The sequence below is a fragment of the Bactrocera oleae genome, chromosome 6, assembly GCF_042242935.1.
Source record: "Bactrocera oleae isolate idBacOlea1 chromosome 6, idBacOlea1, whole genome shotgun sequence".
In the NCBI taxonomy this organism is placed as follows: domain Eukaryota; kingdom Metazoa; phylum Arthropoda; class Insecta; order Diptera; family Tephritidae; genus Bactrocera; species Bactrocera oleae.
In genome coordinates, this window is record NC_091540.1 from 1,418,206 (window position 1) to 1,540,101 (window position 121,896).

Here is a 121,896-nt window from a genome sequence, read left to right on the forward strand (position 1 = left end):
GCTTTATAATTCAAAATCCAAGTAAACTATTTTCCTCGCTACAGACTTTTTCTTCAGACTTCTTCAAACTTTTCCGCCTTTGGCTCTCCTTATAAACTTTGTATTTTCCACTCAAGATCACACCCGAAAATAATTATTGTTTTGTGCATGAAATTTTTGCAAAAGTTCTTATGGTCCTGCAAGCACTTTTCAGTCTAATAATCAGTGATACGATCAATGAAGGCGAGAGAAAAATAAGGCATAAATTGGCAGACTAAACACGAATTACTGAGGTTACAACCCAACCAAAACGACTTATTTACTTACAAGCCAAACTCGGAACCGTAAAACGATATCTTTAGTTAACGCATCTTCAACTTAGCTAAGCCTATATGTGTAGAATTCAGCATTATATTTCTAGGTTATATGATATACATACTCACTGCCCAAATTGCCAATCAAGATAGCTAATTTGCAACAAAAGCGGAGATCACAGAGATCGAGCGGATAGCAACAAGTTGAAGTTGTGGCCAAGCCAATGAAAATGTACGAGATGATAATTAGCAACCAATTTTTGAAAAGTTTCTTCGAATGCTATCTTAATAACAGTAATCAAGATAGTGACTAGTTTAGTCATATTTATCAAGATTTTGGCAACAGTCAACGCAGAGTCGCAACCGACTACCAATCGGCAGATGGTAAGTGAATAGCTGAAGCCGATAAAATTAAGTTGAAACTTGATATGTGCTTACAAAATGCAAAAGAATGCGCCGAGAGATAGATCTACACATATGATAAGCGTTTATGAAGAAGCAGGAAAGGATATACTGTACAATCGTTCATAGGAGGATCATTGGAGGATCACTAGTGTGAATACTGCACATCACAAAAGATCAGTGCAGATCACTGAAGATCACTTTACTTTCTATGCCTCACTTCATTTACTCACTTATATTCATTGCTACAGTTTTCTCATCCCTCCGATTGCAATCTTAATTCTTTGCGTTATCGTCGCTTAATGATCTAAATATTTTGTAAATCCTGCAAAATGCAGCTAAGGGTAAGGATATGTACACAAGCGCACAAATGAAACTACATTTTCAGCAAAGACAGCTATGAAAGACTCACTTCTGCACTTGCGGATTAAAACAAATCGAGATGTGGAGCGCGCGATAAGATTGAGCCGACAATGCGTGCGAGTGTAGGAGTGTTTTTACAGTTGCAGGATTTATTTGGATTTCGTTGTTGGAACAATTCTAAAGATTTCGTATTTATTGAATAGTGTAAATTTGTTTGAAAAGTTTGAGGCTCTTCATACGTTGCATTTATTTAAGGCGATTTGTAATTTTTTATGGAAATATGCAAGATTTTAAAGAACTGATAAGCTATAGGAAGGCACGAACTATGATTTGAAATAGAAAGCACATTTTGGATGGAAATTTCGAAATTTTAAATGAAATATGCAATAATGAAAGAATAATTTTAGGCCGAAAGGCAAGTTTTCCTTAAAGGCAAATTTTATTATATTCCAAAAGAGATCTGGAGCTTAAGCTCTGTTTAAAAAGCAGTCAAGCTGAAAGGTTCGTAACGATTTGATGAAAAGTGGTCCTTTGAATTGAAAATATATACTTTATGGTAGAACCAAACCTTCAATATATAGGAGTATAAATTTAACTGGGCTTAGAAGTACTCAGCGCTTGGCGAAGCAACTATTGGTAAGTGTTGTAAGTGCCAAATGGGCTTTTTCTAAAAGAAGCACAAATAATAACCAAGTAACCCAAGTCCAGCCAAGAATATTATACCCATCTCCCCCATTATCAACAAATGGTATACTTTATGGAGTAATCTATTTCAAATCATATACAAGAACAGATGAAAAAGGCTGAAGATGATACGGATTTGAATCAAAGTACAATGTATAGCTATCCAAAAAACTGTCGTTTGGAGACGGTTATAACGTTGATTGATTTGAAATTGGAGGACTCCGTGAGCTAGAGGAGTATTCTGATTTAATACTAGATCGATATGAAATTGACGAGAAATTGCTTATAGATGCTTATGATGTTAGAGACCATCCTGTATGAATGCGACTACCGAAAAAACCGTAGTGGTTCTTATGTTCCATCTACAACTTTTTCTATTGAGGAGTTTTTTAAAGCTTGACTTTCTGAAACCTTTAAAAACCTGCTAAATTTCCTAAGTAAAAGGAGGAGTTTTTAAGATATGAATTCTTTATTAACAAACAACATCTTCTAGCAACAAGAGACTGCATTCCTATATATTTTTGTTGGCACCTTACTGAATCTAAACGAGAATTTATCTTCAAGTAGTTTGGACGTTGTGTATTATAAATACAAAGAGTAAGACAACAGTCACCAGTACCTCAAGTGATTGAATTTTAACATTTATGTCTCGATGCTTAGCTAAAAATAGTATTAAAATAATCACAGCTATCAGACTTACGCCACGGGGGTATGGCCATGCCAACCATAATTCACCCAACCACTTGTCAACCGCACGACAGCAGGGCAGCTAAGATACGCAGAAGAATGCTACAAGTGTCTGACAATGTAAAAACGCAAAACCAAAACAACAACAAAGCGCACAAAATTATGCGATAAGAAAACATTAACTTCAGTGCACGTGCACACCAGCACTCTACAAGGATAATAAAAACAAAAACAACACAAAGTTAGTGTCAGCAAAATATTTGTCAACTCCATGTAAACAATAGTAAATTTTGTTTGCGCCCAAAAACAAAAATAAATACGATTGAAGAGGAAGAATCGCTCACACTTGTTATCGTGGCGACAGTCTAGCGATCAGCAAAAAGCAAAAACAACAACGAAATCAAATTACTACTGGTGATCCTCGCAGGACAACAATACATAAGTGGAGGTGACGCGACGCGTCACTAAGAAAATTACCCGGCGCGACAGCTAAGTGGACGTGCCGTCAGCGAACGTGACTCAGTGTTTATGTCACAATAAAGAAAAATATAAAAAATTTAAGAGTTTTAACTCAACAAAATATATTATTTATTTAGGTATTACACAGTTGGTGCCAGAAATAATAATCATTGCGCACGATCGAGAATAATCACGGCGGCTGCTGTGGTAGCGCGGCTATGGCGACACCGCGTTAGGAGGCTAAATACGTTCCAGAGCCATGGAAGCTGAGCTCTAGCTGGGAAGTCGAGAAATCTCGATAAAATCACTGTGCATCAAAGTATGATGAGAATACACATTTTGAGCAAGAAATATGAAATATGATGGCTGAGCATCAAACTAAGTTGGACCATAGTATTGCCTAACTTGTGTAGATTGATATCAATTCGTCGGGTTTTGACTAGATTATCAGTACTATAATGGTTTATAAAGATTATTTTTGAAGCCAGCGAAGCCTCCCGTGAGGCACTGTCCATCAACTACAGTACCAGGCATCTAGATACTTGCACGCAAAAGAAGATACCATTAAGGTAGTTCTGGATCTACTGGTCCGGTTCGTGGTGTTCTTCTAATCAACAATCTGCAGAAAATCGTTGACACATCGTGAAAGAATAATAAAATATATTTCACAAAATTACAACAAAACCCACACAGTAATTTCATTACATAATCACATCTACACTTCCGCATTTGTCCCACATAACAAGTGTAATAAAATTTTATAACTTTTCCTTTACTAAAAATGTCAAAACATTGGTTATCTACGCAGAAGAACCGTGGAGTTTAAATTCACTCGAAATCTACTTAACATGTTCCGGTAATTATTATTTTATGATTTTTTTATTTTTGATTACCCAAGCTGTTTATTTTTTCTTTTACTGTAGTACAGTAAAATGATCGTTCCGCTTGTTGTCATTATATTATGAAAGAAAAGCATAAATTAGAGAGCAAAAAATTTGGTAGAGCGGAAGTAAAAAACTTTTATGTCATGTATCATAAATCTCAAAGCATTTTTGTGATTGAAAGTATAATTTTCAGATAAGCTGAGTGATATACCTCTGAGCTGCGGTGAACTTGAACCAAAGAAGATCGCAATGCTTTTCATAATGGCACAAATTTACGGTTGGTGTGGACTCTTATAAATATACTGGAGCAAACAGAATGAACTTTAGAGCTGTTCTGCACAAGCTCTCCAAACTGAAACCAAAAATTGGCCCTGCGCTCCAACCGATGTTAAAGGGAGTACTATATATACATGTATGCCCTTTAAGGTCGATCAAAATTACAAATCATAATATCAGAAAAAAAATAAGCATCAAGAAAAACTAAACTGGTACAGAAAGGACATAACTATACTGTTTTACAAGCCAAGAAGAAGAAAGGCTCTTCATCGACTCAATCACGTTGAGAAGCGAAAGAAAAAGGTGGAGATTCACACCACAAAGCTGAAATTTAAATGAAAGGAACTGGCTGATCTCTAACGCAAAAACTAACAAACCAGGTACAAAAATCAGCTAATATATAACCTATCCAATTGGACTACCTACTTAGAAACTGGCATATACAAATTTCTTAAAAATCTGTAATAAAATATTTTACACGGATATTTCAATAAATGCGAAGCCCTAACATTCCAATGAGCATGCCAATAATCCACGATTGTGCCGTCTTGCTGCAATTATCTCTAATTACATTTGTTGTGCATTTGCTTGTAAATATTTGAGTTGATCCTGTCGCAAAACATAAATACTTCCTTTGATCCTGCGACACCACAAACAACCCCCAATGATTGCCAATAGAAAAATACGAGAAGCATACGAATACTTCTGGCAGCATTACTTTACAGTGTGGTACACCACGACTGACGACAGCTTCCTGCCACTTTCTTCATCCAATCTTCGTATATTTCTCTATATGCAATAATTGAATGCGTAAGATCCTTTACAAAGCGTTATGCTTTTGAAGTTTTATTAGTTGTGTAGCCGAAGCAAAGAAACCGAAAATTGATTACAATAAATTGCGAAAAGATCGTGTTGCAGCAGTGAAGGCTGAAAGGTATTAAGTTTGTTATGTAATTATTTTGAGTGCGAGAAACGCCGACAAGGATAATGAGTTTATTCTTACATAATGGCAGCGAACTTTAGCTGTTTCGCTTCGAAGAATGCTAAATTAGTTTTATAAATAATTTTGCATGATTTTTTTATAACACAATCATTTCAGGTTGAGGGACTGCTAACAGTACCTTCTTGGAAGACAATGCTTACGGTTGAAATTGGATAGTCAAAGTGTTGAAGAATTGTGTTTTTTTAGATGTTAGCGAGCTATACGAGTCACTTATAGCTTACTCTTCGAAATTAAAGCGATTCAATTACACATTTAGGCATTTCCGCTTTATTCATGCATTTGAACTGCCACAACTGATCTGCGTAATCCTTTTCATAATTCAAATGTAATCGAATTTACTACCCGCTAACATTAGTTTTATCGTTCTTTGTTGTTTTCAAATTAAATTCACAGCAGTTTATAGATGCGCTCACTTGCCACAATAAATCAAGCAATTATAAATATACAAACGAAGGAAGATCCTTTCTGATCCTTCGTGCAGACAGTTTTTTTCTTGGCTGCTCACTGGTGTTGATGTGCCAATGCAGCAGGGGAGCTGCTAGTTGTTGTGTCTACAGCACATAAATATTTATATAAACAGTCTCGGCAACAAATTGACAGCCAAATCGTTGGTGTAATTGTGCGCAGGATAACTCGAACTTGAATTGATGGGCGATAGGCTGTGTTGTAATATAAGTCCCGCTGTGAATGCTTCGGAATTTGGTGAGGATTCCGATGAAAATAATGTAGTTCAATGTAGTAGCATGTGCCAACGTTGCTAACTAGCAAATTAATTTTTTTTTTATGTTTTAGGAAAATATATAAAATGTTTATACAAGACCAAAAAAGTACAACCAAGGCTTCTAAAATTCATAAGAAAAATATGTGTGCCTGAAAAAAATTTTCAAACTTTAACCGTTTATGTCTTTTAAGCGGTTGGGTTTACGAAAAAATCCTAAGAGACCCTTTTCTAGAGCAATCAAATTCTTAGAAAAGCTATGAAACGGAGGACCTTCTCGTTACAATTAAGGGCTCATATACATAAATGTTCGATTTTTTTGACCCACCCTAATATATAATAAGCTCAGCAAGTTAATTTAAAGAATCATTCTCCAAAATTCCGCGATTAAATTAAATTTTATGTGATGGGTTTCAAAGAGGCTACTATCTTTGACAAGTCGTCTGCTTTTTCGTTTCCCCAAATAATCCTGTGACCGGAAACCCAAATTATGGACAATTCGAGTTGGCCTGCCAGTAAGCCTAAAACAATCCTGCAATTATTTATGCAATGGAATTAAGCCTTGGCGACGACTAGGTCAGCAATGCAGACTGGCTATTCGTGTATATGGTTGCTTATTGTATTTTCCCGTAGTTTTTCAAAAGAATTCTACAGGCCCTCTCTATTCCTAGTACTTCCGCTTGGAAGATGCTGGCTGAGTTTGGTGGACGGATAGAAAGAGAGGTGTCAAGATCATTAGAGTATACTCCTGCCACTACTCCGCAGTCCAATTTGGTCCCGTCGGTATAGATAAATGTAGTAACCTAGTCCCATACTAAACCTCTTCTCCATCCACGTCTAGAGGGTAACCTTACCCGAATCGACTATTAAAAACTAACCTTGGGAGGATATAGTCTGATTTGCCCAGGCTTAGCTGGTTCAGGATAGCGCAATGACCACATTCTTTCCGGTTCTAAGAACATTAGAACATTAAATATCTTATCAAAAATATAAAAACCCTCGCAACCAGTTTCATTTTTACATATGCACAAATTAGGTAGGATTTCTTTAGAATTCATTATAGCTCCCCACTGATACCAGCTTAAGTAACCATATAAATCCATATTTTATTATTATTTCCTTAAAAATATAAGAATTGCATTCTATTGTTTCTAAATAATTACTTAAAAATCCTAATACTAAAAATTGCAACTAAGTAAACAAGTTTGAGTAAGAAGAAAGGCTAATCCTCCAACTTCTAAAGGATACACGTTTTGAGGACGAAAGCGATCAACAAGTAAAAATTAGTTTTAGGTTGCATAGTTTTACGCGCACTCAAAATATATACATTATGTTCATGTGCACTTAAGTGGATTCATGTTGCTCATACCGATGCTTCGAGATAGTCCCGAATGTCAGCTAATACTGAAAAGGCGAAAATTAAATTTTCTATTAGTATTTTTGGTGATAAGATGGGAGCTTGGTTAATCATGTACATATTATATAGGTATAATTCAAAAGAAACCACTAAAAAAATGTTAAAAATAATACAAAAGTATTTTTAACATTTTCCATAAAAACAATTAAAATTAAATCGGAATCCCGAAATCCTAAAATCCCGAAATGATTTGTGCAACCAATATTTAGCAAAAAACAACAAAGTAAAAATATGTATAAAGCAATTTTCACTAAAATAAAATAAAATCATATCGGGATTTCGTAATCCCGAAATGAGTTTGTGCAACCAAAATGTCCGTCTCTCACATACATTTATGAGCGCATTAATATTTGCATTGTCATTTGTACGGTATTTGTAGGCATTGGCATTAAATTTCTTTCGCTGGAAATACAAATACGGCATCATTGAAGCATAAATCCTCAAACCAAAAATTCAAAAAATACAATACAAAACAAATCTAAGAGAAAAAGGATAAAAGTATGCAAGGATCTATAGAAAGCGAAGTGCATTCGGAATAAGGAAGGGAAGAAGTGGCAGATTTGTGGAAATACACTTCAAAGCCGATGATGTATGGTTGGCGCGGTCAACCAGAAACAAAATACGACGAGCGGCATTGATGTCGCAAAGCGATTTTTTGGCAGCGTTAAATTGTGGTGTAATGTTGCAATTGTTGTAGTTAACCAGAATTTTGGTGTGGGTCATGATTTTGTTGCAGCTCTTGTGTTGTCTTTAATATCGGTAGGCAGAAAAAGGCTTTCCATGAACGAATGAAGTGCGTAACCAATCAGGAAGAATTTAGCTAACTTAAAGATAAACTGAATATTTATTTAGTACAAGAAAGTGGGATTTTTCGAAGACCTTACGCCTCCCCAACATAAGTTTATGTCGTGAGTATAGTATCAAAATGATCTTTTTATAAAGTATAGTTTTGGAGTCTGAGCCGCTGTATTTGAATTCACAAATATATATACAAGTATATATAAAGGTCAAAATTTGGATTCATTACGGATAACTACGTTATAGTGTGTTGATTGTCCAAATTGCAGGTACTAATAAAAGTTTTTACCAGAAAATAGTTTTTACCAAAATAATACGCGCGCTTTTCTTGTATTTGGCAATATTCAACGGGACATTTTTCTAGTTCCTCGTTTTCCAACACATCTGGCCGTCCATCTTGAAACGCTTGACGGCAACAAAAAACAATGCAAGCACTTGCAAACATTTACAGCAGCACAGCCAAGTAATACTGTGTACAAATATTAATTTGAAAATATTATAATTTGAAAAATTATGCTGTCATTGAGTGGCAAGACAAAACACAAAAGCCACTACCAGAAGTGATTCGATTGTGTTTGTAGAACAATTTTTTCTTAAGTAATTTTAAACTAATCATCGCCATATGTTGCACAGAACATACAAGTACATGTAAGAAACAACTAAAAACTTGCAACCCAAATGGAGCAGCAAAAAACCGACCTCCTGTTGTGTTTGTATTGGGGCAGTGGCGGTGTTTAATTAACGCGCCTGCGCGTCTCAAATTGACTGGAGGGCAGAAGAAGGCAAGGCAGTAGAACACTTGAGAACATACATGTACATGATGTTTTATATGCTGTTACAACCCAGCAGAGAAACGCACCGGTCGTAAAGGATCAAGCAATTGTGAGGAACCATAAAATCAACTCATCCGTCTTTTTCAGGCAAGAATGTTATATGAGATGTCACATGTCTATCTTATTTTGGCTTCCAATAAACAACCCTCAAACTAGTTTAAATTTAATAAACGAAATCTAGTTCAATTAGGGCTACTGGTAGTGTTTGGGTTTATAGAATAAAAAAAAATTAGGTAAAGTCAAATCATAAATATACCGTAAAAACATCTAAAAAAAAAAACTAAAAAAAAGCAAATCCGTTTTATAATTCTTCATTTTTTCAGACTAGTATATTTTCAGCTCAAAAATTATATTTTAAGCCGATCTGAAAAATAATAAATAATATTTGTTGTAAGCTAGTATATTTTTGACTAGATCGATATATCCGACTTACGTAGCTGAAATTTTAGTTATCGACTAGTGTTTTTAAAATTACTGGAATTTTAATATCAGAGAGCGTTTTTTCACGCTAATCAAATTTTGACTTAATCTTAAACACACATATTTTAGACAACTTCATTGTTGATCACGGTAATCTAGTTCTAAACTCATATTTTTCTGACTAGTTATTTTTCGGTCCGAAAATATTATTATAAACCGGTTCTTTTTGAACTAGTTGATATTCGGTCTTTAAAATTTAGTTTTAACCCCTATTTTTCGGACTAGCTACGTTTTTCGTCCATTTCATTTTAGCTATTTTTAAAAATATATGTTCAAAATCTGTTTGTTTGCCGTGCTGAATTTCTAATACCAGTAAGCATTTTTCTAAGCTAAGCTAAGTTAGACTCCATGTTTTATTTATAAACTTACACTTTTAAGACTACTTCATTAGTGGTCTCGACAATTTACAAGTAGTTGTAAACTAGTTGTAAACAAGGTCATTTACAGTCAACTTATTTGTTTTCCAATCGGAATTTTAGATATCAAGATATCATATTTTTAAAATCAGTTTAATGTTAGCTTCAAAATTCTAGCTGTAAATAAGTTTTTTCAAAATAGCTCGTTTTCATTACGAAACTTGTAATTCAAGACTTACATTTTTGAACTACAGTCCCAAAAGTCTATTTTTAAATTATCATTTTTCGAACTAGCACATTTTCTTACAATGATTTCTAGTTACAAACTAGTACTTTTCAGATCAGTTTGAGTATTTTTATGTAGGGATGTTGTACGAGTATATGGTATACCAAAACACCACATATTCTGTGCACTATCAAATTTCATAGCCGCTAGTGGTGGCGTTTTAGTGGTGTTGTTGTTTGCGTTTGCTCAGCTCTCTTGGGGTCTGAAACAAGTCCGACTTGCTGTAGCATCCCTCAATGGCAGGTTTTATTATGTTTAATTGTCAAGTGCAGTTTCTAACGCTACACAAAATCATTTATCATATCATTCAAGCGTAGAGTTTTTCAATTCTTTTCCCACTTTTTTTTTGTTTTTGAAATGTATGACTTAAATGCAATGAAACGAAATGCATATTAATTTTTATATGCGATATTCTTTATTTATTTTAGAAATACATTTTTCATACTTTCCTTACTCTCTGCTCGCTTGAAATGTGATCCATGGCTCTTTTGCTTAACAACCGAGCGTGTTGCTTAAGTGCCCTGCGTGCGTGTGCGTAAATGGTTTTCGATTTCATCGTATTGCTGTGCTTTGTGCGCGCTGAAATTGTCTTCAACACCATAAAAAATTTCGGGATTTTTCAATAATTTACTAATTCATTGTTTTTGCTGTCGTTGATTTGCCTGTCAGTGGAAGATAATCTATTTTAATTTGGCATTTGAGTCCTTTCTACCCGAAAATTTAAGTGTTCGTTTTCGTCCTTTTTAGAGATTAGATAAATGGCTTGTTAGTTGTCGTATAGGATATAGACATCGGTATATAATGAGTATGTAAATTGAGCTGATCGCATTGCGCTGCGTTTACTTAACGAATCGTCACCATTTTATGGTTGAGCAAATTTGGTTGGCTACTAACTTACAGAGGCAAGTTTTATGCTTTATGTATAACCAGCTCATTTCAATATTTCGCTAAAAATGTTTAAACTCCACGCAGACACTGCGAAATAAATGGAGGCATAAGAATATGATTTTTCCAATATTTATTTTGAAGATAGATATTGTATGAGCATTTTTAAACAACAAAATGATTCATAAACTTTTTTGCATTTTTGCACAACGTCAATATATTAGAAAGTGGAAGAACCATCTAATGACGTTAATGCTCTAGGGACAAAGTCAAACCGCCATTTATGTTTTGCGTTGAAACTACTACTTTTATACATATTTGAGTCATTCGGCAACTTTTCTAAACAGATCAACAAAATGGGCTCTTTTGTAGGTCCGTTAAAAACAAATAAAGAGAATCGTTCCTCTGCAAAAAAAAACTCGAATAAGTCCGAAAATCTAAACCAAAAAATTCGATGTTAACTCAGCACGCATTATCAATATGCTTATATTAAAGTAACACTATTTGACTCCTTATTATTGAGCTTCGCTACTATAAACTTAATAAAACAGTTTAATATACACTTATAAATATAACTGCATGCATTGTACATGGTTATACATATGTATGTGTAATAATTAATAAGCCTCCAAATGTTTACTTTACATACATGTTATCTGCCCTCCAAGTATGCCACATAGCAAGTTTGTCACTCAATTCGTGCGTGAATGATATGCAACATCTGTTGTCAAGCGTAAAACATATTTCATTCGAGTGCAACGTCGACGCCTCCTTTGCGTTCACAGCACTTTGCTTAGATGACACACTTGCAACAAGAATATGCGCTGACTTCAAGTGTTCGAAGACATGTGGAAAGACATGGGTACATATAGTATTGTGTGTGCCACATAACAATGTAAAGTGCCTATTAAAAATGTCAATTGAAGTCTATATATGTACTTACATATTTACATGCATATAAAACAGATTTAATTACTTCAAGAAAAAAGTCGTAAAGTCAGTTACATACGTATTATACATACATAGATGCTATACATAAATGCTTTCATTTTAAAATTATTCGTTTACAGATGACCATCAGTGAATTGTTGATTCAAAACACACAAGCACTAAAATTCCAACTGTTAATCTATAAAGGTCACTTCGAGTCATGCGATTTCTAGCTTCCACACGTCGCAGAAAGCATCGACTTTTAAAGGTAATGTTCCAGCAAAAGTAATTTTCCAGCGTCTCATCATCCTCCGTGCACGCTCTGCATTCTACCGGCTTCACTTTACAAATTTCTGTAAGTGAGATCTTAGAGGACGATTCTGTGATGGTCCCTAAAACGTTGCTCCACCGTCAACACTGGGTGAAAGTACTTCTGTGGTATGCCCTATGTTGCTAGTGTCTATTTTTGCGGTGTTGGAACGCAACTGACCAAGTAGCTCGCACAGATCTATATACGATTCTGAGTCATGAACGGTGTTACAACATGGGTTAGGGCATGTACATATACTTTAAAAACATAAAAGAAAGTTGGCATGCACTTGACAGTATTCCTCACACAATTTTATCACGCTGCACACACCATTAATTTGCCCATTTGCGCTCGAATTATGGTGCACATAAATTGTATGCAGTGAGAAAGATAAGGATTAGAACCACCAGCTCGTCAACTCAACACACACACAAAAACAAAGAGAAAATTTATTGTAATGACGCGCCCAAAAGATTTTTGAAAACGTATGGTGAAGGGATTAAATTACCGAAAATCGAAACACAACAAAGCGATAGGGTAAACACCAAGTATTCGAATACTTGTACTTTACACAAATGTGACTCCCGCGAGATTAAATACCCCTCAAATTTTACTGATGTGACAACTTGTAGGGGGTATCCACAGCTTGCAGGCATAAACGCCCTCAGCAAAACATGCAGAGTGTTAAAAGGTATGTGTTGTTGTGCTACTTACATAGTTTTGGGGCATGAGTTAAATGTGTGGTTTCCTTGAGGATCTGAGGGTGTTTCGAAGAACTTGTAATGCTGCTGCGGCACTTGTTTCTCTTCGTTACGTTTGAACGACAAACCTGATTAAAGATTTCAAAAACTAAAGAAGGGGAACTTTCATTAGTTGAATGCACTTAAATATTTCGGTTGATTAGAAATTGATTTTCTCACATAAATTATGTAGATTTACGCGCGGGGGATACGAATATTTGATTAGTCCGTTAAAAATTTGTACCCCATGCTATGTAGTCTCTCCTCTTTATTTTGGAATTAACGAACAAGTTGAAACAAAATAGATTTAAACTCACTTTACATAATCACTGCAGCATTTCGAAAGTACTTAAATAATATTATATTTGTAACGGAATTCTATCAAATACACGAACCTTTTCATGGTTTCCCACCAGCATCAATCAGTAACTTGTCTGACTCCGAGTAAAGTGAAGATAGCAATTAATGTACCCGGAGGTTAACAGCTCAAGCGCGTATTAGAGTATTCTCAAAATTGGTTTTTGGTTTTGGAGGGATGCTAGTTGTATTAACACAGAATTTGGTGTCGTCTACCTGCCTCTTAAAGCGCATTACTCAACATTTGCTTGCTTGCTCGCATAGGAAATCCCCACACTTGTAGTGTCTCTAGCGCTGCGTTAGTTTCTTGGGGGTTGTTGCTAACCCCTTACCTAATTACCAAAATTCCTTAGCGATTTAGTTTACTTTTGAAAAATACTTTTAACTACACTTTTGTGTGTGAGAAAGTTGTGTGGGAATATTTTTTTCGAATTGAAATTTTAAAATCCGAATAATTGAGTGTTGGAGATTTCTAATTGGTCGCCTTTATTGATCGATCGCTCAAGCGTAGTCCTCTTGTGTAATATGGTTTTGATCCCCAGCAGAGGCATGGGAAAATTAGAAATGAAAAGTTGGAAAAATTGAGAAAAAAGCAAGAATAACGTTAATAGCAGAATACCCTTCACAAGTCAAAAAGTTTTCAGTTTGTATATCAGCTATATGCTATAGTGGTCCGATTTCAGCGACTGTAGCGTTGCCTAGAATAATATTCTACGTCAAATTTCTCGTTCCAGTCATCTAGAATAAAAGAGTGGCGGCTTTCGTTTTCAAAGAGATCTTCATATAAAGTTATATATAAAGTAATTCAAAGTCCTTATCGTTTCTGTAGACTTTTTTTCAGATTTTTCGACAAGACGGTAATAACTAGTCCCTCAGTTTTTGATATATCGATCTGAAATTTTGAACACATCTTTTTTCCCCCAAGTAACCTCTCATTTGTGGGAAGCGCCGATATCGGACCATTATATAATATGTTATAGCTGCCATACAACGATCGGAATAAAGTGCTTGTATGGAAAGTTTTTTCATTTGAGGAGATATCGTCAAGAAAATTAGCATGGGTTATTGTCTCAGACAATGGTACAATCTCCCAAGAAATTATTCAGATCTGATGACAAAACCATATTGCTGACAATAAAACTTCCCGATCAGTCTTAAGGTCTTTGGAGTCACTCCTTTATTCCGCCTATACGAGTGTTACGCTTTTAGGTTCCAGTAATGCTCCAAGAAACATGCTCGAGTCTCTAATGAATTAAGCATTACTTCAAAGTGAAGGTCAGAGCTTTCTCCAAACCATTAAAAACAGTGAATTGACTTTAGATGACACATTTTCACCTTTTTCATGCCGAAAGATTTCTAAAGAAATAAGATTTTCTGCAACGATAGAAACTACTTGGTTTTTTTCGACACTACTTGCTGATTGACCAATTTAACAGTTGAAATTAACCTTGGCATGCTCGGCGATAATTCGTATATCACGTGTTACATTTTTATTTGTGTCACAATTTCTAGGAAATTACCGCCTTCATGCGTAAAAGGACATGACTTGTAGTTGCATATAAAAGAGTATTTCATTTATTTGCCTTGCTTGCCGCCCTCCCGCCAACAAACTGGCCTAATCAGTATATACGCTTAGGAAACCAATTGTTTGACATTTATTGTCTACGAACACGCCGTCTTGCTTTGAAAATATTTTACCAAAAACATTTGTAAACACGACTTAAGACATTTGCATTGTTTGACACACACATATATATATTATAATGAATAGCCAAATCAGTTGCAACATGCTGCCTCCTCGGAAACAACATATTCGTCTTAGAGTCTGAAAAAACTGCACAGGACACGCACACAGTGGTTGTCGGTAGGCGAAGACAATGCCGAGCGTTGAGACATAATTCACTTCAATTGAATGGAATATGTTGAAGCAAAAGACGATGAAGAAGCAGAAGAAGAAGTTGCGACAGTAAAAGTGGCAGTATAAATTATAGGCTTTACAATTTCTTAGAGTTCGGTTTTATAGTCAGTAATCTGAATAGTCGACTGAGACGTCATGTTGCCCGAGGTGTTGTTAGTGCCACCAGCTTATTAGGCGGCAAGGCAAACACACACAACACACTACGGCGTACACACATAATGCACCACAATGAACACAGTGGCTATGCGGCAGGAGTGTTGGAGGCATTTCCAGCGAAACACGATGACACCGTAGGATTTGTTGGCCGACGAGTAGAGATTAAATGTTTAAATGTTCATGTTGGCAGGATATTCAGCAGCGGATTTGGTTTTTTTTATGATTAATATTTCATTTTTGGTTTTTTGTATTTTAAATCTGTATAAAGAATAGTTGGCGTGCTCTAACAACGTTGTAAACAGAGCAATGAAGAACGTTAAATGTAGTTTCTAAACCAAATCGGCGGCGGATAAATTGACGCGTACAGTGGTGTAAATGCATTAAGATAAGGTAAAATTTACTTGAATATAAAAAATTAATAACTTTTAATTAAATGTTAGCAAATCTATGTAGCGACATCTCTAGTTGAAGCTTTTACGCATTTAGTTTTTAAAGCTTCTTTTTTTTTTTAGAAAAGCTCAAAGGAAATTCGACAATTACATAAATTACATATAATTTGATATTTTTAAACATTTATAAAAGACACTTCAAAGCTTTTGATTACGCTATAAATTATTACAGCCTTTGCAAAATAATTTTTTTTATTTTAATGAAAGATCAATGGAAAATCGTTAATTGCATATTTTACATGCATTTTTTACATATTTAAATAGTAATAAAATATAGTAGTAAAACTTTTGCACACAAGAACTTATAGCAATAAGCTTTTAATCTCACAAAAGCTCACTAAGTTTTCTAAAGAGCTTTAATGCTGGAACTTTGTTCACGTAAGTAATTACTGCTTGGCTGGAAAACTTCAACTTTTTGTGTTTTTCCCGTAAACCACCACACTTAGGCCCACTGTACATCAGTCATAGTATTGTAATCTTCGCAATTATACACGAAAATTTTCTTGTCAACCCAAACCACTCACTCACAACGCTACACTTTTCAACGCTACCTTTGCGCTGAGTCAATTTCAATGCGTGCAGAGCAACATAATTATGCTTAACTGACAGAAAATGCCCAAGGGCAATGAAAAGGCCTGTCAATGTCAACGACAATAGGTATGTCCGTCCTTTCCTACATTTTTGCACTAGTCTACTAGTAAATTCGTACATAATATATTCTTTGCTTGCTACCTTTTGTTGAGCTGATTGGTGATCCTTTTTGTCGACATTGTTTGCTATTTCACACACCAACTGATCCCTTGATTATGTCTGTATTCGCTCGTTAGCAACATTCACAGTTCAGTTGCTGGCTCAGAGGAAAAATAAACAACAAAAAATTATAGTCTGGCTTTATTACTTATTTTTCCAAGGATAACGCGCAATCAAAAGGTTTCAGCAAAAATACACAAATCGCTTTGTATTTTGTGTTCGCATTGTTGTTTTCCTTTCTTACGCTTTTTGCTGCTCTCCAGTGTAGAAAGTTGCTTTGAATAGGAAAAAATTAATATAATAATCTTTTAAATTGCTGAAATTACTGTTGCACTACAGGTCATGTACTGCTGAACCCAACACAACAACAATAACTGCCACAAGAGAATTGGAAAATGAGATTCTGTCGCTTATGTGATTAAATGTTTTGTACACTTTTAGATTTTGTTTCCAATTTTCTTTCAAATGAGTTTAATTCTTGCAGCCATTTACATTTTCAGAGCAGGTAAGCGTAGTTTTTATTTTATTTCTTGGCTTTGTCTGCGCGTCCGCATTGCTGGCCAGAATTACGTGGTTGTACTTGGTGGTTGCCGCCATCAAAGCCACCACTATAACCATTGGTAGCAATTGGTAGTCGATCGGTTGTGTTGGCTGGCGTTGGTGGTTGTTCGCCATTACGTTACAATTTTTATTTTGTTTTTTTTTCCGATTTTTTGATCCTTACTCAGAATGCCAGCGCACGTGTGCTTACGCTTATTTGCTCAACATTCCAAAAAACATAATTGTTGCACACAATAAGTGTGTATTTCTATAAAGACACACTATGTTTATATCATTATTTGCTACTCTTTATATTATTTCTACTTTTCATTTTAAATTTTTCTATTGAGGGAATTTCATTTCTGTTCGGCTTGTCAACAAAAAAATTGAAAAGTATATTGCTTGATCTTGTCCTTGGAAATTAATACATTGCCGTGTCTGTATTTAATTACATTTCTTTGCAGCTTTCTGCATTTATTGTAATGTGCACGAATCGCGATAATATTGCCATGCTATATGTTTTTAGTGCATTAGATAAGGCAAATCAAATTACAATGTCCTTGGAGTTTACAATGCTCCTTTGGGGGATGGTGGAAATTTATTAATGCAACCAATCAAGTCTGTAAAAATTTAACTTCCACAGCAAATTAGAGTTCTTAGAATATGGTTCAAAAGTCACGTGAAATCAGTGCCCTAATATGGATGCCCAAAATCTCAAGATTCACTTGAATAACAAGATGAAGGTAAACTTCGATTGAACCGTAGCTATAATACCTTAAACTTTAACCCGATCTCAAAAATTTATTCGAAGGTGGCCTTGGGCAACAATCAATGCAAAAAGTTTTTCCTACAAGAACTTGATTTTGATCAATTACTTTGTATGGCAGCTATATAATATGGCGATACAGTATCAACGGTTCTGACAAATGAGCAGCTACTCCCAGAAAATACCATTTCAGAAGCATCTTAATGTGGTGTTATCATTTTATGAGAGGTTAGTTTGATGTTAATGTGATATGGGTGCTGAGCTGAGATTAATTTTTCCTTAAGGAAGTGAATATTAAAAGAAATTGGTGAGAATTTAAGATTAATTTACGTTTAATATAAACTTGTATGAATCGAAAGCAATCATTAGTCAATTAAACAGAATTACAGAAAGTGCTAAAAATGAGTATACATCAATATCGCTAAATATTGTAGGTATATCGTATAGACGCAATTGTAGACAACTCTGCGAGAGTTTGTGCAATATATTGAATGTTAAATTTGATAAAAACGCTTGGTCGAGAAATACCTTCTAACTGTTAAACGAGTAAAGGAATCGTACCTGTTTTCATTTGCTCAAAGTCAACAGTGTATGCTCAAATGCTTGCGCATTATTTATTTAGGTCTTCGAACACAAAATGTTGTAGAAGTAAATATTTCGACACTCTGCAAATATTGCAGTGTATTTTATTTTAAATGTAGGAAAGCCATTGAGTCAGGTATTGAGAGACTCAGTAAAAACTTTTCCTTGGCATATTTTTTTTCTTTATTTATAACTTTTTTTTTCGAAGATATAGCAAATATTGATTTTTGGCTGTAAAAATATATGTATATATTTACAAATTTCAGTATATGTATTTGGCTACATTCGTGTGGTCCTCTTAAAAAACGTAAGTCAATCAAAAGAATCATTTTGAACATTAACTCGATAATATGCAAGGAACTGAATCGTTTATTGGTTGAATAAATATTGATGTAGGAAGAATGTGCAGATTGAAAAATAAAAGGATTTATTGCCGCACACGAGGTTATAAATTTTAGCGTTCTTGTATGAAAAGTAGAATTTGCGTGCTAATACATTAAAGGGACTAACATCAAATGAAGTGTACATATTTAAAGAGGAAAGATAAGTATAAGAATACAATGTTTTGTCAAGTTAAACGGAAATCGATTTAAAAATAATTTCATATGCTAATTATCCGCAAAATTCCAGTAATGCTTTAGCGATATAAATAACGCAAGGAAAGTACGCTTTAACGCTAGGTGTCTCTGGAGTCGATTTTGTGAAATTTTTTGCAAAATTTTTTACCAACATAAAGTTTTTCTCTGAATTTTGTGATGAGAAATAAACATTATTCTGTAACTCTCATAAGCATTTACTAAATTAGTAACCAATTAGTTGCGCTCTCATAACATACATTCTTCTCCCTAATGTATGCTATATTTTCTACTCAATATACTCTCGCAACCTGTTGCTACAGAGTATAATAGTTTTGTTCACCTAACGGTTGTTTGTATCACCTAAAACTAATCGAGTTAGATATAGGGTTATATATATATAAATGATCAGGATGAAGAGACGAGTTGAAATCCGGGTGACTGTCTGTCCGTCCGTCCGTCTGTCCGTCCGTCCGTCCGTGCAAGCTCTAACTTGAGTAAAAATTGAGATATCTTTATGAAACTTGGTAGACATGTTTCATGGTACCGTGAGACGGTTGGTATTGCAGATGGGCGTAATCGGACCACTGCCACGCCCACAAAACGCCATTACTCAAAAACAAATAACTTGCCATAACTAAGCTCCGCAATAAGATACAAGACTGTTATTTGGTACACAGGATCACATTAGGGAGGGGCATCTGCAGTTAAAAATTTTTTTTTTAAAGTGGGCGTGGTCCCGCCTCTAATAGGTTTAATGTGCATATCTCCTAAACCGCTAATGCTATAATAACAAAATTCACTGGAAGCAAATGTTTTTAGCCCTTCTATTGACGGTGTGAAAATAGTTGAAATCGGGTGGCAACTCCGCCCACTCCCCATATAACGGTACTGTTAAAAACTACTAAAAGCGCGATAAATCAAGCACTAAACACGCCAGAGACATTAACTTTTATCTGTTAGATGGTATAAATTGGCTTTATAGGAACCGCGTTAAAAATTAGTCAGTGGGCGTGGCACAGCCCATTTTTAGGTGAAAACCCATATCTTCAGATCTGCTCAACCGATTTCAACCAAATTCGGTGCATAACGTTCTTTTCATGTTTCTATGTCATAATGCGAAAATGGGCGAAATCGGACTACAACCATGCCTACTTCCCATGTAACACCATTTTCAATTCCATCTGATTCTTTCACTTTCCACTATGCAAATCAGGTAACAATGATTATATCGGGGTAAAACTTTGTGCGAATAATGCAATTAAAGTATGCCACCTTGCGGCCAAAAATTGTCTAAATCGAACCAAAACTGTTCAAACCCTAAGTACTAAATATGTGGACCCCAGTGCCTATAGTTGACCTTCTACCGAAAATATCAGTCAATCCACAAAGAAATCTCAAACGAGTATACCATTTGACTTTGCGAGAGTATAAAATGTTCGGTTACATCCGAACTTAGCCCTTCCTTACTTGTTTTTCATTATTTCTATTAATTCCCCAAGTGCTTCAAACCTACTTAAGATACGCACTTGGCTGACAATCTAAAATAGCTTAAAATTAAAGACCTGATAAATTATCCACGCTAACCTGAATGCTAATTCGGAGGAGCACTCAAATGCCTGCCTTGATAAAGTAGTATAGAAGAAGAATGCATACAAATTCTTAAACAAGAACAAGGATCACAAATTGCCCGAAAATTATCATTTCAAAAACAAAAGCATAAGAAGAAGGAATATCTGTAATACTTAATTAGGAACTCATTAGGCGTAAGGCAATTCGATACACCCGCCATAATCAGCTTAGAGTTTAAATATTTATGCGAGAGACAAAAATTAGAACAGTGAAATTGAACAGCCGTTTAAGCTATTTAAGATTTCATATCAATGTTTGAATATTTTCTGGAACCTTTTTTATTTTTTTTACAACTTTTTTTTGGATTTTTTCTTCTTCAGTGTTCTATTTTTCGATGTCTTCTCTTGCTTCTTTCCGCAGTCGGCGGCAATCAAAGCAGTTTCATACAAATCTGTTATCTACCAATATTATATGACTAACTCTCGCAACCCATTAGTGTACGCCTTTGGCCCAGCAATTAAATTCACTTTTAACTGCCGCCAACTTACACACGTGTGCAAGTTGAAAGACCCTGAATGATTGTACAAAAAGTAGGACACGTAGACAACCACTTAAACCACCAAATGTAGCGCATTTAAATGGATTCTTTTCCTTAACCTTATATTATGTTATCCTTGTACACAAACAGCCACTATGCGCCAAAGGATAATACAATTTATAATCTTTCTCTTCCTTTTTTATAGCCTTGGCGCTGTTTTAAGATTTTTTAAGTGATTAAAAAGATTCTTCAAGTACTTGAAAGTACATGACTTGCTCATTAGAGGTTGAGAGGTTGGCTTAGAAATTAAATTAGGCCACTTAAGAATTCTTTACAACAAAATTAGTATGAATAAGTGATTGTGTAGATAATTTTAAAAGATATTTGTACCAATTTTTCGATTATTAAGCGGAAGGCAATTCAGTAATTTTTTAGTGTTTGGTGTTTGTCGTACAAGTATAATATAAGTATATGGTTATATTTACAAGGACACAGGAGTTGACACAGAAAGTTCATTTAGTTCGTAATAATTTTAAATATAAATGAAAATACTTGAAGACATACTATACACTCTGCTGTCCTTAGTCATTTAGGCGAATTGTGGAAAGTTGTGAATCGAAAAAGCAACTGGTATAAATCAAATAGACTGTCATAATAAGATAAGGTTACAATAGCAAGCGGATCTACAATTTAGTTTAGGTATGCGCATCTACAATTTCTATAGCATATATAAGACGAGACTTATAAATTGAAGTCTACTATTACTTAACTCGTTTTGATATTTATACATACACATTTGACCCAAAATATGTATATTCTTCTTTGCCCTAAAGATATCCACAACATCCGAACTGATTTACACCATATGTATTCCAGTAAATTTCTCTTAGAATAGTTCTGAGCTGAACGTAGGTTTTATTGTCAGACTTGTCATCTCTTTAAAAGATACTTTGAAACCGAAAGAAAGAAGTCTGAGTAAAAGATCTAGAATATTACTGCTAACTACGCAGTATTTGTAAAGATGCCCTCTTGTACGCTGAACGATCAACTCCCTATAGATATTTCCATATTTAAATAGGATAAGTCTCGAACACCGTTTTCTCTGATTTTTTATAACAATTAGTAAAATAATCTCTCTCATTATGACACTCTGGTCTAGCTGGTCATTACTAAGGATTCGAAAGTTGAAAGTATATATAAAATTATATAATATTATATATAATATATACTGAATAACATCATATTTTAATTGGCTGATCCATCTTTAAAGTTTACATATGGTATCGTCGTAGTAGAATCTATATCTTTCTGGCACTTTATGTTGAAAACGAGTCCTGAAGTAATTCTTGTGAAAGCACCATACTGTTCAAAAGCTCTCAGGTGATTGCATTTTCTTTCCAAATTTAAGTACATCTCTCTTATTTTCAGGGTGAAGCAGACCGCGCCTTCTTTATGAAGACAACACAAAGAAATTCTTAAGTCTTTAAGCGTATAGGTTTCGATCTTTGTTTTTGGATTGATCTCTACACTTTGTCTTTTTGACATTCTCCCATTTTGCCTGCTCATCAGAAGGAGTTACTCTTCACCTCTCACCAGCACAATTTCACCAGAATTCCAACACCTTCTTGCCGTCACAAACGCCTACATTAACGCGTTTATCTGCCCTTCTTACCTTACACTATAGGAACATATCCTTGTTTTTCACCAGAATTGGCCACATAGTGTCACTTGTCACACCAAATATTCGCCACCAACGCTCTCTGCTACACGATGAAAGCAGCTGCCGCTCACTCAACACTGCCATGGAGGAGGAGGTGGCAACAAGTGTGTGATTTTTCACGAAAGCAAGGTGCAAACTTCAACGCGCTGCAGACAAAGGACAAACAAAAGGACATAACCCGCCCGCGCAGCGCACGTGTGAATTTTTACGCTGTATATGGGCAAGTTGGCGCATAGCATCCGTTAGAATACCATAAATTCTAATGCCGATTTGGTTGGTCAACCTGCTATTGCTTTTTGCTCTCTACGCTGCATATTAGAGCTGTCTTAGAATCATAGCCAGACTGTGCGCAAATATTCGTCTGGCGCCGATATCCTGTGGCGCCAACACGCATTGTTGTTGCTAGTTGCACTGTTTGGCATAGTTGTTAGGCATTTAGGCGCCGACATTCGAGCAGGTTGTCTAATTGACACAAAAGAATTTTCTAAATTTTAAATAAAATTTTTGTAAACTCATTTGGTAAATTCCATTGTTTTGAGAGAATAGACGACAAGGGCATTAGTTTGCCGCTGAGTTAATTTAATTTTTCGTTTATGCTCTATTGTTTTTACAAAATTGATGGCCTTTACGGTTGTTATACCGTCTAGTCAGCAAAAATTTGTAAGTATTATCTCAGAGTAATGGGGTTTTGTGAAAAGTTGTCAGAACACTTAAATTGTCTACATTCAAGGCCCATACTCTACTGATTTATTTCAAAATTAAAATCTGATTATGCAGTTATATCTATGGGCCTACATTATTTTTTACTTATAGTGACCTCTAAGTTTCCCAGAAAGTCACATCTAAGTATCTATCATCTATTTTTGATATAACGGGAACCCTAAGTTCTCAGTTATCCCAATATTCGTAGACATCAATTAGAACCAGGACCCTATCGTGTGAAAGTAAGGGGCATGTAGCAGAAATGAAAGAATTAGTATAAAACAGTAAAAAGTACGATGTCAGGATTTAATGAAATAGGTGCCTGAGTACAAATTAGGTATTGAAATAAAAACTGGGCCGAATACTACCAACCAAATAACCTAAAATTTCGAACTCACTACAGATTATATCTTTTTAATGTCACGCTAAATTTAAGTATTTCAATAAATAATAGATCTAAGATGAGCAAAAAAAATTGGCTATTTGGCTCTACTATCACAAAGTCTAAATAAAAAATTTTAGGCTGGAAAATGAATGCCTTTAAACTACTTTGACCAAAAATATTTAAATATGTGAAATTGTCGAAAAAATTTAGTAAATTTTACTTCCTTATGCTTTTGGAACTCAAAAAAATTACAAAAATCCTTGAAAACAACATCTGTTGTTGTTTTTAATTTACCAAAAATTAGAACATGTTTTGAAATTCGATGCTAACTGCCAAGGTTAATAATATTATGTTATTTGATATTTTATTTTTTTTGCACTTTGTGACAGATTTCGTTAAGCTATTAAGTAACATTTGCTGAGGACCACACAGCGTGCGAAGCGCTCTTTCTGTGTGAAATATTTATTTGTGGTTAAAAAAATCGAAATGTGACCTTGAATTATTATGAAGCTTTTGAGCACACGTGTATTTTGAAATAACAAATGCAGCACAATTTCACATGGTAAAAAAGTGGAGTTAGAGTAATTCAAGCATTTCCGTGTCTTACTAAGAGGTGGTCAAGAAAAGTAATTTAAGGGAACTAATCCAGTGTAAGGAAGTTCATTTGCTTTGCTAAATAAACACTTGTAATGCTTATATGCATATTTATATCAGTTGTAAAATATCAATAGTTCATCCTCAGAATAAGCGATAAGTGGGTAACAGAATATTCCACAAAGAAACACTCTTCATCACCTAATCAGAACACAAATGTTTAGATCTTCTATCTAAGATTTAACTCAACCTAGTGAAACCTGAATACAGAACTCACCAGTCAGGTAGGGTTTGGAAAAGCTTCAACTGCTCACGAATATTCTAAGATCGTTTGGATTAAATCAAGTTTTCAGAATAGTTAAATAGCTATTTACGATGAAGTTGGTTAACGAATTTTCTGCATTTCTTTCAATTACCACAGTTTCTAGTAGCAGGTTAATAGAAGTTTTAAGCTATATATGGCTAAAATGGCTAAAAATCTCTTTTGAAACGATTATTTTAAATAGAAAGAATAGTAGAGCAGCTATAGTATTCTCCGAATAGAATAGTATAAAATAAACTCCACGATGGTTGGGTTCATACGATTTCGTGAAAGAACAAGCAACAGAATCACGGTTCTGCGGGTGAAACTTGCCGAATTTCATCGTATCTTCTGTCGACAAATTTTCTTCAATTAGCTCTGACTTTCTATAATGGCTTTCAATGTTTCAAGTGTTTTGAAAATATTTTTTGAAATTTAATCAATAAAAAGATTTAACTATTGAGTCTATAAATGAATCAATCTAATTTTTGATACTCTGTTCTGTTGTGAACCGTATCCAGTGAGGGTGTTCTGTACCAACCGAAACAAGCTCATAATACACCAAGATCTTTAATCCCACCAAATACAGTCCATTACCTTGGCATCATTGGATATTCGGCTTCACCGCTGATTTGCCTGTTTGACCAGGTTTCACACATGATTTTTTTGCTTTTAGGCTTGTCGCAGTGGATCTAATTTCTTATTGATTATTTCAATTCCTTTGCTTTTGAAAGTATCTGGATTCTTTTATTGTGTCATCTAAAATAATTAAAATTTCAACTTGTGGGTTATAAAATATCAAATTTTAAACTGACATATTTCAGTCAGAATATGAAAACATCAAATTAAATACTTTACAGCGTTCGAACTGCACATGCAGCAAATTGAACACAATTATAAATCCCTCTGCCCTTGAGCACAACGCCTTGTTTCGAATTTCATACCTGTTTGGATTTCTTTTCTATAATAATCCACGCATACGAATATTTCCTGCGGCGATTTTCCTGCAACTATCTAACCAACATTCAAACAACAAAAAAACAATTACATTCAAAATATCACTGATGAATGCATTACGAGAAAGGGATTGAAAAAAAAAAAACTGAAATCATTTACATGCAATTTTCCCCATTTGGACTCAACTTCTATATATGTAGGTATATCAATACTCTCTACAAAAGTGTCTTATTCGCTTTCAAATTGATGGATTGCGCTTGATTTATGCTGTCACCGCCGCCTTACACTATAATACTTTTATTTTTCACTCCTTTTCAACTGCTTCTCCCCACTTTTGCTAGATTTTATTTTCATATTTTTTTACCTTTTTTTCATTTTTTTCTTTACGTTATTCTTACCAAAGTGAAACTCTGTTGCAAAGATCGCGCTGTGCGATTAAGGCCCTTAAGAGCACAATAACAAAAAATCAACAACAGCAATGTCAGTGATTAAAGGTTTGAACGCTGGCGTAGGCATCCTTTCATAAAAGCATAAAGAGTGAAATAATATAGCAACAACAAAAAATACGTGAAGAAAGATCATTATAGATATGAAAGGAGCGTACTGGAAGATCGAACGAAAACCTCTTTTCAACACAACTTATATGCCGCTGATTTTCTACGGTTTCTCTATATTGTTATTGTTGTTATTTGCTGCCCTCAAGCAGTTCGGTTTCATTGTAAATTTGATTTGCTGCTTCATTGCATTTCACTTCGCTCTTATTTCGAAACAAAAGTTACCATACGTTTTTTTTTACTGAAAGGAATATCGTCGATTTCAATATTCTTTTATCCAGAAAGGAAGGGATTTTAATCCGTTTGCTGGTGCATCATGACACGTACATATAGCACACAATATTTCTTAACATCGGCGCATCTTATTACAATAAATTATGTAGGCATTGATTGAAGGATTGAAGGATCTGCAGCGCTGATGATTTCGGCTGACTCATATGACAAACAAAGAAAAGTGTGGGCGACAATAAGGTGCTCGTAAGTGTATAAGTATTTGTAAATATTTTATTTTATATTATTTTAATTTTTTGTGTGTCGACTCATTTGAATTGGAAAGGAAGCATAAGTGGAAAGTTGATGTTGATGGAAAGATCTCATTTCGTTAAATACTTTTTTTTGAGTTTTTTGTAAAATAATTTTTGTGGTTATATAAATTTATTAAAGAACATTTTTTTTAACATAAAATGGATTAGAATAAATTCTTTGCCTTTCTTTATTTTCCAAAACTAGGTCCTATCTCCATTAGACCGCAAAACTCAACCATAAGTCCAGCCCTTTGCATGAAGTTTCGCAGATTATCATACTACAGATACCCGATAGGCGTCAAATTATGGAACCTCTCCGCTTAACAGTCTTTTTTATAGACTTATAGAGTATTATTTTTTCAAACAAACGTAAAATGGTCATCATCGAATATGATTTCAGAAGTTATAGATAGATTCTACTATCATTTCATTGAAAATGATCGTGTTGGAAACGAATTGGAATGACAGATATTTGATTGACCGTCTTCCTCCGCGCACCTTAGTGGTATCGTAATAAATGTGAGCCCTTCAAGTTTTAAGCCACCTAATTGCCATAACCTGTCAAACGGCGATCTCTGTAGCAAAACACTGTCTGATGATAATCCGAAAATGGAATCGATTGAAAGATTACTATAAGAAACCCCACCCCTCTAATATTAACCTTAACAGTTTTAAAGGTGATTGGCCGAAACTCTTCATCCTTACCTACCAATTTAAGAAGCTTTTTTCATTATTGACTACATATGGGATCTTTAAATATGTGGTAAACTTTGCATTAATCGAAAGTAAAATCGCATCAAAAACTTTTTATTTAACTAGTATACATTTAATTTCTTTTTAATGATTTCAGAATATATTTAAAATAATTTTCTTATCGATTTTCTTATTTTCAATTATTTTTGAAATAACTTTCTAAAGCCTTACATAAATTAAATTTTGAAATTGGTTGTGCTACACTCCGTCTATCAACCATGCAACAACGAAAAACTGCAAAAAAATAAAATTCAACGCCCCAATTGCATATTTATACATACAGACATATATGAAAACGGCCTTAAAATAAAACCTTTCAAAGAAAGTTTAATCGAAAAAATGCTAAATAACGAACGATACATATACATACAAACATAAATTTAGATATATACATACCACAATACGAGAAAATCAACCAAAGTGAAGGGGAGAATAAAAACGATTGAAAAAATCACAAAAAAAAATTAAAATCACAAAAACCTTTGGACAGTAAAAAAATGTAAATCCCTTTTTTCCTGCCTACGAAGACCCCAACCAAACTGTAAATGCACAATGGACGCGGCACTGATAGTGAGCACCATATCTGCATTCATGTATGTGTGTGTGTGTTTGGCTGCGCCTTTGTGGCCCTTCGCCTGCAGCACAAAAATGCATACAATTCTATGCTGACTGTCCAATATATTTTAAATGCCACATTATTTGTGCGTGTATATATGTATATGCGTGTAGGGAGCACAAGCGAGGCAGCAATTTGAACACGTCCAAGGGTCAACATTAAGAAGCAACAAAAAAAACACCAACTCACTATGTCGAAGTAAAATGATCCCTACGCCGTTGGCCGGTTTCGGCACGAACGCCACACACAGCAGGTAGTGATATCGGCGCAGAGACGGAGTCGAACTCGGAGGCCAAAGTGAATACACACATATGTATGTATATATATATGAATACATTATATAAACTTCATTTACTATATGCTTTATATATAACCATCAACAAGGAGATAAATATCCACCAATATATACAAGTAGAGAGTTATACAAAAGCAATAAGCGATAAGCATAAGTACAACAATAACGAGTACAGAATCAGCGCCGTAAAACGAGAAATATAAAAAATATATAAAAATTTAAGAAACATATAAAATATCATAACAAAAATATCTATAGAATGATTTTTTTTTTTGTAAGATGAAACTAATGGACCAAGACGGCCGTTAAATGCCGCAAGTGCGTTCCTTGATCGCACTAACAACAGCAACAACTAGGCTAGCAACTTACCACCACTAATACTGACACAATGCCGTTGACATTCAAATGGATGTGGTGGTGCGGCAGTTTTGCGGTGTTTTAGTGGTGATGGTATGCTGGTTAATGGTTTGGTCGTACGTGGCGTTGATGGTGCTGTTGATGTCAATAATGTTGGTGCTTGCAGGACTGGTAGTGTAATATAAAGATTTGTATGTTACTCTTGTTGTTGTCATATCGCTGGATGTTGAAATTTTCAGCGAGAACGATAATGATGGAAGTAAAGAATCACTTCTTTCAACTACTTAGGCTGAGATTTGTTTTTGCAAAAATAATTATTTTCATCATAAAGAACCAGTTTACATAAACATCTGCAATTACATATACAACAACTATTGATGGCTGAAGTGCAGTAGTTTGAGGTCAGGCGACTTTTCGTTCGCTCTTCTTAAACCATCAACTAAAAATCGATCAGAAATTCTGTGGCCACCAAATGCCTGCTTTAATCTGCTGTGGACACTTTTTCCCGAAGCTGCTCATCTGTTGGAACAATCAATATCAGGCTACATATATCTATCATACAAACTGATCAATCAAAATCAAGTCCTTGTATGGCAAACTTTTTTATTTGACGAGATATATTCATGAAATTAGACATAGACTATTTTCGGAGTCAATCTCTGAACAAATCTCCGAACAAATTGCTTAGATCAAACCATTATAACCACACAAACTGCTTCTGATGTATTTGTGAAGAGTATTACAACTTCGGTGGAGCCGAAGTTAATAATTTTTCTTGTTTTATAAGAAATCAGTGGTAGAAAAAAGTCGGGCACTTGCATATAAACTTCATCTTTCCTTCTCTTCTATGAAAAATTAATCCCATTATCCAACCCAAGTGCTAACCCGACTTTCGAGAATTCATTTTACCCTCGGTACACTTTGCATCTGCTCATAAGCACAGAAGTTGTTTTGTAACTTCAAATGAATTTCGTTTATTGCGGGTTTTGACGTTATTCTTTCAACATTTTGCTAGATCGGTTTCATTATTTGTCTTCTTGCATTTTCAGGTCTAAGTTTGGGCATCAGTTTTGTAACATTTTATGTGCTCTACACTGACATTATTCCTATTTCCAATAAGAAATTAAATTAGAAACTCAAAATTTTGAAAATTTTACGTAGAAGAGAAAATTGTTCCAAAAACCAAATTGATATCGAAAATTGTATGAACCGATCCATATTTTAGCTTTTTAAAAAATAGGGATTTCTAAGGCAAAATTTGCAAGACACAACTTTTTATTTCTAGGCAAAAACTTCCCTTCTTTCCTCCGCCCTTACCTGCTTGTCGAAAAATTTTCTTCGATATTACGAAATATTTATAGTTGATATTCCAATCCGCCCTACTTCAAACTTCCTTACAAGTTTTTTGCCACGATTTGAGGAGTGAAGAATACTTTTGCACCACCCTGTACAGTTCTGTCATTTTCCTTATTTTGAACGTTACAAGTTTTATCACTAAACACAAGATACCTGACTCGCCCAACAACACACAAAAACAAACTTTGTTGGTTTACACACACTTATCTTATTGACCAGGGACGCACAACAAATAAAGTAGGAAAGCAATTCTGAAGATAATGCTTATTTTCTGAATACTCTAGAGATAGCGTTGCATGTAGAAAAATACGTTACAAATCTTATTTGCTTCCACACCACAAACAACATACACACACATACATGCATATAGCATATAGGTATTATTTCCTCGTCTAATTGTAGATTTGTTCAACCATTTCTGCTTTGTGCGGTCGTAGGCGAGCGTAGCAAATTGCAAGGATTTGTTATGTGAGTCGTTCCCCATTTCGGCATGAAAAATATTATTTGTACGTTACTTTTTCCACCCCAACTGTCTTACGGGTATATTCTTATCGAACAAGTGTTTAATGAACGACCAGGGTTATTTTTTTCCGCTACATGTGTACACTTGTCCAAGGGTGATTCGTCTTTGTTTGTTTGAGATTTTCTTAATTTTTTTTGCTGAAGTGTACTTTTCTTGATCCTTTCTACGGTGAAGTGTCATAAAGGGATCTTCTTGCAGAAAGTGGCCGTTACAAAATCAGTGTGATAAATCTGTTTGCGGCCGTTACGACTTTGTAACGTATTTTGAACAAATGCAAGGAAAATAAGTGAAAGATATTTTGATATATTGCTTTTGGTGAAGGTATGTTCTAGATATTTCGAAATTTTATCAGGTTCAATTTATCATTAGGACGACTTACATTCGGTTTTTGAAACCTCTAAGAAATATTATAATAACTCCTGGTTTCATTTGAAGCTTGTAGAGGCGCGAGAAGAACTGAGAGGAGAACTCATACTTCAGTGGTAGAAGCTTTTATGCAATAGGATCACCTAATTGCAAAAATCAACAAATATGTGTAATAAATGCTCTCACAAGCTCGTGTTGGAATTAACCGACCATATATAAACTGACCTAACTTACTCTGCACTCTAATTAACCCGACTGTCATTAATTTCAGGATCCTTAGAACTACTCTCTGTTAAGTATATACCTAATCGTCGGGATCGTACTTAGACTACAATATGACCTAGGAAATAGAATAGAACAGTATATTTGGAATTAAAACCTTTATTATTCCAAACACACTATAAAATACCAAAGGTATACCAGCCTAACCATCTTTCCTTTATCTAAAAGACCTGCCTTATCCCGAATCTCACGTTGGATGACTTCAATTAAATATAGAAATTTTACCAACTCGAATATTGGTGCTACAACAATAAAGATTATAACTAGTTATTATGAAAAGAATAATTTTCTTGAACAATTTTATTTAAGTAGTCAAATAGGCGCAATCCGCGCAGCCTCTCTATCGCCCGCAATTGTTACTTATGCCACACAAGGAATTCTACAGATTTATTGTTGTAAACACCAAAAAGCGAAATTTTCGTTTGAACATATCTATTGCATCTAACCGCCTCCAATTTGAGCGCTACGGTCTAAGGTCATTGAAAGGTCAATTTTTGCCCAACACGAATAATATGTTATGCTCCCATTATGCTACAGTGGAAGAATTTCTCTTCGTGCTGATAATAAAACTATGATTACATTTAGTAACGCCCATGGATGTTGGAAAATAAAAGTGGAAGAAATTAGATCTACAGCAAATTCTCTGTAAAGCGTTGATTTGTTAGAGCTGATAGAGTGTAGGATTAGGGAAGGGAGAGAAATTTCAAACAAGAGGTACACTGAGAAAAATCGTAGCAAGACTTTGTTGCATAATGTATAAAAAAGTTCTTTAGATTTTTAGGATTGCATAGGAATTAATTAGGAAAAATGTATAGTTATAGATTTAGATATAGATATAGATATAGATATAGATATAGATATAGATATAGATATAGTTATAGATATAGATATAGATATAGATATAGATATAGATATAGATATAGTTATAGATATAGATATAGATATAGATATAGATATAGATATAGATATAGATATAGATATAGATATAGATATAGATATAGATATAGATATAGATATAGATATAGATATAGATATAGATATAGATATAGATATAGATATAGATATAGATATATATATAGATAAATAAAGGAAACGGTAAAGATGGAGATAGAGATAAAATACCTCTTAACTTGCTTAATACTTATACTTATAACTTAACTTGCAAACCACATACGAAGTAATAAACATAGTTTTTCTCACAGTATAATGCATGGAGCCGCAAAATGTTACTCGCCGTAACACAGCAACGCCCTCCTAGACAAAACGAACACGATAATCTTTATTGGCATCAAAAATAGGAATAGGTAAGTATATGGCATTTACCTGTTTTGATGCGAACGAAAACGAATCCTAGCTGGTAGGACATAAATAAAAAATTATATCCGCTTTATGCCTGACGCACAAGTAGCCCAAATTAAAGAAGTCGCTGTAGCAAAGCAAGATACACTTTTCAAAAGAAATTAATTGTCGATTTATCAGCGATGAACGTAAAAATTGTCTCAATTTTTCAAGCAACACCTACCAAGATTATTATCCTTTTTTCAACAAGAATTGGAGCCTAAATTTAATGCTGAATTATTGGAATAGTGGATTTACTGAGGTTCGCATTCTCCGCATTGCTTTACTTTATGGTAGCCGGAACTGATTAGGAAATTAAGCGTGCGATATTTTTCATTACTTTACTTTTGGGAAAAAATTTAACAAACGCACTTTCTTCTTAACTTCGATGCTTACTTTTATTGTCTTCAAGAAAAAGATAGTTTGCGGTCATCCATAAATTTCGCGTTAGGACAGCGGAAGAATATTTCGAGTAAGTCGGGGGTTCAGTATTTCTATCATCATTATAGAGCAGATAATATTAGATATTTTATTAGTTTTATTATCACTCAAAAATACAATACTAACTTCATGTGGCGACCATTTTCGGAATTCCCAAAAAAACTAGTTCCAATGTTAATTCATTTACTTTTGATGCATTATTTGTAGCCCCGCACATAAAGTATATAATACAATTTTAATTATCATAATCCAACTGAAGTAATGTCTCTTTACTACATAATTCATCGATTTCAAGTTCGCTGCTTAAGTCTTTGGTACAAAATGTACTCTTCGACGCGCATATCGCTTAGAAAAAATATGTTTCGTTAAATAACAATTATTTTTTGAAAATATAACGATTAAGTTTCAAATGTAACGTCTATTTTCTTTTACTGAAATGCAAACATTTTAATTTGCTAGACATGTAGGCGCATGTAGGCGCTTCAACGCCTAGCCGTGCTGCCTATTAATGCGCTACAAAATGAGTGCTCAACGCGCTTAATTGCCAATGCAACGACGATAAAGACACATAGAAAAAAAGTTGATTAGCAGGCGCGGCACGTTGCGATAGCCACACAGGCTGTGCATGCGCGTCGAGCATATCCTGCAGCATTTCAAGTAGTCCATTTGCATTTTCTGCTATTTGTCTGCAATTGAAAGGCAAACACTTGTTGACTGTAAATAAATGCTAGAATTTTTGTATTATGAGCTAACGAAAGCAAGTACAATCAAATATAAATACACCTACTCTCCACAAATGTCACGTATTGGTAAGAGCGGTGCTTGCAACAACAAAACATGCATTTTATCTAAGAAAAAGAAACATTTGTGCATATCCTTTCTGCTGGCTAAATGACATAAAGCACTGTTGTGCCAACGGAATCTCATTCAAAGGCGCACGTGCATGCCTCGTAGTGAGTATGTGTTGCATGCGGCGCATTTTAATGCTTTGATTTCGTGTATTTACAATTTTTTTTTTGTTACAACAAAGTAAAATGCACAAGTGTTCACAGAATATTCCCACACAAAGTGAAAATATTTCTAGATGCCTGCCACGCAATCGTTGAAAACATGTTGCAACACGTTTGCAACACATCATAAAAATCCTGCCTCAATGCGTAACACTTGCAAGACGCTTTGGTTTATATGAAGAACGTACATGTACGTTCTTGCAAAATGTTGCTTCCCCACAAATGCACTTGGTCTAGAGGGTAAGTGTAGAAAAATTACTTGCATTGTTCTTGCCACAATCGGTGCAAAGAAAATGTCCTTAACGCACGTTTCTCACACAATACAACTGGCACTGCTTTGCTTTGGCTTCTGTATTCCTGCCATACAATTTCAATTTTCCCAAACTCATTGGCAAATCGGTGAATCGGCACAAATGTTGCACTCCGCTTTTGTTGCAATTGTTATGCGAAAAATCTTGCTCCATTCATTAATGTATTTTCTCAAGACATTATTTTTGTATTTATTTGTAGTTTCTTTTTCTCAAGGAAGTGCTGTATTATTAGTGGAGGAAATGCCAATAATAGAAATATGAACAAAGGCGACTTTTGTTGGCAGTTTGTTTGATTTTTCGCTTTGCTCCTATTTGTGGCATTATTAGAATTGTTTCAAAAGGCTATTTCAGGGGGAAAGTATGTGAAAAGAGTTTTAAGTTATTTGTTGTTGTAAAATATATTTTTATAAATAAAAATAGAATAAATTGTACGTGCTTGAACAGTAAGAATTTGTATTTGTTGTTGCTATATGCATATTGCATATATATGCGTAAAAGTGTTAAAGGATTTTCGAGTTCGAAAAGATCGACGCTATAATGAAGGTGTTTGAGCAGCGAAATATGGCTGTTACAGATAAAAACCTATGATTTCGAATGGGCGAAAAATGAGGCTGATCGAGATAACTGATGTCCTGAAGATATCAAAGGGTATGTACTGTAACCTCAACCCCTACATAGCTGCATTTTTTCCAGCTATAATTCTCAGAGAACTTGAGTTCAAGTAATATTTACAAAGGTGTTCATTTAAAAGTAGAAGAAAATTTCCAAATATAAAATTCACTTACGTGTGCCTTTTAAGGATATCACTGAAAAAGTGAAATTAAATATCTAAAAACTCTCTTTTATTTTTATGCCGTTTTCCCCTGCGCATATAACCTAAGAATATTTTAATAAAGGTACATCGTTTCTGGTAACTACAAAATTAAGAAGATAACATGACGTTTGGATCGACAACATATGGATCCACAGATACATTCCAGAGTCCCTGGAACAGACTAAACAGTAGACAAAGGCTATCTTATTGGAAAATCTTAGGTTTTATTGACAAGAGTGAGAGATTGTGTATGAAGCATTTTATTATATTAAGAACCAACAATTATTCATAATTCTTACAATTTTTTTGTAACATACTAAAATTTCAGTTATTATTTAATATATTTTATTTTTAAAATATTGCATTAAACTATTGATTCAATGCATTTTTATACAAAATCCAAGTTCGTCGCTTAAGTCTTTGGTATGCTTTGCAGCACCGCTGGCAACATTTATGCAGGTATTCAGGAATCTAAAACAAGTTTAAGCTGAATTTTGCTTTTCGCTCCATGTAAAATTTCGACAAACGTCCAAAAGCTTTTCCCGGAAATGCGCGCACATCGCGCTGTCTGCCGCGTGCCACACATAATGCTCCAATTGTGTCAACCTTTGACACCCCACCGTTGCATGCGCCGTTGCATGTACCGCGTCAATGCAATATTTATGCCGCACAAACTGACGCTTCTAAGTAAATTTGACGTTGCCACATTGCGACGCAGAGACATTCATTTTACGTATTCGCCGCTTAAGTGTTGACAAGTAAACGAGTTTCGCGCACAACAGTGGCTGTACAAATATATACCTAAATGCAAACACAGCTTTGTTGACTTTTTTCCAAAATTTTTTTTTTTTGTTTTTTCTTACGTGCTACGTCAAGTAAAAACGTAACAAAAACGAATTGAAGCATAGAAAGACCAAAAAAAAAAAAATATAAGTAAATAAGGCAGCAAGCCGTCAATGATAAATGTAAACTCTAGCAACTAACAAAAACAGCAACAAAAAGAGATCATGAAATATTTATAAAAGCCCAAAAACTGGTTCACTCGCCTTTGCCAACTACTTGCGCGACTTAGCAGGCGTACCGGTACAGGCTGTACGTGCCGCACATACATACACACAAACGCATGTGTGCGCACAGCATCCGCAAGGCTTATGGCCGCGTTGCTTATCTCGTGCCACAATGCAGCGCATTACAACCGCCCGAATGCCGACAGACAACGCTGGCAGCACGGCGGGACAGTCAATGCGCGCCACGCCAAAGTTGCTGGCTCCAAAACAACAAAAAAAAATACTTATATATACCTATATGTGTATATATATATTTCTATAACTTCTATGTATTGGTAAGCATGCGCCTCGTGTGGCAAACAAAACCTTAAATGGTAGCTCGGTAGGCTTTGTGGCGCGGCATTGCGCTCGTGGCCGACTGGCTGTGGCTGTCTTGAATAGCGCTTACGCTTTTCTTTCTTGGCTCGCTTTGCTTGTTTTAGCTTCCCAAAATGGCTTTGCGCTTTGCGTTGTAGTTGTTGTTAGTGTTCTTTCGTGCTGGCGTCGCACAAATACGGCTTTTAGAATGCTCGCTGTCAGTGCTCACTGTCTTTTATTTAATTTTCAACCTTATATAAATTTCTTTTCAGTTGCTTTTCCAAAGGAGCTAAGTGTGCTAAGAAATTGCATATGCATGCAGTTGGCTGTTGGAAGCGTGCTTGCCACCAGCAAGCAATAAAGTTACAACATGTCTTTAACCCGACTTGTGGAAGAATTTTAAATGACTTCATGAAACCAAAGTTCTAGTCTACTTATTACAATGCTAAAGTTAGTAGATAAAAAAAGTGAAAAGTATCCATTAACATTATACATAGCTTAAAAATGTCTACATAGTCCGGATGTATTTAAGATTTTGACCATAAATCCATTACTAGTGTTTTGGATCTCAACTGCCGCTTCTCTCGAAACTCCATCATGTTTTTACTTGATAAAACTGTAGTCTTCAAATAGTTGACCAGTTACTAGTCAACCCCAGTGCTTGTCTCTGAAAATATGTATATTCCCCAAATATCTAACAAAGGGATCGCCGAGCCACAAAACCATTGCTGACCCTTCACTCATCTCCATCCATGAAATGGATACAAGCCGGCGTCAATTTTTTGAAGTGCTCGTATTCTGATATTATGTAGATCTATCTTAGTTATTGTTGTTGTAACAGCAATAAACATTACCTAAATTATTTTAAGGAAGACTGTCGAGTTAACAATCTTTAGCCGGATAAAAATTCGAATCAATTCCGGTTACGTAGAGCCAACTGTAGTTTAGCTCTCTAAATTATATCACCATTAGTTATAGTTACTCTGATCTGGTCTAAATAACTGCTGTATTAATTTACATGTCCATAGAAGATAGTTCAGCGTTATTTTGCACCACAAAGACCAGCTACCTTGTTACCAATACTGGTACTGGTGGTACTGAGATCACTTACGAGCACCAGTAATTTTCCAAGACTTTTAGTTCTCAGTACATAACTAATATCAAGAAAAGCTTTATTGAATATTATAAAACAGCTATCGGAAATTGTATATATTTTAAACCTATTTTCCACCAATATATACGTACATATATGTACCTAGTCAGTGATAGGTTAAAATAACTTCGATAGTCTCACTCCTTCCTCTACCTTCAGCTAAGATAGCGATGCCAAACTATCCTTTTTATAACTCCAACTTACAATTACATACAATACAAGCACTCTTGGACGTGCTGGAGTCTTCTAGCATCTTTAGAGGTTCAATCATTCTACAGCCACGACCAAAATGGTCAACGCGCGAGTGGCGTGTAGCTTTACCAAGCGAGGCACATAAGTGGTGTGGCGTGTTGCACAAAAGCATCGTTGTTGTATAAGTTCTTTTTTGATTCAACTCAATTCTACTTGTACATTGTTTTGTTTTTGCCGTATATACAAAGTAGTATATATCTATATAGCATATATATGACTACGCTGTTGGTCTTTCCAAAAACACGCTGCTGTTTGTTTGCCCCGCTTGCCACACCCTTCCACAAGTTGTTGCCGGTTCAACAGCAACGCCGTGGCGGCAAAGCCTTTTTCAAATCTTTTTAAGCCGGTAACCAGTTTTTTCTCAACCCAACCAAAGCAGTTGATTTGAACATTGTGGACGCGCTTGATTAATTATGTAGCTGCGGGTGTGTGCTTGTGTGTCTTTGGCAGTGTGTACGTGCCGTTGTAAAGAACTTTAAGCCAGCTCATGCCATGATGCTATAAGATTATTTTCGTGCAGGCCAAAGTTGGAACTTGGTATTAGTTTTTTTATGACCTCAGCATTACATTTCTGTTAATTTTTTTAAGTGCTTTTTCATCTTTCTTTTTTTTTGCTTAAGCTGCCATCTTCCGTTTTGGCTTATAGTGCTACATGATTTGTGGTAATTCTTCTTTTCTGCCGTTCCTGGTCATTACAATCATAAGTTTTTATTGCTTCAATTTATTACAAGTCGACTCCAAATGTCCGTCTCTCCCCTTTGAGTATCTATTTCCATTTTTCAATATTTTTATGTCGGTAAAATACTATAACTTTAAAATTGAGAAAGGTTATGGTAAATAAACGAAAATAGCGGAAGTGCGAGTAGATTATACATTAGGAGACTCAAAGCCTTTAGTTCGTACCAAATAGACTTTTACCTTGCTTTTGCTAAATTGCTGCACAAAATTTTAGTAAAAGTTGCTTCTTCTACCATTCTAATTTCTTCTTCTTTCGGTTTTTTTTTTTGACATCTATCGCAAAAATGATTCTGTCAAAGTCGCGGTACAGCACTCAGTAGTTTTTATCATTTTGACCAGGCACTAACCTGAGATACTTAACGAGTCCAAGTTCTTAACCCTAAATTCCAAAATAGAAAAATTCATTGTCTTGATTTCTTTCCTAGTCGTAGCGTATTGAAATCCTTCAGATCTGAGGCTGCGCTCGTCATTCCATCCCTTTCGGCATCCGAAATCTCAAAGTTGCAAAAGTTATACATCTTTGACAGAACCTTTATCTCCAACCATAGGAGGATGTGTCACCAGCGAAAAGTTCCTTCAATTCGAGACCCATGCTTATACAACGGTGCATAGCGTCCTGTCTGCACTTGGAATGTACAACTGGTGTGATCTCGCAAAGGAGTGATCTCGAAGTTTGTGTTCTAGTGCCAAAGAAGAAGAAGGAATAAGGCTCCCAATATGGCCAGTATCTTTTAAGTTGAAACGTTGAGAGCCTTATACATTCCCCACGCATGATTTGCGTTCTTCCGGTTTTTCTTAAGTTTTTGAAGTTGGGATCTTAGCTGCAGATGCTCTGTGGTAACACCTCAAATGTTGCTTGGGTCCCTCTTACCTTAAGGTAGACGCTTTCTGTTGCTAGTGATCCAAGACCTAAGGTGTTTCTCTAGAGTCCATTGCTTTAGCAACCTTTGAAAGAGCTGAATAATGGGGGACTACCCGCGCAGTGATCAACTTGACTGCCTCTTCATTTCCTTGTTATATGGCTGTGTAACCAGATGAGATTCACTGGGTTGTCCACTAAAATTCAATGAGACTTAGTGTTGCAGATTGGCTTTATTGCCGCTTGGTTATCCACTAAAAAGTTAATAGACTTGCTTGTTAAATTTTCGGCTTTAGTCTGAAGTGAAAAACCCTCCCAGTTTCCACTTTCTTAGACACAGCTTGACCCATTCCAGAATTTACAGTGCTTTCTATAAACGTTGACGTTTTTATTATCTTTAACTCTTTCGGTTTCAATTTTCATGCAGTCCAAATAATATTCTTATACCAACAACATACTCATATTTCATGCTCTTACATTCTACCCGCACTTTTCATTTGAAATAGCATAATTGCGCATATTTTCAAAGTTAGAAATTTGCTTCTGAATTGACCTACCACAATTGAAAGCAAGTGCGGCACACTTGTTGCACGCTTCCGACCTTAAATATACTCATTTAATGCTTCCAAATTAGTGCCAGCACTTAACAGGTGAATTGAGTGACTTCCCTCGCTATTTCTGAAAATGCGCACAACAAAGCAAGAATGCAAGCAACTCACCCTACACTTCCGATTTGTGGCGCCACGTACTCACCCCTGTGTATCAGTTCACTTCCCCAAATGGCTGCTGACCTGCGCACCAGTGACATGACGCCATTCAACGCCGCAACGCGAAACAATCTCGAATTCGGAAGTGTGTGGAACACACTTTGTTGGGGTTGCTGAGCTCGCGCACTTCCGTAGCACTTCCTCCCTTAGCTAACAGTATGAAGTCTTTAGCCGCACGTAAGTCGCGGTGCATTGACTTGCTTCCCTTTATGGTGGCCTTCTTCCACTCTTCACTTCCTCCCTTATTTGTTTACACTTCCGAGGTGTGGATATCAAAATTTTATTAAGGTTAATCGTTTTTGTGCTCAAAAGTGTGCAAGCGCTTGACTTCGTGAAATTTGGAGGGTGAGCTTGACACCTTCGTATGATTGAAAATGTGTGGTAATTGAAATTTCATGGCTGCTTAGTAAACAATTTTATTGGCTTGAAATATATATTTGACTTGAGGGGAGATTATTTATAGTTTGATGATAAATAAATTATTTATTAATTATTCATATGCAAATTAAGGGTTGCCGAAGTGTTAACATAGTGCTAGGTAGTGCTCAAGACCCTGGAAAAGAGAAAAATTAATGAATTTGCCCGCATTTAGAATTACAGCTGATAGTAACTCATTAATTAGCTACCGCACCGATTTCCCCAAATTTTGTACCACCCTAATATGCATAAATGAATTTCAATGCAATTTTGCAACCGAAAAAATATATATTTTCCTAGAAGTGACTGTGAAAACGCCACTCGCCCGCAGCAAACCAATATTCGTCGTCAATAAATTACCGAAGTGAGCGCGCAAAATTGCGCAGCCACTGGAAAGCAACAACAACACAGTACAATTATTGAAAATTTTAATAGAAAAGCAATGCATGCAACAGTCAATAAAGATTTGCGAAAAAGAACAAAGGGAATATAGTAAATTGCACGAAAAGTAGGCAAATCGTTTGGACACCAGCAGCTACGCTGCCACCACAGCGAGTTGCAATAATGACATTTCGCCTTGAACTTGCAACATTGAGTGATGTCGCTTTTGTTGTTGTTGTACGTTAATAATGTGGTGAATGTGGTGGCTGGCGGCTTGATGATGTAGTTGTTGCTGGTGCTTATGCTGCAGCTGGTAGCAATGCTGGCGTATGGTGACTGGCGACGAGCGACGAGCGACTACTTGGCTGTTGACTATTTGAGGCGCAGCAAAAGTTACAGCCAGCGGCTACAGGAGCTTAGCTACCAACGTTGGGCTTGCCAGGCAGTGATTGTTGAGAATGCACACACACATATGCATACATATATGCAACAGCTATAATACACCAGCTGCTATAATTGCTCATACTTGTATGCTGTATATGTTGTTGTTATTGTTTTGCTAGTCAATATATTGTCGAGTCTATAGCTGGAACGCCAAATGGCATTGCCAATGCTTAACTAAAACTCGATTTTCCATCAACTACCTGTGTTGCCTGTAATACTTTTGAGCTTGCGTTGTTCTTGTTGTTATGCATTGTTGCTGCAGCATGGCTTATTGCTACTGTGATGTGTTGTTCGCTGCCGAAGATGCGCCACGTTACTAGACTGACTGGCTGTCAGACTGTTAATGTTAATATTTATTTATTTTCTTGTTGTTGTTGTTGTTGGGGATGCCATTTTATCTGCTGTTGCATGCAACAGGTGCAGCTTTTAGATTGTTTTTCATAGCAACGGCTGGTGGTGTTGTGATTTCTGCATATATTTTTATTTCTTTAAAAAAATTTGTAGTATATGTGTGTATGTGTGTGTGTTTAAGTACTATATACACATTATTGCTAGCTTTAGTGGAAGACATGAGGTCATTCGTTGCTATAATGCAGAACTTGCAAATATTTGTGTATTGGAAATATTGAAGCTTAATGCAGTTGAATGCGAGAAAATCAAAATTAAACAAGTAAGGAAGCGCTGACTTCGAGCGTAACCGAAAATTGTATACTCTTGCAATTTGTGAAACTCAAAGGCGGTGAAATTTGTACATATGTATATCCTCAAATTTTGGACAACCCAACAAAGCCGCAAGGGGGCAAGTTCGTTGCTTAAGTCTTTAGTATGAAAATTTGTGACACAAAGGTACGGCGAAAATGTGGTATACCAGTTCGATACTAATTTTAACACCTAACTGAACAATTTCCCAAACATCACACATGTTTCAAAAATACGTTGCACCACCACTATTGGGGAAAACCTACCGGGACATAGTTTGTAAAATGTAATTTCCAATATGGCAATGTTAGTCGATAAACTAGCAACGAATTTTCACATAAATTTCACAAGTCACTAAATACAAATACGTTGCTGCTAGTAAAATTAACTGTGACCCTTTAAAGCAGCAACGTCGTCCACCTCAAATAGCATACCTATGCCCTAAACACTTGTGCAAATTCAAAAATTTCAAACTAATTGAGCAAACCCTGCTGAGTCTGCCTACAAAGTGAAACGGGAAATCCGAAACCTTCAAATTTAAATCTAGAAATCAGCATTTCCAAGGAAATACAACGGCATTGTGCGCTGAAAATAAATCCTCTGCATTGAGAAAACATTTTAAAATCGCAAAATCACCGACAACGCATTGTCAAGTCCAACAGTGTTGATGTTGAGTTGGTGTTGCGCGTATTTCCCGATTAGCCGAGAATTTGTCAAAAATTGCCAAATTTCTGCATTTCCCAAATACCTGCAATTATGCACAAGCATACATGCAAACACACACATAACTACTTGTTGTTGTTAACTGCATCACGATCCTTTTTCTGTGCTACACAAAATACCGTCTAGTTGCACGTGCAACATTTAAGCCTGCTTGTGTAGCGAATCGCAATTTTTCACGGACATGTTCGAACTTGTTCAGCTTAAATTTTCGTAATTTATTTTTTGTTTTTGTAGTTCATCTTTTGAGCGATTCTACTATTCACCTTTTTTGGAATTTACGCCGTCATAGGCTTAGTGCCCTGGCGGCAGGTAGTAAGCGTGTTGTTGTTGGCTGAAAGTCGTATTGCGCATAGCAGTAAATCCTGTTCTCAGAACTCGAAGATAGGCCACAAAAATATTGTTTTTGTTTTTGTGCATTTATTTTTATTAATATGTTTTTGGCAGGGGGTATGTAAAGGCTCGCGAAGATTTAATGAAGCAGCGATAAATTGGACTGTTAAGCACAGTGTTGCTGCTTGTAAAAATAAAAAGGGAGATTTTGGTTGTAAAGGGATATTTGATGTATGCTGAAGATTTGGAATACTTGGTTAGCCATAATACATATTTATTAGGCATATATGTTTTCCTCTGCAAATGCTGCAAAATCGATAGGGAGAGGGACTAACTAGTTAGGTTCCGGCGCAGCTGAGCTGAAATGTTTGAAGAAATTACGGAACACTTTTAAAAATCAAAAAATGTATATTTCGAGTTTTCAGAGTTCACGAGTTCTAGAAAAATGTAAAGAGGATGAAAGTTTTTTTTTGAAAGCTCAATGCAACCAAGGAGTTATGATTCAAGGAAAATTACAGTCAGAAATATAATGTGTGTGATAAGTGTGGAGAAACTATAGAACTCCATTTTTCTTTGAAGCAGGGGCTATATTCGACCAACTAACCCCAGTTCAACTCATCAATACTCTATTTTACCACTCTGGAATATTCCTTCCTGAGATTTCGTTATGACATTTTCCATGTTTTTCCACTAATTTTTACATACCAAGACACACTTAATATAGATTCCATATAGATAATTGTGTTTTTTTCTCAAAAACGTATCTTCAATCTATACTTTAAGTCCTCCGGTCGTCACTTAACTCCACTGAAAGTAAAAAAATATTTATTTCGAATTTTTATGAGCTCTTTACATGGCAGTTCAATCAACAAACACTCAAAAAAATTCATGCTTGAGCATGTCCTACCAAACTTCTTTAAAAAGCACACTTGATTCTTACAAAAACCCATGCAAAGCAAAAATCCCCCTTCGCGACACAAACACCAACACATACAATCTTGCAACAGAGGCAACATTTTGCTGCACTGCACAAGGAAATTTATCTCGAAAGTCATTAAATGGAATGCCGCAGGTAGCGAGAAGCAAAAATCACAACCAAATCCTGTACAGCCGCAGCATAAAAATCACAATAACAAACAACAACAATGCAAGGTACAGCGAAGCATTAATTTAGTCGGTGCCGAAATATTGATGGTGGTGGTGGTTCTTATGTTGTAGTGATCGTGGTGGTGGTGAGTCAAATTGGAAGCAAAAGAAAAACACCTGGCGGCTATGCGCGCGCTGATTGGCTACAAATGCTGGAGCGAAGAGCGCCACGGAGAGCGCGCAACAATTTTCTTATTGCCAACTCACTAGCGGCGCACAGAGCGCATTGTGTATAAATAGCGCTAGACGATTGAGACCAATAGCATTAACAAGCAAGCGCACAAGTCGAGCAGACATCAAAAACAGAGTTTTTATTGAAAAAAATATACACAAATAGTGAAAATGCCTTTTCTAACGCGTGAATACAATTTCCACGAGTCGGAGCTAGCAGCCGCTAAAGATCAGCGCACAATGGCCATGCGCAGCGTCAAGAAGTTATTGCGCCCGCTCATGCGCATCATCAAGAAGAAGCAGTTGTTGCAGAAAACACTCGCCGAAGTGAAGCAACAAAATGATTACAATTCATCGCTGGAGGATATGCGCAAAGATCCCGCCGCGCTCAACGCCTACGATGACAATTTGGCTAATGAGGCATTGGAGCAGCGCCTACATGAACAATTGGAGCGCAGCGCGCCCAAAGCAGCAATTATTGTGCGTCAGGGCAACAGTCAACAAGTTGTGCCCGTGCAGCAGCAACACTACATACCGGTGCATTTTGCGCGCACCGCCAACGGTACATTCTTTTGGACCACCAACGACATGCCGCGTCAACAGGAGTTGCAATTGCGTCAACAGCTCGATCGCTGGGGACAAGCATAAGCGCCTGGTAGCAGTGGAGTACACGGTAGCAGCTTTAAGTGCAACGGCCACTTTGCGGCATAAGCGAAGCGGCACATTTGCGCGTGAACCGCCGCGCGCATGCGCGGTTTTGGCTTCCTATTTTCAAGCGTTTTCACGCGAAGTTTAGCGTGACAATTCAATAATTGCGGTGATATTAGCTTTTAGTCGCATGGCTACAGTTTTATGATTTTATTTTATTTTTTTGCGTAAAATAATTGATATTCAATTGTGTGCAACTATTTTGTAGCAACAGTGGCAAATTTATAATTTTGTCTTATTGTGATTTTAGCGTGTTTAAATGTGTTAGTAATTTGTAATATTGTAACAATTTAGGTTAATAGCTTTAAAATTCATATGTCTTCCTAAATTTAGCTGATTTTACATAAGTAAGTGGTTTGCATTAGTCTAGGTGATAAGCGTTCTACATTCATTGTCTTCCATGTAAAACTTTGTAGAAAAAATAAAATTAGTTTTAAGCGAAAAATATTGTAAACAAAAATTTAATAAAATAAAATATTGTACTAAAAAACGAAAAAAAAATGTTTCTACTATTTTATAATTTTTAACTTAGAGAGCTTTTAGAGAAAGAAAACAAACTTTTGAACTTACAGTGCTAAGAGCGACAAGCTTTTTACGCTCATACAAAACAGACAGACAGTTTTATATACAAAAACTAAAGTTCCCGGTATCAAAACTAGTTGTAAATCACCAGAAGTTCAGTATTGATGAGCATCGACATATGTGGAGTTACTTATCGAACTCCAGTCGAATGAAGCAACAAACATGATCAAGGCCAAGTATCCTATAAATGCAAATATTACTTCAAGTTCCATTAAAAGTTTATATTATTCATAAAATAAATATGTTTCTGTATAAATATGAATAAATAAGATTATATACTTATATAACTCAACAAGAATGCCACCTGGTGAGATTTTGGACAGTCTAAGAGGTTACTTATTGGTAACAACTTCCATTTATGGCATCCTAAACAAGGCAATTTTGCAGTGTATAATCGTAATTTCAGAAAAAATTTCAAACTGGTAAAGCTTTCCAGATGCTTACTCCGATTTTGATAAACAGTAAATACCAAATAGCTATCAGGTTAACAGAGCTCTTGGATCAAAAAGTTAAATTGGTTTGACAAGAGAATAAGGCGAATTGAACAGTAACTTTGAAAAATATAACGTAAAGAGTCAAACAGCTAAGATACTGCAGTTATAATCTGGTATTCAAGATAACGGTATATGAAATTATAGCATTTCATAGTTTTTTCAAACACATAAAGATTTATAAATATTTATACCCTGAACAGTGTATATTAAGTTTGCTAAGAAGTTTGTACAACCCAGAAAGAAACGTCGAAAACCCTATATAAAGTTCATATATACATACATGTATACGATTTAGCCATGTCCGTCTGTCTGTATATACGTCAACTAGTTCCTCAGTTTATGGCCGAAGTTAATGTTTCTTCTTGTTTTTTTTTCTTCAATTTTCCAAAACATTTCACTTTATGCGTTAGTTTAGAAGTCTAAGCCTTTATGTGTATATGTAAATGTGGTTGTGCATACATAACCAATTCCAGCCATCACGTGCAATATGATTTGAAAATATGGTAACCCTTTTACTAATTTGCATATCGTTATAATAATAATCACAAACTAAACAAATAAAATGTAAACAAAATAATCACCTGAGAAAAACTAAAAATAAAAAAATCAACCTGCTATATTACAACAATAAAAACAAGTTTTTCAGGAAAATCAAACAAAAAATGTTAATAATAAACTTGAAATATTCCAATTAACATACGCTTTGGTCAAAAAGTTGATTTAAATTTTTCTCAAACATAAAGTTTTTTAAATCCTACTTATAATTTATGCACATTCATTACAAAAACACAAGCATATATTATGAGATTTTGTTTAAAGTTATGTATGTGAAAATACATATAGACACAATAGCTATTTTCACCTATACCCGCATTAAACGGCTTGCAGTGAGACAAACTCAAGCCAAGACAAATGACCGGCACTCACCAGAGGCAATTATGTTTAAATTTATGCAGACACATCAATTTGAATATGTGCATTTACTTGTGTGGAAGCCTGTGTATAGACTGCGCATGCGCCCATAATGATCGCACAACCTGTATGCGCAGACAGTTAATTTTTATTTGTAAGTAGATTTTCCTGCTTATTGCCTTAGCATGCATATATTTAGACATGATGCATATATAATACATAGAGATGTGAGTACCGAAAACTACAAAATAAAAATGTTGTATTTGTAAGCGGCACAGAGTGCTTTAATAAATGCATTATATGCAAATATGGATAACAATTAATAGAGACATAGTAGATGACAGTCCCGAAATTTCGGGATTTCATAAAAACTGCGCTCAAAATATATAAAAAACTGAATATTTTGTTTAAAAAAAAGAATATATAAAAATATTTTCACCAATGTATGCAATCCCGAAATTTCCGTTTTCTCAAAAAAACCCTCGAAACCCTCTGACTGAAAAAACTGATCAAAAATCGTATAGAAAAATATTTTTTAACGAAATACGCAGTTCCGCAAATTTCTGGTTTAAATTAATATCAAAATACTGGGAATTCGGTATTTATAGATATCGTTAATATACATATGTATGTATGTATATGTTAGAAAAAACTTCAAAATGTCTAAAAAATTATATTACTTTTTGTAAAAATACATTGGACAAACATGTTAATATGCAATCCCGAAATTTCGGGATTATATGAAACATCAGAATATTTTTACTTTAGTATCATATATGTACATATGTATGTCACCATGTATTCTAACACACCATTAAGTAAATTATTATTTATATTCCTTAATTCTTTTGCTATAGTCAAAATTTTTACATCTAGAGTCCTTACTTAACATTTAAAGTAAACCGATAGTGAGGTTTTCAACATTTCAAGCAATATTTAACTAAAGCATGTTTATCTCGATTGTAATTGAGCATTTATGTATGTCAAAGCCGAAACTTCGGGATCACACTACACTATAACTAAACTTCGGGATTTTCATTTTTACCTATTTATTTATATGTAAATTCTATTTGCATGCATTCAAATGAGTTTTTTACAGTATTCAAATTAAATTTTCCACACCACAGCTATTTTTGAAACCAATTTCAAAGTCATCAAAAGGCAAGAAAATCGAAGTATATCGAAGAATGCTATAAAGAGTTAAATTTTAATAGTATGGTTGACATCGCGGTTGATTTATTTTGCTGCTTGTAAAATTCTACTGAGCTATTATTGCCGCTAGTAATAAAAAATCTTGTCAGCAGCAAAGTGTAGAGATTAAACGAAGCTGTAAAGATGTTAATGTGGCCTTATAGTTGTTGTTGTTGTTATTATGATTACCACTTCTGTTTTGTATGCCATTGCTTTCAACTTAGCTGTTGTCAAAATGTCATTAAGGGCAAGCCGAGCGCATAAATAGCTTTGTTGCAATAATGCTACAGTTTTTTTTGTGTTTTTATAATCCTCACGGCGTAAAACAGGTTTCACATTTTCACTGCTGCTGTAAAAGCCGCATTGTCACTTTTTTAAACTTATATACGAGTGGTTAAGCCATAAAATCGCTTCAAGGCATGGCAATAAGACATTAGTTAACCTCGAGGAGAAGGGCCAACTAAGCGAGCGCAAATCGATTGGCAAGCCGAAAAAAGAAACGAAGAGACATTTCGAGAGGAGAAAGGTTAAGTTTAGCGATAATGCAGTTCTTAGCACAGCGATTGCAAGTGTTGTCGTTGTTTTTTCTAGTATTAATGGCAACTTGGTATTTTTAGCTTTAACTATAAATTAACTTCGCTTACTTGCATCTTAATCACTGACATCATTTTCTATGAACCTTATATTCTTAGTTATTTTATTTTTATATAAAAGAGTAATAGAGTATTAGTTTTTATAAACATCTATATGAATCACTATGCGCCATTTAAACGGAAACTCAATATTTTTTGAAATAAGGTGTTGACTAAAGACGTAGCGGGCTATTGTATGTAGATATACTCGTAAATTCCTCAACTTCTCTATAGTGAGCGCCAACTTGACTTTTGGTCTTTATGAAAGAATGAATATCTGCTCCGAAGTGAATAGCGGTTTTCGAAACACTATGTAAGTTCAAAATTCAACAATATTGAGTAAAGAAATCACGAAACTGTCTGCGAAGTTGTTTTTATACGAAATTGTATCTTTCTAACCCGATTATATTTATACAACGCCAGATACAGATTACTAAAGCTATTTATTGAACATAAATGATTTCTTGTTACAAGAACTTATACATAAGAATATCAGGCACTTATATGAATATCAATTTCTTAACTGATCGGTTAAATGGTTTTCTGAAATCTGTTCCTTAGTGTAAACAGCTTTTTGACAATTTTAGTTTGTATTTCGACACCATCTCTTTGTATAAAAAATAATTTAAAACTTCGACGTTGTTTAATGTTTTGTGGTTCCTGTTCTTCTCGAAAAAACAACAAAAATAGCCAACATACCACAACGGTATATAAATAATAAAGAGTACACGGAAAACTTACAGAAAATTTGTTTTGCCGCTCAAACACAATTGTGCCATAATTTGATTGTAAATATTTCTTAAAGTAGCATATTACATAAAAATGGTCGAACGACTAAATCTATTGCACTCCATTAACTAAAGAATCCGCCAAAGTAACGCCGCATGCGTGTAACATTTGCTAAGCGCATGCATAACATATGCAGATATACCACACATTTCTGTGTTTTTTGTTAAATGTTATACATAAGTGAACATTGAAAACAGTTAATATCGAACATCTTATCCCGAACTATTACAAATGAATATATGCTCGTATGTCGAACAGCAGTGGGCGGCTAAAAATAGCGCCACCCTGCAACACCACAGGCTGTCAGCAGAACGATGCCAGCAAATACTATCAATTGCCATCACATGTGCTCATTTATACAAATGCAGACATATATTTCTTAGCATATGTGATAACCACTTGAGCGCTGAGTGCGCATGCGTAAGTCAGCCTTGTGATCAGTGAATAATTGAAAGGTTAAGTGTATAAATTAAAGATAGAAAATGAAAAAATTTTAGAGAAAAATATTTTTGTACGAAATACGAGCACAATATGTTAACCACATTAAGTTGTAGCTATACATATGAGGTTAAGACATATGTGTTGCACGTAACATACTAACAACATAGGTTCAAGTATTTCGCACATTACATCAGAAAGCTGATATTTTCGAAGATGGATGTAAGACTCAGAGAAAAGAAGCAGATAATTTGGACATTCATTTTTTAAAAATAAAAAAACAGATTGAGCTTTTAAACTGTCTTCAACTGCAATTGTCGGGGTTTGGACCAAACCATTTTTATGCAATTCATGCAATAATTCGAAATTCAAATTGTTTTCAGTTATTTCATTTGTATGTATTACAGTTATTATATTTGAAAAACGCCTTCAGAGATCCAGAGTACAATATTAAAAAAAAAAATTTTAAACATGCAGATAAGTTCTAAGCAAATTTGACATATTATTTACTTCATAAGATGGATGATAAGAGCTGACTATACTCATTTTTGTATTCTGTACTCTGATGTTCGAAAACATGAATTATTACTACTTTTTCAAAAATACGCTTTGTAATGCAAGAACTATTACCAGGTTATTAAAATTTGGTGACAACAAACATGTAGTGTCATAAAATAAAAATGCTTATACTCCTTCGTAAAAACGATTTCAGTCTTCATGGTTTATATTGTATATGGTATTCAATCCTTATCAATAAGAATTTGTCAGTTAAAAATAGTTTAATTTTTTATTTTATTTTTATTTTTTTAAACTAATCCGATTACGTCAAAAAATGCTTACAAAAAAAGATAATTCAAAACATACTCATTGCATGATAAGGAAAATAAAAGGTTATCAGTAGGTTCAACTAATGTCCACGTAGTATTATCAGCTAGGGGCCATATGTGACAGTATACCGCACATATGTGCGATATTGCAAGCAATTGAGTATTGAATTATTTCCTAAAGATTCTATTTACCTAGTAACAGAATTAATATTGAGTGTAAGCAACTACTTAAGAGACTAACTAAAGATAAAACTTTAGTAGCTGATGAAAAACGATAAGGAAGATATTTTTTGTGTTTGCAGAAGTAACAAAGTTTTGAAATGCTCAGATTGCTTAACTGTATTGATTTTGGGTTTAAATAATAAAATTTCTATGATCGAATGCTAACTTTCAGCTAGATTAACAGACACTACAAATCCTTATGAATCATTAAAACAAATTGGACAAAGTTTAAAACAGTTGGTATGATTTTTATTCAGAAAACACTTAACCTAAACTTAAATAAGAGTTTATAGAAATAGTATACAAGTATGTCCAAATCTTAATAAACTTTCTTAATGTGGTATAACAGCTTGTTACTATACTTTCTTATAATTATGCCAAACTCTACGAATTATACTTAGCAGTTATTCGTTCTTTTGTTTGCCGCTCTGATGCCACTACCACTCAACTGCTGGGAAAATTCTATTAATAATTGTACCAACAGTGCTGAGTGTGAGCCAAACATCTTTTGGTTTCTAATGTGTGGGAAAAAAAGGCCGCCACAACATTTCGTAAGAGTGAAGAAAAATAAATTCGTCATCAAATTGTTCTTTTATTCAACACTTATTCATTCATCTCATTCATTTGTAGCCGTCTTGGCCCAGGTGTGATTGAAATTATTTTCCCAGGCTTCTCAGCATCATACGCCTATATGTAGATATATATTTACTGTAGTGAGGGCATACATGCGGCTGGCTTGCGTTAGAAGCGTGGCTGAAAGAAGACAATTTGGAACGCTCTGGTATTATGATTACTACCCAGGATCCCTATCTTCATTTTTTAAACATGAAAAATCGCTTATAGAGTATCAAAAGTACTGACAGCTTTTGACTAAGGCTTTTATGCCACCAATCAAAAACCCACACTGTCTTCTCGACGATCACAACCTGTGTATTAGTATTTACATTTGAGATCAGTTTTCCTCCACTCTTAAAAAGATTTATCTCATTACAGAAGCAGCTCGGTAGAAGGTTTCAAAACATAAGTGTACTACCGGTCGAAACTTTCTGAGGTTGACCTCTTGCTATATTCCCTGGTCTTATCGATCCTAAATTTACTTCAAAAAATTAAATGCTCAGACACAATATCGTCCATTCCGATTTTCTTTAAAATTTCAATGCATAGTCTGTCGTAGTATGAGTTAAGTGTAGCATGAAAATTCTCATGATCACTCAGTTACTTAGTGACACTTGCAGTTAGCCCCAAGTACCCAAACACTTCCTCTACTTTAAAAAGTTTCCTTCGCCACCTTTCGTTATGCTGAGGTTATGAGCCACAACATATATTTCAAATTTGTTTTTAATTTTCTTTTAATTATTAAAAATCTATGTATGAGTCATTAACATACATAAGCAATTCGAAATTGTGATTACAAAGTAATAAAAAATCATAATTAAATTCCAGCGCATTCACCACACCAACTCAGGCCACAATATCTACAATTGCCACGCAGCGAACAGTGCGCCGAGCAGCAAGCAAGCTAGCTATATATACAAACAATGAAATACAATTTCGGATATAAAAAGATCACCTCCAAAATCATCAAAATAAGAAAGTGCAACATATGTTTAACGAGGGTATAACACTTGTCCTGCCTACAATTTTCATAAGTGTATTTTCTAATAGGACTTTTGATCAATGCCACGATCACTGCACGCAGTTTTCCCAGCAATTCAATGCACTTCGATGAGCAAGCACGATTCGCTCAAAACAAGCAACAACAAAATGTAGCGGCCGTTGAGCGGAGAATACCACCACGAGCATTGTCAAAAGTAGCGATCAAATGGCCGATCTGCACTGACGATCGGCAGCGATCAGTATTTTAATTTTCATATTTGCCTGCTTGCTTTGAATGAGAATGCAGAAAAACACAACTCAAATTACCTTCAAGTGAAATACAAATAGTGTAGCAAACAATCAAACAAAAGATTTATGAAAATGCAAGGAATCCAAAAATTTATTTTACTTTCCCACGATCAGCATAGTAAATAGCCGATACGCTTAGGCAAAAAAAGGATATGCATTACTATTTAAAGGGCATTATTTATTCTTTGACACGGCAGGTAGAGCGCGGAGGGGGAGCGACGCACACAAGCACTAGCAACCAGGAAAAACCGTTTGCACACGTGCAAGGGATCGCACAGTTTTCCAAAAATCCCCAAATCAAATCAAATAAACAAAGAAAACAACACAGATACAGAAATGCGGCAGAGAACAGGAATAGGTACGACGATGCGACACCTTAATAAATACACTAATTCTGCGCAACGCAGTGTTTGGGAGATGCCACTGCAGGTAGAGCGCAGGTATAGCAAAGAGCACCAGCAAAGTCGAGCAGAAGTTGCACCTGCGTGAATACGCCAGCCGATTGGTCAGCGCATGCGTTATGCTCATAGCGCAAATAGGGGTTGTTTTGTGCATGCGCAAAAGTATAAAAAGCCGGCGTCGAGAGCGACAGGACATCATTCGTAGCACAGCAAACAAGCGTAGAAAACCCGAGACCATTTGGAGATTTTAAAACCAAATTTTATTTCACTTGAAAAATACGTAAATTTTTAAAAAACTAAGAATGTCTTATACTGCACTCGTAAACTCCTGCACTGCGACTGAGCAAAGCATCTCCAAGCCACACTACACACCACGTAAGGCACTGCGGAAGGCTTACAAACTGCTGCGTCGCTTCTTCCACCCCTCTACGTCGGGCAAGGTAATCATCACCACCGAGAAGCAAATCGACGAAGAATTGTCGCCAAAAGTATCGGAGTTGTGTCGCAAAACCGACCTCAGCATGCGCACCAATTGCTCCGCACTCAGCGCCGAAGAGTATGAGAATCAGCTGAATGAGTTAGCCGAGTTGGAGGCCGCCATCAAGTCAATCACCGCTGAGTAACGGTAATGCAATCGCTATACTGACAGATTGTTTAAAATGGATGTTGGACACATCCGACTGGCAAGCCGCTAGTGCCTTAAAGGACCTGGTTCGTCCTTAAACCGCGCCACCTGCCCCCCAACGCTTTATATTAACGGAGCTTTAATAGTTTATAAATATACATTGCCAAGCGTTTGTGCGTTTGTGATGCAGTTGAACTGCCAGCAAATTATCGTCGATGCAATTTTGTGCCCTTAATCGTCCTGCGTGCGAGTTTCATCCTCTATTGGGCGTGAACCAAGCGTGGGCTGGCCTACTGCGTAAGCGTTGGCGATGTGCAGCTTTAATTTTAAACTTTTAATTTTAATCATGTGTCTTCCAATTAGTTTATGTTCAAAATTGATCGAATGTCTTCCATTTAGCTTTTAAGTAATTAGATTTGTACTTTTAAGAGGAATAATAAAATGTCTTGCCAACAAAAGAAATATTTTTTACTTTTCTTTGCTCAGTTTGTTTCGAGAATATTTTTTTGTTTTCGCGTTGGTACTTATAGTCAATTTGTTTTTGTAAATTCAAATTTCCATACACTTGTCATAAGCCTTGGCTGAACACTGGGGACCTTCAGTGCTTTCAGGGTATTTACCTTTTTTTATTTGTCCTGTACTATTGTAATGTTAATAAATAACTAATGAAAAAATGGGCATTAAGAATATTTATTGCCTTATTTTTACGAAACTTTAGAAATTACGTTATTTTCGTCTTGGGTAATCAGACACTTATCGTTTCTTAGTGGCCATCCTGTAGTATGAGCGATCATGTAGTATTCATGTATTCATTTTGAAAATCGGTGACTTCTGAAACGTTGGAAGTTTTTGTTTTGAGTTTTCTAGACAATGTAGTGTATATTGGTTATTATATTATTTAATAACAAATATTTATCTATAAGTCTTGCGAACTCTGTTCATAAAACCGATATTTAAGCGATCGACTTATGAGTGCTGCTTCAGGCAATGACTTTGTTTTTGATCCCCTTTAATAATATCATTTTCCCTTGTAAGGTGGATAAGTTTTTCAGTTAACGACAACTTTCTGACAACTTTTGAACTACTGATGAATATGCTTTAAGCACAGGAATCTACAATAATTCATCTACTTTGAGGGCAGTCATACTAAAAGCAAATTTCTCTAAAAATTTTTCTTCAGGTAATATTTAAGCCCTCGAGCGACAAACTAAACCAAATATTCAAATATATTTTAATATTATATATGATATTTTAATAGGACTTTGACTTCGATACAAAATTGTAAACAATATTAGCAACACTCACTTTGTATGTGTGTACAGCCAATCATATACCAAGGTATATAGCACGATTGAAAAGTTTTATATACTCATACGAAAGAAATATAAAGTCTAGTGCTCAAATGACAATAACAATTAAATTGATGTACCTATAAAAAAAACAGCCCGCGCGCTCATTGGTCCGCACACTTGTGCTCCTTGCAACTCAAAAATATAGGGGTTGTTTTACGCATGCGCAAAGGTATAAATAGCCAGCGTGGTAAGGAGCAGAATGTCATTCGTAGCCTTACAACTGAACGAATAACTTACGCCATAATAAAAATGTCTTACGCTAAACTCGTGAATACTTGCAACGCCAGCACTTTGGCCGAGCAAGCCATCAACAAACCTAACTACACACCAGGCAAGGCGCTGAAGAAGGCATTCAAGTTATTGAAACGCGTCTTCAAACCAACAACAATTAGTAAGGTAGATACTAACAACAACGTAAAGCAGCAAATCACAGACACAAAGCCGCAAACAGTAACTGCGATGCCTCAACCCGTAACAGAGCCGCAGCAGCAGTGCTATAAAGACGAAGCATCCACACTCAAAGCTAGCATCCTAACCACTTGCTCAACACTCAGCGCTGAGGAGTACGAGAATGAACTGAACGAGTTAGCTGAGTTGGCAGGAAAAAGCAAATCGATCGAGTAATCCGCTAATGATCGCAGCATAACGTAATTGATATTCAAAGATGCTCTACATAAAGCGTCCTACTGGCAAGCCGCTGGTGCCTTCTAGGACTTGGTACGTCTTTAAAACACACCGCTTAGATTACAATAGGAGAGCTTTAATAGTTTATATGTACGTGTGTGATGCAGTCGAACTGCCCCTCTAGAACGTCGACACCATCCCGCCCTTAATTGTTCTGCGTGCGTGTTGCATCGTTTCTTTTTGGACGTAGCACGCCGTGGACTGGCATTTTTGAAAATGTCGACGATGTGAAAAAGCTTTAATTTTTATTTTTAGTTTAAGAATCATTTGTCTTCCAAATAGTTTTTAAGTACGATTTTTTAAATGTTTTTCTGATATAATAAAATATATTTTTGTATAAAAAGAAATCTGTTTTGAATTATATTGTTCAGGTTAAAATTTTTTAAATGATTTTGTATGGTTTTCAGTTTGTAAACATTGGAATTTTTCGCTTTAGTTTATATATATTGAGAAAGTTTGTAGCCTTGATAGTGGCGAAGTGCAGCAAAGACCCAGAAAAGTTATGCAAAACAATACCTCAGTACTAAAACTGCAATAACAATGAAATATTTGCAGGTATAGAAAAAATATGAGCCTGTATTAGCCGGCACACTTGTGCAAAAACAGAGGGGTTGTTTTACGCATATGCAGAGGTATAAGTAGCCAGCGTGGCAAGGAGCAGAACGTCATTCGTAGCCTTGCAATCGACCGAATAACTTAACTGTAGAGCTAAATAGAACGTTATCATCACCGAAATTATACAGTTTTGTGAAATCGCACAACCAAAAATAACACAACAAATATGTCTTACGGCGCGATCATGAACGCTTGCAACGCCAGCACTTGGGCTGAGCAGAACGTCAACAAACCAAACTACACAGCAGGCAATGCGCTAAAGAGGGCTTTCTTTTTATTAAAAATTATGTTCAAGTCCAGAACGGTTAGTATGGTAGATAACAACAACAATACAAGGCAGTAGATCACAGCAGCAAGACCAACGGTAACTAAGCAGCAGTGCCAAGAGTCGAGTCAAATCGATCGCTGCCGTGTGATCTGTCGACAAGCGCCACGATGTTTAACTGATATTCTGCATCCTACCGGCAAACCGCGGGTGCCTTCTAGGACTTGGTACGTCCTTAAACCACATCGCATACATCAATGGGAGATGGGAGCTTTAACAGTTTTCATGTACGTGTGTGATGCAGTCGAACTGCCAAACAGCTCCATCGTCGACGCCATCGCGCCAATAATTTTTCTGCGTGCGTGTTGACGATGAATTATACATATTTTAATTTTTATAATTAGTTTAAGCATCACTTTTTGTTCCAAGTAGTTTTTAAGTACCATTTTTTTTTAATATTTTAGGAAAATAATAATATTTAGTTTTGTATAAAATGGAATTGTTTGTTTTGAGTAATATTTTTGAGGTTAGAAATTTCGGAAAATATTTTTAAAATGGAATTTTTGTTTGGATATATTGGACAGATATTTTGGTATATAACATTCTTAATTTTTATAACCGTACAGCTGAGAGCGCCTTGTAACAGTTTAATTACCTTTTACCTTTCCTTATATTTACCTTATATTATTTGAAATTAGACGTAAAGAAACATGAAGGTTATATGTTTTTTAATTTGTTAAATGAGTTCAAAGCAACTATGTTTAAACAACTTGGCAATATGTCCTGACAATTCGTTATGTTTAGAAATGAGTTTATATTTCTATCTACTATCCCATAAAAGTACGAAGTATGAAATATGAAATTTGTCAGTTTTGGAAGACTGAAATGAGTCTACTTGGCTATGGAGAAACACAAGTATTAGTAAAGAAGTTTCTCTTCAGGGTTACTGAAAGAAATCGTTAACAAAATTGTAAAGATCGTCATTAGAAAGATTAAGTATAAACCACAATCTTCATAGTAAGCAACAAATTTGTTTATACAATTCATGAACAAGGCACCGACTTTTATATTCCTCCTATATAATAACTTATCCCTACTAATATTATATTATAAATGTAAATGTACAAAAGTTTGTTTGTAACGCTTTCAAGCCGAAATCTCTTAACCGTTTATTGTGGAACTTTGTACACGTCTTTCAAATGGTATTAGAAAGGACATGCGATACTTATTTAAAAAAATATATTTTTACGACAAAAAAGTATATTTGAAGCAAACGCTAAGTAGAAGTTTTCATACATTTGCTGTCAGTGGATAGCGAAAATAATCTGAAATCAAAACTCAAAGAGAGACATCCCGAATTTTCATATAATTTTCTCATTGTAACTGATTTAACCTAAAACCTCTAAAGGCGTTGCAACAAGATGTAAAAACTGAAGATTATACCAAAGAGCAAAGAAACAAGCAACAAATTTCAGTTTTATAAAAAAATTGTTTATAAAAAATTATCAGAAAAAATACATGTTCTCTTATACTGACTTAAAACTATTTGGAAGACAAATGATAAAATACAATTAAAGCTTTCAGTGGTTCATCGATATTATGTTAATAGCCAGTCTACACATCCACTCACAAAGAGTTAAACACATATGTGTTAGTGGTTATGTAGAACAATTAAGGGCGAGGGCACATCGAGAACAAAGCTTGGCAGTTCGACTGCATCACACACATACATATATACGCTTGGCTATACATAAACTATTAAAGCTCCGAGAATATAAAGCGTTCGTTGTGAAATTGTAAGCGGTGCGGTTTAAGGACGCACCAGGTCCTAGAAGGAACCAGCGGCTTGCTAAAAGAATGCAGCAACATCCACGAATATCAGTTCAGCGTCGTAACCAACTTCAGCGGTTTACTCATCAGTGATCGATTGGTTTATAGTCGCCAACTCAGCTAACTCGTTTAATTCGTTCTCGGACTCCTCTGCGCTGAGTGTTGAACAAGTGGTTAGTATGCTAACGTTGAGTGTGAATGCTTCGTCTTCGTGGGTCTGTTGCTGCTGCTCGGTTACTGCTTGAGGCACATCAGTTGTCGCTTGTGGTTTTGTGTCTGTGATTTGCTGCTTTACGTTGTTGTTGTTATCTGCTTTGCTGACTGTTGTTGACTTGAAAACGCTTTTTAGTAACTTGAATGCCTTCTTCAGCGCCTTGCCTGGTGTGTAGTTAGGTTTGTTGATGCTTTGCTCAGCCAAAGTGCTGGCGTTGCAAGTGTTCACGAGTTTAGCGTAAGACATTTTTATTGATGCGTTGATTTCGGTTTTACGTTTTTAGAAAAGAATTTAACTTGCTGTTTGACTTTGGAGTTAAGTTGCTCGCTTGTGTGCAAGACTACGAATGATGTTCTGCTCCTTGCCACGCTGACTATTTATACCTTTGCGCCTGCGTAGAACAACCCTTGTTGAAGGAACGATCGTTTTAAGGACCAATGAGCGTAAGGGTAATTTTCTACGCTGCTTTGTTTGTGTAACTTGAGAGTTTTACAAAATAAATATGGCATATTATTTGCTTTTGCATTTCGCTGTACGCTGCTCTTGAGCACAACGCGCTTATCACTTGCTGCTATTGAATATCTATGCACATATTTGAATTGTTTAGGACAAATAATACCCAAAATCTGTTTTGCTGATTACAAATGTTTATATTATAATCATTATTTGCAAAGATATGGAGACTTTCATACAGCAATATATTTTCCTGCATATTATGGAATTTATGCATTATTATCGCCAAGGAAATATAGTAGTAGATATATATACATATTTGTGTATGCATTTATCTACATCGAACCTTAAGATGTTTTTTGACTTCTTAATCTTACCTTAAAACAAAAACAAGGTTTTTAACATACGATTTCGAAAGAAAATGTTCAAATTAATACTACAGAATATGGCACTTAAACAGCAAGGATTTTAGAAATGTCACGAAACTTTATGATTCTTATTTAGTGATATAGTATAAAAGGATTTTTCAGAAAGTGAAATCATATTATTTGTAACATTAGTTTTTCTCATGTTCAAACAGGGACTACTATTATTATGAACTCGATATCATATGCATAAAATCGAGAAATCATTTTACGATATTACTGCACATGATATAAATTAAAGTGATGTTTAATCATACGCTGAAACATCACATGATGTCATTTGATATTAAACTATATTTTTTTTTATATGGTGTTACTTATCTTGCTATAGTTATATTTTGCCAGACTTGGATGATAATGCATCATCTGAAATCATACGATATTACGACATATGAGATATATAATCATATAAGACCTCACATACATAGTAATTATATCTTATGTAGGAATACGTCTTCTAACACCCAATCACTTGGGAACGTATCAAATCACAACAAATAAAGATAAAATAATATAAATATTCATCCCTTGATGTCAAAGCACTCGAACCAGACATAACATCGGATGCTTATATAGAAAATATAAATCATAGCAATCATTCTTACGTCATTTCAACAAATAATTACTATATACGTACTAAATGTCACTTCCAAAAAGTCACATCATACGAATATCACATAAGAAGAGGTTCATTAGTTTCAATCAACATGTTTTTAGTATTCATTCTTGGATAATATTCGACCGAATAGACTCAGACTCACGTATGAAACGACTTGGCGCATTTTACGTCGAGATCTTAAATTTAAAGCTTACAAAATATACCTGTGCAAAAACTGAAGCTGCTGGGTTTTCCCGAGCGACATCGCTTCACTCCATGGGCTTTTGAGATCCGACGTTTTTGAGCCAAATTTTGTTCAGCGATGATAACCATTGAAAAGATTCAGGAGCTGCCATTTTATTCAAAAAAAAACAGCGGTTTGGTGTGGTTTGTGGGCTGGTGAATTTATCGGCCAAATTTTTCTTCAAAACTGATGTTATCGCGACGGTTATCGCGCCATGAAAACCGACTATTTGATGCATTAAATTGAAGCTCGTGATCTCGGGACTTGGTTTCGACAAGACGGAGCCACTTCCCACACATCGCATCAATCAATGGATTTATTGAGAGAACACTTTGGTGAGCAGATAATTTCACGTTTTGGGCCGGTCAATTGACCACCAAAATCGTGTGAAATCACACCGTTAGACTTTTTCCTGTGGGGATATGTAAAGTCTAAAGTCTATGCGGACAATCCCGCTTCGATTTAGGCCTTGGAACAAAATATCAGGCAGTTATCAGTCGAAATGCTCGAAAGAGTCATCACGGCCAATATTTGAAAGAGATAATCTTCAAAACCTTGAAATTGATCTTATTAATATGGATATATAAGCCTCACTTATAGAACAACGAAAAGTCAGGAGGAGTAAAATCACATTTAGTTTAGTCGATCCTAATCCAAAACAATGCAATGAGTATAAGGGCATCCACCGACGCAACATCAAAACAACAACAATAATTGGATAATAAACCTGTTAAAATCGCAAATATTACAACAGCAAAATCGACAAAAGTCAAGATTATAGAACATTAAGCGTTGAAAAGCAGTTATTAGTCGCTTCAGACTATTCAAACTCCGCCTAAATTCATTAAGGCTGACGACGCCAAAATGTGTTAAAAATCCACAAAAAATTCAAAGTGAACCCTTTTAGCGTGTCATAAAAAATTATACAAGTAGTTCAAGCATAAATCGTGTGTTATTTATGCTTTCAACCCCTAATTTGTTAGTGACAAGTAAAAAAGAGAGCGCAAAAATAAGAAATAAAATTTTATTTAAAAAAACTAAGAAAAGCAAATGATTTGGGGCTTCTTCTCGGGCAACGCAGCTTCAAAAAACTGTACATCGTTAAGAGCGTTCCGTGTAGATCACGCTCAACCCCGCGCATGCTGGCTCCCTTTCCCACACATTGCCCTTTTATTTTCGAACGTGCTCGCTCAATACGTAACCTGTTATTTTGATTTCTTGCTTTCAATGCTCTGCTACCCATTTTTTGTGTTGTTTTCTCGATTACGTGTTGTTTCACTTGTTTTTGTTTATTTTTAGTTTCGAGTTTTTTTTGCCTCGCTTCACTTTTATGTCATTTACGTGCCTGTCGGCGATTTCTCTCCTGCCATGCCTTTAACTTTGCAAGGCTTCTTTGCAGCGAATCCTTTTTCTGACTTGCCACATTCATAAATTTCGCTTAATTTCGAAACAGGTTTGACATTCTTGAAGGCATGCTCGTACAATTGGTAGAAAAAGTGAATTTCAATACAACAAAAACATAAGCAGTGAAATTTCTGCAATATTGCCTTCTAGTCAGTATTATTGTACATGTGTAGGTAGAGTAGGAGCATAAGAAATCGCAATGAGGCTTAATGGGTTAGCCTGATTTACGGTCAATTTGATATGACCGGCAGCATGCTAATACACTGAGAGAAATAAGAAGTAAATAATTTCATATATTCATAAAAAAGGCAAGGGAGGAGAATATAAGAGATTATACTGATGACATACTGATCTCAAACACGTTTCTGTTAAAAATTATTATAGAAAATATCGAGTTGGGTTAGGTAAAAGAGGTGCAAAGAACGAAAAGTAAGGTTAGGTTCGTTGGCAGAAATCTACAGCTAATCTAAGCGTTTAGGCCAAGCGTTACCACTTAAAAGATGAAAGAAAAGAAAAACAGAAGATGAAAAATTATGATTAGGTTCAATCAAGTCAATGTACTACTGTGATCAAAAAGTTTGGTGAATTTGTTTATAAAATGTGGTAAATTTTTTTTTTTTCTTTCAAATCAATTTTATTCCCTTCAAAGCTTTTTCCAGTCCTCGAAATCATCGGAGTAGTCTTTCTTCTGTATAGCCTTTAGGACCTTCTTAGATTCGGTATTTAACTTTTCAATCGTGTCAAAAACGGCATTCCAGCATTGGCTTTTTGAATTTGCTGAATAGCCAGAAGTCGCATGGAGCCAAATCAGGTCAATACGGGCGCGAAGAACCTTTCGTCTATTCGTCGCGTGGTTTTGTAAGTTTAATTTCTTAGGAATCCCTGGTATAGGTATTGGGTATTACAGAAAATAATTTCATTACAATCTTAAAACTTTTGGATTTGGAAATCGTTACAGGCCTTTTATATACATAAATATGTATACTATGGCAATTTGAGAATTAAAATAAAGATTTTTGTAAATCAGAGACTTTATAAAACTTTCGAAGCGTTAGTTCCTGTACTCGGTATTCCATACTTCAAACTTAATCCTCGTTAAAAGAAAATCGGGTTCTGAGCCGAAGATCACTAACGCGGAAAAGTTGATACATTTTTTACCAGTGTACGCCAATGAGTTAGTGCAACATCTAAAATTCCAGCCAAAACCAAAATATACCAGAAATTAAAATAAATATTAAATAAACAACAACTACAACGAAAATGCCATGAAGAAACACTTGTGCTGCCATGATGGGTAAAAACAGCTAAACGGCAACATATGGTAGAGATATTAATTTACACAACAAAAAGTGAAAAAGAAGCACAACAAAACATAAAGCCCAACAACAACAATAGCGACGCTAACAGCAGATCGCTAAAAATAAATACAAGTAAATAAGAAGACAAAACGGTTGAAGAGCAGCGCAGAGTAAGGATCGCGCATAGCTGTACCGCAGCAGCAAGAGCAGCATTAAAGGATCAAATTAAGAAGGACCACAACAAAAGACACAGGCAATTTGATTTAATAGCGAGAAAAAGACGTTCCCACGCTACGAAACAACCTCAACATGGTTGAGAAGACACAACTGACTCATCATCAAGCACGGCAGCAGGAGCAGCAGCCTCACTTTTTCCCAGCAGCAGGATAATAATAGTGGCAAGTCACGTAAAATACGTTGGCGTGTCAGCAAGTAGGACACGTTTGCAACGGTCAGCACGAGGTGCACAAAATAGAAAAATAGAAAAACAAAAATTGAGCAAAATAAAAAAAATATTTTTTTTTCTGTTTATCTCAACACAACAAAGCATGCGAAAAGTTTCTCACGCTCGTGCTCAACGTATTTTCGCAAAGGACCTGCCTGCAGGTATCTTACAAAACACTAACGATCCTTAATTTTTCTTATTTGCTGATCCTTGTGAGAGCACACGTGTGCGCTGAGACGCTGATTGTTAAAGTATCCCATTGCACTAAGAGCAACAGCAGCAATAACAACGCCAACATAACTGCTACGTGTACAGTGTTATTTGATGCTTGGGAATTTTTCTTGGCGCGCACCTGCCGCTCGTACGGGCGCGCTGATTGGCTGAGATGCTGCGCATACGCACAGGCGCTCTCATTGCTTACACCTCAGAAAAGGCTGTGGTTGAAAAGAAACTATAAGAAGCGGTGCAAGAGCGTGCAGAGCAGACATTCACGTTTGAGCAACGCATGTGGCAACAACTAGTAGCAATATCTTTCCAAGCAAGCAAAGAAGTAGCCAAGAGCTGAAAGCAAGAAGCCCAAAATTATATAAATTCTGATTTTTTGAAGTGAAATCTTTAACATTACAACAACAACTCAAGCAACAAACAATATGTCTGCAGCAATCAACAACATGTCAATGCAATATGACTGCAACAACAACAGCAATAAACATAACAACAGTTACATTGCCGCAACAAATCAAACACTTCTGCAGCAGAGCAGCTTACAACACACTTCACTCCTGCAACACTGGTCCACCATACAGCAAAAATCCAAAGTATCACCCTCGCGTCGCATCAAGAACCTGCTGAAACCGCTATTGGGACGCGTCTTCAAGTCGCGCACGAAAAGCCAACAGAAACGCAACTCTTACATCGCTGCCTCGCCGAATGGCGAACGCGATGCCGATTTCGAGTGGCTCGCCAACGAGATGGACAATCGTGCCAATGAAGATCTCGAGCAGCGGCTTGTCGAGGAGATGCACATGTGCGAGGATGGCGCGGCTATCGTTGTCTACAACGCAGACGGCACGCCTCGCCTGCAGACAGTGGAGAAGGATGAATTCTATGTGCCCGTGCATTTTGCGCGCACCAATGCCGGCACCTTCTTCTGGACCTCGCTGCAACGTCAGACCATCGAACCGTACAATATTCAGTGGAACTTTATGGATCGTTGGGGGCAAGCATAGGCCGCTTTGCTGATGTTGTAATAATTTAAGCTGAGACACTGAAGTTGTAGGATATTGAAATTACGTTCGGGTTTAATGCAGAAAAGGGATTTTCAACGGCTACCGGCGTCTGCCAAGCGGCACTCGCGCGCACGCTGCAAGCAGCAAGGTTTGGTCACTGCGACCTTGTGGAAAGCACGCGTAGACGGGAAATTTTGGCATCAAATGGGCATTAGTAAGCGCTGGAGTAGCGGTTGTAACGCAAGAATAGACAGTGAGAAATTGTAAAAATGCTGTTAGGAAATACAGCTGCTTTTCGCAAGAAAAATAGCGAGCTATTTTCTGTATGCATTTGTTAGGAAATTGAAAGAAGTAATTTTGTTAATTTTTTGTTAAGGAAAAAAATTATTAAAAGTTTTATATGAGTAGAGCTCCTGTTTTTGTACAAAATAAAGGCTGAGGAACAATCAAGTATTAAAACTTGAAGAATATTTGCATTTTTATGGCTAAAAATTATTAAAATATTAAGTTTACTTATTTCTCAAAAATTATGCAATTAAAAAAATTTAATAAAAAATATTTAAAAAAAAAACTAAAATTTACTCTCTATTCATTTATTATGTATTGGGATAATTAGAATTTTGAAATGAGGATTAGTGAGTTTTCATAAACGTACATATATATACAGTATGTATATTTCAACTGCTCGGTTGCTGCAGTCGCAACTTCGGTAATAATATTCAAAAAACAAGTCACAAATAATTAAACTATTTTCAGCAAAAAAATTACAAAATCTAAAAGACTTTTTCTCTCATTATTATTTTTTTTTTACTTACAATATTTAATAATATTATTTTTTTTATGACAGTTAAGCCAGAATAGTAGCCTCAAAATTAGTTTTTCTTAATAGTTCAGACCCAAAAGATTACAATTCAAATATTTATAAATATATTTATTACCTTAATATATTAAAAAAAATAACATGTTTTGGATTTTTCATTTTTTTTTTTTACAATATATATGTTAAACAGTTTTAGTTTTCAAACAAATAGTACAAATTTATTTAAATACTAAAACTAAATTTATTTAATTTAAGAAAAATTAGTTGACTTGTAGTACCAACTTAAGTAATAAGGTAAACCATCATAATATGATATAAATGAGATAAATTTAAAATAAAATTAATTTAAAATAAAATTAATTTATTAAGTAATACATAAAAAAATCTTTGTGTTCGAAGTTTAAAACCTAGAAAAAATTGGATATATTTAAAACCATACCACTAAAACAAAAATTTTGAATTATAGAATGACTCCAAAAAGCTGAACCTCTTATTTGTTTTGTTAGCCTAAAAAATAAAATAAAAAAATTAAATAACAAAAATAATAAATAAATTTAAATCAAAAACTGAAAACATAATAATAAATATATATAGATATTTTTGTTTTTTATATATACAAAAATTATTTATCAAATACAAATTTTAATATTGTTATTATATAAAAGACCTCACTGACAACTTATGCTGACAATACTACATAATATATTTTCACTAAATTTTTAATTCTAAAAAAATACTTTAAACAATGTTTAATTTGTTAATTAGACACAGAAAAATCAGAAGCGATTAAATATGAACAATTCTAATAATTTCATTATTATCTTCTCAAACGTAATTAGTTAAATTAATATTAAATTAATAACAGCAAACATTTTTTAATAATCAAAATATATTCTTTTAAATTTAATTTTATTTCGAATTTTGAAAAATTATGATTAAAAAACTAATTCTTCAAAACGCGTATTACCTTTTCATGCGCTTTCTGCATAACTGGAAATATTGTTTGCTAAAACCACACATATTTTACAATGAAATTCCATGCTGCCTCATTTTAACGCAATTTTTTTATGACCGGCTCAAATGATTTTTGTTATGGCGAATTCAAATTTTTATGACTTCATTTGCAACAGCTTTTTTGCGAGTCTATTATTACACATGCACACAAGTGTACGTAAATACCATATGTATAATATGTTTGCAAAATTTTAAAGCTTGCCATAAATACTTAGCTAGATATATTTATGGATACTATACTACACATATCTGTATACAAGTATGTATGTATATGGCTGGGTATATGTATATATGAATACGAGCCACACTTGCAGACGAAGCTCCACAATTTTTGTATGATATCGAGTTTCATTAATGGCTACAATGTAGAAGCAGATTTATTGAAAAAGTTTAAAAGAATTGGGCATATGAATGTATAGTTATAACGACAAATATTGTGGCACATAAATTATATGATTCTTGACTGAGTCATGAATTCATGAAATAAAATTGTTAAGCACATAACAAATTAAAAGTTACAGAAAAGTTTTTGAAGAGAATTTTTTTAATTTTGTGGTAAAATTAATTAATTCATTCATTATGTATGTAATTAAAAGTTCACTTCAAAATCGTAGCTTTTCGAAATCTACATTATTTTCGAGTACGTTTGTAAAGTTTTTATATCCTATCGAATATGGAGATGAGGCTTAGAGGCGATAGACAAGGAAATATTAAGATTAACCTATATCTCCGAACGAACTTGTAAAAGAGTATCAGGAGCTTGGTTTGCTAACCTATAAAATCATAACATATCAAATATAAATAATTAGCAACTTTTTCGGAAGATAAAATGATTCCCCATAGAGGAACAAAATCTAAATTTTCCAGGGTTAACTCACTACAACATAAAGTTTCCTAAAACTCAATACCTAAATAAGAGGTGACAGAATTAGTACGCAGCAAGAAGATATCACTGAATCAAACAAATATTTTAAAGACCCTGAGAAAACTATATAGAACGTTTTTTTGTAAGATAACTCCAAGGCGATCACTGAAATTTAAAAAATGCAGACAAAAAAATTAACGAATAACTTAACATCGTGTAAGGTGTTTACAAATAGTAGATAAATACTGATAAATAAAAAAGTCGTTTAAATGCTTTTGTTTTCTTTTAAATTTTTTATTTAGTTTTTTTTTTCAATTTCATTACAAAGTTTATATGTATTTTTTACATACATATTGAAGTTTCTTTTCATAAAATAATTACAATAATTATTTAAGCTTAAAAATTAAAATAAATTTTAAACGCATGTTGCACTCACAAATTTATGCATAACATAATGGAAGACTTTCGAAGATTTTGTTGTCATACATAAAGTTTGTGTTGAAATGCGATTAGGTAAAAAATTGTTTTCGAGAATAACTTAAAACTAAGCAAAATAAAAATATTAAAGCACAAAGTTGTTTTGTTGTTCTTAAATTAATTAAAGCTTTAGAACGCGCACAAATACAAAAAACACAAGCACACAATTTTATATAGAAGATATATATATTTTTTCAATTCATATTAAAATTATTATTATTAAACATACACACGCACGCATACAAACAAATCGAAAACAAAAACAAATTAATTATATAATATTGCACTGATCCACAGGATATAAGACAGCACGGGCGGCAGTAGCGCGGCATTTTTCAATACTTATGCTGACACGCGCTCTAGAAGGCGCGAAGAGTCGATGAATGCTGCCGATGTTTTGCAAAAGCGCTTTGTTTCAAGTTGTATAGTTGGCACTCTCAGGACTCTAACTTCCTTGCGCTCACTTTTATATTATTTGTTTGTTGTTTTTGTTGGATAAGCTGCTTAATCCTTCATTTTGCTCGCTACAACTAAACACTCGAGGAGTTGTTAAAGCTTTCTACGCAAATAAGCTCCATGAGCTTTAAAGCTTTGCACCAGTGTTGAGTACGAAAACGGCAGGAGCTTCGTTGATGTCCTTGCGATACACACATACATACACATTTGTATGTATTCGTCCGCCAAAATTCCACAGCCCACAGCGCACACCTTTGACGCAGAGCGGGGGCGCACGCGCGCGCTCACACCACACTACTGGAGCGCGCTGGTCAGCGAACGCGACACGTCTGAGGTCGCGTCAACTCGCGTTGTTCATTTCGTACTGATCGCGTCGTGTGCGTGGCAGCGAAATTTAAATGGTTTTCGGAATGCGATAAAATGCGCGGACCCGGTCCATGTGAATGTGCATACATAGGAATAGTGTATGTATGTATGCATGAATAAATAAATGATAAATATACACACATACACATAAAGATAATGCATATAGGCGGTATATGTATATGTACATACATATGTATGTGTGAGGGTGTGCAGACACATAAAACGGCAATCAAAGCGCTCACCAAACACCAACACCGCCGCCAACTTCAGCGGAGAAGCAATCATTAAAAACACACAACAACAACACGAACAACGATTCATAAAAAATACAAAAAAAGCAAAAAAAAGACATATATGACGATAACACACGCATTCCCGCGAACACGCGAGAATCACATCAAACAAACAAATAAGAATTCTGAAGAAAGCAATAGGATTGACTGCCTTGTCGTTTAACTGCCTGTCTAGCAAGCGCGAACGTTTCATATGTATGATATAGGTATACACACATATACAGGGTGCACATAAGCGTGTTTATCAGCAAGCGATAAAATAAAAAACTTAAACAACAACATAAAAAAACATCATACAACGGCTCCTCGTCAAAAATGATGACGATGCTGTAAGAAAGTACAAACAAACAAAAACAACAAAAATACATATACAGAGATAAAACTCGGCTTTCAATAGTGGACCCATTCATATGCCTCATTCGTTCGTGGGGCCGCAATGCCAACGACTTAAGTATATATGTATGACCATACATACACACAAATATACTTACTTATGACATATATATATATATATTTATATGTATATTCTATATTAGCTGTGCCTTAAAAGGGGGAAGTGTGTAAGCGCTTGCCAGAAGTCAACAACACAGGGGGTATATAGCTATATGGGGGCTTACAAATGCATATACGCTTACATGCACAAAAATGTTATGCACATACATATATACACTTAAGTAAAAAAAATATCTGTATGTTCACAAACAGAATTTGAGCCCGGTTCTAGTCTCCTCGCTGCCTGATAGCAATTCTGTTTGTGTATGATTGTATGTACTTATATACTATACCTATAACTTACCCAAGTCACTTTGGTATGTAGTCTTAGTAATGCAATTCGGTAAAAGTGCATTTCAAGCTATTCAACGCTCTTATTGAGCATATGTATGTTGGTGTGTTGTAATGCAACACCTCCTTTGAGCATTTAAAGGCAATTCAGCTGTAAAAAATGCAATTCAGTTGCAAAAAAAAGCAAATCAGCGACAAAAAAATGCAATTAAGTTAGAAAAAAAGCAATTCAGCCGCAATAAAACTTAATTCAGCTACAATAAAATGCAATTCAGCTAAAAAATTAATTAACCAAAAGTAATTAATATTCGTTTAACGCAAGTTTTCACTTGAGTATAACCAATTTTGAAAATTATAATGGAAAGTGTACATTTTTAAGCTCTGTATTAAGCTATGCAGTAAACTAAATGCACATAATAAGTTATGGTTAAGACTCTTTTAAATATACGGAGCAATAAAGTAGTCTTATAGGTATCTGAAAACAATGAAAATATAACATTTAGAAAATATAACAAATATTTACTATTATATATTTTTAACTTGCCAAATCAATTAGTAATTTTGATAAAATTATTAATTTTAATAAAAAATCAATTAAATCACTTTATATTTGTAACTATTCAGCAGATTATATTTAAGAAAAGAGTAACAGTAGATAGCACAAATGTTATTCTATATCTATTCACTTATATTAATTCCATTCAGCTTCTAAAAATATTAATTCAGCTAACGAAAATATTAAATATGCACTTAATTTTTTGAACAAGTAATTTCCGAAGTCATTCAGGTCGTTAAATATCAAACTAATGAGAATAAATAAATGATTTTGAAACTATTCAGCTCAAAAAAGTCCAGCTAAAGAGAATAAAACATGGGTTTAAGTTGTAAATTGTTTCAAATAAAAATTTAACTTATACCATGCTATTCAGCAGGAATATTTAAATAATAATAAATAGTAGTATAAATAGTATATTAATTCAGCATTTATTAAATGCTTACAAAATTACAACCAGAAAGCTATTATTAATACCTAAACCCCTGGCATATGGTACTAAAATTTATCCCTTTTATAATGGGAAAATAAATTTTTTTATTCAATTCAGCAATTTTATAGGGAGCTGAATTAACAAAGCGTAATACAAGTGGCTATTATAATGAGTTTTAAAACAATGTACTGTAGATTGTATTTTAAAACTCGAAAGCAGCCATATATTATATATGTTCGAAATTATACTTTTTGTAATTTTAATTATAAACGAGACATTTTTGGGCTCTTAATTTACATTTCAATCATTTTAATGTATTTAAATAAGAAATTTTAATTATACATATACATATTCAGCTCGGCTGAATTTGCTGTATATATTTTATATTCATATTACTTTTCATAAATTGGTAATTTGTGGAAATTAGTCAGTTCAGTTTATAGGTGTAATATTTTAGTCATAAGTCGTAGTCATGACAAGCTTATAGTTGTAATAAAGCAATATAAGATTTGTAAGCAAGTCAAATATATAATGTTTGAGCGCAGTTGAATACTGTTAAAGACTAAGAAAACTAAAGTAAATGTAAGAAACTGCAAATTTTTAGCTAAGAAATAGTTTTTACCACTCTTTACCACTGTTGCGACTACTATTCTAATTTGAAATATTCCTGGTACTTACTGGGGATTTTTTTACAATTTTTTTCATATCTCTCTCACATCTCCAGTTAAAGGTCGTTGAAATTGAAATGTTACACATATTACAATGAGCACTCCATGACTTTTGTTTAATATAAATTGTTTGTATTTTGCAATTCAGTGTTTAACGAATATTAATATATAGAACAACAAAGGTCCGCTTCAATAATGAAGGTATGTGAAAAAATTTTTAAAATTGTTAGTAAAACTAATTTTTTTCAACCATCTTCCACCCACATTTTCAGTTTATCAGAGTGATATTTTCAATCAGCTGCTGGTTAGCGTTAGTCACAGGCATTAACGATATGAAATCACAGAGTTTTAAATGTATCTTTGACCCAGATAAAACTATTACCAAAATAATACCGGGTCATCTTGTTATACAACATGAAAATGAGTATGGAAATAAGTATAGGACAACACTACAACCAGCTGACTGTTTTATAAATGTGACGAAAAATTCGATTATCAATAAAAGTGTTGACGAAATAAGCGGAGAGCTTGAAATACAGAATTTGCAGAGAGCCGAAGACCCACTAATTGGCATAGACTACAATGAATATTTAGAAACAAGTACAGGAAATAAAATAGACAACTCAAGCGAGGGAGAAGGTCTACGAAAAAGAAGACTGAAGCGCGTGATTAACACAGAAGATGGCACTGAGATAGAAATCTATTATAGATCTATAGATGAAGATAAACAACTTAAAAAGCAACCGTTTAAAATAATTACGAAAATAGTTAACTCGAAGAAAACAACAGATACAACGCCAAGCACAAATAAGACAAAAAAAGACATACTAAATTTGCGAAAACAGGCCGTTTATCAGAGGTCTATTAACGAGGACAAGTTATTCAAAACAAAAAATTATACTAAAATGACGAAAAGGTTGAAATCAAAACACATAAGTGGGGCCTTGACAAAAAGTTCGGAAAATCAAGTGAAAAATGACTTTTGCAATAGTGAACGCTTTGGCGGGGAAAGCTCAAAAAGTGAAAGTTGTTTTAGCAAAAGCTTGTTTGGTGAAAGTTACGATCTAGAAGCAAGTAGTAGTATTGCAACTAGAAATGATATATCGGATATAGCTTTAATTGAGTCTGATAAAACTCCGAGTACGGCAGTCTTGGAAAGACATAAGATCGAAATTAAAGAATCAATAGCAAATAATATGTTGGAGCACACGCATCCAGTTTATAGTGAGATATCTAAAGCATCTACTGAAATCTCCGATTACAAATCAAAGCGTTCGTCATTTGATAAAATTAGCGCTAATAATTTGTTAGAAAATATTTTGTTTAATTCAAGGTTTATTTATGCTTGATATATATGTTAGTTATAAAAATAAAAATATCCGATTATTGGGATATTTTTTTTTTATTAAAAATATAAATATTATTATATGAAAAGCAAAAAATATTTTTTTAGTCCCAAGCATATATGTAAATAAAAATTAGAAAAAGAAATTGTTTCACAATTTACAGTTCTTCGCGTTGCATACTTCGTGTTCTACCTTTTTGGTTATCTTTTGAAAATAAAAACTTATTTTTAATAAAATATCAACATAGTTTAGCTCTTTTTGTCTTATTTATATTGAATTGCTTTTAATTATAGTGTTTTAATCCAAATCCAATCCAGTCCAAGTTTTAATTTGAAAAATATTTATTAATTTGTTACTACAATTTATGATATATATATATATATATATATATATATATATTTATAAAATTTTCGCAATTTGAATTCCCAAACTTCTTGCACTTCAATTTTTATTACATATTCAATTTAAAAATAAAATTTTCAATTTTTAATTCAATGATGTTGGATAAAATATAACATTAAACTCACTATACTTCGTTCACTGAAACGCCCAAAAGAATTATTATTTAACTCAATTCATTTATAATTACGAAATCGTTTACTAATTTAATAAATCACAATTTAACACATCGAAGGAAGCAGAAATGACCACTATAAATAACTGTCAAACGAGTGGGGATAAAGAAATGCAAATTGTCATTGAAACTCATCATAAAACTCTGTATATACAAATAGCAAACAAAGAAAATTATTTTAAATTTGGCAAAAAAATTTGTATTTAAATAATATTATTTAAAATATTTAAAGAAACTATCGCTTATTCTCGATACTTAAGTGCCTAAGCGCTCACCTCTCTGTGTTTGAGCGTACTTGTATGTTTATCGATAACCAACAGCTGTTTATAAACATATTATTCCTACTGTTTACCACACCCCCCATTCTTTGCACATTCAGCTTTTGGAACAACAATCAACAGCTGGCGTTTTGTTTAAACAATAGCATATATAAACTGTTTACAATTTACAAAGTATACGCATAGATAATATATGTACATAGACGTGTAATCAATATTAAGAGCCGCAAAGTTACACCCGAAGTCAACTCACCGGCATTGGCACAGTCGCTCAACGGAACTCGCGAAGAGCGCTAGCTAGCTAACCAGATAAATTGGGAAAATACTCTATTACAAATTGTTAACAAGTTCTGCTGTGTGTAGGCGCTGTACGCATAAGTACGACTAACTCCGGCAAAGTGTTGCTTATGGAATTTTCCACGCATACATAAATGATCACTCATTGCGCGCATGCAAACGATTTGTGTGTATTTTATATCTACAACTCTTGTCCAACATTTGTCCATTCATAGATCACGCTTACAACAACCACAACCACAGACATATCGAACATTCCAGAATTAGAAAATGTCTCATCGTCGCCAATACATAAACGCTACACAGCGACCCATTGAACCGTTTTGTGATTGTGCATTTCCGCAAAGTGTCCTGCTAGCCACTTATAAAGGATATATACCGGATTTAGTGAATTGTCGATGTGGTGAACGTGTTGTGGCAAATAAAAGTGAAACTTCCGAAAATACCGCCACAAAGGATGACAATGTTGAGAAAACGCCAGTGGAATTAGTGTGTCAGCCAAATGGTCTTCTGTGGAGTTGGGAACAGAATGAAACAACTGATACCTTGATAAAAGGTGCTGACATCACTTTTCATCCTACCTATAGTCAGGGTACAGCAATAGTGCGCAGTGAACAGCCCCTCAAGACGGGCATGGTGCATTTTTGGGAAATGCGCATCATAACGCCCCTCGCAGGCACCGATGTGGTAAGTTTTAGTAAAAATGAATTAATTAGGTGTGGTTTTTAAGCTTTTATTAATTTTTTCTTTTATTATTTTTACGGCAACAAAAAATAATATAAAGTTGTTTAGCATTTACAGCTAACTTTATAAGCAACCATTTTTTTTATAGTTCAACATAATGGTTTTTGACAAACAATTTTTAATGCCATATTAATAACGAGACCGATTTTAAATTATTTTAACAATTAAAAGACATTTATTTCCACTAAATAATTAAAAAAACAGTGGGTTGCTTTAGAATTATAGTTATTTTTATATTTTTAATTGCTTTTTAGTATTGAAATTTAATCATTTTATCAAGTGTGATTCTACAAGTATGTTTGAAATCATAGACCAAATGGCACACGCTTTGCTGCTGATTTCACAGACTTATCTCTCTAGTCCAATCTAGTCTATAATTTACTCATTTAAAGTAGAACAGTAGTTTAAATCGGCAAGCCATTTAATTTAAATATGTATCACATTTTAATATTTTGTTGAATTATCAACAAGTTTTATGCAAAATGGCGTGAAATACATAGTTTCCTTAACAACAAGTATGACTCGTTCTTCTTCTTGAAAGCTTGTATTTATTATTTGAAGTCATGCATATACATACATATATGCGTCCATATACATACATACATATATGTATGTCGCACTACGCACCTGCGTTTCTTAAAAAATATGTACATATATTTGTATAATCATATGTGTGCATGTTTTATACCACCTACTATTTTTCAGTTAATCGCATATATACATACCATGTACATATGTACGTGTTTATTATCAAAATTCTTTGTTATAATCATTCATTTTTATGATTTATTTTTGTAAAAAACAAACTAAGTTCATATACCTTTATACATATGTACATTGTTTAATAGCATGACACCAATATATAATATGTACATACATATATTCATATACATTGTTTTGTTCATAATTATATACTCATACTTATGTAATTTTTTTTTATTATCAGACTAACAATCGTCAACGTTATGCGGGCATTAAAGATCTTCTGAGCATATTTATGTACATATGTATATGTATGCATTTATTGTGTCAACTGTCTGCTGGTGATTAAATGTTTTACCGTTATCAATTGAAACAATAATTAATTTTATTTTTTATTTGTTATTAAAAATATGTTTTGTAGATTGTTTATGTTTAAAGTCAAAAGCACACACACTGGCACACATACATATGTGCAGTACATATCTATAAGGTCGACAAAGTTCTTTAGCTTTTGCATTCAAGCTTAGGATGACACCTAATAACCTCATCCAACGTTCATAAAGTCTCCATATGCAGATATTCGTTTAGTTTCTATGCACGCTTGAATTGCAACAAATGCAATGGTGAAATTTTGTTGTAGGTATGTATGTAGTACCTTTTGCCATTAAATTAGAAGTTATTATTCTGCGCTTAACGCTTACTGCATTCGTGTCTAAATTTAGCGAAAATGTGCTCAAACATTGCAATAGAAAAGCAATAATGAAGTAAACGAAAGAGAAGAATAAGTCTAATTTTTGTGACTAATATTTCCACAAAAACAACAACTAACAGATTTACAATAATCTAGTTATATTTTAAGATTATGAAATATATAAATGTAGTGCAATTAAATATGTGTGTTAAGCATGTATTGTAGTTATTCTGACACCATGCATAACAAAACATATGTCATAAGGTAAGACACTAAAAAGGTAACAAGTAAAGATGGAAGGAGTAGTCAAAATTTTGATTTTTTGACAAAATTGCTGCTTCCCAAGAAAAGAAATCGCTTCGTGAAATTATTATCAAAAATCATTTCTCCTTTGATCATTACCTGACAAATATAGGCGAGAAATATAAATATATCTATCTATCTCGGCATATATATACTTATATTTTTTGATTTATTTATGTGTGCACTCAAAAATACATTGTTGTTGGCAATTGATTAAAGACAGTCAATTGCTTTTAATTTAAGAATTGTGACGTATGATTAAATATGTTAGATGAAATGCGAGATGTGGCCCTAAAGTCACTACGAAAGTCTGCCAGATCGCTGGCTACAACAAAAACAACACAGCAGCATGCGACAATTTATATTTCAATAGTCTAATTTGAAAAAATTGGCACAGTTGGAAATTAATTTGAATGTTAATTAAAGAAGAATAGCATGAAGCTTGATATTAATAGTTTATATATATAATATACTTTGATTGAACTTAAAAATATTATGAAATTTAATCATGTATGTATGTAGGTATATATGAAAAAAATTAGCTGTTGGTTACTTATATGTACATATCTGTTTTTTGTTTAGAATTTTGCTATATTAAAGCTAAATTCCAAGAGTGCAGCTCCCTATATACCATATATACATAAATAAATACATTTCCACACACATACATGCAAAATAATTACTAAAGTAGTAACAAATTCTCGTTAGCTTGTAATTTTTCGATATTATTTGTTTAATATTTGCTAATTAATTAGACTCCATATTGTTTTTGCTAACTACGGCGCTAATTCAAGCTTCAATTAAATTTGCGTCATTACAATAGCTGCCTGTTTAATATGTTCTTGTCTTGCATACTAAAGAGCTACATACAAATTTGTATAGCAACGTGTTCAAACTGCCTAAAATGTCAATTTATTTTAAAATTAAATGCTATCTGTAAATAGCTGAGTTTTATTGCTAAATATTTTGATATTCGAAAAACATTTTTTGAGGTTAGAATCTTTATAACCTCAACAGGGTATGTTAAGTTTAGCACGAAGTTTGTAACACCCTGAAAGAGACGTCAGAGACCTCATAAAATATATATACACATATATATAAATTATCAGCGTGACGAGCCGAGTCGTTTTAGCCATTCCCGTCTCTCTGTCTGTATATACACGAACTAGTCTCTCAGTTTTTGCGATATCGATCTGAAACTTTGCACACGTCCTTTTCTCCCCAAAAAGCTTACTCATTGTTGCATAAAACATACGACATGCAATTGAGTGGAAACTTTCCTTAAAAACAAAATGTTAATATTTTTATTATATAAATAATGTCATAAATATATTTAGATAACTGGACAAATATAACATTTATAGTTGCATAACATATATACGTCAAGTTTATATGCCATATATTGCATTCAATTGCGTTTTGGCTTTTTGGCACTTAAAGGCGGTACATTAGATAGTGTAGCATCTTGTGTCTGTATAATTCCAATAGATTTATAATTATTTGCACTTATACTTTACATTATCTTATCAGTAACTGTAACTAATTAGCTTGGATGAAATTTAAAATAAAAAGATAAAACATAGGTGCTGACGCGCGACAAGTTGTGCACCAGCGCAGTTATATGGAGCACCGGCACGTACCAATTTTATTATAATATATGTACCTATACATATTTACATATGTAACATATATATAATGAATGTTCAAATTTGCCCTATTTAGCATACAATTTATTCAAAATAGTTATTTTTTAGAATATTTGTGTATTGTAAGCTTTTGCTGGCCCGCGCCTTGTACATGCGCTGATAAGCCACTCGCTGACCTCGTACAAAAGGGTCAAAAACAAGCATACACATTGAAATTACACGATTTTCTTGAGTTACTAAGCTCACTTAGTGATTTACAAATATGTAATTGTTATGTATGTACATACATACATACATTGTTATATATATATAAGCCACTCGCTGACCTCGTACAAAAGGGTCAAAAACAAGCATACACATTGAAATTACACGATTTTCTTGAGTTACTAAGCTCACTTATTGATTTACAAATATGTAATTGTTATGTATGTACATACATACATACATTGTTATATATATATATATATGTTTATATTTATTCAAGTGCTTATCTACAACACACAATATTTTGTGTTCATTAACAAATAATAGTTAAATTGTGTTTTTTTTCTTCTTTTGTCTTCTCCTCATTTCTTCCAGATGTTCGGTATTGGCACCGATAAAGTTGAACTTAATCAATTCCAGTATCATTTCGTTTCGGCGCTCGGCACGAATGCACAATCCTGGGGTTTCTCCTACAATGGCAAAATCCAACATAACGGCGTACAATTGCCTTATGGTCAAAAATTCTCACAGGGTTGTATTGTGGGCCTTTGTTTGGACCGTGCGCGTGGCACACTGGAATTCTATTTGAATCGTCGTTCATTGGGCGTGGCATATACGAATATACCGGTGGATCCGGAAGTCCATCTTTATGCTATGGTTTGTTCGACAGCCGCCAAGTCTGTGGTGCGTTTAATAAATTCCACATCGCAAGCGGATTGTCTGCAATTGCGCGCTTTTAAAGCGCTCTCCAAACAGCCGAAAGATTTGCAGTTACTACGCCAGATGCCCGGTTTTCGTGGCATATTGAATGATTATTGGTTCCTAACACCGCCGGTGCGTTATTCACGTCGCAATGCGGCTAGCGAATTGGATATTGCCGATGAGGCGGTACTATCGAAATCGAGACTGAGCAGAAAGCAGAAATATAAAGGTTTGTAGGCATTCAATTTCGAATTTCAATATATTGGGAGTTTTTTTTTATTTTTTATCGAAAAAACATCCTAAAATGTTGCAAAGAAAAAGGCCGACTTAGGTATTACAAGTAGAGACTGTATTGCATCACTTAAAACTACATTACTCAATATTTCAAAAGTTTAGCGAGTTTGTATTTTCCGGTTCTATGGACTCGACGCGAAGAAATGTAAATTTATTTATTTTTTCTTTTCAATCTGGTTTTTGCGATTTGTGTATTTTATTATTTTTTTAATACATTATTTGTAACACTGTTCGCATTCTCACTTCAAATGAATTAACCATTCCATCTAAACTTTTTTATTATTTATTTATTATTTTAACCTTTCTTTTTCTCTTCTATTACAGATGATGACTTAGACATAAATGATCTCTACTCAAACGCGCACAAAATAGCGATACGTTGCAGCCCAGAAAAGGATGATGATTTGCATCCGAGCGAATTTTTCGATGAATACTTTCATTTTCTATTCTAAGCGTTCAGTTAAAATGCAAAAAGACTAATTTTCACAAAGTAAAATAAGCAACAAAATCCCATTGTAAATTTCCGTTGAGCCATTTAAGCATTTACAAACATTTATGGTTATAAAATTTGTAGTGCAATTAGTATTTGTAAATTTAATTATAAGCTTTTTAGCGCGAAAGATAAAAACAGTTGTATATTCGTGCCTGAAATTTTCCATTGCCAGATTTTATTTTTAGAATTAATTTTGTACTAAAATTGTGAACAATATGTTAAAACCAAACCGCCACATGGCATTTATTTTATTTAACTTAATGATTTACAACTGTTCACATTTCTAATTAGATAAATTCGCCGACTTAATTTAATAACAATTTAACTCTTTACGCGCTTAGCATTTGAGTCAATTTAATGCATTTTTGCATCGATCAGTTGACAGTCATTTGTAAGTCGCTTATTTACTTTCTTGAAATCTTTTGTTTTTATTCGTTGCGTGTTCGATTGGCTTACAAACAAAACCTTGCTAAAACACTTGTTGCATTGTTTGCGCTTGACTTACGTACATTTTAAGTAGCTAAGTATGTGTTTAAATAAGCTTAGTTGTAAAATTGTATATGACTGCATTTCTGTGGAAAATGCTTTAACTGTTTGTATATAACTCTATTGTGAGTTCAATTATCGACTGTGTTCAATAGAATTTCGCTAATTTCAGCTAATGCACAATTAGTACACACATTTGTTTACGCTAATTTATTAATTAACGATGTTTTAAGTGCTCTTTATAAATGACTAATTTTTCTTAAATAGTTTTTATATCCTGTACGCAAGCAAGAATTAAACAATAAATTCTACAAGACGTAATTTTGTTTAAATGTTAAAAAATTGTTTTTATTTTGCGAAATTTACATAATTTTTGCACATTTATTTCATAAAGAATGACAAAACAGCTGCAATGTTGAACTTTTTTTGCTATAAATAAATGAAAATGCTTAATTTTTACATTGACCTAACTTTAGTCATCACGCTTACAAAAAACGAATGGCATTAAGAAAAGTACAGAGTATATATAAACTGCACTATTACGGCAAAATCGATGTTTTTCTAGTTATTGGACCAAAACTATTATTTTCGACAGTAAACTCTCCGTATTAAAATCAACATTATAAAGGTATTATGTAAGTATTTGAAAAATAAAAACAAAGTTTCGAAGTTAGACGCCAAAGTATAAAGATATGTTTGAGAATTCCAAAGTTAAGCATATTGAAATCATAATTTTAAAGATATTATGTAAGGTATTAGAAAAGAAAAATATTGGCATGAACCACGTTTACTGTTATTTCGATGGTGTATAATATTTTTCGGTTAAGCTTATAAGACAGACCGCGTTAGGAGCCTGTGTTACTCGCTGTCATGCTTTAAGAGGCACCCTTAGTGTGACAGCCAAAAAAAGGCGACTGCTAGGAATTAAAAAAAAAAAATGCAATCAATTGTTTCCAAACTTTAAGGTTAAACTATACATATTTTAATAATAGACACTAAACTTTTAGAATATCTAATAAAAATATTTTTCGAGTTACAAGTAATCTCCGGCGGCGCTCAAATTTGGAAACTTGGTTTTTGACCACGACTGCAGTGTTTCCGGCCTTCACCGTAGATGAAACCTAAAAAAATTATATACCAGAAGATATTGTCCTTACAATGACCTACAGACAAAAAAAATGTAATAATTCACAAAATGGCGGCGTTTAAAAATAAATTTAATTTAACCCAAAATTTTAGTTACACAAAATGCCCCGCTAAATATAAAATACAATATAATGATAGTATAGAAGGGACCCGTTTTTGGGAGCCTCAGACAGAATGTAGTGATTACTACAATCAATTCAACCATGTTAACGTTTTTTATACGCTGAACAAGCTCAACTAAGTTTGTCATGAAGTTTGTAACACCCAGAAGGAAACGTCCGTCTGTCTATATATACCCAAAGTAGGCACTCCGCTTTTCAGATATTGATCTGAAGTTTTTGAGCACAAGCTTTTTTCAAGAAGTTGCTCATTTGTTGGAACCGTTAATATCGGACCCCTATAGCTTATAGCTGCCATACAAACCTGAACTATCAAAATTAAGTCCTTGTAAGGAAAACTTGTTTATTTGACAAAATATTTGAACGAAATTTGACACAAATTATTTTTCCAGACAACGCTACAATTTCCAAACATATTCTTCAGATCGGACCACTGTAACATATATCTGACATACAAACTGACCGATCAAAGTCTAGTTCTTGGAAGGAACTTTTTTATTTATGAACCTTTTTTGGTTTTGTTTTGCAATAGGCAACAATAACAGTTATTTGTGTCACAAATTAAAAAAAAACAAACTTAATGTTGGTTTTTAATTAATTTTATTTATAATTCCATTGCGCTGGCGCACTCAATCATAGTACTTATGCATTTGCAATATATGTTTATGATTAAGATAGCAGAAAAAATGTTGTTAAATATATATGTATTAAAAATTGTGCTGCGTAAAATCTACAATATCGATCATTTGCAAAATAAGTAATTGAAGGAGAATAGCATAATAATTTAATTTATTATTAAAACTCAAAAAACGCAAAAGGCGACGCATTAATAAAATACCGTTTTCCGCAAAATAATTAACGTGGTATAAAACTATTTATTAAATAATGATTATGTTTATTAGCCTTTGAAGCCATTACGAAATGTTTATGAGAAGAAATCTGTGTTGAAAGCCAAATTGTACAAATTTCACGCGAAATATTTCAACTTTAATGCTGCTTATTCATCATTATCAACGTCACCATCATAGTCGTCATGCGCCAAATGCTTCGGTACCCTTCTAGCTTTCGAACTCGCCGCCTTAGCCTTTGCCTTCACACCACCTCCCCCGCCCACACAATCCTGCTGCGTGCTAAGCGCAAAAACTACGCCCAATGGCAGCTAATCTATGTCATCGTCATCATCATCGAAAATAGTATACTTCTTTTGCGAACGTTTGCGTCGCGTTTGCTTCTTGGAGGTGGTAGCCGCAGCAGTGCTGCTCACTGGTGCTGCCTGTATTGGAGTTGACGGTGCGCTAGGCAATGACTTGTTCAATTTCAATTTCATCTTCACCGCCGCTGTGGATGTGGTGGCAATTTCCTCATCTTCCGAACCATCATCGCCAACTTCCTCCTCCTCATTGTCCGAAGCCTCTGAGCCAGCTGCGGTGCCACCGCCACCGCCACCACTTGTAGACTCATTGCCAGCTGCGGCGGCCGCAGATGCCGCTGCTGCTGCTGCAGCCGTTACACGTGCACGTGCACTCACGAATACCTTTTGTAGTTCAATGGAATCAAGGTAGATGAGTGAAGCTTCCTCATTGTAGATTTGTGCATTCTGACATAGTTGTACAAAGTCCTTCTCCAGCTCATTGATGTCACCGTATTTGCAATCTTCAATGCGTTGTAAAATCTTCTTAATGTCCACAGGTCGTTTTATAATTTCATAATAGTCGGGTAGACGCTGACGTGAAGGTAACTTCATAAACGGTTCGGAGAGCACGCGTCCATCGTCGTTCGTGTACTTAATAACGGCTGACATTATTTTATTCATTTGTTTTTTGAGACGCTTATCGATATTTTGGCGACGACGTCGCTTCATAATTAACTCATCTTCATCGGATTCATCTTTACGGTTTTTACGTTTACGACGCTTACGCTTAGCATCGTCTTCATCCTCCTCCTCTTCGAATTCAGCGCCATCATCAATGGCTTTGAGCCATTCTTTTTCTGTGAGGCTGTCCGTGTAGTCAACCTCTTTGCGTTGACGAGAACCACGACCTAGAAAATATAAATAAAGGTTGGAATAAATGAGTGACGGAAAACATTGGAAAGAGAAAAAAAGTTTGTAGGAGAGGATTAATAAAATACGAATTCAAAAGAACATTAAAAGATATAAACAGTATTTAAGTTTAATGTACATAGCAACTAGGATATTCTAGTTCGAATTCGATATTAAGTTCGAATTCTGCATCAAATACGAATTCAGATATTATTTACGACTTTAAATTCGAACTCGACATTAGGTGCGAATATATATTTAAAATCGTCGATATGTGCGAATCAAATGTGAACCAAAATTTTTTATAATTAACATCGTATTTTGTTCCAAAAAATTTAGAATTTAAGTTAAATAAAGAAACTAAAGAATCGTGTTGAAACTATAATGCGAAATTAAGTTTTAATTCGATATTAAGTTCACATTCGATATTAAGTTCGAATTCGATACTATGTTCGAATTCGATATTATGTTCGAATTAAATATTATGTTTGAACTTATTTTGAATTCTATATTAATTTAAATTCTATATTATGTTAGAATTCAATTTTATCTTCGAATTGTGCAATAAGTGCGAGTTTATATCTAGTTTTGATATTACTTACGAATTTATATTCGTATTCAACATATTAATATAAAAATATGAAACTAAATATGAAAAGGGCACTTTCGAAATCAATTATATTTCGCTTTTATCGGTATGATAATATCGAAAACAGTTCAAAACAACTTGAATCGCCTTTACTTCAATCCGTCTTCAACCATCCGATTTTATTCGGTTCATATACGAATTAAAACGCGGAGCTCACCTAAAATGGTGTCCTCATCATATTGATGCCAACGCTCGACCTCATCGTCGTCCTTTGTCAACCAATCGGGTAGCTCAGATTCATCAATCAAACGCTCTCTACCTGGATGCAATTCCTCATCCTCCTTCTTGCGATCAATATCCATTTTCTTGAATAATTCTATCTCATCTTCACTACGTGCTATCATCATATTGATAACCTCATCATCGGGCACCTCATTTTCCTCCTCCTCCTCATTGTCATCCTGATGCAAAATCGTTTGCAAGAATTGTTGACGTTCACTACCCGTCGATTTCTGATCGAACATACCAGCCTGAATAACTTTTTCGTCCATATTCAACTTATAGCGCGCAGCAGCTAAGATACGCTCCTCCACCGAATTGACCGTCATCAAACGTAACACACGCACCTCATTGCGCTGACCAATACGATGCGCACGATCTTGTGCCTGCAAATCCTGATGTGGATTCCAATCGGAATCAAAGATTACAACCGTATCGGCAGTTTGCAAATTGAGACCCAAACCACCTGCGCGTGTCGACAACAAGAACACGAAATAATCTGAGCCTTTTGCATTGAATTTACGCAACAATTCGCCACGATCCTCGGCCTTGGTAGTACCATCCAAACGTAAATAGCCAAACTGACGCCAACTCAAATAATCCTCAATAATAGTCATGCACTGTGTCATCTGACAGAAGAGCAACACACGATGATTGCTGGCCTTCAACTTCGGTAAAATACGATCGAGTAATTCAAATTTGCCCGACACACGATACAGATCTGGACCAGATGCAACACAGTGTGCGCCGGTATGATCGCAATACTTCTCCTCGATATGTTGGAACATGAATGGATGATTACAAAGCTTACGCAACTGCACAATAGTATTCATCAAAGCCTTAGCGCCACCCTTGCCCTGTTTACCCTTCTCCGAACCATCGGTAAGTAGCACACCCTTGCTCTGCATATGCTTGTAGAGCACACGCTGCAAACCCGACATGTCACATTTAATAATATACTCAACCTTGTCGGGCAATTGATGTTCCACCTCCTTTTTGAGACGACGCAACAAGAAGGGACGCAACACTTTATGCAAACGACGAATAATCAAAATGGTTTCTTCCTCATTCAATTCGACTTTCTCGCCTGTGGTGGCGAAGGGTGCATTAAACCACTGCTCAAAAGTGGAGCAGGACTTGAAGATGGATGGTAGCAAGAAATTTAGTAGAGCCCACAATTCGGGCAATTTATTTTGTAGCGGTGTACCGGTCAGCAACAGGCGATATGGCGCTATATAGTGTGTGTTCAACACTTGGGTAAGCTTGCAGTGGTGATTCTTCATACGATGACCTTCATCGATAATCATGTATTTCCATTGGATTTTAGCAAGCACTGCTTTATCTTTGATGACGTACTCGTAGGTGGTGAGTAGCACATTAAATTTAGTGGCACGCATTTGATTCTGCAGCAAGCGACGACCCTGTGGACTGCCTTTATAGCTGACGACGCCAACGGAAGGCGCCCACTTTTCGAATTCCAGCACCCAATTGGGTAGTGTGGAGAGCGGCACAATAATCAGATAGGGGCCCATGACCTTTTGGAAAGAGAGACAGGAAAGTTAAGTATAAATAAATATATATATTATATATATGCCTGATTTGCATTTACCTTTTTGCGATCCATTAGGTAGGTAACTAGCGAAATTGTCTGTATAGTCTTGCCCAAACCCATCTCATCGGCCAGAATACCATTCAAATTGTTATTGTACAATGAGACTAACCATTCCAAACCCTTCAGCTGGTACTCCTTCAATTGTCCGTTAACCATAATGGCTGCCTGTTCGGTCACCTTTTCGTGTACAGTATGCGCAATACTGTAATAGGTTTGCTCCTCAGTACGATACTCATCATCTTCCACTTTAACTTTCTTGATGAAGTCTTTAGCATCCTCGACATTTGTAGCTTCTTTACTATCTGCCTCTTCGGACTTCTTCTCTTCCTGTTCTTCCTTTGATTTATTGTGCGTGTTCGCTGCACGCATCTCAGCATCACCTTCATCATCAGAATCGGACTCAATCCAATCCCAGCCAGGATGACGTTCTAACCAGTTGTGCAAATTCTTTAACATGGGCGCTTCTTCACCGGAGAGACGCGCGCCTGTTGCTTGCTCAACGACAGTGACGTGCATATCCGCTGCAATGCAGCTCTCATCGATATTCATGTATTCGCCGCTCATTAGCAGCTCTTTCTTGTATTGCACCAAGCGCTTGCTCTCTTCCTCTTTCTTCTTCTTCTGATCATCCTTGTGCTGTTTCACCATCTGTGTAAGATTGCTGATGTATTCGTCGGTCTGCGACAGCAGGAATGCCAAACGTTTATCTTTTTTCTGATCGATAAGTTTACGATAGCCCTCTTCATCCTCGGCCATCAAACGACGCATACGCTCCTTCTCGATACGCTCTTGCTCCTTCTTCTGTTCACGCTCCGCATTGGCGTGATGATTCATAATCGCCTTGTTGACGCGCGCCAGCTGCGCTTTATTGTTGCGATGATACTCCTTAAAGTCCTTGCCATGCTGTAACACTGCTGCCAAGAATTCTTGATGTTTCTGCCGTCGCTTACGCTCCGCTTCTAATTTTTGTTGTTTCTCCAATTTCTCGGTGGCGCGCGCCTCACGCAGACCCTGACGCTTTGTGCGCTTGTACGCCTTAATATTGACTGCTGTCTCGAGCGTTGTATCGCGTCGCGTACACTGTACAATTTCGGCGCGCAGTTGCCGTTGGAAGTTGAGCACGCGCAACGCACGCAATTCTATAGCCGCTTGCAGACGCAGATCCTCCGGCATGGTAGCCGGCAATCGCTGCAGCTCTTGCATGCGCAACGAAATGCGCGATGCTATGCGGTTTTCACGTTCCTGCAGCAATGTAATCGGATCCAAACCAACCGGCTTGGCAACTGTGGTTATGCGATTGGGTTTCGGCATAGGTTGCTGTGGTGGCGGTGCGCCAGGTTTGGGCGCTTGCATGCCTGGTGTTACTTGTGGCGGCATGCCGGGTGGCACCTGTGGCATGCCCGGACGCACAACTTGCGCCATTGTTGCTGGCATTGGTGAAGAAATTGGTGGCTGACCGCCACCCATCATTTGTGGTGGTGGACCGGCATTCGGTTTGCCGCCAGCGCCATTCGGCAACTGATGTGACATATCTTGTTGCGGTGGCATTGGTAGTGCGCCAGCGCCTGGTGGCATGGTTGGTTGCTGCACATGTTGTGGTGGTGGTGGCTGTAACTTTGGTCCGCCGGGTACCTGCTGTTGCGTGTATGGACTTGCCGGCGGTGTTGGACATTGCGGTGGTGTGCCCGCGCTGCCGGCAGCACCTGGTGGCGGGGCACCAGTTGGTCCCGGTTGGGGCTGTTGTTGTTGTACTGGCACACCCGGATGTTGTCCCGGCGGCCCGGGTGGTCCAGGCGGTACGCCACCCTGTTGCTGTTGTTGCTGCTGCTGCTGTTGTTGTTGTTGTGGTGGTGCCAATTGTTGTTGCATCTGCATAGAAATCGGTTTGTTGCGCGCCAACAAGCGATAGGCGGTGATTTGTGCGCGCAACATATTCACTTGATTGCCAGTGAGATGTTGATGCTTCGACGTGGCGCGTATGGCGAGTAGCTGTGAGTAGCGCGGATCCTCTTGTAGTCCCTTTTCTTCCATCGTGTCAATGGCGCGTTGTAGTGCGGTAAGACTTTCCTGTACAGGACGATCACCGGGTGGTGGGCCCTGACCGGGAGCCGGTGGACCCTTAAATTGGAAAATTAATATACGAAATTAAGGTGGGAACAATAACCGTATTCTTAAGCATTTCTTATATAGTTCTTCGATTATTCTAAAAACATATTAAGTCCGTGTAATTGTCAATTCTCCCGTGTCTGGATAATTTTTACCTACAAGATATTTCATTCACTATTTTTTGTTTTATTTGTTGCTATTGTGTCATATTGAGATACTAAGTAGCAATTGTCACAAGCTATGCTTAATTTTGAGAAATGAAATGGTAAAATTATAATTTCGATAAGAACCCGAAGTAGACAAGGTATTGTGTGAACCAAAATTATGTAGTCGCCAAATAGAGCATATCAAGTAATCGTCTTCGCCAACAAATGGCATACATAGCGAGCAGAAAACAGGCAAGTCAAAGACGACTAGTCCATATATTCTACTTATTACATATTAGCCTTATAAGGTGCGATTACAAAGCATGTCGCATAGAGGCGCAAGATGAGATCAGACTGCCGAGACTTTGGAAGCTTAAGAGACCATCGGGCGACTTTTGACTACCGTTTAAAATAAATTATAATTTTGATGTTGTGCCTTAAGTGAATTTTCTTTCTTGAAAAAAAAATAATAATTTTACTTCGTAAACCGAACCTCTAAAACGCAGCATATTTCTTGAATACCTTTTGTCCGAAACTTTCGAAATAAAGTTTTGGTTTTGGTTTTCTTACCGTAGAATAGAATTCGATAACCATTTCTTGATTCTCTACTATATATTTTTGAAAAAACTATACTGGAACAGAAATTTTAGGATACCTAAGAAAAAGCATCAAGCTTCCCTGATATCAAAATTGCAAAGCTTACCAAATCTCTTCCACAATACATTGTATTGACGATCTTTTAATCGGTGCCTTCGCTTTGGAAATGTGATGCAACACTTTTATTACACACTGTATATAACTTTTATATGGCAAGTACGAAAAACAAAAGCTACAAGCTACATCATTGATAAGAATTACTTTATACAAATAACTGTAATAGCGTTTAACCTACAATGAACGCTGGAAGATATGAACAAATGACAGCTTCAAATTTCAAATTTCTTATTACATACGATATGTATGTAGATCTATTACACCCGAGTGTTACATGTTGCATACCGGGTATTATGGTTTTGTTAATGTAACGCTTGTTTAAAAGAGACATACAAATTTCGATAAATGCTTGTTTAAAAGAGCCATACAAATTTCGATAAATGCAAAAATTTTACAGAAAACAGAACTCAGATAGTTGTTGACCCATGACTATGCTAGTTGGTTGTTTACACTTATAGCTGCGACACCCAACAAATTTATGTGCCGACAAGACGAGTTAGATTCTTAGTTTCGGCCGAAATTAGAACTACCTTCACCTTAGCTTCTTCATAATTTTCATACAGATTATTTTTTATCTAGTAATAAGGAATATAAATCTTCTTAATCTGACATGAGAAGCAACAAGCTCTTATAACATAAGATAACTAAGTTTACCAAGGAATAAGCCGGGCTAAAGCAACCGAAAAAAGTGCATTACATATGATATATAGTAATTACAACTTTGTAATAGTATAATAAAGTAAAAAACCTAGAAGAATTTTAGTTAATTGTTTTATAACGAAAAATCAAATGAAAACGTTTTTTGAAGCCAAATGTTTTGAGCTAATATAAGCAAAGTTATGAAAGCTTAAAAGTTACTTATTTTAGCTAACAGATATTGAGAGCAAACTAATAGCGTCCATTCTCAAATACTATTAAATGCACCCACTTATTAGATAACACCAATACTTCTTACGCGATTCTAAATTTCATTTATCAACACCATAGCTCAATAATTTAAGCTCTCTATTTTAATAAATGCGCTGGGACAATGGCAACTCCAGAGCTACATCCGATACTCACGAACGGTGAGAATTTTTATTTACAAGCAAATTGTAATTAAAATTGAAGAAAAAACAAAAACAAACAATAACAGAGCAAACCCAGAATAGAAAGTAGAAATAAATACAGGAGATACAACAATCGTTATTAATCAGTAGCGGTAGAACGAGTGGCATCAGCTGCAAAAGCATGTTTTGCACAGACAACAACGCGCATTTGATAGACACAACAATCAGTTGAGTGCTGAACTTTGCTGAAGCTTGTAAACGTTATTTTTTGCGGCAACATAGATAGCGTTGTGTAGAAAAATTTCATATATATATATAGAGAGGTGTGAATAAAGTGCTTAAAAACATACATACAAAGCGAGACACTAAGATAAAGCGCGACACTTTCAAGAAATTAAAATCAATTTCAATTTAACGAAAAAATATTACTCAAAAAACCCCCGCAAAGCACAAGCAAACAATATGGCCAGTCCACAGCTGATCAACGAATGGTTCGACTTTATGTATCCGCTTGCGCAGCGTGCTGGCGAAATACTGCTCGAAGGTTACGCGGAGGCCGGCAAGCAGGTCAGCATCAAGACGGCATTTTACGATGTGGTCACCGATTATGATAATAAAATTGAAGAATTTCTTATCGAACAAGTATTAGCAAGCTATCCGGAGCACAAGTTTATCGGCGAAGAGGATACAGCGAAAAATAATCATGTGACAAAAGCGCTAACGGACGCACCAACTTGGATCATTGATCCCATCGATGGCACATCGAATTTCATCAAACAGATACCGCATGTGTGCATCTCAATCGGTTTGGCGGTAAATAAGCAAATCGTTTTGGGCATCATGAACAATCCGGTGCAGCAGAAAATGTACACAACAAAACTAGGTGGCGGCGCCTTTTGCAATGGGAAGCCCATACATGTGAGCAATATTGCTAAAGTAAGTCACTTGAAATGGCGTAATTAATATCAAGCATTTAGTGTGTACGAGTATGTATGTATGTAATAAATTTTCTTAAATTTCACAGATGAGCGAAGCGAATGTGGCGTACGAGGTGTCATTGTTGCATGCGCATAAAATACGTAACAAGCATATAAAACGTATATATCATATAGGCGCGCAAGCTAGAAGGTAAGAGATACAATTAGACATTGGTAGTAAATTTACATAGCACACATGATATAAGTCAAGAGTAATATTATTTATAATTACTTTTTACTTGAGAATAGGAGCATTTTGTTGTGTTTGTCGCAGGTCGCAAAGTCTTCATTAAATATTTATTCACAACAGTCAGCATTTTTCTTAAAAAGAGATCTTAACAAAATGCATTAATTATACAAATACGGGAAGGTTCTGTATAGGTATAGCACTGTCCAAATAAACACATAAAATTCAGCATCTTTTGACAGATTACTATGCAAAATTGTATACCAAACAAAATCGTAAAAACTGAATGCCAAAACTACAGTCTCCTGCGGAAAACCTATATACAATATTACAACTGCACGCCAGGCTCCGTTGATACATACACATGCATACATATACATATGTCCATAAATTGAGATCTGATAAGACCTTAATGCAACATTTACCATTTACATATGTATTCTCTTCGCATGCAAGTCATTTGTGCAAATAAGATTAATGCTGATAGGGATCTTATGCATATTTATACAATTTAAGAAAAGTATAAGGTCTACTTTTTATAACAGCAAATAGCAATCAAGTATGTAAGCAAAGATAATCCTATTTTTAATATTGCTTAATTTATATCTTTTATACAGAAAAATAAAAAATTATGGTTTATAGTACAGGTCTGCTAAACCACCACACTTAGGGCTTAACGCTTTCCGTTAAGAACCCCTACCGAAAAAGTAGGGATCACAGCCACGCCTACTTCTCATACAGCACAGTTTTCAATTACTTTCATTTTAGTTAAATTTTTTTTTTTAAATTGAATTAATTAATTATTCACTTACAATTACTAATTTTTTATATATTTTATATCATACTTCAGTCACACTTTAGTTATTATATTTATTATTACTTATTTTATTATTATTATTTTTTTTTTTGATATGAATATGATTTAGTTTTGTTTTATATTTGTTCAATTAATATTTTCTAGTAAGTCAGGAACGAGATGGTTATACCTATGAAGACCAAACAAAAATATATGGACATATTTCCCTATTTTTGGTACCGATTATAATTTATATTACTATTATTTTTATCCAATAGTTACAGTTTTTTATTTAGACCATGAAAAAGTGTTAAGATATAAATTAAAAATAGGTGGTGGGATAATTTAAACATCTACAAGTATAGCCCCCTGAACGCGATCTACGCGGGAGCTGCTGAGAGCATGTCAAGAAATACAATATAAACAAATTCCTAGAAACATTACAAAAATTGCAAGAATAAACAAATCAAGAAAATAAATAAATAATGTACAAAATCAAATCACACTCTTTGAGAGCACACACACAAATGTGCTTGCGCTCTTTAACTCTCTGCATTCAATTATTCTTCACACTCGAAATTATTTTTCTGCCACTTTCAGATTACTCGCCTATTCGTGTGTCGTGGATTCCTTATGCATGGTAGCTGCCGGAAACTTGGATGCTTTTCATATCGAAGACATGTACCCATGGGATTGTGCTGCCGGTTATTTGCTCATACGCGAAGCCGGTGGCGTGGTAACACATCCCTATGGTGGACCATTTGAAATTATGAAACCAGATTTAATATGCGCTGGCACCGAGCCCTTGCGCAAAGAAATGGAGGAGATCATAAGGAAAGCCGATCAAGTGAAAACTGTTGGCGGCGAGGAGCTATAAAGTTTAGTTGAACATTGTAAATGGGAAGAAACAGCAGTTTTACAGAAATTATAATTGTTATGTACTTCAATATTGTATTTTTTTTTCAAATATTATTTCTTTATATAATTAAATAAATTTTTTTCAAACAAATTTTACATTTTTTACTTTAATTTTTGTTTTTAAAAATTAGTACAATTAAAACTTCTAAACGAAACAAGAAAAAACGTTAACTTCTGTTGCACCGAAGCTATAATACCCTTCACAAATACAAAGGCCCCTTACTTGAACTTGATTCCGAACGTTCAATTTGTATGGCAGCTATATGCTATAGTGGTCCGATATCGGTCGTTCCGACAAATTAGCAGCTTCTTGGTGAGAAAAGGACGCGTGCAAAATTTCAGATCGATAGCTTAAAAACTGAGGGACTAGTTTGTATATATACAGACAGACGGACAGCCAGACAGACGGACATGGCTAAATCAACTCAGCTCATCATGCTGAGCATTTATATATATATTTTATAGGGTCTCCGACGTTTCCTTCTGGGTGTTACAAACTCTTTTGGCAAACTTAATATACCCTGTTCAGGGTATAAAAAAGTGTAAATATCCGAAATTCGAAAATCTTCGATATGACATTAATCAGCTATTAAAGGGGGTGCTGTCATGCAGATGGCAAGCAAAACAAACAAATCACTGAGAGTTGTAAATTCAAGTAAGCAGTTGAGTAGCGATTCCCTTTTTTTATTAATTATTTATATATTTGTTATTTTTGTAATTTGTATTGTATTCGAGGAAAGAACGCTCTCATACTAATACATTTTCCCGAACGCTGCTCTTCGAATTGCGCTTCTGCGCTTGGAGAGTCTACGCAATGCAGTACAACTTTGCTAAGTGAATGCTAAGTAGTCAGTTGTAGGCGACACATCACTCGAAAAAGTCGTTTTAGCGAAATTTATTATATTTAAAAAGCAAAGAAAAATCAGTTCGTAACACTTTTTATATTATTATTTATACAAAATAAATATGTCTGACAGCGTCGAATCAGAAACAATACGTAACTACTATAATGTTGCTTTGGAATTGGTCATGAAATGTGGGCCGGTCGCTTGTGAAGGTTATGAACAAGCGGATGCTAATTACAAAACAAAATCGGCATTCTATGATGTGGTAACTGTATATGATAAGAAGGTAGAGGATCTACTCATCGCTGGATTACAGAAAGCATTCCCCGAAACGAAATTTATCGGTGAAGAGGGCACAGCGGAAAACAATAGTGAGCCGGTATTAACAAATGCACCCACATGGATCATTGATCCCATAGATGGCACCACCAATTTTATACGCCGCTTTCCAAATTGGTGTATATCGGTGGGTTTGGCCATTAATCGAGAATTGGTCGTGGGTATAGTGTATATTCCAGTGGCGAATGAGATGTACTCAGCATATAAAGGACATGGTGCCTATCTCAATGGCAAACCCATTAGCGTGAGCAAGTGTACGAAAGTGAGTGATACAAAAACTACTGATGAACGTGTTTTACGAGAGATTCGCAGTTTTAAGATTAGATAATTATATATAGAGTGTAAACAACTTGATATCAACAAGTTTTGACGACAATAGATAAAGAATAGATTGCACGCAACCACTATAGCGTATAGCTGCCAAGCAAACTGAACGATCAGAATCAAGTTCTTGTATAGAAAACTTTTTATCTATATATTTTTTTAATAATTTTTATTATCTCCCTTTTATATTTTTAGATTTTTCCGTTTATTTTAAAAATATTTTTTTATTGTAATTTAATTTTTATTATTTTATACTACTTTAATTTGGAATACTATTTTTTGTCTTCCTCTTTAACTTTTTATATGTTCTCCTTTTAATAATTAGTTCCTTTTTTTTTTATAGGCTTACCAAAATTAAAAAAAAAAAATTAAAAAATTTACAAATAAAAAAAGTTCATCTAATTTTAAGTTTTTTATTTTTAGTATTTTTTTTTAAATTTTTTAATAACAAAAATTAAGCAATAATTAACTTTTAATTGAATTTATTAATTATTATTCCTTCAATAATTTCTATCATTCACAGATGAAAACTGGCATTATTGGCACGGAGTTGTCACTCATACAAAGACCAGCTATACGTGATAAGCACATGAAACGCTTATGTACACTGGCATCCAATGCCATTGGGTAAGGGAATACTTGTATAGTATATAATTATTTACATGAAAGACTTTTAATCCTTTCCTGCAAATTTAGTTGCCGTGGCATTGGTAGCGCTGCTATATCGCTCTGCTATGTGGCGCGCGGCAGCATTGATTGCTTCGCTGTAGAAGATCTACAACCTTGGGACGTAGCAGGCGGCGCGTTAATAATACGCGAAGCAGGTGGCGTAGTGTGTCACTCAAAAGGTGGTGAATTTTCGATTTTGAAACCGGATTGCATCGCCGCAGCGACACCTGAACTGGCGCAAGATGTGATTGGTCTGATCAATAAAGCTGATCAGTTGACAGAATTTAGTTTTTGAGAATTTCGAGTGAATGCACTAAATATTTTGATTTAATAGCAAAAAAAAACAATAATAGGTGTTAAAGGTTAGAGGTTATATGTATATAGGAAAATATGTAATATAGAAAATCGATATTGAAAGTTGTAATATATGAATAAATGCTAAAAAATATAAATTTGTTTACAATGCAAGTATTTTAAATTTCGTATTAAATACATACATACATGCATAAAAATTTGTGTTGTAATATTTATAAAAAGTGCTCAAGTTTCATTGTATGTATGTTTATATATGCGCATATATGTATGTATGTAAGTATAACCCACATTTTTTCAATTAACAATGGAAAACGATTTTCTGGAAGACAAAGCGTAATACATGAGCGATGTACATATGTATGTATGTTCGATCTACTTATTATATATGCAAGTAGTTTATAGTTTTATTGCATATCCTCATTCTGCTTCAGCAAGCTGCCCATCTAATTCACATTTATGGCAAATAAACTCAGATAAAAAGACGATGAGCGCGCTGAGACAATGCACAAGTAATTATATTTTTATAACCTGAACAAGGTATATTAAGCATGCTACAAAGTATGAAATAAGCTTAGCAGTCCATCTGTTTACATATACGCAAACTAGTTCCTCAGCTTTTGAGATATCAAACTGAAATTTTGCAATCGTCCTTTTCTTTTCAAGAAGCTGTACAGCTGTCGGGTCCACCGATATCGGGCCACTATAGCATTATTGTCCAAGGCAATAGTACAAATTATTCAGATCGGACCACTACAGCATATAACTACCATACAAACTGAACGCTCAAAATTAAGTACTTGAAAACATTTCTATTTGTGAAGGGTATTATAGCTTCGGTGCAACCGAAGTTAACGTTTATTGCTTCTTGATTTTGCATATGTCATTATTTGCTTAAATTTTTATTTGGTTTTAAGTGCCTATGACTTTATTTATTCAACATACAGCTTTTGACGGTATAAATTTAGAAAATAAATAAAAATAAACAATACACAAAAACAACATAATACCTAAATGCTTTGTTATGGACGTACACAAAAAAGAAAAAAATCTGTAAATTTTTATTTTCATGCAAAGTCACTTAAAGAGAGCGCGATAAAACTCATTCTCACACACTTATAAAAACAAAATAACAACACAAAAATCGGTATCACTCCATGAACAAATAGTATTCTAACCGAAAGAGTTACTTTTCGTCGGTGTTTTATGTGCCGCACAGCTTTTTTATCATTTTTTCGTCGTTCTCGCGCTCTTCTAGTACGCTCATCTTACATTTTGCAACAAAGCAGCACAATTTATATGAAAATGCTTACGCTAAGTTATCAGTTGTTGGCGATACATCAGTTTAATAAGTTCTTACTTAATAAGTGCACAGCAGGTGTAGTAGCAACAATACGAGGTGTCGCGAATTACAAGCCAGACGAGTATAGTCTAATAAGAAGAAGAAGCACGTCACCAACGCCAACAATACTACGACGTTATTGTCCTTCAAACATTACTTTACATAAAAGAAAAAAAATGGCAAATAAGAGTGATGATACTAAAATACGTAATTACTATAATGTTGCATTAGAATTGGTTATGAAATGTGGTCCACTACTACGTGAAGGTTATAGCGTTGCTGATGTAGATTTTAAACAAAAAACAGCAGCTTACGATTTAGCAACTGTATATGATAAACAAGTAGAGGATATACTGTTCGAGGGTTTGCAAACAGCTTTTCCAGAATCAAAATTTATCGGCGAGGAGAGTGTATCGGAGAGCGGCAAAGTTCCCGAGTTGACAGATGCTCCCACATGGATTATTGATCCCATAGATGGCACCACCAATTTCATACACCGCATACCACATTGGTGTATATCGGTGGGTTTGGCCATTAATCGAGAATTGGTAGTGGGTATTGTTTATAATCCTATTGCAAATGAAATGTATTCGGCATGGAAGGGTCATGGTGCTTATTTGAATGGTAAACGTATTCATGTGAGAAAATGTACCGAAGTAAGTATTATTTAATTAAATATTCAAACTACTACATGTTGACAAACATATATTTGGGTGGATATTTGAAGTAGACCAAAAGAAAATTAGTTCTTACTCAAAAAGTGCAAAGAGAGTTTACTTGATTTCAGATGATCCACCCATTCGTCTGATTATGCTGATCTACCAGTTGTTGAATCTCTAAATTGAAATCCCTTATCACAGATATCTACATGGTGTAAGTAGTCGCGCTCATTTGCCAAAACTGCTGCTTCAGGCGGGAAATTTGGTCGTACATTCTACCAGCAAGAAAGCAGCGACCAGTAGCAGCAGCGATCACCTTGCGGAATTGACGTACGCCAACGAATGCGAATATTCGTACGTCCGTAGAAATGGTCAGTGCGGTGAATTCTTAGTGAATTCTGTGAAGCCAAGTCAGCTAGCTTTGTTAAAGTTAACTAAGGTGCAGTTGTCCACAGAAATAAAATCGGAGAGTTTCTCGATGAAGATTATTATGGGCAGATTATGCTGTTAATCGGACTACAACCAGCGATTGTTAGATCAGGCGAACTTCTACAAAGTGTAATTAAGCGCAAATATTGACATTATGCGTTATATGCAAATTGCAATGTGCACCATATATTTGTTCTGTGGCGACATATGTATGTATAGGTATTAGTATGCGGTTTCGTTTCATCATTATAATAACAATCTTTACGGTCTTTCTCTCCGTTTAAGCCAACAATTTAATTACAAGGGTATACAAGTAAATAGCTTTTCACGAAATAAAATCTATTAATTTAGCATGCCACTTAGTATACTTTAGAATAGAGAAAATTCAAACATTTTTAAATATTTATATTATTATTTTTTCTTTCACTATATGTCCATTTCAGATGAACGATGCAGTTTTAGCTTACGAAGTTTGCATTATTTGCGAAGCATCACTGCGTGATAAGTATGTGAAGCGCCTTTCTAAACTCGCGGCTGTTAGCACGGGGTATACATATAATAATTTATATATTTATAAAGTAGTTCACAAAAAATCGTTCACTTTTACAGCACACGTTGCATGGGCAGCGCCGCATTGACACTCTGCTACCTTGCAAGCGGCTGCTTTGATTGCTACCATGTTGAGGATTTACAGCCATGGGATATAGCTGGTGGCGCAGTGATATTACGTGAAGCCGGTGGTGTGCTATATCATAGCAAAGGTGGTGAATTTAATATTATGAAACCCGATTTAACAGCCGCAGCCACGCCAGAGTTAGTAAAAATCATGGTCGGTTTAATTGAAGAGGCTGATGCACTGACTGACTTCACATTTAAATAATTACTTTGTTATTAATCATATTCTAATTTTTGCGAAGTTTTTGTATGGAGTAGTTAACAAATAAAATTATTTTAAAAAATCTTACATTTGGCGGCATTCCGTGTGTTTGATAACCCATTGGTGGCATATTGGAACCGGGCTAAACCAACCGAAAAACGTGCATTACATATATATAGTAATTAAAACTTTGTAAGTAAAAAATCTAGAAGAATTTTAGTTAATTGTTTTATAATGAAAACTCAAATGAAAAGGTTTTTTAAAGCGAAATGTTTTGAGCTAATATAAGCAAAGTTATGAAAGCTTAAAGCTCCAAGCGAATCTAACATTAAATTGTTCAACTTTAAGTTATTTTAGGAGGGTGTGTTAGTTACTTATTTTAGCTAACAGATATTGAGAGCAAACTAAAAGCGTCAATTCTCAAATACTGTTAAATGCACCCACTTATTAGATAATATCATCAATACTTCGAACGCGATTCTAAATTTCATTTATCAACACCATAGCTCAATAATTTAAGCTCTTTATTTTAATAAATGCGATGGGACAATGGCAACCCCAGAGCTACATCCGATACTCACGAACGGTGAGAATTTTTATTTACAAGCAAATTGTAATTAAAATTGAAGAAAAAACAAAAACAAACAATGAACAGAGCAAACCCAGAATAGAAAGTAGAAATAAATACAGGAGATACAACAATCGTTATGAATCAGTAGAGGTAGTACGAGTGGCATCAGCTGCAAAAGCATGTTTTGCACAGACAACAACGCGCATTTGATAGACACAACAATCAGTTGAGTGCTGAACTTTGCTGAAGCTTGTAAACGTTATTTTTTGCGGCAACATAGATAGCGTTGTGTAGAAAAATTTCATATATATATATAGAGAAGGGTGAATAAAGTGCTTAAAAACATACATACAAAGCGAGACACTAAGATAAAGCGCGACACTTTCAAGAAATTAAAATCAATTTCAATTTAACGAAAAAATATTACTCAAAAAACCCCCGCAAAGCACAAGCAAACAATATGGCCAGTCCACAGCTGATCAACGAATGGTTCGACTTTATGTATCCGCTTGCGCAGCGTGCTGGCGAAATACTGCTCGAAGGTTACGCGGAGGCCGGCAAGCAGGTCAGCATCAAGACGGCATTTTACGATGTGGTCACCGATTATGATAATAAAATTGAAGAATTTCTTATCGAACAAGTATTAGCAAGCTATCCGGAGCACAAGTTTATCGGCGAAAAGGATACAGCGAAAAATAATCATGTGACAAAAGCGCTAACGGACGCACCGACTTGGATCATTGATCCCATCGATGGCACATCGAACTTTATCAAACAGATACCGCATGTGTGCATCTCAATCGGTTTGGCGGTAAATAAGCAAATCGTTTTGGGCATCATCAACAATCCGGTGCAGCAGAAAATGTACACAACAAAACTAGGTGGCGGCGCCTTTTGCAATGGGAAGCCCATACATGTGAGCAATATTGCTAAAGTAAGTCACTTGAAATGGCGTAATTAATATCAAGCATTTAGTGTGTACGAGTATGTATGTAATAAATTTTCATAAATTTCACAGATGAGCGAAGCGAATGTGGCGTACGAGGTGTCATTGTTGCATGCGCATAAAATACGTAACAAGCATATAAAACGTATATATCATATAGGCGCGCAAGCTAGAAGGTAAGCGATACAATTAGACATTGGTAGTAAATTTACATAGCACACATGATATAAGTCAGGAGTAATATTATTTATAATTACTTTTTACTTGAGAATAGGAGCATTTAGTTGTGTTTGTCGCAGGTCGCAAAGTCTTCATTAAATATTTATTCAGAACAGTCAGCATTTTTCTTGAAAAGAGATCTTAACAAAAATGCATTCATTATTCAAATACGGGAAGGTTCTGTATAGGTATAGCACATGCTTGAGCTATGCCAACTGTCCAAATAGACACATATAATTCAGCATCTTTTGACAGATTACCATGCAAAATTGTCTACCAACAAAATCGTAAAAACTGAATGCCAAAACTAAAGTCTCCTGCGGAAAACCTATACACAATATTACAACTACACGCCAGGCTCCGTTGAATTCAGAAAAAGTTAGTCAAAAGTATATTTTTATTCCCTGAACAGGGTATATTAAATTGGTCACGAAGTTTGTAACACCCAGAGGGAAACGTCGGATACACTATAAATGATCAGCGTGACGATTTTAGCATGTCCGTCTGTCTGTACGTATACCGTGGCATACGCAAATAGTCATCTAATTTTTGAGATATCGATCTGAAATTTTGTTCATTTGCCGGAACCGCGGATGTCGGAACACTATAGCATATAGCTTCCATATGGAATGGAAAACCTTTTTATTTGACAAGATATCTGCACGAAGTTTGGCATGGATTATTTCCCAAGGTAACGCTACAATTTCCAAACAAAATGTTCAGATCGGACCACTATAGTATATAATTGTATAGTACTTATAGCACCCGACACATGCATACATATACATATGTCCATAAATTGAGATCTGATAAAAGCTTAATGCAACATTTACCATTTACATATATATTCTCTTCGCATGCAAGTCATTTGTGCAAATAAGATTAATGCTGATAGGGATCTTATGCATATTTATACAATTTAAGAAAAGTATCTACTACTTTTTATAACAGCAAATAGCAATCAAGTATGTAAGCAAAGATAATCCTATTTTAATATTGCTTAATTTATATCTTTTATACAGAAAAATAAAAAAATATGGTTTATAGTACATGTCTGCTAAACCACCACACTTAGGGCTTAACGCTTTCCGTTAAGAACCCCTACCGAAAAAGTAGGGATCACAGCCACGCCTACTTCTCATACAGCACAGTTTTCAATTACTTTCATTTTAGTTAAATTTTTTTTTTAAGTAAATTAATTAATTTTTCACTTACAATTACTAATTTTTTTATATATTTTATATCATACTTCAGTCTGTTATTATATTTATTATTACTTATTTTATTATTATTTTTTTTTTTTTGATATGAATAATATTATATTTAATTTTCTTTTATATTTGTTTAATTAATAATTTCTACTAAGTCAGGAACGAGGTGTTTATATGAAGACCAAACAAAAATATGGACATATTTCCCCTATTTTTGGTACCGATAATAAAACGTTTATATTATATTACTATTATTTTTATCCAATAGTTACAGTTTTTTATTTAGACCATGAAAAAGTGTTAAGATATAAATTAAAAATAGGTGGTGGGATAATTTAAACATCTACAAGTATAGCCCCCTGAACGCGATCTACGCGGGAGCTGCTGAGAGCATGTCAAGAAATACAATATAAACAAATTCCTAGAAACATTACAAAAATTGCAAGAATAAACAAATCAAGAAAATAAATAAATAATGTACAAAATCAAATCACACTCTTTGAGAGCACACACGCAAATGTGCTTGCGCTCTTTAACTCTCTGCATTCAATTATTCTTCACACTCGAAATTATTTTTCTGCCACTTTCAGATTACTCGCGTATTCGTGTGTCGTGGATTCCTTATGCATGGTAGCTGCCGGAAACTTGGATGCTTTTCATATCGAAGACATGTACCCATGGGATTGTGCTGCCGGTTATTTGCTCATACGCGAAGCCGGTGGCGTGGTCACACATCCCTATGGTGGACCATTTGAAATTATGAAACCAGATTTAATATGCGCTGGCACTGAGCCGTTGCGCAAAGAAATGGAGGAGATCATAAGGAAAGCCGATCAAGTGAAAACTGTTGGCGGCGAGGAGCTATAAAGTTTAGTTGAACATTGTAAATGCGAAGAAACAGCAGTTTTACAGAAATTCTAATTGTTATGTACTTCAATATTGTAATTTTTATTCATATATTATTTCTTTATATAATTAAATAAATTTTTTTCAAACAAATTTTACATTTTTTACTTTAATTTTTGTTTTTAAAAATTAGTACAATTAAAACTTCTAAACGAAAAAAAGTGTAAATATTCGAAATTCGAAAATCTTCGATATGACATCAAACAGCTATTGGAGGGGAAGAGTGGCGTGCTGTCATGCGGATGGCAAGCAAAACAAACAAATCACTGAGAGTTGTAAATTCAAGTAAGCAGTTGAGTAGCGATTCCCGTTTTTATTAATTATTTATATATTTGTTATTTTTGTAATTTGTATTGTATTTGAGGAAAGAACGCTCTCATACTAATACATTTTCCCGAACGCTGCTCTTCGAATTGCGCTTCTGCGCTTGGAGAGTCTACGCAATGCAGTACAACTTTGCTAAGTGAATGCTAAGTAGTCAGTTGTAGGCGACACATCACTCGAAAAAGTCGTTTTAGCGAAATTTATTATATTTAAAAAGCAAAGAAAAATCAGTTCGTAACACTTTTTATATTATTATTTATACAAAATAAATATGTCTGACAGCGTCGAATCAGAAACAATACGTAACTACTATAATGTCGCTTTGGAATTGGTCATGAAATGTGGGCCGGTCGCTTGTGAAGGTTATGAACAAGCGGATGCTAATTTCAAAACAAAATCGGCATTTTATGATGTGGTAACCGTATATGATAAGAAGGTAGAGGATCTACTCATCGCTGGATTACAGAAAGCATTCCCCGAAACGAAATTTATCGGTGAGGAGGGCACAGCGGAAAACAATAGTGAGCCGGTATTAACAAATGCACCCACATGGATCATTGATCCCATAGATGGCACCACCAATTTCATACACCGCATACCACATTGGTGTATATCGGTGGGTTTGGCCATTAATCGAGAATTGGTAGTGGGTATTGTTTATAATCCTATTGCAAATGAAATGTATTCGGCATGGAAGGGTCATGGTGCTTATTTGAATGGCAAACGTATTCATGTGAGAAAATGTACCGAAGTGAGTACTATTTAATTAAATATTCAAACTACTACATGTTGACAAACATATATTTGTGCGGATATACGAAGTAAACCAAAAGAAAATTAGTTTGTACTCAAAAAGTGCACAGTATCGTAAGTTATTTGTTATCTCTTAAGAGGTATAGATAACGCGTATTGGAAAGTAATAAACGCAGTTGCTTTTCTTATAGCATAAGAGGGCAATAAAAAAAATATCTTTATCTTGACTTGGAAGATATCTCGTCAAATAAAAGTTGTCCGAACAAGGACTTGATTTTGATCGATCAGTTTGTACGGCAACTACTTATATGCTAAATGTAGTGGTCCGATATTGGCGGATCCGGCAAATGAGCAGCTTTTTGGGGAGCAAAGGACGTGTGACAGACCGACGAGCATGGCTAGATTAACCCAGCTCGTAATGCTAATCATTTGTATATATTTTCCATAGGGTTTCCGAGGTTTCCTTCTGGATGTTACAAACTTCGTTGCAAACTTAATATACCCTGTTCAGGGTATTGGAGTATAAAAAACCAAGTATCATTGTTGTTATTGTTGTTGTAGCGACTAAACAGACCCTGTTTTGGGTTAAGGCAATAAGTTAAATGTTAAGTGAGTCAATTGGACATGCAAAGAGGTGGTTAGTGGCATGCGGGGAATTTTGACATCATCGACGAAAATTTTGGGATCCAGTTTGTAAATAGGGGGTAGGCCGTGAAATTGGCAGGAGAGAGATTTAGGCTCCTTGCAGTGAAGAAGCGAGAAAGTTCTAGGAGATAGGCGTTCACTTTTAAGCAGATGGCATCAATTCCATTGTAATAGGACCTCCGTTTGGTGGTTGTGAGAGTTTCGAAATATAGTGATTAAAGAGTAGCGGACAGAGAACACCACCTTGCGGAACCCCCTGTTTAGAGCTCTTTAATTTAAATTGTTCACCTCGAAATAATACCGATCCGAATCCGAAATAATAGGACCTCTTCAGTCCTAAAGGGAGCGTTGGTTATCCTCACGCAGCGTTTTATGGACTGTGTCAAAAGTTTTTGACAAGTCCTACGCTATGAGGACAATCCTCTCACGAGCTATCTAGGCATCGTCTTGGCTAGTCGGGTTAGACAGGGATTTGACAGTAGTCCAAAGCTTGCTCACTCCTACGGAGAGTTTACATGATTTCAGATGCTCCACCCATTTTGTCTGCTTAGGCGGGAAATTTGGTCGTGCATTCTACCAGCAAGAATCAGCGACCAGTAGCAGCAGCGATCACCTTGCGGAATTGACGTACGCCAACGAATGCGAATACTCGTACGTCCGTAGATATGGTCAGTGCGGTGAATTCTTAGTGAATTCTGTGAAGCCAAGTCAGCTAGCTTTGTTAAAGTTAACGTAGGTGCAGTTGTCCACAGAAATAAAATCGGAGAGTTTCTCGATCAAGATTATTATGGGCAGGTGGTCTGATGCGAGTGTTAGCAAAGGTCGTCAGGTTACGCTGCTTATCGGACTACAACCAGCGATTGTTATATCAGGCGAACTACTACAAAGTGTAATTAAGCGCAAATATTGACATTATGCGTTAATATGCAAATTGCAATGTGCACCATATATTTGTTCTGTGGCGACATATGTATGTATATTAGTATGCGGTTTCGTTTTATGATTATAATAACAATCTTTACGGTCTTTCTCTCCGTTTAAGCCAACAATTTAATTACAAGGGTATACAAGTAAATAGCTTTTCACGAAATAAAAACTATTAATTTAGCATGCCACTTAGTATACTTTAGAATAGAGAAAATTCAAACATTTTTAAATATTTATATTATTTTTCGTTCTTTCACTATATATCCATTTCAGATGAACGATGCAGTTTTAGCTTACGAAGTTTCAATTATTCACGCAGCATCAGTGCGTGATAAGTATGTGAAGCGCCTTTCTAAACTCGCGGCTGTTAGCACGGGGTATACATATAATAATTTATATATTTATAAAGTAGTTCACAAAAAATCGTTCACTTTTACAGCACACGTTGCATGGGCAGCGCCGCATTGACACTCTGCTACCTTGCAAGCGGCTGCTTTGATTGCTACCACGTTGAAGATTTACAGCCATGGGATATAGCTGGTGGCGCAGTGATATTACGTGAAGCCGGTGGTGTGCTATATCATAGCAAAGGTGGTGAATTTAATATTATGAAACCCGATTTAACAGCCGCAGCCACGCCAGAGTTAGTAAAAATCATGGTCGGTTTAATTGAAGAGGCTGATGCACTGACTGACTTCACATTTAAATAATTACTTTGTTATTAATCATGTTCTAATTTTTGCGAAGTTTTTGTATGGAATGGTTAACAAATAAAATTATTTTAAAAAATCTTACATTTGGCGGCATTCCGTGTGTTTGATAACCCATTGGCGGCATATTGGGACCTTGTGGCGGCATTTGCATTCCCATATGTGGACCTGTAAAACATATTTATAGAATTAAATGGACGAAAAAATTTAATATTTATGCAACTACACACCCATGCCTTGATGATGCGGTGGCATGTGATGCCCTTGTGGTGGCGGTCCTGGTGGACCTGGTGGGCCAGGTGGTCCTTGGCCTGGTGGTCCATTCATATGCGGTGGTGGCGCTCCTTGTACACCCGGTTGTTGTTGTGGTCCTGGCGGTCCGTGTGGTGGTGGTACGCCATGTGGTGGTGGGGCATGTGACATTGGCGGACCACTACCCGGTGCACCACCACTACCTGGAGGAGGTGGGCCATGCTGACCTGGAGGACCTTGCCCATGTGGTGGTGGTGGACCATGTTGACCTACACCATGTTGCCCAGGCGGCATTGCACCGTGTTGTTGATGTTGTGGTGGTCCATGCGGAGAACCGTGTGGTGGTGCATGCTGCATAGGATGCGTATAAGGGCCACCAGGATGACCAGGAGGTGGCGGTGGGCCGTGATGACCGCCGGGTGGTATTGGACCGTGTTGACTATGCGGTGGCGGTCCTTGCATATGTTGCTGTTGTGGCGGTCCATGTGGTGGACCTGCCGGGACTGCACCAGAAGGCCCTTGTTGTACTGGCGGTCCTTGCGGCATTTGTTGATGTGGATAAGGACTGTGCGGCGATGGCGAGGGGCTTTGTGCTGGCGGCACCTGAGGAGGAGGCATTGGACTATTAGCGGGTGAGGGTGAAGCCATATTCACCCTACAAATTTAAAAAATTGGGACACAGAAAACCGCAAATTATGAGCCTTCCAGTGAAATAGTATGGGGAATTAGGCAATATGTATAAGTACACAAAGGCAAAATTTGTTATGTGAATCTACTTTTCAAATGTCTTTTTTGCTGCGAATAACACAAATTTCACACACTTATTAACACATTTACGCGATGATGGATTCACAGTTTGCGTTCGAACATTTTTTTTCACTTTAAATGAGTAAGTTTTGCAATTTTTTAGAGCACACACACAATTTTTGTTTTGCAAAGACGACGCGACGAAAAAATTCAATGGCTGCCATGAAGTATATATAAACGTCAAATTTATGTTGGTGATACTGCATACCGGCTGTCAAATATGTGCCGATGATATCGAAAGCTATCGTTATCGTTTATTAAAAATTTATGTTTTTTCATATATCGAAAGTTTATAACTTTAAAATTATGCAACGGATTTCTCAAAAAATCGTCTAACTCAGTCTTGAGTTCGATCACAGGATTATTAAATAAAAATACCAATTTAATAGCTATACACTTATCTCTATATATAATTCCAACAACTTAACGCTTCATTACTCAATATCCGAGCTTTCAACTTATTATTTATATCGCAACTAGTCTTTACCTGCCAACACTTTAACTGAAGCTGTCTGTGCTGCACAATTTGGCATCCCTCATATAGTAGTTCGTTAACAAAACTGCGAAATTTAAAAAAATTGTCGTTCCTTGATATAAAATATAAAAAAATATCGAAAAATGATAACTACAGTTTATATAAATTAATCGATTTATAAATATAGCTTTTATTGCAAATAAACAACATATCGATATAATATCAACAATCCCTACGAAGCAAGGCGCGAAATCCTATAAAACACATTTAAAAGATTGATGAAGTCAGTATTTGCCAGAAAAATTTGCATCTGAGCGAAGTTTAACCAATATTTTAGTAAAATGAGCGGATTTTCAAGCAAAAGAAAGTTTCCGCTAAACGGTAATGCAAACAAAAATGGATACGCGGCCGCAGGGAAGCAACAAAAGAAATGGTTTGTTAAAGGCGAAAATTAAGATTATATACCGATGAAGTGTTTATGCAAAATTTATGTACATATCTACTTGTTTTCATAATATTCTTACAAAGGAACGATGAAGATGATGATGATTTTGATGGAATGGATTTTGATATGGCAGGGGAAGGAGGTGATGATAAGGATGCTCTACTGGGAGAAGGTCCGGAGAACCAACAAACCTCAGTTAAATGGTCCAGAGTTGATCCACCAAATTTAGATCCTTCCACTGACGAATTGACATTTCAACAAATAGATATAGAGAACTACTTGGGCGAACCAATGCCAGGAATGCCAGGTGCACAGATTGGACCGGTACCAATAATACGCATGTTTGGTATTACAATGGAGGGCAATTCGGTTTGCTGTCACGTACATGGTTTCTGCCCTTATTTCTATATAGCAGCGCCACGTAGCTTCGAACGCAATCATTGCAATGCCTTACGCGAAGCTTTGGACAAAAAGGTATTAGCAGATATGCGTAGCAACAAGAATAACGTACAAGAAGCTGTGTTAGAGGTTCAACTCGTGGAGCGCCTTAATATTTACGGTTATCAAGGCGATGATAAACAACGCTATATAAAAATAACAGTAACAATGCCTAAATTGGTTGCAGCAGCGGTGCGATTACTTTCCAATCAAATAATACTGTCGGATTTCGATTTTCAAGACTGTCGTGCATTCGAAAGCAATATTGACTTCGATATCCGTTTCATGGTTGACACACATGTAGTGGGTTGTAATTGGATTGAATTGCCAGCAGGTACATGGCGTATACGCAATAAAAATACTAAACCGCTACCAGAATCGCGTTGTCAAATCGAAGTAGATGTAGCCTATGACAAATTTATATCACATGAACCCGAAGGAGAGTGGTCTAAAGTAGCGCCTTTCCGCATACTATCATTCGATATTGAGTGTGCCGGACGCAAAGGTATTTTTCCTGAAGCTAAAATGGATCCGGTCATACAGATCGCCAACATGGTTATACGACAAGGCGATCCCGAACCTTTCATCAGAAACGTGTTTACTTTAAATAATTGCGCACCAATTGTTGGCTCCGCGGTACGTTGTTTCCCCAAAGAGACGGAACTTTTAGATGCCTGGTCGAATTTTGTGCGCGAAGTGGATCCGGATATTTTAACCGGCTATAATATAAATAATTTTGATATACCCTACCTGCTTAACCGTGCTGCACACTTGAAGGTGAAGAATTTCGAATATCTCGGACGCATACGAAATATACGTTCAGTTATTAAAGAACAAATGTTGCAATCAAAGCAAATGGGTAGACGAGAGAACAAGTATGTAAACTTTGAAGGACGTGTTCCCTTCGATTTGCTCTTTGTACTGTTGCGTGACTATAAGCTGCGCTCGTATACACTAAATGCGGTTAGCTATCACTTTTTACAAGAGCAAAAAGAAGATGTGCATCACAGCATAATCACAGATCTACAAAATGGCGATGAACAAACACGTCGTCGTCTGGCTATGTATTGTCTTAAGGATGCCTACTTACCTTTGCGTTTGCTGGACAAACTTATGTCTATTGTCAATTACATGGAAATGGCGAGGGTCACTGGTGTGCCGTTGGAATCGTTATTAACACGTGGTCAACAGATTAAAGTGCTAAGTCAATTGTTGCGTGCAGCACGTACCAAGGGGTTTATAATGCCCGCCTACCAGTCGAAGGCGTCCGAGGATCAATATGAGGGCGCTACAGTTATAGAACCGAAACGCGGCTACTATGCCGATCCCATAGCGACACTCGATTTTGCTTCTCTATATCCTAGTATTATGATTGCACATAATCTCTGCTATACGACGCTAGTGCAGCCGGGTATGAAAGAGCGACTCGGTCTAACGGATTCCCAAGTGGAACGTACGCCAGCCAACAACACATTTGTACGCTCAGAAGTGCGTAACGGATTGCTACCAGAAATTCTGCAATCGCTATTGGCTGCGCGTAAGCGTGCCAAAAATGATTTGAAGGTAAATACTTTAAATATGCTTTGCATTTTTTTTATTTTATTTTTTTTTTTATAATTATTTAACTTTATTTTTAGGTTGAAAAAGATCCCTTCCGGCGTAAGGTGCTCGATGGCCGACAATTGGCTTTGAAAATATCCGCCAATTCAGTGTATGGTTTCACAGGTGCGCAGGTGGGCAAATTACCTTGTTTGGAAATATCGGGCAGTGTCACCGCTTACGGGCGTACAATGATTGAGTTGACAAAAAATGAGGTGGAGAAACATTACAGAATCGCTAATAATTATGAAAATGATGCAGTCGTCATTTACGGTGACACAGATTCGGTGATGGTGAACTTTGGTGTCAAAACGTTGGAGCGCGCAATGGAACTGGGACGTGAAGCGGCCGAAATAGTAAGCGCCAAGTTTGTGCGACCCATTAAATTGGAATTCGAAAAGGTTTACTACCCTTATTTGCTAATCAATAAGAAACGTTATGCTGGTTTGTATTTTACGCGACCCGAAACTTATGACAAAATGGATTGCAAAGGTGTGTGTTTGCGCGTATTGTTATTAATTTTTTTATAACTTTTAACTCAACTTGTATTGCTTTCCACTTTTCAGGCATTGAAACCGTGCGCCGCGATAACTCGCCGCTTGTTGCGAATCTCATGAACACGTGCTTACAAAAGTTGCTTATCGAACGCAATCCCGATGGCGCCGTAGAATATGCGAAACGTGTCATAGCCGATTTGCTTTGCAACCGTGTCGACATCTCACAGCTGGTGATCACTAAAGAATTGGCCAAGACTGATTATGCTGCTAAACAGGCGCATGTAGAATTAGCGAACAAGATGAAAAAACGTGATCCTGGCACAGCGCCTAAACTGGGCGATCGTGTGCCTTATGTGATTTGCGCTGCGGCAAAGAATACACCCGCCTACATGAAGGCTGAGGATCCACTATATGTGCTGGAGAATTGTGTGCCTATTGATGCTAACTACTATTTGGAACAACAATTATCGAAACCTTTGTTACGCATATTCGAACCATTGCTCGGTGATCGCGCCGAGTCTATACTGCTTAGTAAGTTACCACAAATTATGAGCTTTGATTTCTATTCTTTAACAACAACTGCTTCTGCACACAGAGGGTGAACACACACGTACGCGTTCGGTGGCAACCTCAAAGGTTGGTGGTCTGGCTGGCTTTATGACTAAGAAATCGTCTTGCCTCGGTTGTCGTGCACTAATGCCGAATGGTTATGAGAAGGCTGCGTTATGTCCGCATTGTGAACCACGCATGAGCGAATTGTATCAACGCGAAATCGTGGCAAAACGCTCGCTGGAACAAACTTTCGATCGCTTGTGGACAGAGTGTCAACGTTGTCAGGGTTCGCTGCATGAAGAGGTGTTGTGTTCGAATCGTGATTGTCCGATTTTCTACATGCGTCAAAAGATACGCATGGACTTGGATACACAGGAGAAGCGGGTACAACGTTTCGGTGCGCCCGATTGGTGACGAATTACCGTTTATATTGCATGAATAGTTCATAAGTGCTTTGCGCCCGATTGTGAATCGGTTGAAAAAAGAAAACTGTATTTATATTTTATTTGTTTTACCTCTAATTAACAGAACTTGAAATGCTGTGTCTAAATTTGGTTTATCTGAATACAATAAATTAAACTTGTTTGAAAAATTTCGTTCTTTCTTGAGAATAATGGGGTCTCTAAAGTTTGTGCTACATAGAAAACGCCTTATCTAATCTTTGATACTCTCAACCACATAATAAAGCGAGAAAAAACGTAAACTTCAGTTGCACCGAAACTATAATACCGTTCAAAATATCGGCGGTATTGACATTTGAGCGTGCAGCTTTTTGGAAAGAAAAGGTCGAGTGAAAAATTTCAGTTTGATGTGTCAAAAGCTAAGGGACTAGTTCGCAAATATACAGAAAGACGGACCTGGACCTTACGCTGATCTTATATATATATTTTTATACCATCTCCAACGTTTCCTTCTGGGCAAGCTTAATATACCCTGTTCAGGGTATAAAAACTATAATTTCACACGCGTTCTTGACATTTTTTCGCTTAATTAAACTTTGTTTAGTGTTTTACAGATAATACCATAACTTATTTTTATCTTGTTTATTAATGCTATATGGTTTTTTTTTTACAAAGATACCGCGCCAATCGTTGACTAAAAACTAAAAAACCTACAATGCGCGTTGGTAGTGAAAAGCGCGGCGCTACCCTACTTTTATCATGTTTAATGTTAATTCAAATTGGAAACTAATTACGTGATATTGGTACTTTTTATTAACACGACTAAAGGATACGGGCTCTTAATTTTGATTTTAAATTTGTTTTTGGCAAAGTCAACTAATACAACTGTGTGACTTTCAAAACTTTAGTAAAAGTTTGCTTCAGAAATTACTTTTTTTTTTGATTTTTGCAAGCCCGTATTATTATAGATTAATGTTGTTAATCGTTCATATCGTTAGGGAGCGCCGTTGTGAAGTCACATCATAGTAGTGTTTCTTTTCTATCAATACGTTTTCTTATTAATATACACTTGCAATTGCCTTATGTGCTGCCTACCAACAATTTACTTGATTTCATTTACGTGTTTGTTTTATATGTATGTATACAAAATGCATATAGTAATTACTTAAAATTAAGAACAAATAAAATAGTTTAAAGAACTTTTTTTTTGGGTAAAGTTGGTATGGGACAAGGAGTTTTTTTCTATATTTCTAGTTGCACTATTTACGACTTTGCAATGTATTGGAAAGCCAATCCATCGCTTGATCTAAGCCTTCACCTTTGGTCGCCGATGTTTTGAATATTTGGAAAGTTCGATTTTTTAAATTTTCCAAACCGAGCGCATGATGTACTTCCGCCACGGTCATACAACCTTCCATATCCTGTTTGTTGGCGAGCACAACAAGTATGGCGCCGGCAAGTTCTTCTTCCTATAAGCAGCAAACAAAACAATATTCTTTAAGAATTGCACATATATACTATTTAAAAAAAAAACGCACTCGCAACATGTACAGCAGTTCATCTTTAGATATGCCTATCCGATCTCGATCTGCAGAATCCACTACATAGATTATAGCATCTGTGTTACTATAATAACAACGCCAATACGGCCTAGATACCAATGAAAGTTAAATAATGTTATTTCTTGTATGTTATTTAATTTACAAACCTTATACTTGTCTGACCACCCAAATCCCATACCTGGAATTTTAAATTCTTGTATGTAACCTGTTCGACATTGAAACCGATAGTCGGTATTGTTGTGACCACTTCACCAACTTGCAGTCGATAAAGTATAGTCGTTTTGCCAGCGCCATCCAGCCCCAATATCAGTATGCGCATTTCGCGTGAGCCGAGCAGACCGCGAAAGTAACTTAATACACCACCTAAGAATAATACAAACTATTTTAGCAACTAAAAAGGAATTTTTGTTGTTATTTTTGATGAACAGTTGACTCACAACACCGGCAGACGTACGATTGGCATAAAGGTTCTATTTCCAACTTAGCCAATCTGTCACTGCTGCCACACATAGAACTTACCCATTTTATTTTGGCTACAATACGTTGGTGGTTGGTATTAATTTACTTATTATATATATTATTGGTGTATAGCTTGATTTAATTGTTTTTCCTATAAAAGTTAATGCACGCACATTTGTTTTAATTATAATAAATACATATGTGAAAATAATTCGTATTTTCACTTTTTTTATAGGCAGACGAGGAGAACGGTTTGATTTATGTCAAAAATTGTTTGTCATGCGTAGCGGTTATGACGTGTCTGTCTAAAGAACAGCCAGTGTTGCATTGCAACTGAAACGGTTAAAATAAAATGCGTATATGTTTGGTATTGTTTTAAAATATGTTTTTTTTATTTTATTTGTTTAAATATAAAAAAATCTCACAAAAGCTATTTGAATAAATATCAGCAAATTAGTAATAATCACCAATAAATTATGTGATATTTTAAACTTTTGATTATAGATCTTGTATCTATTAAAAATAATAACTACGGAAATCATTTTTTTTTGCCTAGAATATGAATAAAGATAAAATATAAAACTATTTTTTAATTTATTTATTTTCGTTTTTCGTATTTATAATTTTTATTTATTTATTTCAAAATATTTCTTAAGAACTGCATTATAATTATTTAATTTTTATTGATTGCTAAATATTATTTCAATGATTACACAAACTATTGAATGCTTTGACTTCCTTATAATGCTTTGCATAACCTCAAATACATGGACACATATATGCATGTATCAATCTTTTATAATTTATATATTATTTGCGTTTATGTTGCTGTTGTTGGTTTGTATTGCGATTGCTAAATAAAAATAATAATATTATTCCATATACATACGGTAAAGAGCCTTTTTAAATACCTATACATACATATTATATTTGTGTTTAACATCTTATTAAATATACGTTATTTTAACATTGTTTGTTTTATATATTTTACAACTTATGTAAAGCAATGTTTACTATACATTTTTGTAATATTTTTTTTTTTTTTTTAGTTTATAAATATACATGTATATATATAAAGCACACACAGATAAATAGCTATGAATATTGTAGAATTTTTAAAATAATTCTCAAAAAACAAAGACAATGTTTTTTCTTAGTTTAATTAAGATTTTTTGTTTTGTTTTCATTTTATTGCATTAGAAAATGTACTGGAGTTAATATACTTAGTAAAAATGTGTCTTAGTAAAACGATGTGCTAGTAAATATCAGTCGGAAATGTTCAAAACACTGTATATCGTATTCAATTCCCTTATTAGATATTAAGTTAACGAATGTCTGTAGAAATTGTATTTTTCATATTACCTATTAGTTTTAATTTCTCATTTTTCTTCAAGTGCATAAAAGTGTGTTATTTGTTATTGAGAAAGTTTCATATCATATGATAGCAAAAGAAAAAAAGCTAACTAGTATAAAAACATTAAACATAAAAAACATAAACAGTTAACATTTGTCCGAGTTGTTTTAAATTAACTAAATAATAAGAAATTTAACATATCACACGAAAAACATATATAAATATATTTAATTAATTTTATGTGAAACTTTCTCTGAAATATATAAATTTTCACGTGACTGCCACTTTCAACCATGCATATATACATATATATAAGTATTGAAATAATAAGTTAATTAATAAATGTCCTTCACTTTCGCAGTTTTAAATATTAAAATGACATTTTATACAATTTTTTTAATTATAAATACTCCCAGTTTTATTTAGTGTATATATATCTATATTTTAATTTATCAAAGAGCTGTTAAAAATTATTTTGTTTATATGTAAGTTAAATGGTAATGTGAACGTATTTTTAGCATGTTTGGCTGACTAGAATGTTTGGTGCAAATTGTTAGCTTTTTAGTTAATTTTTTTATTAAAAGTTTTTATTTGATGGCATAAGAATGAATGCTTTGAAATGTACAGTTCTTTCACGCGTAATACTTGCATAGTTTTGTTGACATACACATACATTTTTTAATAATATTTTTACTTATTGTTGAATTTAATTTTATTAAAATTATAGTTATCATTGATTGAAGCATTTTCACTAATGTTATCGATTTCCACTACATGTTTAGGTTAACTAGCTTTTTTCTTTTTGTTAATGCAGCTACTTTTTTCTACATTAATAAATTAAAAAAGACATTCATTTATATTTTTAATATTACTTTTTGTTTTTATAACAAAAATATTTGGTGTTTTTTCTCGTTTGTTTATTATATATAGCTTAACTTTAAATCGTAATTTTTCTTGTTTGTTTATACATAAACAATTTCATTTTTGACGTTTTCTAATAAGTAAAACAAATAATTTGCGGTTAACAATATACGCAAAATTATCAATCTCGTTAGTTATTTCATATTCAGATTTAGTTTTAATTAATCTTTATAAAATAATGTTTTTTTGTTATTTTGCTCACTGGCTTTGCATGAATGTTTGAAACTGCATCTATTTATTTACATTTGTTCTGGTGAGAGCAACTATCAAATATTTCGGCGCAGAAAAAACTAAATGGAGCTTATACTAAATGCTAATAAATTGTTTCAAAAATTGTGCATTTTTTCAGAATTTTGCATGGCCATTTGTTGTGATACTTTACTACTACCTCAAGCTTATTTTATGAATTTTGGATGCTTTATATTTAATTCTGATTTTTATGTTTTTGGTGGGACATAAGTATATGAATATATGTAGGCGCATAGTTACTGTTTAAATATATCGGCTTTCAACTTGATATCTTTTCTCGGTATAAAACTGACTTTTCCTCCTGTAACTGCACCTTTTGTATTACTTCGAAGTAACAAAATAAATGTGCGTATTAAAATTTTGTTTGCTATAAATATTAATAACTGCGCTTTGTATCTATTATTAAGTATAAATGCCATTGTATAGATTTAGCAAAAAGCAAATGTCAAGTGCATTAAACTCTTATTTTATGACACAAAATCAATTATGTTATGAAAAAAATACACCCATTACTTGCTAGCCAAATTACGTATTGCGAAACATTAGTTGGCTTTCGTATAACATTAAGGCCACTAAAAAATATTTTCTTAAAACAAAATTATATATAGTTTTTTGTATAAATTAAACAATGTGTAAAGTAATTTTTGCTTTTTCTTTAAATATATTAATTTATGTCTATTAAGCAGGTCAAATGGTTCATCAACAGTTTTACATTGCTTTTAAGCTGTTTTTCGGATTTTTAGAATAAGTAATTATTACTTTGTTTTCGTTTAGCTACATCATGAATATGCATTAATTTATGTATAAATATATTAGTTTAATATAATTTTGTGTATTCTTGTATATTCAAAGCAGTGTTTGTGTCGAAAAATATTTATCGAATAAAAAATTTTAAATAGAAAAATTAAAAGAAAAAATTAAACAAAATAAATTTTAAAAAAAGATGTAAAAAATATACATAAAGACAAATGTAAAACAAACACATAAAAAAATTTATTTAAATAAAAATAATAAAAAAAATGTTAAAATTTAAAAAAAATTCTAAATAAAAAAAAAGGTCAAATAAGAGTTTAATAAAAAAATATGTTTAAAACCAAAATATAAAATCGAAAAAAAAATAAATATTACAAATTTATAACATCAAAATCGAACAGAAATCGAAAGTTAAATAAAAACAAGTATGATAAAAAATGATAATTTATAAATTTAATTTAAATTTTAAACAAAAAGAATGTGAATTTTACGATTTCTAAAAAAAAATTACATTTTAAAAATTATTTCTTTACATACTTTTTAAATCTATAATAATTTAGTTTAATAAAAATCGTTTTAGTGTTTTTAGTTTTTTTTTTTGTCAAGCCGAAGCCTGGAAATTACTTTCCAACGCCAAACACCACTTTGATTATTTTTATAGTTTGTATTACACCAAGAATTTTTAATAAGCAATACATTTTTCTTATAACAAATTATGTTCCATATATCTAATGTCATTTCGTTTGCATTTTACTTATGATGCACAATATTTTTCATCCTAACTTGAATCGGTTTACGTCGACCACACACATACGGCTGCCCAAACTGCAAATGCGCTACAATGTCCTACACATATGTACTATATCCATTTGTTCTTGCTAATACTTGCTACTAAGTATTCACTAAAATGATTTAACTAAGTTTACACAATACAGCGAGTGGTTATGTCTGAACTAATAAAAATTCCTAACCTAAACTTGTAAAGCCTACTACAATGCTCATAAACTGCTATCTAAAACTTTTAAGAAGTATCGAACTACAAAAGAAAACATATTAAGTATTAATAATTACATTTGTATTAAGTATAGTATTGAATAGGCGCAGCAACGAAATATAACTAACAAATGCTTTATTCAGGCATATGCCACCCAAGCATAATTATTAATAGAAACTATAATAACTAGGTTTACATATAATACAGTAAAAGTTTAATACGCTTAGCAAAGGTTCCTTAGGGCTTGACTATTCATTTTACCCAAACAACGTTGTTGTAACAGTGACAGTTGACAAATTTGTACATATGTACATATGGAGTTTTAAAACTGTTATCAGTGACAGCTGTGAAATTTGTTACAAAAATAAAATTTTAAATGGTACAAAAAATAACGCAAAATTAATTACAAAATTCATAAATATGTATATTATGTTAAAAAATTGCACAACGCACAAATTTTACAAGCACTACTACAACAACGAAGCACTGTTAACACAAACTATTTCACTTCTAAGCCCACCTTACACTTCTTTACCTAAAGCACTTGATAAAATGCCACTGTTTGTTTACCATTACGACCGCGATATTCCTGCGTGTTTGTCTAAACATTTGCTATGGGTGCATTGCGCGTCTCCGCATCCCGATTCGACTTATCCTACACGTACTGATAGTGCGCCAACTCGGTGCCACCACCTTCACCATCGGCATTTCCACGCAATAGCGGCTCTTGTTCCACCGTTGTGCGACCCACCTGCTTATCCATATCGTAGTAATTCATCCAATCGACGTGACGCGGTTGCACTAAACCAAAACATTTGCACTCCAAGAAATCGACCAAGTTGTTGAATGGTCCACGTGTGAAAGGACTGTGTCCACCTTTCGCCTGAAAGTGACGATAACGTCCACGATTCATGCGCTCATTGGTAGTCATACCCAAGCAGACGACTTGATATGTCTGGCAAATTGTTAGTAGCACAACCCAGGAGAGATGTAACAAGGCATTCGCCATCACCCAACCCACCCAGGCATTACAATTGGCTATGTCCATAATTGCTTTTTGGAAATCCGCCAGCGGTACGAGCGTAAAGTGGACATTACATTGATAGATATAATAACAGGCGCCACCGTATAACATCCAACCGCACATGATAAGTAACATCCAGAGGAAACCCATGAAGTACACGTGATTCTTGAGACCAATACAATTACCCACCCAGGGGCAGTGATGATCGAAACGAGCAACGCAACGATCGCAAACGCTGCAATGCTTTGAACGTATCGGACGCCGTACCAGACAGCCGGAACAGAAGGAGGAAGGTTCAAACCCAATGCCACCGCGTTCTGACAATTCGACAATCGTCTGTAATATAAAATTGTTGTATTGTAAATTGTTAAGATGACAACTGCAGCGGAAGTATTAGATTTAATTTTATAACCAGCAAATGCGCACTTAGAAATAAAAAAAAAAACTATCTTAGCACGCAAACCCTCAAAACAATTCTTACTTTAAAACGTTGTTCCTGCGTCGGTCGTATAATACCTGGATCGCCTTTCCAAGACTTCATAAAACATACCCAAAGCGCTGCGGAGCACGTCAAAAATACCAAGGTTTCCGCAAACGATACTGCATCCACAATGTATACAATCCATGTAACATAGAACCACGCTTTCGTTGCCAGATACACGCTTAACGGTAATAATGCAAGCAAATGCTCATCGAATAACGCTTTACCAAGCGTATGGAAGATGCCATACAAACAACCAAGCAGGAAGAATTTAATTATATACAGTGTATTTAGTGTAAATACGACGCCAGCTAAATAAAACGCCGTAAATGGACAAGCAACCATTGCCCACCAACGTAGACGTTTATCATGGCGCAGACGTGATATCAAGGAGCGTTGTGTTTGTGATTTTTGCGAAGCCTCACGTACGCGATCTAATACTTTCGAACCAATCCATATTGCGCCTGCCTGTGTCTCGAGCATTGTTAAGGGTGTTTCGCCACGCAAATTAGGAACGTCGAGTGAGGCGCGTGATTTTAGAACCAATGTAGAAATCGCAGTAGCGTTGCGCGCCAGTATGGCCCAATGTAATGCTGTGTTGCCGTGTGTATAATCGACCATGGCGGGATTAGCGCCAAGCGTGAGTAATAAACGTACAGGATCCAGTGCGCAAACCTAGCAACAAGTTTAGTCAATATTTTAATGAATACATGCAAATGTGCAATGTTAAGATTTACCTTCCAAGCGGCCCACATGAGCGCAGTCATCCCGCCACGATCTTGTAAATCTGGATCAACACCTTTTGCTATGAAATATGCAACCAATGCTGTGTGTGCAAATTGTGCTGCAATGTGTATGCAGGAGCAACCCTCGGCATCACGTATTCGCGGATCAGCGCCGGCATTCATCAGCAGCACAACAGAACCGAGATGCCCTTGTCTTGTTGCCCAATGTAAGGGTGTTGCATTTAATTCACCACCTACAGCATCTACAATAGCGCCTTTCTCCAGAAAATAACGTATTATATCACGCCTATTATTAATGGCTGCCCAATGTAGTAACGTTACAGTCTCACTATCGGGTTGATTAACATCCCAACCAGATTCAATAAGTTCACGTACACGTGCTATAGCGCCATACTGTGTCGCTTTGACTATATCGAAGCCGCTGTAATCTGGTTCCACCGGTGCTGTGGGTGGCTGCTGTGCCATAAGTGCTGCCTGACGTTCAGCATCGCGATCATTTTCTGTACCAGGCGCACATGAGCCAGTCGTAGCGACATTGCAAGCGGTCTGATACATGGTACTGGGATATTGATGTAACCGTGATAGGAATAGATTTTTTCAACTACAGGAAGTATGTATGTAGTTAATGAATTGTTTTGGAATTACATATTTCCAACACAAAGCAGCGATGTATTAATATACTTTATCGCTTACCTCTTCAATTGCAACTTTTTTCTTAACACTAAACAATGGTGTCCTTAAATATGAATCAGCCTGCAGCCGTTGCTGCTATCATAAAACGCACTTATGCGTTGGTATGAGTGTCGGAGAGCTCAATCCAGCATTTAAGGGGAATTTTAAGCAGCTTATACGAAAACACTTGGTAAATATACACTGAAGTTTATGAAAGCGCCATTTAACTACGCAATTTGACTTTTTCAATAGATAATTACTTTTTTTACACCTTGTAGTTGAAAGAAAAAACCAAATTTTATCACGCAACTCGGAAAAAGTAGATTACACTCAAAAATTTGACCACTTCTGACATTTCAAGTGACAATTCGCTGCTGTTGTCAGTGGGGGTGACATTTTTGCTACATATATGTGTTTGTGTGTGTATTATCATGTGCAATGGTACGAAGTGGCGACAAAAGAAACGAACCAATTAGCGATGATGCCGCAAATAAATAAAATGTTATACCCTCTAAACATAGACAATTATATAAATTTAAGCAGTGGAAGAGTCAACTATGACATCATGACGTCTCCTGCAAATTGTTGTTGCTATAGTAGCGGCAGAA

General features: G+C 35.1%; 13 protein-coding genes across 19 annotated transcripts; 10 read left to right on the forward strand and 3 right to left on the reverse strand.

Annotated features, from left to right (window-relative positions):
- Positions 1-44,754: 44,754 nt before the first annotated feature.
- Positions 44,755-45,843, forward strand: Tom (Twin of m4). Its single transcript, XM_014246247.3, has one exon. It carries the CDS (start codon positions 44,822-44,824, stop codon positions 45,296-45,298), a length of 477 nt encoding a protein of 158 aa, XP_014101722.2. The 5' UTR covers positions 44,755-44,821; the 3' UTR covers positions 45,299-45,843.
- An 18,857-nt stretch (positions 45,844-64,700) lies between these two features.
- On the forward strand, positions 64,701-65,912 carry Ocho (ocho). Its single transcript, XM_014244516.3, has one exon. It carries the CDS (start codon positions 64,854-64,856, stop codon positions 65,430-65,432), a length of 579 nt encoding a protein of 192 aa, XP_014099991.2. The 5' UTR covers positions 64,701-64,853; the 3' UTR covers positions 65,433-65,912.
- Positions 65,913-72,436: 6,524 nt separating this feature from the next.
- Positions 72,437-73,738, forward strand: LOC118680110 (uncharacterized). Its single transcript, XM_070111420.1, has one exon. The coding sequence runs from the start codon at positions 72,493-72,495 to the stop codon at positions 73,507-73,509; it is 1,017 nt and encodes a 338-aa protein (XP_069967521.1). The 5' UTR covers positions 72,437-72,492; the 3' UTR covers positions 73,510-73,738.
- Positions 73,739-74,466: 728 nt separating this feature from the next.
- Positions 74,467-83,040, forward strand: LOC106624745 (SPRY domain-containing SOCS box protein 3). The gene is made up of 3 exons (XM_014244517.3): positions 74,467-75,342; positions 79,321-79,876; positions 80,266-83,040. Exons 1-3 carry the CDS (start codon positions 74,926-74,928, stop codon positions 80,391-80,393), a joined length of 1,101 nt encoding a protein of 366 aa, XP_014099992.3. The 5' UTR covers positions 74,467-74,925; the 3' UTR covers positions 80,394-83,040.
- Positions 82,769-107,838, reverse strand: brm (ATP-dependent helicase brm). Of its 6 annotated transcripts, none has more exons than XM_036358367.2 (5): positions 106,838-107,838; positions 106,693-106,775; positions 86,704-88,773; positions 85,033-86,629; positions 82,769-84,225 (listed from the first exon to the last, which is right to left on the reverse strand). In XM_036358367.2, exons 1-5 carry the CDS (start codon positions 107,505-107,507, stop codon positions 83,345-83,347), a joined length of 5,301 nt encoding a protein of 1,766 aa, XP_036214260.2. In that variant the 5' UTR covers positions 107,508-107,838; the 3' UTR covers positions 82,769-83,344. The 6 variants fall into 6 exon arrangements, with proteins under 6 accessions (XP_036214260.2, XP_036214259.2, XP_069967351.1 ...); XM_036358366.2 differs by having other exon boundaries at positions 86,704-88,824; XM_070111250.1 differs by lacking the exons at positions 106,693-106,775; positions 106,838-107,838 and adding an exon at positions 99,484-99,553 and having other exon boundaries at positions 86,704-88,824.
- LOC106625889 (uncharacterized) lies at positions 90,857-93,690 on the forward strand. The gene is made up of 3 exons (XM_070111255.1): positions 90,857-91,657; positions 91,746-91,849; positions 93,282-93,690. Exons 1-3 carry the CDS (start codon positions 91,184-91,186, stop codon positions 93,556-93,558), a joined length of 855 nt encoding a protein of 284 aa, XP_069967356.1. The 5' UTR covers positions 90,857-91,183; the 3' UTR covers positions 93,559-93,690.
- On the forward strand, positions 94,421-97,559 carry LOC106625184 (uncharacterized). The gene is made up of 3 exons (XM_014245000.3): positions 94,421-95,045; positions 95,631-95,734; positions 95,804-97,559. Exons 1-3 carry the CDS (start codon positions 94,566-94,568, stop codon positions 96,069-96,071), a joined length of 852 nt encoding a protein of 283 aa, XP_014100475.3. The 5' UTR covers positions 94,421-94,565; the 3' UTR covers positions 96,072-97,559.
- LOC106625187 (uncharacterized) lies at positions 97,388-99,482 on the forward strand. The gene is made up of 3 exons (XM_014245003.3): positions 97,388-98,086; positions 98,962-99,065; positions 99,128-99,482. Exons 1-3 carry the CDS (start codon positions 97,388-97,390, stop codon positions 99,396-99,398), a joined length of 1,074 nt encoding a protein of 357 aa, XP_014100478.3. The 3' UTR covers positions 99,399-99,482.
- Positions 100,095-103,341, forward strand: LOC106626023 (uncharacterized). The gene is made up of 3 exons (XM_070111254.1): positions 100,095-100,900; positions 100,985-101,088; positions 102,933-103,341. The coding sequence occupies exons 1-3, from the start codon at positions 100,427-100,429 to the stop codon at positions 103,207-103,209; spliced, it is 855 nt and encodes a 284-aa protein (XP_069967355.1). The 5' UTR covers positions 100,095-100,426; the 3' UTR covers positions 103,210-103,341.
- LOC118680059 (uncharacterized) lies at positions 103,696-106,691 on the forward strand. Its single transcript, XM_070111256.1, has 3 exons — positions 103,696-104,323; positions 106,171-106,274; positions 106,337-106,691. Exons 1-3 carry the CDS (start codon positions 103,844-103,846, stop codon positions 106,605-106,607), a joined length of 855 nt encoding a protein of 284 aa, XP_069967357.1. The 5' UTR covers positions 103,696-103,843; the 3' UTR covers positions 106,608-106,691.
- A 522-nt stretch (positions 107,839-108,360) lies between the features above and the next one.
- PolD1 (DNA polymerase delta) lies at positions 108,361-112,264 on the forward strand. The gene is made up of 5 exons (XM_036358388.2): positions 108,361-108,574; positions 108,670-110,587; positions 110,662-111,115; positions 111,190-111,651; positions 111,716-112,264. Exons 1-5 carry the CDS (start codon positions 108,483-108,485, stop codon positions 112,084-112,086), a joined length of 3,297 nt encoding a protein of 1,098 aa, XP_036214281.2. The 5' UTR covers positions 108,361-108,482; the 3' UTR covers positions 112,087-112,264.
- Positions 112,265-112,700: 436 nt separating this feature from the next.
- On the reverse strand, positions 112,701-114,361 carry Arl1 (ADP ribosylation factor-like 1). The gene is made up of 4 exons (XM_014245001.3): positions 114,155-114,361; positions 113,782-113,998; positions 113,612-113,723; positions 112,701-113,542 (listed from the first exon to the last, which is right to left on the reverse strand). The coding sequence occupies exons 1-4, from the start codon at positions 114,156-114,158 to the stop codon at positions 113,333-113,335; spliced, it is 543 nt and encodes a 180-aa protein (XP_014100476.1). The 5' UTR covers positions 114,159-114,361; the 3' UTR covers positions 112,701-113,332.
- Positions 114,362-115,839: 1,478 nt separating this feature from the next.
- On the reverse strand, positions 115,840-121,676 carry Hip14 (palmitoyltransferase Hip14). Of its 2 annotated transcripts, XM_014244998.3 has the most exons (4): positions 121,310-121,676; positions 120,608-121,217; positions 119,871-120,545; positions 115,840-119,725 (listed from the first exon to the last, which is right to left on the reverse strand). In XM_014244998.3, the coding sequence occupies exons 2-4, from the start codon at positions 121,169-121,171 to the stop codon at positions 119,021-119,023; spliced, it is 1,944 nt and encodes a 647-aa protein (XP_014100473.1). In that variant the 5' UTR covers positions 121,172-121,217; positions 121,310-121,676; the 3' UTR covers positions 115,840-119,020. The 2 variants fall into 2 exon arrangements, with proteins under 2 accessions (XP_014100473.1, XP_014100474.1); XM_014244999.3 differs by having other exon boundaries at positions 120,608-121,676.
- Between the last annotated feature and the right edge of the window lie 220 nt (positions 121,677-121,896).

Excerpts from the sequence above, each read along its gene's own strand:
- Arl1 (XM_014245001.3), bottom strand. Across the intron at positions 113,724-113,781 it reads GGTGGTCAGACAAGTATAAG|GCCGTATTGGCGTTGTTATT; the intron begins GTTTGTAAATTA and ends ATTGGTATCTAG. Across the intron at positions 113,543-113,611 it reads AACTGCTGTACATGTTGCGA|GAAGAAGAACTTGCCGGCGC; the intron begins GTGCGTTTTTTT and ends TGCTGCTTATAG.
- PolD1 (XM_036358388.2), top strand. The coding sequence starts at position 108,483 with ATGAGCGGATTTTCAAGCAAAAGAAAGTTTCCGCTAAACGGTAATGCA. Across the intron at positions 108,575-108,669 it reads GGGAAGCAACAAAAGAAATG|GAACGATGAAGATGATGATG; the intron begins GTTTGTTAAAGG and ends ATTCTTACAAAG. Across the intron at positions 110,588-110,661 it reads GTGCCAAAAATGATTTGAAG|GTTGAAAAAGATCCCTTCCG; the intron begins GTAAATACTTTA and ends CTTTATTTTTAG.
- Ocho (XM_014244516.3), top strand. The coding sequence starts at position 64,854 with ATGTCTGCAGCAATCAACAACATGTCAATGCAATATGACTGCAACAAC.
- brm (XM_036358366.2), bottom strand. The coding sequence starts at position 107,507 with ATGGCTTCACCCTCACCCGCTAATAGTCCAATGCCTCCTCCTCAGGTG. Across the intron at positions 106,776-106,837 it reads ACCGCATCATCAAGGCATGG|GTCCACATATGGGAATGCAA; the intron begins GTGTGTAGTTGC and ends TATGTTTTACAG. Across the intron at positions 86,630-86,703 it reads ACCTAATGGATCGCAAAAAG|GTCATGGGCCCCTATCTGAT; the intron begins GTAAATGCAAAT and ends TCTTTCCAAAAG.
- Hip14 (XM_014244998.3), bottom strand. The coding sequence starts at position 121,171 with ATGTATCAGACCGCTTGCAATGTCGCTACGACTGGCTCATGTGCGCCT. Across the intron at positions 120,546-120,607 it reads TCATGTGGGCCGCTTGGAAG|GTTTGCGCACTGGATCCTGT; the intron begins GTAAATCTTAAC and ends ACTTGTTGCTAG. Across the intron at positions 119,726-119,870 it reads CGCAGGAACAACGTTTTAAA|ACGATTGTCGAATTGTCAGA; the intron begins GTAAGAATTGTT and ends TTTATATTACAG.
- LOC106626023 (XM_070111254.1), top strand. The coding sequence starts at position 100,427 with ATGGCCAGTCCACAGCTGATCAACGAATGGTTCGACTTTATGTATCCG. Across the intron at positions 100,901-100,984 it reads ATGTGAGCAATATTGCTAAA|ATGAGCGAAGCGAATGTGGC; the intron begins GTAAGTCACTTG and ends TAAATTTCACAG. Across the intron at positions 101,089-102,932 it reads ATAGGCGCGCAAGCTAGAAG|ATTACTCGCGTATTCGTGTG; the intron begins GTAAGCGATACA and ends TGCCACTTTCAG.
- LOC118680110 (XM_070111420.1), top strand. The coding sequence starts at position 72,493 with ATGAAATCACAGAGTTTTAAATGTATCTTTGACCCAGATAAAACTATT.
- LOC106625889 (XM_070111255.1), top strand. The coding sequence starts at position 91,184 with ATGGCCAGTCCACAGCTGATCAACGAATGGTTCGACTTTATGTATCCG. Across the intron at positions 91,658-91,745 it reads ATGTGAGCAATATTGCTAAA|ATGAGCGAAGCGAATGTGGC; the intron begins GTAAGTCACTTG and ends TAAATTTCACAG. Across the intron at positions 91,850-93,281 it reads ATAGGCGCGCAAGCTAGAAG|ATTACTCGCCTATTCGTGTG; the intron begins GTAAGAGATACA and ends TGCCACTTTCAG.
- LOC106624745 (XM_014244517.3), top strand. The coding sequence starts at position 74,926 with ATGTCTCATCGTCGCCAATACATAAACGCTACACAGCGACCCATTGAA. Across the intron at positions 75,343-79,320 it reads CCCTCGCAGGCACCGATGTG|ATGTTCGGTATTGGCACCGA; the intron begins GTAAGTTTTAGT and ends CATTTCTTCCAG. Across the intron at positions 79,877-80,265 it reads CAGAAAGCAGAAATATAAAG|ATGATGACTTAGACATAAAT; the intron begins GTTTGTAGGCAT and ends CTTCTATTACAG.
- LOC106625187 (XM_014245003.3), top strand. The coding sequence starts at position 97,388 with ATGAAAATGCTTACGCTAAGTTATCAGTTGTTGGCGATACATCAGTTT. Across the intron at positions 98,087-98,961 it reads ATGTGAGAAAATGTACCGAA|ATGAACGATGCAGTTTTAGC; the intron begins GTAAGTATTATT and ends TGTCCATTTCAG. Across the intron at positions 99,066-99,127 it reads CTCGCGGCTGTTAGCACGGG|CACACGTTGCATGGGCAGCG; the intron begins GTATACATATAA and ends TCACTTTTACAG.
- Tom (XM_014246247.3), top strand. The coding sequence starts at position 44,822 with ATGCCTTTTCTAACGCGTGAATACAATTTCCACGAGTCGGAGCTAGCA.
- LOC106625184 (XM_014245000.3), top strand. The coding sequence starts at position 94,566 with ATGTCTGACAGCGTCGAATCAGAAACAATACGTAACTACTATAATGTT. Across the intron at positions 95,046-95,630 it reads GCGTGAGCAAGTGTACGAAA|ATGAAAACTGGCATTATTGG; the intron begins GTGAGTGATACA and ends TATCATTCACAG. Across the intron at positions 95,735-95,803 it reads CTGGCATCCAATGCCATTGG|TTGCCGTGGCATTGGTAGCG; the intron begins GTAAGGGAATAC and ends CTGCAAATTTAG.
- LOC118680059 (XM_070111256.1), top strand. The coding sequence starts at position 103,844 with ATGTCTGACAGCGTCGAATCAGAAACAATACGTAACTACTATAATGTC. Across the intron at positions 104,324-106,170 it reads ATGTGAGAAAATGTACCGAA|ATGAACGATGCAGTTTTAGC; the intron begins GTGAGTACTATT and ends TATCCATTTCAG. Across the intron at positions 106,275-106,336 it reads CTCGCGGCTGTTAGCACGGG|CACACGTTGCATGGGCAGCG; the intron begins GTATACATATAA and ends TCACTTTTACAG.